The sequence below is a fragment of the Rhamphochromis longiceps genome, linkage group LG6, assembly GCF_057381845.1.
Source record: "Rhamphochromis longiceps isolate RC_006_pf linkage group LG6, R_longiceps_female_GT1.1, whole genome shotgun sequence".
Classification (NCBI taxonomy): domain Eukaryota; kingdom Metazoa; phylum Chordata; class Actinopteri; order Cichliformes; family Cichlidae; genus Rhamphochromis; species Rhamphochromis longiceps.
The window spans coordinates 27031112-27174880 of record NC_140562.1 but is presented as its reverse complement, the minus strand read 5'-3'; the positions used below and the strand labels follow the sequence as shown (position 1 = coordinate 27174880).

General features: G+C 39.7%; 7 protein-coding genes across 11 annotated transcripts in view; 6 read left to right on the top strand and 1 right to left on the bottom strand.

Annotated features, from left to right (window-relative positions):
• The window catches only part of wfs1a (Wolfram syndrome 1a (wolframin)), a 17004-nt gene extending 1223 nt beyond the window's left edge, over positions 1-15781 (top strand). The window contains exons 3-12 of the mRNA XM_085409998.1: positions 2175-2254; positions 3830-3974; positions 4050-4223; positions 4493-4573; positions 4657-4796; positions 4949-5086; positions 5182-5427; positions 6123-6401; positions 7626-7789; positions 7969-15781. Coding sequence (XP_085266124.1) covers positions 2175-2254; positions 3830-3974; positions 4050-4223; positions 4493-4573; positions 4657-4796; positions 4949-5086; positions 5182-5427; positions 6123-6401; positions 7626-7789; positions 7969-9154 — 2633 coding nt within the window. The 3' untranslated portion in view covers positions 9155-15781. The remainder of the gene's footprint in view (positions 1-2174; positions 2255-3829; positions 3975-4049; positions 4224-4492; positions 4574-4656; positions 4797-4948; positions 5087-5181; positions 5428-6122; positions 6402-7625; positions 7790-7968) is intronic.
• On the bottom strand, positions 15692-22960 carry ppp2r2ca (protein phosphatase 2, regulatory subunit B, gamma a). Of its 2 annotated transcripts, none has more exons than XM_085410000.1 (10): positions 22053-22960; positions 21213-21583; positions 20720-20817; positions 20413-20596; positions 19562-19674; positions 19128-19305; positions 17843-18007; positions 17582-17751; positions 17144-17235; positions 15692-16856 (listed from the first exon to the last, which is right to left on the bottom strand). In XM_085410000.1, the coding sequence occupies exons 2-10, from the start codon at positions 21274-21276 to the stop codon at positions 16559-16561; spliced, it is 1362 nt and encodes a 453-aa protein (XP_085266126.1). In that variant the 5' UTR covers positions 21277-21583; positions 22053-22960; the 3' UTR covers positions 15692-16558. The 2 variants fall into 2 exon arrangements, with proteins under 2 accessions (XP_085266126.1, XP_085266127.1); XM_085410001.1 differs by having other exon boundaries at positions 21213-21457.
• pde5aa (phosphodiesterase 5A, cGMP-specific, a) lies at positions 22959-32722 on the top strand. Its single transcript, XM_085409999.1, has 20 exons — positions 22959-23979; positions 24252-24918; positions 25625-25708; positions 25843-25923; positions 26038-26127; positions 26221-26373; positions 26523-26590; positions 26691-26839; positions 27346-27521; positions 27639-27689; positions 28172-28318; positions 29167-29295; positions 30311-30405; positions 30573-30660; positions 30843-30943; positions 31050-31127; positions 31227-31290; positions 31393-31467; positions 32138-32221; positions 32403-32722. Exons 1-20 carry the CDS (start codon positions 23702-23704, stop codon positions 32523-32525), a joined length of 2781 nt encoding a protein of 926 aa, XP_085266125.1. The 5' UTR covers positions 22959-23701; the 3' UTR covers positions 32526-32722.
• A 947-nt stretch (positions 32723-33669) lies between these two features.
• On the top strand, positions 33670-47085 carry hpf1 (histone PARylation factor 1). Its single transcript, XM_085409997.1, has 8 exons — positions 33670-33774; positions 34621-34804; positions 35587-35773; positions 35985-36083; positions 43812-43965; positions 44320-44407; positions 46241-46413; positions 46758-47085. Exons 1-8 carry the CDS (start codon positions 33736-33738, stop codon positions 46890-46892), a joined length of 1059 nt encoding a protein of 352 aa, XP_085266123.1. The 5' UTR covers positions 33670-33735; the 3' UTR covers positions 46893-47085.
• Positions 36092-43803, top strand: LOC146668140 (uncharacterized). Its single transcript, XM_085409996.1, has 2 exons — positions 36092-37658; positions 37696-43803. The coding sequence occupies exon 2, from the start codon at positions 39470-39472 to the stop codon at positions 41963-41965; it is 2496 nt and encodes an 831-aa protein (XP_085266122.1). The 5' UTR covers positions 36092-37658; positions 37696-39469; the 3' UTR covers positions 41966-43803.
• A 7599-nt stretch (positions 47086-54684) lies between the features above and the next one.
• On the top strand, positions 54685-143190 carry ank2a (ankyrin 2a, neuronal). Of its 4 annotated transcripts, XM_085409995.1 has the most exons (48): positions 54685-55045; positions 76191-76292; positions 81119-81217; positions 82421-82519; positions 82616-82714; positions 82849-83034; positions 85335-85433; positions 85634-85732; positions 85868-85966; positions 86089-86286; positions 86845-86943; positions 87080-87178; positions 87359-87457; positions 87670-87867; positions 87958-88056; positions 88294-88392; positions 88501-88698; positions 88950-89048; positions 89381-89479; positions 89639-89737; positions 89837-89935; positions 90057-90129; positions 90515-90641; positions 90805-90880; positions 90974-91077; positions 92232-92267; positions 92752-92976; positions 93144-93242; positions 93732-93886; positions 94108-94319; positions 94417-94615; positions 95021-95117; positions 95241-95469; positions 95753-95878; positions 95990-96112; positions 96214-96246; positions 96346-96367; positions 97932-107426; positions 108123-108200; positions 108418-108549; positions 108718-108858; positions 108957-109167; positions 109450-109525; positions 139557-139640; positions 139724-139888; positions 140041-140214; positions 140433-140524; positions 141805-143190. In XM_085409995.1, the coding sequence occupies exons 1-48, from the start codon at positions 54914-54916 to the stop codon at positions 142007-142009; spliced, it is 15288 nt and encodes a 5095-aa protein (XP_085266121.1). In that variant the 5' UTR covers positions 54685-54913; the 3' UTR covers positions 142010-143190. The 4 variants fall into 4 exon arrangements, with proteins under 4 accessions (XP_085266121.1, XP_085266120.1, XP_085266119.1 ...); XM_085409994.1 differs by lacking the exons at positions 54685-55045; positions 76191-76292; positions 81119-81217; ... (32 more) ...; positions 96214-96246; positions 96346-96367 and adding exons at positions 136809-138572; positions 139045-139134 and having other exon boundaries at positions 97939-107426; XM_085409993.1 differs by lacking the exons at positions 54685-55045; positions 76191-76292; positions 81119-81217; ... (33 more) ...; positions 96346-96367; positions 140433-140524 and adding exons at positions 136809-138572; positions 139045-139134 and having other exon boundaries at positions 97974-107426; positions 141805-141951.
• LOC146668138 (uncharacterized) lies at positions 109532-118319 on the top strand. The gene is made up of 2 exons (XM_085408341.1): positions 109532-117962; positions 118243-118319. Exons 1-2 carry the CDS (start codon positions 109532-109534, stop codon positions 118317-118319), a joined length of 8508 nt encoding a protein of 2835 aa, XP_085264467.1.
• Positions 143191-143769: the final 579 nt, after the last annotated feature.

The following is a 143769-nucleotide window of genomic DNA, read 5'->3' as shown; positions in this document are numbered from 1 at the left end:
CCTTCTGCATGCTTTGGAATGTCTTTTCATGTAACCCTGTCCCGAGGAAAACACAACTCTTGTCAAGAATCCAGAATGCAGATCCACTTTGGCTTCCTTTGTTTACTCATTTGAATACCGTGCTGTAAAACATTTTGGGATGCTTTTTTTCCCAGTGAATTAAACACAATAATCGAAATAATGCAAAAGGCTTTTACTTAAATATCTCAGCAACTTGTTATGGCTTGCATTTAAATCTGTAGGGCATTACACAGGGACATTATGACTTTGGTAGTCTAAAACTCCAATATGAGGTTCAAATCTATGAAACAATATTAGTTGCGTTGCCGTGGAATTTTGTGCACAAAGTCATGTCCCCTCATTGATAGAAATAATACACCTTTTTCATTGTACATCATGATATGTTTCATGTATCACAATAAATATTTTATCTGTCAAGTGCACTAATTTTATAACCTCACTTCCAAAAGTTGGGAAGGTGTAAATGCAGTTTTAAGAAGAATGCAATGATTTCCAAATCACATAAACTCCATATTTCGTGGAAAAATATACAAAGGCAATCTGTAAAATGCTGAAACTGAAGAAATTGTATTGTCATTGAAAAAATATGAATTTTGCAACAGAAAAGTTAAACAGAAGTTGCTCATTGTTTAATAAGTCAATTTTACAGCCTAAATTTGGTTGGTTAGCAGCATCACTGGTTTAAAAATGTCTGCCAAGAGTAACAATAGGAAGGGTTCAGCACTCTCTGAAAGTTTAAATATGCAAAAAAGTATTACTATTTAAAGTTTATTCTATAAAAAAACAAAGCACAAAAAGAATTTGATTGTGTCATTGTACACTCAAAAATTAACACTCGCGTTCATTAATTCTCTCTGGCACAGATTCAACAAGGTGCTGGAAACATTCTACAAAAATTTTGGTCCATTTTAAAATGACAGCATCATGAAGGTGATGCGGATTTGTTGGCAGCATAACAATAAAGTGAATTTCCTGCCCCATCACATCCCATAACTGCTCTGCTGGATGTAGACCTGGTGACTGTGGGGCCCATTTGGATACACTGAACTTATTGTCATGTTCAAGACACCACCCGTTTGAGTTTCCTGACATGGTGTTTTATCCTGCTGGAAGCAGCATTTTTTTTTTTTTTAACCCTACAAGAAGATGGCTAACATTGTTAGCAACAACACTCAGGTAGCCTGTGGTGTTTAAACTATGCTCAGTTGATACTAAGGAGTCTACAGTGTGTCAAGAAAATATCCTCCCTAAACCTTGGTACAATAAAAAATGCATTGTACTTTCATGTTGCATATATCAAAATCTGACCCCACTATCCAAATGTCATAGCAGAAGTCAAGACTCCTCAGACCAGGCAATGTTTTTCCAATTTTTGTGTTGTCTGGTTTTGGTAAGTATGTGGGAATTATAGCCTCAGTTTCCTGTTCTTAGCTGACAGAAGTGGCACCTATTGTGGTCTTCTGCTGTGGTAATCCATCTGCTTCGGGGTTTAATGTGTTCTCAGAGATACTCTCCCTTGCATACCTTGTTTGTGAAAGTAAATATTGAGTCTCCTAACTGTCTCCTGTCTCCTAACTGTCAGCTTAAAGCAGTATGGCCATCTTTCTCAGACCTCTGGTAACAACAAGGCATTTTTGCCAAAAGAACTGCTGCTCACTGGATATTTACTCTTTTTCAGACCATTCATAGGAAACCCTAGAGATGACTGTGTGGGAAAGTCCCAGTAGATCAGACTGTATAATCAGATTTTTATGTATAATAATAAAACTGTTCATAATGTACATTTTCCTTAAGTACTTTAGAAAACCGACACTCTTGTCTCATTGACATTTTGTGGTATTTCAATATATTCCATAGCTGTTGGAATTGAAAACAAGATCCTGGCTTCACCAGTTGGAGAGCTGCTATGTGTGATAAGCTGTGACATTTGAAATGCAGTAAGGGCTAAAGTTGAAGAGTGTCAAGCCCTTTTCTTAATGGACAGCGGGGGGACAGTTATGAAACTTTTACAGCTGACAAGTGCTGTGAGGTAAAAACTGGGCACGGTGTTGCTGGAAGCTTTGAGGTTTTGTCAAAAAGTTATTGGCAGTTAATTAAAATTGATATACATGATTTTTTTTTTTTATTAAGACATATTGTGTCCTCTCCTGCAGATGAAGAACCAGAGGAAGACGTGTCTGTGGAGCAGCTTGAGGAGAAGGCCATAGGCGGTGATGCCAGAGCTCAGGCCCGTGTAAGTGAAAGCACATGCACAGACATGCACAGACAGGCTCTTGGCATTGTTTTCAGTCCTGCAAGCTGACTCAGTCTGGTTTTCAGCATGTGCCTATTTTGGGCCACTTGGAAGATGATCCCACAATTTCAGTGTGACACACTAATATACTGTCATACTTACAAATCATTAAGAAGTGTAAAAGTTAAAGCATACTGTAGCATGTACTGCTGCTGTATAAATAACAATGCAAAATTCACACTCTGTTTACTCCATGTTGTCTGCCAGCGCAAACAAATTCAAGGGTGGTAGAAGTGACATTCCCAAGTGTCTTGTCAACATTTGGTTCAACATTCTCTTGCCAGATGTCATGTATTTGCACATACCCACTGTCTAAATAAGGAGAGGGTGTGCATATCTAAGAGAACACATGCAAACCTGAGACCATATCAGTACAGCAGCTGGATGCTGAGAAGCATTGGTAGGCTTTCCATTTGTGCATTATGGTATCCCAATAGGCAAGATACACATTATAATATTTACAGTACTGTCCAATACTCCAATTCAAAGCTTTATTTTATTTTAAAAACATTTTGTCACTCTAGCAATTAAAATAAGTTTTATGATGGTATTTTCTTTGTTTGTCTGATAGACACAGGAATACACAACTGCAGAACCATTAAAAACGAAGACACATCTGATTCCACACAAATAGGGACATTTAATAATAACTGAGTGAGAGGGAAGTTTATGAAATGACAGTTAATATTAGAAAGCAGTCACTTGATATGCCACAGGGGCCACTGCTGCCCCTGTTAGTTAGACATGACGAATGCCCCGACGGCTACAGAAACAGAAAATAATACATTCTGAAGTCATGTGTTCTTGGTGCATTATATGAACTTTACTATGAACTGTTTTGAATGGAGCTCACAAACAAGTGTAAATCCAATAATCCTTGAGGATTGTTCAAAATAACAAGAGAGCTACTGGAAATACAAGTTCCTGTTTAATTACATTTTTGTGCCACTGCAGATTAATTTTGATGACAGTGAATGTCGTAGCTGGAGGTGTTGCTTTTTTTTCATCTGTCTCTCCCATTTTTTTCATAATATTAATATTTTAGGAATACCCTCAGGGAAGTTCTTAAGCTTTAGCACAAACGTTCACTTGATCTCAAAAATGAAATTATTATTATTTGGTTACTAAAATTCAGAGGTCAGTGTGACCTCACGTAACACATTTTTGGCCATAACATGCATACACCAATTATGACCAAAACACTTCACATACATTTTTAATGGGATAAAATTAATATGCGATTCTGTTTCTGTCCAAAATACAAAAGAAGCTCAGCTATGATTTCACTATGGCATAATGTTTTATGATAACACTTTTTGGGGCATTGTTCACTGCTGTATCTTGGGAGCTAGGAAAAAGATTGTAGTAGACATACAGTTTTGGACATACACGATTTTTTGTAGTTTTGCCTTTAACACCACAGTATAACAAGCTTGCTTAAATACATATCCATGCATGCAGTACATTAAGTAAGCTGAAATAATCTGGCCCTTTTACCTCTCCTCTGTCTTTCAGCTTGGTCAGCACTACTTGGGTCTTGCTAAAGAGAAGGATAGTGAAACAAATAATCTGCTGGCTGTTAACTGGCTTGTTAAAGCAGCGAAACAGGGAAGAAGGGGTGCAGCAAAAGCCCTGCAGCGCTGCTGGATCCAGAAAAAAGGTTCATTTAACACAAGTATCACATGTGTTAAAGTCTTTATGTTTCTGTTCTATAACTTAAGCTCACTTCCACTAGGAATCACTCCAGAGAATGAGGCTGATGTCCGCAGGTTGTCGACAGAGAGTAAGTTTGAGCTGGCAGTACGCAAAGCAGCCATGCTGATGTACTGGAAGCTAAACCCAGACAGGAAGAAGAAGGTGACTGTATCTGAGATGCTGGAAAATGTCAACCAGGTGAATGCAGTTCCAGGTAGGAGAGACAAACTCAGCCACAGATATTTTGATAAATTCATCATTAAAAAGTATTAACTATTTTTGAATGGTGAAAATAATGCTGCATGATGTACTAGTGGCTATACCTAGAAGGATTTAGTATGCTGTTATGCAATAGCTGTCACTACTGCTGGAAATATGAGATGCCCCTGTGTGATTTTAATATTTGCAGCTGTTACAATGAATAGTTTCATGTTACCAGCTTTCATCCAGCTCAATGGTGGTGTGGTCATTTCTCACCAACAGGTGGCACTGCAAGCAGCAAGGTTCCTGTCCCAACTTCGAATCAAGCCCAGAAAGTGTTGGGGAGCATGGTCAGCAAAGAATGTAGGTATCCAGAGAGGGTGGAGGAGCGGACCAGAAACTATATTGCATCTCCACCTGTAATTATATCTCTCTTTATCTCTTAGCCAGTCAGATGGTGGACCTGGATGAGTTTGTTGAGATGACTAAGAACTATGCACAGGGTATTGCCCCGGCTACTCCCAAGAATGGCAGCCAAGTCTCAGCCACAACTGAAAGCCCTGCACTTCATGACAGTCGTACAGGGGTAAAAAAAAAAAAAAAAAAAAAAAGAAAAGAAAAGAAAAGAAAAAAAAGGTTTACACTTTACATAAGCAGAAATAAACTGTTACTTGAACATAGTTTATTTGATACAGCATGGCTGTGAATGTGTTTGTGTTTGCAACTGTGTTTTTAAAGCACAAGGCTGAGTCAGTCTCATCAGGATGCAAGAAGTCAAACAAGAGTGCCTGGAGTTTTGGCCGAAGTGGGATGATGCTGCACACTAGTGAGACCGGAGCCTTTAGAAGGGCCATGGACATGAAGTCACAATTAATAGTACCTGTTACCTCATTATTATTTCACATTTTAATAGTCTTTTAAATGTGTTGATATTCTCTGTTCATCTTCATATCCGTCTCTCTTCTCCTCAGATGCTGCAGTACCCACTGCATGCAGTTGTTGAGATAAAGGAGCATCTTGTTGATTGGGCATCACGGGCCGGTGTCCAGTGGCTGAGCACAATCATTCCAACGCAACACGTCAATGCTCTCATTTTCTTCTTCATCATCAGCAACTTGACGGTGGATCTGTTTGCTTTTGTTATCCCTCTGCTTGTCTTCTACTTCTCCTTCATCGCCATGATCATTTGCACGCTGCGTATTTTCCAGAGGACAAAGGTGAGCATTTCCTTTCAGTTTCATTTAGTAATTTTCACACAGTTAGCAGGACTGTCAGAACCCTGAAAGTTTACATGAAAGTTTATGAAACAAAGTAATTTCTACTGTAAATGTGCATTTATTTTTGCATTTCTCCTTAATCAATGAAATTATGTAGTGCTCAACCAATTTATTACACCACAACCAATGTAAGGTTTATGCTAAATCTGCCCTACATTAACAGTACTGGTAATTATCAAATTACCAGTAAAAAAAAATACCACAATCAGTATTTTTAATGCAAAAATATAATTATTGTTTCAAATTTACTGTGTTGCTAAAAGTTGCTTTTTATGCTAAATGCTTTTTATTCTGCAAACTTAGTATTTCTGACCCCAAAGTTACAAAAAAGGGACACAATCTCAGATTTAAAATTTGCAGCACATTAAAAAAATTCAACCAACCTCAATCCACTTTGAATGCCTATAAATCAGAAAATATTTATAGCATGAATGTAAACTTTGCGGACGACATTTTTGTACAAAAAAGTCAGCTAATGCTAAATGGGATAGGTGAGAATATGTTTTCTGTTGTTGTTGTTTTTTTTTTTTTTCTTTAATTTGTTTGATATTGAATTTCAGTCTAAATACCCTGCATTTAAATTTCTTTGGAGTGCTTTGCTTCCTTTCACTTGTAAACTTTCCCCCTTTTTCTAGACCTGGGAGAACTTTAGTGCCCTGACATCTCTGCTGACACGGTTTGAACCTGGCCTTGATGTGGAGCAAGCAGAGACAAACTTTGGCTGGAACAACCTTGAACCGTACCTCTATTTTATCTTCTCCGTCTTCTTTGTAATTTTCTCCTTCCCTGTAGCAGACAAGAATTGGATCCCCTGCTCTGAGTTCTCGACTGTGGCCATCTTCTTTACTGCTGTCAGCTACCACAGCCTCAGCCCAAATGCCACAGCATATGCACGCCGGGCAATGGTTATAGAGGTCAATTGACTGAGTGATTGAATGATCAGAATTACTGTCTTGCCTGTTGCTAAGTATAATTTACACTAATAATATTGCTGCTTAATTAATCATTTCATTCTTAATGAAATGATTTGGAATTTCTAGGAAACCACTTGTTTGCCTTCTGTCATAAAAACGTGTAGCAGCAACATGACATTGATAACAGAGAAAAAATATTTTTGTAAATACTGGGAAATCTCAGATTTGGGAGTTGAAGTTTTATTTTGCCTTGTAAAACCAGAGTTTGACATAATTTTCTAGTAATGCCTTTTTTAGGCATAAGTTGCATAATTAGCCTGATAGTGACCACATGCTTTCATTCACTCATTGTTGTGTACGCTGTGTGGCAGGCAGAGGTAGGACCCAAAAGCAGGACTCAGACACAAAGGGATCAACTGAAAGACGCAGCTGAGACTATTTAACCACAAGGGTACTAACAACCAAAAACTCAGAAATTAGCAACTAGGAACTATAAACTGGTAACAAACAACTAGGAGATTAAAACTAGGAATTAACAAGTAAAACATGGCACACATGGCAAACAGGGACAACACGACAATGTGCAGTGGAAGAGAGAGGACTTAAATACACACATGATAACGAGAGGATGGGACACAATGAGAACTAATACAGACAAACAGGACAAGAGAAGCAAAACTTAACAAACTGTACACACTACGAGAGACTGTCAAAATAAAACAGGAAGTACAATAACCACACAGACAAAGACTAAGAAACAAGTGTTTGACACTGGGACCAGGGGAGAAACAGACATGGGAACAAAACTGACTGAGGAGACAGAAAAGAAATACTAAACACGGAGATAAGAGTAAAACAAACATGAAGACAAGTCTGATAAAACAGTCTATGGAACATAGGAGAGGCATGGAAACAGAACCTGAAGACTAGATGGCAAAACTAAGGCCAGAAACTACAAGTATTACACAAAACAGAAAAACAACTAAAAGAACCAGAACTACGGATATAAACTAAACCATAGAATGGGTTAAAGGGTTTTTATGTGTACTTAACCTCAGTTTTATGAATGGAAAACATGCAATGCTGTTGTGCAAGGTTTTAACAAATGTCGACAAAAATCTCTTTCCTATTTATAATCTTAATGTTTTTATGACAGTGAAATAAAACAGCCTTCTCCAAGTTAATCAAAACCTCTGTTGTGTCCTTGCATTTGGTTTAATCCAGATGGCATCATCTCTCTGTTGCCTGACGCAGTTCTTGCCACAGAACATGACGGCGCTTCATTTACTGGGACGCACCTTCGCCACTCTGCCACTGGGGGAGTCTGTGGTGCTGAAGCTCAGTCTCCCCTGCTTGCTTTATGTTTACCTGTTCTATCTGTTCTTCAGGTAAGAAAGATTTGGACAAACTGAAATATTGATTACTTATATTAGTAAAATTCTCAAACTGGTCTTACTCCTGTCTGCCGTGTTGTTTTATTCTATGTTAAAATGACAGATTTACTCTTCAGACACTTAAAGTAATCTCAGAACTTTTTACCCCCTCCTTTTTGTTTCTCCTTCCTTAGCATGGCGAGGTTGCGTGGTTTCCGGGGAACTTACTGCTTCCTGGTTCCGTATCTTGTGTGCTTCATGTGGTGCGAGTTCTCAGTGGTCCTCCTCCAGAATTCCACTGTTGTGGGTCTAATCCGCACTTGTGTGGCTTACTTTCTCTTCCTGTTTGCCTTGCCTGTTCTGGCATTTGGTCTCGCCACCATGCTCTTCATCCAAGTGTTTAAGTGGTTCCTCGAGCTAGAACTGACAAAGATGATTGTGACTCTGGTAATATGTGCGATCCCTGTCACCTTGCGGCTGTGGACGCGGTTCAGCACGTCCATTCTGGATGTCTTTCGCTCACTGACTCATCGGGGTCCAGTCAAATTCATTTTACTCTGCATCTCCATGGTCCTTCTATTCTTCTCTGTCTATGTGTACCATGCAGAAGGTGAGAAGGTGTACAACTCCACCCTTACTTGGAGTCAGTATGGCCAGGTTTGTGGGCCTCCTGCTTGGGAAACCAAAGGCATAGCCCAGACACAAATCTTCTGTAGCCACCTGAATGGACACAGAGTCACCTGGACTGGGTGCTTCAAGCAAGTCCGTGTGGCTGAAACAGAGAATGGGGCACAGTCTGTGATCAACATGTTGCCGGTGTTTGTGGGAGATTGGCTGCGCTGCTTGTACGGTGAGACCTATCCCAAATGTGAGCCAAAGAATGCCGCAGTTGCAAATCTGACAGCTGCAGATTTGATAGCCAGTTCTGCATCAGGGCCTGTTTCACTGCCAATCCTCCTTCTATCGCAAGATGAGGAAGAACTGTGTCAGCTCAAGGCTCTGGCTAAACATACCTGCCATGTCAAGCGTTTCGACAGCTACCGCTTTGAAGTGACAGTGGGAATGATCCAGGATGAACGTGGAGAGAGAGAGGACCCAGCCAGAGATATAGTCCTAATGGCGAGTCATGAGTTCAGACAGGTGCTTCTAAATCTGAGCCCTGGTAATAAGGTGGAGTTTAGCACCAAACTGGAGGGACGTCTAGGAGCCAGAGCTCCAGCCTTTGAGTTGAAAGCTATCCACTGTCTTGACTGTCCTTCTTCAGTGCTCACTAGAGGCAGGCAGGTGAAAATAGAGAGAAACTGGAGACGTACCACAATGAAAGCCCTGAAGTTTGCATTTGATTTTTTCTTTTCCCCATTTTTGTCAGCAAAAATTTAAAACTAGTAATTAAAAGTAGAAATAAAATAACCTATTTGAGTCTCTCCAGAACATCATCTTGTTTCTTATGATGTTAGTCTAGAAGCACTGATGCAATTAAAATAGTATTTTTTTAATTGGATGGATCTATAAAGTTTGTGTTCCTGTGCATTAGTTTATGCAGATCCTACTTTTACTTCATCTACAGCAGTTCAAGAATCGTCAGACACCAACTTTGGCAAGACTCATGATCTGTTTTATTTTCAAATCCATTTTATGTCTAGCTAGAGTTAAACTTATACACACACAACCTAATATATAATAATATGTTATAATATAGTTATAAAGAACTGGAAGATTGCTGTAATTTGATGGTATCCAGCTGTATGCAAGAAGGTTAATGCTGGGTGCTGTTCTCCTTTGAATACCTAGAAAACTGCACATTTGTTGAAAACAAAATAGCGACTGAGTAGATTTTATATCTGCCTTTGTATTTAAAAATTTATCTAGAAAAATAGTGTATGGTTAAGATATTTGCATTTGTATTCTGTTTATATTTGTGCATTTTCAAATGCATATTTAAATATTTTTATGGAAATATATGACACAAATTTAGTGATAATATATATGCATTTCTGGCTTCCTCTGTTAGGCAATATTTTATGATGTTGTCTTTAAACTTCCTGGTCTTAACTTTAATTTTAGCATCAGATTTTCCTGTCTCTCAAGCTATGATGCACATGCAGTCATTTTGAAAAGCCAGCATAAAACTTTCATCAAGGGGGGGTTGCAGTAAACTTGCAGATTTTTGTATTACACATATCAAAATGCATCAAATGTGGTGCTGTGGATTATACACAGATATCTACACTTTGGTCTGATCTGTTTCTCATCAAGACATCGTTCCAGAAGTCTTGTGGTTTGCCCAGATGCAGATCTGCAAACTTAAACTGTGCTGACATCTTGTTTTTAGAGGAAGAGCCTTTCTCCTGGAACCCCTTCTACCCAAGTTGTACTTTTTATAAATTTACTATCATGAACTTTAACATATTCAGGCCTATAGAGGCTAAGATATAGTGCTTGTTGTTCTTGTAGGTGATCTGAGAGTTACACAGTGTGACTTTGGAGTGAATTTGCTGGGGCATCCCCTCATTGGAAGATTGTGGCATTTTGTTAACACACATGAGAATGCTCCAGCCCAGAAAACTGCCAAAACCTCTGCTTTTATAGAAGTGCTCACTTGCTGATGATCAATAACCAGACGCAAATAAGGTTGAACTTTGTGCAGTTCTGTGAAAACTTTCGTTATCACATTAACACACACTAGACCTCCTTTTATGGTATTTCTCAAATGTATGCAAATGACAAATTTAAGACACACCATGTTCATTCCATAACAATTAAGAATTACCAGGAATGTTTAAAATGTGTTGTTTCACTGAGTTGAACACAATATTGGTTCAAGTTAAGAGACCATTTTGTTTACAGAATCCGAACCTTTAAAGAAAAACAGTTTTTATCTCAAAATTTGCCAGTTTGGAATTTGACTGAAGAAAGAGGTACTAAAGAAAATATTGTACACATAATTAAAATAAGCCCTGTGAAAGATTGGCGATGTGCCCAGAGTGTATCGCCACCTCTCAACCCTAAGCTCCATAAGCTCCAGCAGCCCTGAATTGGATACGTGGAAGAAGATGGATGGACGGATAGTTAAAATAACAGTAATGAATGATTAATTTATTTTTGAAATGGGGGTTTTCCTAGCTATCTGGTTTACACAGTACAGTAATGCAGTGGTGGTGTATGAAAAGCTTTACACATAAACACTATCAATCTGTAACCTCAATGCTCGTGTGGATTACAATTGCTGACGTTGAGCCTCGACACTGTAAATGTGAGTGCCTTTTTTTTTTCCACTGGTGGAGTTAAATGGGGTGTCTATTAAAATGCTTGAATTGGGGGGGGGGGAAATCTCTTGTGAAAGGTTTTATTCAGATTAATATATTTTTTTATATATATTTCTTTTTTGGTGATGAGACAAAAAGCAGAATCTATTAAATGAGGACAGACATTAAAATGAAATCCAACACATTTTTGTTAGATTTTATGTTATTTTATTAATGCACATTCCTTTCATTCACCTCATATGAGTTATGTTTTCGTACTGTTAGATTTTTAAAGCATGATAGATATACACGCTAGTAGCATTGAGTAATGGCGACATGCTGCTGCTGCTGTGCTCCCGAACACAAATCGTCTCACTGGTTGTATGTGTTGGTGGTTATGATGCGATTACAACTGACTTGTTCTAAACTACATTTCGCCACTGCAGGGATGAACCTCGGAGCTTACATAATGCTTCACAAGGCCCTTCACTATGTAAAACCGTTTTCTTGTGGGTTGTCGTCATCATGGATTTTGCTGTGTCGTACATGTTAAATCAATAAGTGAAAAACTGTACCTGCACATGATAACACTGGCTGGTAGTGAAGACAAAAAATATATATGCCCATAAGAAAACCATCTTAGCTACAGGCAGATAACACAGATGTGTGTGAACAGCAACTTGGAAAACCAAACGGGCATGAGGGAGAGAGGAGGAAGCACGTGTGACAGCAGTTATTTCTTTACACTGTTGATTCTTCAGATTTTGAAAATGTGCAAAGGGACTTGATATTCTCTACCTTTGCACTGGTTATGTTACCCCACCCACTACAGTACACATTTAAACCACTTACAATAATCCCATCAGGGCCAAGGTCACTTGAAAATAAAGTACTTCACTGTAAACAAACAAGTCTCACGCGATCCAACACGGACATCACCTTACTGTACTGCTGTACATCCCAGGCTTTCAGAGTCGCACCGCAGAGTAGCATGTGGCGCTGTGAGGTATACGGTGTAATGACATTAAGATCTTGTGATAGTATGAATTCACATGACATTACTGCTGTGATGAGCTATTGCACTGATGATAACCTCTAACCTCCAAGCACACTGGACACAAAGTCAACTTTGATTTAAATTTGGGAGTCTCAACGATAAACGATGTGCTTAGAATTCAAGTTTGTCCAAACTGCAAGATTCCCCCATCAATACACACACTGCCTCCTTCAACTGCTATGTTTTCTCATATAAGCATGTGGATTTGTTTCTTTCCTCTTTTTCTTTTTTTTTCTTTTTTACATGAGATTACCATGATACAGCAATCAAAACACAATAAGGGCTTAATATACACAACCAAACAGTTAGTGTTTTTTGTGCACAATTTTACCCCGTCCTCTCTACAGCCAGCGACAACTACCTATATACTGCTACGAGAAAATATCTGATAAAGTGTGATTCCACAAACCTTATTATAAATGAGATCTCACACCGATTTAGAGTGTCCTTGACAAAATGCTTTTTTTTCTTAGCTCTCTGGAACTGAAAATTGGTACCGCCTTTAAAAAAAAACACAGACTATTTACAGCAAACAGTAAAAAGAGTGTGTACATTTTTTTGTTACCTGTAGAAGAAGAGCTCATGTATTAAAGCAGGAATGGTGCTGCACTGTGTTTTGTTAGTGTTATTATTGCAACGTGAACAGGGAAAAGATTACGGGACAGTTATTCGTGCGTTCCCCCAGAGCACTGCTCTGAAGGAGAGACTGAATTGCTGTTGTCACACGACAAAGAAGAAAAAACTTTTAGGAGACTGTTGTGAACTATACAATAACACCATTCCTGATATGACACAAATTTAGTGATAATATATATGCATTTCTGGCTTCCTCTGTTAGGCAATATTTTATGATGTTGTCTTTAAACTTCCTGGTCTTAACTTTAATTTTAGCATCAGATTTTCCTGTCTCTCAAGCTATGATGCACATGCAGTCATTTTGAAAAGCCAGCATAAAACTTTCATCAAGGGGGGGTTGCAGTAAACTTGCAGATTTTTGTATTACACATATCAAAATGCATCAAATGTGGTGCTGTGGATTATACACAGATATCTACACTTTGGTCTGATCTGTTTCTCATCAAGACATCGTTCCAGAAGTCTTGTGGTTTGCCCAGATGCAGATCTGCAAACTTAAACTGTGCTGACATCTTGTTTTTAGAGGAAGAGCCTTTCTCCTGGAACCCCTTCTACCCAAGTTGTACTTTTTATAAATTTACTATCATGAACTTTAACATATTCAGGCCTATAGAGGCTAAGATATAGTGCTTGTTGTTCTTGTAGGTGATCTGAGAGTTACACAGTGTGACTTTGGAGTGAATTTGCTGGGGCATCCCCTCATTGGAAGATTGTGGCATTTTGTTAACACACATGAGAATGCTCCAGCCCAGAAAACTGCCAAAACCTCTGCTTTTATAGAAGTGCTCACTTGCTGATGATCAATAACCAGACGCAAATAAGGTTGAACTTTGTGCAGTTCTGTGAAAACTTTCGTTATCACATTAACACACACTAGACCTCCTTTTATGGTATTTCTCAAATGTATGCAAATGACAAATTTAAGACACACCATGTTCATTCCATAACAATTAAGAATTACCAGGAATGTTTAAAATGTGTTGTTTCACTGAGTTGAACACAATATTGGTTCAAGTTAAGAGACCATTTTGTTTACAGAATCCGAACCTTTAAAGAAAAACAGTTTTTATCTCAAAATTTGCCAGTTTGGAATTTGACTGAAGAAAGAGGTACTAAAGAAAATATTGTACACATAATTAAAATAAGCCCTGTGAAAGATTGGCGATGTGCCCAGAGTGTATCGCCACCTCTCAACCCTAAGCTCCATAAGCTCCAGCAGCCCTGAATTGGATACGTGGAAGAAGATGGATGGACGGATAGTTAAAATAACAGTAATGAATGATTAATTTATTTTTGAAATGGGGGTTTTCCTAGCTATCTGGTTTACACAGTACAGTAATGCAGTGGTGGTGTATGAAAAGCTTTACACATAAACACTATCAATCTGTAACCTCAATGCTCGTGTGGTTTACAATTGCTGACGTTGAGCCTCGACACTGTAAATGTGAGTGCCTTTTTTTTTTCCACTGGTGGAGTTAAATGGGGTGTCTATTAAAATGCTTGAATTGGGGGGGGGAAATCTCTTGTGAAAGGTTTTATTCAGATTAATATATTTTTTTATATATATATTTCTTTTTTGGTGATGAGACAAAAAGCAGAATCTATTAAATGAGGACAGACATTAAAATGAAATCCAACACATTTTTGTTAGATTTTATGTTATTTTATTAATGCACATTCCTTTCATTCACCTCATATGAGTTATGTTTTCGTACTGTTAGATTTTTAAAGCATGATAGATATACACGCTAGTAGCATTGAGTAATGGCGACATGCTGCTGCTGCTGTGCTCCCGAACACAAATCGTCTCACTGGTTGTATGTGTTGGTGGTTATGATGCGATTACAACTGACTTGTTCTAAACTACATTTCGCCACTGCAGGGATGAACCTCGGAGCTTACATAATGCTTCACAAGGCCCTTCACTATGTAAAACCGTTTTCTTGTGGGTTGTCGTCATCATGGATTTTGCTGTGTCGTACATGTTAAATCAATAAGTGAAAAACTGTACCTGCACATGATAACACTGGCTGGTAGTGAAGACAAAAAATATATATGCCCATAAGAAAACCATCTTAGCTACAGGCAGATAACACAGATGTGTGTGAACAGCAACTTGGAAAACCAAACGGGCATGAGGGAGAGAGGAGGAAGCAGGTGTGACAGCAGTTATTTCTTTACACTGTTGATTCTTCAGATTTTGAAAATGTGCAAAGGGACTTGATATTCTCTACCTTTGCACTGGTTATGTTACCCCACCCACTACAGTACACATTTAAACCACTTACAATAATCCCATCAGGGCCAAGGTCACTTGAAAATAAAGTACTTCACTGTAAACAAACAAGTCTCACGCGATCCAACACGGACATCACCTTACTGTACTGCTGTACATCCCAGGCTTTCAGAGTCGCACCGCAGAGTAGCATGTGGCGCTGTGAGGTATACGGTGTAATGACATTAAGATCTTGTGATAGTATGAATTCACATGACATTACTGCTGTGATGAGCTATTGCACTGATGATAACCTCTAACCTCCAAGCACACTGGACACAAAGTCAACTTTGATTTAAATTTGGGAGTCTCAACGATAAACGATGTGCTTAGAATTCAAGTTTGTCCAAACTGCAAGATTCCCCCATCAATACACACACTGCCTCCTTCAACTGCTATGTTTTCTCATATAAGCATGTGGATTTGTTTCTTTCCTCTTTTTCTTTTTTTTTCTTTTTTACATGAGATTACCATGATACAGCAATCAAAACACAATAAGGGCTTAATATACACAACCAAACAGTTAGTGTTTTTTGTGCACAATTTTACCCCGTCCTCTCTACAGCCAGCGACAACTACCTATATACTGCTACGAGAAAATATCTGATAAAGTGTGATTCCACAAACCTTATTATAAATGAGATCTCACACCGATTTAGAGTGTCCTTGACAAAATGCTTTTTTTTCTTAGCTCTCTGGAACTGAAAATTGGTACCGCCTTTAAAAAAAAACACAGACTATTTACAGCAAACAGTAAAAAGAGTGTGTACATTTTTTTGTTACCTGTAGAAGAAGAGCTCATGTATTAAAGCAGGAATGGTGCTGCACTGTGTTTTGTTAGTGTTATTATTGCAACGTGAACAGGGAAAAGATTACGGGACAGTTATTCGTGCGTTCCCCCAGAGCACTGCTCTGAAGGAGAGACTGAATTGCTGTTGTCACACAACAAAGAAGAAAAAACTTTTAGGAGACTGTTGTGAACTATACAATAACACCATTCCTGATACCTCACCCTAGTGAAAACAATTAGATTTGGATTAAATGCCTGGTAAAGTTTTCCAGCCATTCTATCGGTATATTCTGTAGCATTTAGAAATTACCTCTCAAATGCTAGCTAGCACATATCTTCCATTTTTATGTGAAAGGTAACCAGAACATTAATGGGAAGTGCAACACGGTGTGAGGAACAGCACTGAGTCACTGCAGATCGAGAGGTGTCCCTGCACCTCATTGACTGCCCCAACAGTGGGGCAGTTAGACAAACATCTTCAAAAAGTGGAAGTAGAGTGCAGCCAAAAATAAATCAATCAATCAAATGTCCCGATGGGTACTAGATCAGTTCAGTTCGGTGATTAGATTAAACACCTTTAAATAAAATGAACTGAATAAAGAGTCTTGTTATTTTATGATTATTCCAATTATGTACAGACTCTGCATCAAAGCATGTCATCAAACATGCCACTCTCCATGCCCTCGATAGAACATCCAAATATATTCCAGTCACTCTTTGCATTTCTGTGACACTTTGATAAAAAGTACTGTGTCTGCTTCTGTTCATATTTCCATTCTTGTCACTGTGCCTGCGTTTCTGGGTTGACACGATCCTGGAAGATGTACAGATTGTTGGTGGCTGCTATGGCAATTATATTTTCAGATGGGTGCCAAGCCATGTGCAGGATTTTCTTGGTGAAGTCCAAGCTATCGACGCCCACATCGCCCCTGCGACGTTTACCGCCAGTGTACACACGGCGGGTTCGCAGTACAGCCCGGGGCTTGCTGCTCTCTCGCCAGGCCTCCAGGGTTACGCCTCGGCCTGTCTCCCTGTCGAACATCCGGAAGAAGCTGTTGTACGCCCCTGTCATAATCACGCTGGATCATGGAGGAAAGGAGAGGCGAAAGGAAGTAAAGAGCGGGAAGAGACAAGCGGTGTTCATGGTAGAATGAGGGGGAGGAAAAGAGGAAAAAGCAAACTGAATACATGAGGATTGATTTGATGTCTGTAAAGCTTGTCTCTGGGATTGATTTAAACGTCGGATAAAGCAGGAGGCCGGGCATTTAGGAAATCACTGTAAGCAGTAACACACTGACACAGCAGTCTGTTTTTGCTTCCAAATCTACTTAAGCTGTACTTTGTCTGTCCCCCCACCGCCTCTTACCTGTCTGAGCTGTTCCAAACACACTCAAACTTGTCAAAGATGCAGTCGTTTTCGTAGAGGGAACACAGCTTACTCCTCAGGTATTCATGGACCTGGGGATGATGCAAACAGTCAGCTTAAGTTTTGGGGAAGGTAGCATTATCCTGCTCAGGACGCTCACATTTTGGCATTTTAATCTTCTTTCTTGTACTTTGCTCTCATGTATAATACACCGGCAGTAAAAATGAGAAAAGGCTTCCAGATTTTCTTTGGGATCAAGTTGATGCTGCTGAATTATGCTGATCAACTGAATGAATTGTGTATGAATGTAAAAATATATGTATTTTGAATTTGAAAAGCATAACAAACACCCAAAATTTTCAAATTTGATTCAGACAGATTTTATGTCAGACAAATAATGAATACAATTTCCAAATAGGTGCAGGTAAAATCCTCTACCTGAAAGGTCTCCACTGGGCCTTTATCCATATTGATATCCCACACCTTAGCGGTGAGGTAGTCTCTGGTCAGCAGGTAACGTCCGCTATGGCTGAACTTAACATCCGACACAGAGGAAATAATCTCTGAGAAGAAGGAGCGGTTCCCTGGATCCTCAGGCTCCTCAAAAACTAATCAGACAGAAATATAATTGCATTGCTTTCGTGAGAGCAGGATTCCTCATGCACAGCTTGCAGTAAACTCTTTAAAATGTTTCCTCACGTTTGGTATGTTTGTCGCAGAGAGCCGAGGCTCTCATGTCACAGAGGCGCAGCGTTCCCTTGCTGCTGCTGTACACGAACAAGTGGCAGTGGTGAGGGTGGAACTCTGCCGCTGTTATCACCTCCGTCAGATCCTCCATGTTTGCTGGTTTGATGTCTACAATATCTGAGAAGCAGAGCCATCAAGGAACAAACAGCGCAGACATTAAGCACCACATAAATCTGGCGAGCTGGGTTTCTACCACAGCCACACCGAATTCCATGACTATGTTTACATTTTGTCAATTGAGGCAGCAGACATGCAAACAAATCACTTATATTCATTCATGCAGTCTTTTTATTTTCAGATGATCTACACGTTCACAACCTAAATTCATAAAGACATCCCGGAAAAAAAAAAACTGCACCCCATCCTATCCCCAATATGCATGCACAGGCTGTTCCTCTCTGTTCTATTTGTGGTAGTCCTGTGTGGCTCAGAAGAAAGTGTACTGCCGTGTGAATTATTTAAACTCGTCTTCCATAGATGCCTCTATGATTTTCTAGGTCAGCTTCCATTTGAATGGGGAAATCACAACATGCAGCCAGTCCCACATGCTACCACCTGCACTGACTACTCAGCATTATAATGGAAACACAAATCCAATCAGAGTCACGTTGTTTACATTAAGTATAAATCAGAAGATGAATTTGGATGATTGGTTATGATTACTGTACATAACCTGGAATTGGCTCCGTGATATTTTAGGCATAAATTTAGATAACAGTGGATGAAATACAAACACAGATTAGAAGCATATGGGATGCGTTCCCAACACTGCTCAATTTCTTTTTCTTTAGTAAGGAAACTACATACATAATGATCAATACTGATAACTAAAATCATGCACACTAACATAGTAGCATGAATTGTTTTACAGTGTACCTTAACACAATTAAAATGAGATTTTATCCTTTATGGACACTTCACCATAAAATCAAACACAAAAAAAGCTTACTGACGTATATTAAACTTTTTCTTTTTTTTTCCCTTTTGGTGTAGACAGGAATCTTTACCTGTTTAGGTATATTGTTCTCATTGCTGTTTTACAATTACCATAAGGATACAGTTATACTTTAACAATGAACAGTGATCTAATTCATACCGCTGAATTCTCTGTAAAATTGAAGGAGTTTCCACCACACAGAAGTCTGAGAGGAGCTATAGAATTATTTAAAGCAAATGGTCATGGTTGGTTAAACTGAAAATAGTGTGTTATAATACAAAAAAAAGACAGTAAGGATACTGAAACTGCGGTCTGTGATGCCCAGGTGCCACATGTTGATGCGGAGGTCGTCAGCAGACAGGTAGGTTTCCCCATCGCTGTTGACTGAGATGGAGTTGACATGGTAGGTATGTCCATTAGCGAATACTCTTCTGGGACGGACCTCCACCATTAGATCTGTAGGTTTCAGCACTGGCACCTTAAATGGTGAGAGATAAAAGATTTAAGGCGGAAGGGAGGAGGTGATAAGAACAGGAGGAGTAAATCATAGGGCAAAAAGAAAGACAACAATGAGAAAGGACATAATTGGAGGACAGTAGAGCCATGGATCATTTAAGGACAGGAGCAAAAAGACAGACACTTGATTTGATGATTAAATGTTAGCCTGATAAATACTTGTATCAGGCATACCCAACAAAATGAAAGTGTGCAGTTGTATGTGTGTGTCCGAGTACCTGTAGAGAGGTGATGGTAGAGATGTCCTTGAGCCGTCCCTCCTCATCTTTCAGGTTGTATCCTTCTGGTCTCTTGTCTCTCTCGCTTACCTTCCACAGTTTAATAGTCTTATCTGTGACAGGCATCGGGATTTGCGTGCCAGAAAATGATGATTACATTCGTCTGTGAAGGTTCTCAGTCATCCAGGTCATCGTAGTCAAAGGAGCTTGCAAAGAAAAGCGTCTGGACTTCTTTGAGTTGCTAGAACTTAAAGAAGTCCAGACGCTTTTCTTTGCAAGCTCCTTTGACGATGATTACATTCATTGAAAATTGCAAAGCACAACAAAAATCACATTTGCAGCTAATTTAAAACATAATACTTAATTCATGCACCAAATTTAGATTTTTTTTTCTGTGCCATTATTGCACCCGTAAGTGAGACTCCAAAGACTATCTTGATGTTATTTAATTCTATGTAGGTAATAAAAGATGACACAAGGCTGCCATAATTTTGGAAATTGGAGGTAGTTTGAAACCAAAGTGTGTAAGCGATACCTGTGCCATATCAAGCAAAAACAACTGCTATTTATAACAAATCTCTCTCTCTCACTATCTCTCAATATATAGATAGATAGATAGATAGATAGATAGATAGATAGATAGATAGATAGATAGATAGATAGATAGATAGATAGATAGATAGATAGATAGATAGATAGATAGATAGATAGATAGATAGATAGATAGATAGATAGATAGATAGATAGATAGATAAAACCTATATGCATGTATACTTCCTGTACTTCATTTTACGACAACCAACAATCAATATGATGTTCTGATAGAGACTGAGAAGTCACTGATTTCTCACCATTGGTGGAGAGGAGGAAATGTGCTGCGTTCTGCTGTGGCAGCCATCTGATCTTGTTAATTTTTTCTTCTATCTCCACACTCTTCAGGTAGTCAAAGTCAGGCTCGTGGCTCTGAAACGTGCTGTAGACATTGTACTCCCCAGAGTCCCCTGTCTCGCCCACCTCCTCTGATTCACCTTTCGGCTGCCCAGGGCAGACAGTGAGGAAAACACGGCTTTCAGCATGCATTTACAGTATGTGTACGAAGCTATTTTTTTTAAAAAAAGCATGTGTACAGAAAGTGGTGGTTTTGCATTGTAAACTAACTTCAGTCTCTCTCTGAAAGATGACCACCCGGCCACCTTTGTCCCCCGTGGCCAGAAGGTCCCCTGTCTGGTTAAACTCCACTGTAGAGATGACATCAGCTGTAAGGAAGATAGGAACATTGGAGGCAATTAAACAAAAGTATAGAAAGAAGAAAAGAAAACCGCAGCAATGATAGAGTAGCGAGAACGTTAGGCAGACATGGCAAAAAAAGCACAGATGATTAAGTGACCATAACAATGTAGAAAAGGCTGGCAATGAAAGAAAAATTAATAAAATCACATATTATTTCAGTTACTCTAAACCATAAATCAACCATTTATGTCTATGATGCCTAAGGAAAATTTAAATTATGAAAGTGTCTGTTGCTGAGTCAGGCAGTGTCATCATACATTCCTTCTACTGTGCAATGCAGGAAGCTGAAATTAATCTGTTCAATTATACCAGTATGTTATCTGACACCACAGAGATGGCAGCGAGACATCGTCCGCTCTACCTTCAGTGACGTAGTCTCGCAGGAAGGTGTGGTTGATTTTGGGGCTCTCAGCGTCCTCGCCCATCTGAAGCTGAGGGAGGGTGACCCGCCAGTGCGCCCGTCCTGAGGGGAAGGGTCCAATCCGTAATGTCTCTCCCCACCCAGTCTCCGCCCATGCTGGTAGGGCCTAACGGAGCGGCCTGGAAAAAGGCATCCTGGGAAACCAGCCGGCAGGAAGAAGAAAAGGCACGTCGAAGAGATTGAGACTGGAATGCAAGGGGCGGGGGAAGGAGGAACAGGGTTTTAGGAAAGAGGAATGGGAGTGAGAGGAAATTAAGATGCAGGAGGACAGAAGAGAGAACGGTGGATGGAGAGGCTGGTGATGAAGACAGCTTTGGAAAGGAAAGACGAAGGCTGTCATTAGGTAGGCTGACAATATGTGCGCACAGCATGGCAAATGATGTGACCTTAGTTAGACATTCAATGCATTCATTAGCAAAGACACGTGTGTAGACGAACAAGGCCTAGTGGGTGCTGAATCAAATCACAGTGCTGTAGAATGAAGGAAAAGCAACAAACAACTAGAGCAGAGAAAAGCAAAAGATGAATCCTTGTGTTTAAGCTCAGAAATAAGTACATAATGAACATAGCATGAGAATGAAAATATCAGCTGCTACATTCAGCCCTACCACTGGTAATAATGTTCCCAGGGTGTGGTAGTCCTCTTTGACTACTTGCCAGATTCCTGCTCTCACATGCACGCACACTTCTCAAAAAGATAGTCCTTGACAGTGATCAGAGGAGAATGCGATGTCTTGCCTGTGCTGCAATAAGGAGGGAGACAGGCCTCAGCACACCTACCAGTCCGCCTGCTGCTGTCGCTGCTGCTGCTATTCCTGCTGCTGTTGTGTTAATGGACCTCTGCTGCAGTGTACTCAAACAGGCCTGCGTGTCTTTCCAAGTGGGAGGAGAAGGGACAGAGAAGAGAGAGCAGGGGTAGTAGTGAGAGGAGGAGAGGCAAAGGAGGAGAAAAAAGAGAAAGAGAGAGGGATAACGAGGAGGATGGAGGTCCGTTGCCTGCTGATGCTGTGGATCTGTGCAGCATCCAATGTGTCATGGCAGCCTCCTACTGGAGCAGCCAATCACAGTATAGCTGTCACTGGAGGATCCACCCACTGCAGGTGATGAGAAGTACCCAAGACCAGCAGAGGGAGCCCTTAAATACTGAGTGGCACATACCAGCATGCAGTTTTCTGTCCAAAGTAAAAATAATATTGAGGACTGCAGAGCAATTTAAACAGATGAAAGAAAAATTCTTTAAAAGAAACTTTTAAAACCTCACACACCAATTGATGGTATGTCGCTACAATTTCAGTTATTTGTCTCCAGAAAATAAAACATGATAAGAAAAGGATAAACAAGATATCAGTCAAAGAATGTTTGAAAAGCCCTTTCTTATTACAGCACTGTGTGATATTCCCTAAAAACTAAATAAACATTGTTCTGGTCACCTTGCTTTTATGATCTTCGGCTTTTCTTTTCTTTTCTTTTTTTTGCAAGGAGTACAATTTATGTTATGTTGTACTTATGTTGCACGTATAAATGTATTTAACAGAATCTGGCTAAATGAAATGTACTTGACTGGTATACAGTTGGCATTCAGTTTACACCAAGCCTATTTTGCTCCATCATTAATTATTTAAATAAAAGAAACTTTTGATTTTATATATTTCAGTTACATTTTACTCAAATTTATTTCTTGTTTAAGAGGGCAAAGTACTATTTTGTAACATATTATTACAGTGTGAAATAATCTTCTAATGTCCAGTTAATGCTATATATCTGTAATGATATCTGACTGTGTTCATGTTGTTCTTGGTTGTTTATTTTAATTCTAAAGGTCTAAATTGCAAAGCTCAAATATTTGCTGATCATGTGATCACCTATCATGCTTTTTTTATATAAGCGTAAAGGTTAATTTATAGTTTATCCACATCACGTAAGTGAATAACACATAATATGTTGTGTACTTATGATGATTAAACCATATTTTGTCCTTTTTACTTGGTTTTATTGCTCGTTCTGTACTTCAAGCCAAATAATTAGGATTAACCTATTATTTGCTATTTAAATGAGGACATGTTGGTGCTTTTTTGTTATTGTACAAATAAATATCACAATAGGTTGGTTTTCCTAGTTCTAAGATATTTACTTTTTTTGGACACTTGGACACAGGTGTTAAATTTAAATGACGAGTTCATAACATGTACGAGCCGGGGGTTAGAGCAAATCCATTTAATCAGGTTCCTTTAGTGGATATCGGCTAAATAAAGGTCAAGGGATTACCTTGACGCAATCGTTTTCACGGGCTCTTTATGCTCTGCTCTCTGGCAAGTCGTTAGTCTGTCTTACTTTCTGCCTCCTCGCGTTCGAGGTGTTTCTCTTAGATAGCTCACTGGGCGTAAAAACTGAGTTTACCCGATCTTTTCTCGATTTACCTGAGCGAGGGGATGCCCTGCCTTCACTCTGAAGCGCTAGAGTCCATGGAGCCTGGCAGTGTGAGTCCTGGGGCATCTCCGGACGCTGGCGCGGAGTCGATGCGCAGGGGAATCGTGAGCGACTCGCCGATGGTGCAAGGCACGGGCTGGTTCTTCTCCCCACTGTGGAGTCCAAGGTCCAGGTTGCATAGCAGGAAGTTTGGAGATGGTACGACAAGCTACCAAGAGGACGCATGGTTGGATGACCACTCCGACTTCACAAGGGCTTACTTTTTACGCAGAACCTCAGCGTAAGAGTTTACATTTTATACCTCTACAGTTTTAGCTGAAACTCAAATTACTCAGATCCCTCAAAATTATAATGTGCGATTAAAACGTTTTTAACAAACTTTTGTTGAATAAAACGCTTGTAAAGGTGAACACTTTATTAGTAATGAAAATATAAGCTGCATTAGATAAAATTATGTTTCCACATATACGTTTAATACTTTTTATACAAATTTTAAGTACTTTATTTTAGTTTTGCTTTTAAATAAATCGTGTAATTTGTGTATGATTTCAGGGTCAGTTGTCCACAGACAGAAATGTCCCCACTTCTGTCAAGGTTTCAAAGGAGGAGCTCTGACCATTCCGAGGCGCTCATGAAGGCACCTTATCGGAGAAATTCTTCCCCATTGAGAAGCTCAGACCTGAACGTTTTAACTTTGACAGACAGACGCCTCGCTTCAAATCTCAGTGTCCCTGAATGGATGGACCACTTTGGTCCAGATGTTAAAGAAAGCCATTCACCATGCTGTCTCTGCTTACCTCGTTGTTCCCGTTTTCAGTTTTCTCCCTGTCAACCACGAGCTCCCGTTTGCCCCTGCTCATCTAGCTTACCCCACCCTCCACAGTTTTTTCCACCCACATCATGTGGCCATGGTGACGGCTGCCCTTGGATGATGGGGCTCCTAGGAGAAGGCCTAAGCTGTATGGGTTCTTTAGCAGAGCTCTGCCAGGGGACTGTGATCCATGTTGGGGAGCTACTGGGAGCAGAGGGTGGTTCGCTCTCTCTTGTACGGAAACACTGTGGTGGAAGGAGTAGCTTGGAAGACGTGATAGCCCTAACATCACTGGGGCACTTGAATGAGGGAAACCCATACAGCCAAGCTCATCTAGAACTGGTAAAAGGGATCATGGGATGCGTAATGGCTACAGCTTCACCAATAAATCTAAGAGATGCATCTGAGGTAAATGTTGATGTCATGATTGTACATGTAAGCTTAACTCCCATGTTCCAGGGCACAGACGAGGGATTAAAAATCAGAAATGAGGACTGCATGTTTAATGAGTCACCCATTTCCTGAAAGTCTGTTTTGAGATGATGACATGGCTATTTGAAGAAGCCTGATAGGGAATCCCTGATGACGCAGTTTCTTTTAATCCTTTTCGTGACTGCTTCCAGTGATAAACCTTGGATTACTGTCCTTTCCTCGCACATGCCCACACATACACCCCCACAAAAGTAGATTCATGCCAAAGCTGTCTAAAAGGCTTACAGGTGGTGGTCACAGCAGCTCTTCTTGCCCTCACAAGTAAGGTGATTTGGAATGTGTGCCTGGAAGAGTTGAACACCAGGTAAACCCAGTCAGCGTGGGTGTGCATGGGTTGTCCCTAATAACTAGGTAGATGCCAAGCATCCTGAGAAGTGTGGGTATTTTTGGTCAGATGTGGCTAAAGCTGATGAACAGCGCTGACCCAATAGCTTAACAACAAAGGGTTATGAAGAGATTAAAGTTAGTTTAGGTATTAAAGTCTGTTGCTACTCAGTTGCCACAAATATCTAACATACATAAGACTGTTGGATAGGATATGTTTAAAACATGTTGCTGTTAAGTAATTAATATTAAGTGATCCTCTTACATGCACTTATGTTTTCCTTATTTGTCCCAACAGGACCCCAGATTCAACTTAGCCAATGATCAAACATCAAAGATCAGGACGGTTCTGAGTGTTCCTATCAGCAACCATAGGGGAGAGGTATGTGTGCCGTTGCAAATACCTTTAACTAATGTAAATGTCCTGTGGATTTTTCAGTGGCATATTGTTCATTGTCATAACAGAATTTTAAATATAGATTGGATGTAAATAAAACGTTTTCTTTTTTTGAACAGGTTTTAGGTGTCCTGCTAATGATCAACAAAAGAAATAGTTGCGATGGATCACGTTCTGTTTTCACAAACGTTGATGAAAAGGTGAGGGATTGGACTTTAGTATGGAGATTTTTTTCTATTATAAACATTATTTATAATGTCAGATATTTGCCTTGTCTTAATGCTTACCACCCATAAATACGATTTTGTTTTAAGGTGTTGTCAAATCACATGGATGTGTTGGGGACTGTCCTGGATAATGTCCAGCTGTATGAAGGTGCGAGACAAGAGGCTAAACGCAGTAAGGTAAAGCCAGAGAACAGTTTAAAATCGTTTTATGCCTTGTAACATGTATATCTAAGTAATATCTTCATGCATATGTGTGTGTGTGTGGTCCAGGCTTTGATAGAGATGGCACAAGTACTATCAAAGGAGCACCATTCCCTTGAAGTTATGCTGAGTAAGATGGCTGCCACCATCATGCCCTTTACACACGCTCAATACTGCACCATCTTTATCCCCAGTGAGCAAACTTCAGACACTGAAGAAAAGGTACATTATCTTGACATCCTGCTCAATTTCCTTGTTTTCCATTACTTTGTCTGTTTAGAATATAGTACAATATTTTTAGCCATACACAATGTTTTCATTTTTTTTTGTTTTGTTTTGTTTTGTTTTTCATTTTTGTCTTTTGATTACAGACTTTATTCTCAAGAGTTATACATTTGGAATGTGAGGAGCTCGGATCAACCTGCCAGATCTACAGAAGGTATTGTCCGGAGACTTTGCAAGTCCTTGAGTGTGATTTACTTTTAAAACAAATATGGGATATTTGGGGGGTTTTGTAATTTGAAAGTATAATTTTTCAGGGAGCATGACCTCAGGAATATAGATCCGTCATATGCCTTTCGAACCCTGACTTCTATGGAAACACTTAATATGTCGAAGAGTTCTGATGAACTGAAAAGGAGTCTCATCTGCTGCCCAGTTAGAAATGAGAGATCTGAAAATGTTATCGGTAAGTTCTTTTCTTGAATGGCAGTAAACATTGTAAACAGGATAGAATTTGAAAATAAATCTTTCACACCTCTGTTACCAGACAAGCACAAATGAAGCACAGCATACAAAGCTCTCTTATTAAAATAGAAAATAAAATAGTATCAAATAATATAAAATAATAGGTTTCACAGATGATTTGCAGTGACCTTTCACAGCTAGAAATCCTTACTTACTGTTTAGACCTTTTCAGTCTTTATACTACTTACTGTGATCTGCTCTGAGAAGACCAGATCTGGACATTTTATAAAATTGTTTCAGTTTTTAATCCAGTTATCTTTTCTAGCCACTTGAATATTTAGATGCTGAGATTATTATTGTGATTTTTTTTCCCAGTGATTCCAAAAACAAGTTGCCCATCTCAGCTTTACCACAGAAAGCAACTAGACTATGTGTTAAAAACAAAAACATAATTTGAAGAACTTTGTGCTCAAGCTACACAACCATCTGTCTTTTAATGTCATTTAGCTGTGTGCCAGCTGATGAACAAACAAAGCAGAGCCTCAGATGAAATGGAAGTCTTTAACCGATATGACGAGCGCCTTCTGGAAGACCTGGCAGTGTATTGTGGCCTGGCTCTACAGTATGCTCAGGCAGTCCAGATCACTGAGGAGCGGAGGGCCAGTATAGAGGTCACACAGGAGGTGAGAACACTATTTCACCCAATTAGTAAGTTAGAGAAGAGTCAGAAAAATAATTCATACATTAACAAATCTTAAAGTTTTGTTTCTGAGTTTTCTTTGTTTATTGTAATTGTGCAGGTCCTTGCCTACCACATCACTGCAGCAGAGCAGGAAATCCAGGCATTGCAGGTGAGGCTTTCTTTGGAAGAAATCAGCCTTTCTCTTTTTATCCAGTTTATCCCTGTTACAGCGTGGCATCGTGCATGTAAATAGTGATTTAAAGTAAATAGCGCACACATTTGTTCCCTTTTCTTTCATATACCTTGTTCTTTCTGTTAAATGCCTTCCTTCTCCACTCTTCCTATTTTTTTAATCACTATGGCAGTAGTCAAGCAATCAACCCTTGCTTTGTTCCAAGAGGCCAGATTTACAGGCTTTAATGCTATTGTAGAACTAATGCCCTAACAACTTAAAGCTCTTGATCAGCTGCTATCACTGAATGTGAGTGTTAAGGTAACCTCCTCACCCATGTTAAAGCTAGATGGGTTTTCTGTGTTTACACACCTAGGTAAACTGAGGAAAAGAGCTCAAGTTCTATTTTGTTTGTGTGTGTTTGTGCTTGAACGTCCTGAAGAGTACATTTCAATTTCTTTTATTGGTTGTGTTTTTAGGAGGCCACCATTCCTTCTGCTGAATTGCTGAATATTCTAGACTTCCATTTCTCTGGTTTCGGCGTGCCAGAAGACGCGACAACACAATCCACGATTCGCATGTTCCTGGATCTCAATTTGGTGCAGGATTTTAACATAGACTACAAGGTAGCTCAGCTTCTATTAATATTAGTAGCATCATTTTCTTTATCATATAAATGAGGAAACAGTTAATTTTTGTTTGTTTGTTTGTTTGTTTGTTTGTTTGTTTGTTTGTTTGTTTGTTTGTTTGTTTGTTTGTTTGTTTGTTTGTTTGTTTGTTTGTTTGTTTGTTTGTTTGTTTTAGAACAAAATGACATTAATAGGCTTGTTTCATAAGTATTTATGAATTCAAAAATCCTTTTTCATACACATCATGCTTCTTTTACATCTTTTTTCCAATCAGGATACAGGATAGTGCTTGTATCAGTGTTAGTGTGAAGCCAGTTTGGCGTTTGTGCCTTTTGAACAAGCACAAAATTCAAAGTTTAATAACTAAGCATTTCACAATGTTCCATTTTAAAAGTTGGGGTAAAGAGATTTTGGTAAGAAGAAAAGCTTCTCTGTCAAAATCTGCAAGCTGCATCTGCAAGTTATCTGTGAATTTCTTGGTAAAATCCTGTTGTGTAGCTACTGATGTTAAGGACTGTGAAACCCTGGGGTTCTGTGGTGGTTCAAGCTTGTTTCACTGGCATTGGTCTTTTTTTCATTTCATTAACTCCATCTTATCTAAGGCACCAAAACAGGAATCACGTTAGTGGGAAAAGGACCTTTGAGAGAGGAGAATATGAGTTCATAATGGATATTTTAGTGTTATCTTATTAGCTCTTACATTTGACAATATGTAGTTCAATATGTCTCTTTGAGTTACAGGAATTTCACTACTGACAAACTAGAAAAGCACAATAGAATCACCTAATACCTTAAATATTCTCAATTTCTATTATTTATCAATTTTACATATCTCATCCTTCCAGAGTCTTTGCCAGTGGGTTTTGACTGTGAAACGTGGCTACAGGAACAACGTGCCCTACCACAACTGGCACCATGCAGTGAGCACTGCTCAAAGCATGTTTGCAATGCTCATGGCAACAGACCAACTCCAGGTTAGTTTGTGGTAAAAGCAGAGTGGGTCTGTAGTTGCTATTATTATAATTTTATTTACAATCAATTCTATGTGTCCATGTGACAGTCACACTGTGACATTTGCATAATGCCGCCGGAGTTTCATCTGTCCTGTAGCTCAGAAGTTTTGGGAGGAGTCAGTTGAGGACTGCCAGGGTTGTCCTTCCATACTCAGCGCTCTTAACTGTTTGGAAGAGGATTAATTTTAGATCTTGCCAAAACCTCTTAACTGCTGTCTGTAACAATCAGACACATGCCTACGCCTCAACTCAAGTGACTTCTGCCATTCACTCACCAGTGTTCTAAGCTTTTTGGAGATCCAGGTGTATGGCCACCCTGGGGGTCTCTGTACCAGGACCAAGCTGTATCTGTTATGCATATTTGTATCTGTTATAGTCTGGAGCTTAATTATGTGGGATATTCAATGAAGACACTGACTGGTATTAGTAACACTAAAATGGAAGTATCATTTGTCGTACTTCATTTCTTTAACATCAAACATTGAATAGTAGAATTACAGTTACACTTTTTTTTCAGTATTTGTTCAGATAGAAAATGACATTACTATCTAACATTTTACTGTCTTATCACTTAATTCTTTTAGATTAGAGATTATTTAAATACAATTAAAATACAAAAAAAAAAAATTAAAAATGATTTAGAGATTTTGCATCATCAACTATCCATAAATTCCTGCTTCCTGTTTTTTACCCTTACATATACTCGTGTGTAGGGATCCATAGACTTCAGCTCCAATTGGGGTTGGTCCTTTATCATCTTATCTGTTAGAAACTTTTATTATCGACTTTTGACAGCACATGAGCCACCTATTGATACAAACTTTCTTTTATTTTGTGTAGCACATGTGCAATATATACATGTGCAGATGATTATTTTCTCACTTATTATTTTTTTCCTATAAAGCGTTCAATTATAAAATGCAGAAAAATAATTTTCTTCATTATTACAACCTGTTTCTTTCTGTTCATATGTTAGACCATTTTTTCTCGTCTGGAGATCTTAGCGTTGATGATAGCCACTCTGAATCATGATGTTGATCACAGAGGAGTTAATAATTGCTTCATAGAAAGGTAAATGTTACTTCTTCATCTCTCACATTTACTCCATTACTTATTTTTACTCTAAATTATCTAGACCATAATTATTTGTATTTATTTTGATTTGTACTATCTATAACACTTATTAGTCACTGCCTACTTATATTCAGTCCTGATTCTTTCTTTCTTTTTTCTCTCAGGACTCATCAGCCTTTAGCTCAGTTATATGGACACTCCTCTCTTGAGAACCACCACTACAACCTGTGTGTCTTCATCCTAAACAACACTGTAAGATGCAAGAAATAAGTTATGTTTGCATGCACACAACAGGACGTTCAAATGAAGCTCATATACTATATCTATTATTCTGCAATCATTCCACTTGTGAAATAATTAGATTATTTTGATCTCTGTGTGTGAACTTGTAGTCTTCAATTTAATTTACTTTCTTTCTCTCTCTCATCTTCCAGGGCAGTCAGATTCTTAGCGGTCTGTCTGCTGAAGAGCACAAAGCTCTATTACACTTAATCAAAAGGGCAATCCTTGCCACAGACCTGACTGTCTACATGGAGTACGTCTGAAACATTAAAAATGTCATAGAAGACGTAGATTACACATTAAGTCAGTCTTATTTTAACCCATGTTTCTTCTGGCTGTTTTTAATTTTTTTTTTTCAGAAGAAGAAAGGAGTTCTTTTCTCTTGCTAACAAAAGCGGAGTGAGCTGGAAAAGTGAGAAACAAAGAGACTTGCTCAGGTGAGAATCACATAAATTAGAATCAGAGGCATATTATATTGTTGTGCTCGGTAAACCAAGAGAATGCGCTGTGTTGTAAGCTATTACTTTACCCCACAGGTCAATGCTGATGACAGCCAGTGACCTCTCTGCTATCACAAAGCCTTGGCCTGAACAAAAAAGAGTAGGTCTCACAAAGTAGCTCTGAATGAAAAATAAAACACTTCATGCTTCATCTCTCAATCCTTTTTCACTGCAACCTTAACCTCACTCTTCCGCCTAACAGATTGCCAGTTTGGTTGCCATGGAGTTCTTTGCACAGGGGGACAAAGAGAGGGAAGAGTTCAAAATCAAACCCATTGTAAGTGGAGCTTGCAGGATTTGTAGTGTGCCAAGGATTCTGAAAATGTTGAGTGGAACTCACATCCGGATAAAAAAGTGTGCGCACATAAAAAGGAATTTAAATCAATATTATTTTTTCATGATTGGAATCAAACAAGAATCCAATCATTTGTGAATATCTTGTTTCAGTCTGATGATAAATGTTTTTAAGTTTAAAAGGCATGCTGTTGTCCTATTTCTTGTTGCGCTACAATTGCATCTACCCCGTCGTATAACAGTATCACGGTGCCAAAGACTGTTCTTTGAAAAAATACATAACCACAAACACTGGTATGTCTCAGAATATCTTCACATTTTTGTCACTGTGGTTTAAAAAAATTTCTTATTTTGTTTACACAGATTCAAAAAAGGGTTTTCATAAAATGTTACTGTTACTCTGTCTACACTATAACAAAAATAACAATATCTTTGAATACGTAAAGCTTTATAAAGCCTGTTGTGTATTTCTGATGCATTTTTCCCCATTCAGAGTGAAGTAAATTTAATGTAGCTTGCAGTGTTTGGGGTTGAATCAATCTTCATATATAAATGTTCATATTCAAGTACTGCATACTTTTACAATTCTATCTGATCTTCTGTAAGTGCTTTAAGTGCTTTTTAACAGCCACTTTATGCTTACTTTTCACTAGGACATAATGAACAGAGAAAACAGCACTCGACTGCCGTATATGCAAGTTGAATACATTGATGAGGTCTGCTATCCACTCTACAAGGTGTGTTATTACTATTGGTATTGTGTAAGCAATGTGTAGATAACTGTATATTCTACTTGCATGCATGTGTCCTTATATATTTCATCACAGAATTCACCTTGTTGTCATCTTGTTCCCTTAAGATCAGTTGTAATTTCCACTGTTCTATCAACAATCCCATCTCTGTCTTTGCCTTCCTCAGACTGTATCGAGACTGTTTGACTCCTGCTCTCCTTTGCTAAATGGGTGTAAGAAGAACAGAGAAAACTGGCTGCAACTTGCTGATGAACAAGAAAAAGAAAACAATGAAAACTTCACTGCATGAAGACTTTAAGGGAGAGACACAGACAGACCAATGAACAGCGGACTGGAGAGAAGATGAAGACACGTGGCTTCAGAGGCTAAAAGGAGGCTTGCCCATCTTCATTCTTCTAAGTGAAGACTGACCTATTGCTCACACATCAGAACTTTGATGAGCAAACTGGTTAATATGTTATGCAGTGGCCCTCACGGTTATGATTATTCCTGCACTTGTATGGCAAACAACTTATTGTGCCACATATATAATAGCAAATTAAATGCATTTACTGTATGTAAAGATGTACTAAATAGCTTCTCAAAGTACTTTACATTAAAAGCTACATTCACATTTATGTTCTCTCTGTATGGAGTGTTAGGTTAGGGGATGGACTGCTCTGCCTTCACATTGAGCCTACATTAATCTGTTTATTTAGCAGTGAAGCTTTGAAAGTCTGAAAAATGACTTTGATTATTTGCACACCATATCTGTATTTGTATTTTTATCTGTGCTACACTGAGTTTCGTAAGACCTGTATCCAGATTTTCAAATGCATAAGTATTTTAAATGTACTGCTTCCTTTCCACATACCATCAAATTAGTACAGTGATCTATAACATAATCAATTTTGTGAACTTGTATTCAACTATTTATTTTATTAGATTACTGACATCTACATATTTTTTTTTTTTATCTGATTTGACTTTCTTTCCATAATGGCTCTTTGGAGCACTTTGACCCTGTGCTAATTCTATTAATTGTTCCCCTTTATTGGCTCTGACTTACAAGGTTATCTTGAAATTTAGCAGAACTGATAACAACTAATGTTATTTCCACCATCTGAAACTGAGCAATAAAGATATTGTTCACCACACATATACAGCATGCATTTTAAATAATTATCCAGCCTAAAATGTTCAAAGTATTGTCACATACCTTCTATATGATTTGCATAACCTTGTTAATAGTAAGTAGTTATTTAGCTGAACTGTAGAGGCAAAAGGGGCAGATGAGTGTATAGTAAGCCAATTTATTATTATTATTAGTAGTAGTAGTAGTAATAGTAGTAGTAGTAGTAGTAGCGTTGTTTTATTGTTACCTGGATTATTTAGGGGAATGGACGTTTGCATTCCAGGCCTGTGGGTGGCACTGGTGCTCTTAAACAGGGCGCTGTTGCTGCCGACGGCTCGACGCTGACTGGCAGAAGAAGACTTCAACGGAGAAAAAGAGGGATAAAATGACAGGGCGCGCAAAAAGAAAACACAAAGCCGTTCAGGTAAATACGCTTTGTTTTGACCTGCTGTGTTTGGTGCAGGAATATGCGTTTAAAACAGCAGCCTTACCAAACGAGACGCCGTGCTCTGTGTGCAGCAGAGCAGCTGCCGTTAAAGTCGGTGTGAAGAAGTGTTTAGCAGCCTGACCGAGCAGCAGTGGACAACATGGCAGCAGCTCTGCAGGCTGGTCCCACAAAGCAGCTTGTTCAGCGATGCTAACAGCACATACCTGAATGGGGTCTTGGGCTTTGATTAAATGGAAAGCACTGCACCATAACTGGACCTTTATGCTAGCTAGGAAATATCCGTGCGTCGTTCCCATTCACTGATTGTGTAGTGTGGCATCAGCAAGCGCACTGTGGGTGTCTTCATTGATTGGTGCCTTTATCCATTAAACACCAATAAATGGCCCCATAAAATCGTTTTGCTAAGGTTGCGAGCAACTATTGGAAAAGATTTCGATCCCTACTCGTATTGTACACGCCACTGCAGGGTACAGAGTCCAAGGCAGTGGACACAGCTGTACTTATTGTACACTAGTGCTGATGCGAGGTCGATGCATTATTTCTCACGCAGTAAATATTGACCTACTTCTGTGGAGACCATGATGCTCAATGATTATTATAGAAGTGTTTTGAATAACCTTTATCGATTTTTTTTTTTTTTTTTTTGGATGGATGGATGGCTTCTTTTTATAATAATATAGTGGTTGGTTCAATGTATCCACGATATGTTTTACTGTCAACCTGCTGAATCAAAATGAGATATTTGGAGCTTGATATAATACATAAATAGGCAACTTACTATGCAGTATTGCTCAGGAGTTCCCCTGCTTTTCATGTCTTTAGGAAAAAGGCACAAATAATGGAGAGGTGAAGAAAGCTCGAAGTGAAGAATCCAATGATGTGCTGCCATCGGGAGTGAAATCGGAGCAACGTGATGAGCTGATGCAGTTATACAGTTTTCAAATGCCAGAAGATCTGTACCACTTCTGGGAATTCTGCAGCGAGCTTTGCACTGACAACCCCTGTGGTATGATGATGTGGTACTAGACTTCATAGGGTGGAACCGCTGAATTTAATACTGCTTAGTATTTCAGTCTAATAGAACATTAAAGACGAGGTAATTCAAAGCAAAAAAAAATTCCACGTGACAGTCGGTGGTTAAGGACTTCAAAATGAACAGATCTCCTATTATACTTAAACATGAAATTCAGAACCTGTTTTTTAGCTATTAGATGCTCAATCGTTGTAATGAACTTAGGAGCTGTAATACAGGTGTGAAACAGATGACACAGTAGAAGACAGAAGCATCACGTCTGTAATACTGTAGTACTGTACGGTGCTTTAAAGGCCAGTGTAACAGCTAGCTAAAAGCAGATGTTCTTGAAGGTGCTGCGGTGAGTGGTAGTGTACACACTGCAGTAGAGTACAGCAGCTGACAGTCAATGATCATTTCATCTATAAAATGTCAAATATACTGAACACCTGAACAATTTTATCTTTGATTTTTTTTTTTTTTTTTTTTTGTTATTTTTGAATCCAGCCCTAAAACAGTGGATGATTTGTTTCCACTGAGTGTTGTTTTGTTCTCAGATTTAAGTTTATTTCATTTATCAAGGTTTTTTTGAGCAGTGCAGATGATTCATTTTATCATTAAGTGAAAAATCTCCATCTCAGATACTTATGTGGTGTATAAGATATGTGCTACAAAACAGTGTGTCTATTTAGTAAAATATTTCATCAATAATTTGCACTTAAGTAATGCTTCTGTGTCAGCTCGTTTCTGTATCAATATATTGTCACTCTCTGTAGGTGCTCTGAAAGACTCGCTGGGATTGCAGCTAGTTGGACCATTTGATATTTTGGCAGGAGCTCACAAAAACTCCAAGAATTCCCAGCCGAACTTCCACCTTCACTGGCGATATTTTTATGACCCACCAGAGTTTCAGACCATACTCGCAGGGTGTGAGAACAGCCAGCATCACATTGGTTACTACAGGTATAGAACATAAGATCTGAAGTGTGTGACTATCGGCTTTTATTAGAATCTTGTAGCTTCCACCAAAGGCTGCTTCCAACATTTGCTCTACCGAGAAGATAGAGAGCATCGTGTGTAATAATATGAAAATAGTGATAACAATATGTACATGAGCACAAGTGGTTCTGATTTTGTTGTTGCTTTGTTTTACTGAATTTCATTGTTCCGCCAGAGATACTCCAGACTCCCTCCCTTCGTTTGTTGGGGAAAATGAAGCCAAGAAGGGCTGTACTATAACACAGATGGGGGACAACGTGTTTGCTGCAGTCCAGTGAGTGTTAACCACCACAAACTCACCTTATATCACTTTATATAATCCAACTTCCAGCTTAAGAAACAAATTCTTGGCACAAGAACAAAAAAAAGTCCTTGTGCATTAGTGACCACTGATGGTGGTGGTTTTATTTCCCACATCACATTTCACAATAAACTGTTTTGTTTTTTTAAATGTAGTGTTTAGGTATGTACTGTTTAACAGGTTCTAAAAGTGATCTGAAGGGGGACAAATGCTGAAAAAGCAACAAGGTCACAGCCTCCAAAGCAGGAGAAATGAAAACTGTTTTTTTTTATGTTCAGGAAAATCAGGAAGAGCTTAGTATCAGCTGTACTGGAAGGTAGATCTGGGCAATATGGATTAAAAAAAAAAAAACAATCACAATTTTTTTTTTTCTTTACTGAACAATTTCAGTTTCTGGTGAACTGATGGCAGGGATACAGATTTAACGCTAAGCAAGAAGACTCTTTGTAGGAAAACCTGTTGCGTGGACTTTCCACTATTCCATCATGCTTGTTTGAATGGTATTATTTAGGGCTGCACGATTTTGCATAAAATGAGAATCACGATTATTTTGGCTTAGAATTGAGATCACGATTATCTCACGATTTTCTTTTCCAGTATAAATATTTATTGCACTTATTAACTGCACATCAACTTCGCAACAGTTGAGACTGAACATAAAAACAATAAATAAACATAAAAACAACAAATGTCTCACATTTTGTTGTTGCTGCAAAATGTTGTACTGCTTGAAATTCCGTCTCCACCGTTGCTCGACACTGCGTGTATAGAGCAGTGTTGCCAACTTAAGCTGGGCAGACACTGCGATTTTTTTCAGTCGCGCGATTCAGCTCCTGCTCAAACTGTACGGTTGACTCGCAGGGGTTAGAAGTTCATAGGTCACGATGCAGGTCTCACACTATACGGCCCGATGCTCTGATGCGACCCGAGTGCTCACACTGTGCGTCCATAAAATGAAGGTTATAAGAGAAATTCTGTTGCTCGCTCTCCCTCTCTGTCTTTCACTCACACAGACACGCACACCACCACCATCAACTTTGCTAAATTGCTAATGAAAAACATTGACCAGGCAGCTGTGATTGAGCAGCAGTGTAGATCCAACTATTTTCACGGTTGTTGTGGTCGTGATAATTTTGTGAGGCCACATCGAAAAGGCTCGGATGAGCTTGCCATAGTTCTACAAGTTGTGCCTCCATCGCTTGTGTCCAGATCACACGCTGCACTGCCGTGCTGCGCCGTCTTTTTCGCTGACATTTGTGTTTGCGCGTGCGCAGTGTGAGAAACTGCGGCGACACCCTCACGACGGTCGCGAGGATTTCAAACAGGTTTGAAATCCTCTCGACCAAGCGATTGATGATCGGGAGCTGGTCGTGAGGTGTCAATCGCTTCTCGTTACCCCACGTATACTACACGATGCACGACGCACGATGAAGGCCAAAATCGGGCCGATCGCCAAAACGGTCGCACGACTCAAAAATCTGCTCAAAATGGGCCAAAAATCGCACAGTGTAAGCCCAGCATTAGCGACATTGTCGCTATATTTAGCGAGTTTTCAGACCCCCTTGGCGACTTTTTTTCTAAAAAGCGACTAGCGACAAATCTGGCGACTTTTTCTGGTGTTATTGGAGACCTATTTATGACGACTTTTTGAAGTGAAAGCGCGTATCGCTTTTACTCTCAACAAGCAGCGGGTGCTGCCGTGGGCATCTCACCCGTTCCAAAGCGCTCACGGGCGGAGAATAGTCCCCCCCAGCTTCTATCAGGGCAGAAGATGTTCACACCTGTGCGTCCGAACTGCAAATGAATAGCGCATGAGCGAAGCCGCTGCTCTCGCACTGACTGTATCGCAGTCAGTTCTTCTTTTACTGTTGTGCTTTTTTGTGGATCACGAGGTTTAAAACTACTTATACACACACACACACACACACAGTAACTCCACCAGAGTGCCTATTTCGGGTCACTTTTGCCGGTACAAGCCCGGATAAAGGAACAGGGTTGGAATTGTGACATTAAAAAAAAAACAATAATTGCTAAAATAAATTTAATTTGTAGTTATAAATAAATTCTAAATGCATTTAGAACGTTCTTTACTCACTTTATGTCTCTTCCATGATGTTATTTCTCTCTCCAACAACGTAGGTTACAGTTATATTAGCATGACCAATTATGCAAATTAGGCGATGACGTCATTTAACGACTTCTAGCGACTTTTAGGACAGCCAATAGCGACTTTCCTTACTGAGGAGTTGGCAACACTGGTATAGAGCAGGTAGTGCAACAATAGAAAAATAGTTGCAGGACGGCACTGTGTAGCGTTTGTCTAGGGTGTTGATCATTTTCCTAAATCCCTCGTTTTGCACAGTGTTGATGGAGCCATATCTTTGGTCAGGTGATAAGTGATAGCCTCCGTAATTTCTTTGTGCCTGCGGGAGTTCGACGTGAAGCGCTGTATAAGGTTCCCGTTATTGATGTTTGGGTGGTTGACCGGGACGGATTTTCTCCTGTCACTTTCTCATGTGCTCTCCGTTGTTTTTTCCCTGCTAATTTTAGCAGCCAGCTTCTGTATCACGTGGTATAAGGCTCCGCCCTTGTCATTTGTTGAGCAGGAAGAGTGAGCACTTGTTTTCATGCAGATTACGTCCCGGATCAAAATGCGGTACAATCGTCGTCTTTATTTACTGCTCACAAGGACATCTTAGTTGCCTGACATGTTTTTCACAAGTCCTTGCAAGTAATGTTTACATTATTTTTTTCGTCTTCTGAGGGAATGGGCAACATGTTGACTATGATTGACTGCTGTGGCGTTATGCCAACCCTACAATACTGTCTGATAGGCTATCCGGTTGTTCAGTCTGACGTCAGTGAGTGATTAAGATGGCGCCGGTGAGGTCGGCTGCCGTCACGACTGCTCCGACCACTTTTTCTTTGTCTTTGTTTTTTAAGTTAGTTTTCAGCGTTTCTAAATCGGCAAAATCATCACCATTGGGTACATTAGGTATGACAGTGACACTCTTGTTTCTATTGGTATACAATGTACTCACAATTCGAAGTTTTTAACTCCGGATCCGAGCTGGCCGAGTGAGATCTCGAGGGAGAACAAAGGGAAGCGGCGGCGGCCTAGAGGGAAGCGAGCCGGCGTCAGGAACAGGCTGAGAGCTCGTGCACACCGCACACCTCTGCCTAGCATCCTGCTCGCCAACGTCCAGTCACTGGAGAACAAGCTTGACGACCTCAGGGCCAGGATAAAGTTCCAGAGAGACATTCGGGACTGCAATCTCCTCTGCTTCACCGAGACATGGCTGAACCCAGCGGTGCCGGACCACGCCATCCAGCCGGCCGAGTTCTTCTCGGTTCACCGCATGGACAGGACACGGGACTCGGGGAAGTCAAGGGGAGGCGGCGTGTGTTTAATGGTGAACAACAACTGGTGCAACAGTGCGAACGTTGTTCCTCTCACACGCTCCTGCACACCAAATCTGGAACTACTGTCCATCATGTGTCGTCCTTTTTATCTACCTCGGGAATTTACATCGGTCATTGTAAGTGCCGTTTATATTCCACCACAAGCGGACACGGTCACCGCCTTATGCGAGCTGCATGAGGCACTCACACAGCACCAGACACAACACCGGGACGCTGCGCTTATTGTGACGGGGGACTTTAATAGCGCCAACCTCAAACGCGCAGCGCCGAACTTTTATCAACACATCACCTGCCCCACCAGGGGTGAAAGGACACTGGACCACTGCTACACTACGGTCAAGGACGGCTACAAGGCACAATCCCGCCCCCCGTTTGGCAAATCTGATCACGCCGCCATCTTCCTCATGCCAAAATACAAACAAAGGCTGAAACAGGAAGTTCCGGTTCAGAGGAAGGTCGCGCGCTGGACGGATCAATCGGTGGCCGCGTTACAGGACGCACTCGATGACGCAGACTGGGGCATGTTCAGAAACAGCTCCGACGATGACGTCAACGTGTTTACGGAAGCGGTTGTGGGATTCATCGGGAAACTAGCGGATGATACCGTGGAGACAAAGACTATCACAACGTTTCCCAACCAGAAGCCGTGGGTGGATAAAACCATCCGCGACGCTCTGAGATCCCGCACCGCTGCCTACAACACGGGACTCATGACGGGGGACATGGACCCGTACAAAGCCACGTCATATAACGTGCGGAGGGCGGTGAAAGAGGCGAAGCAGCGCTACGGGAGGAAACTAGAGTCACAACTCCAACAGAGTGACTCTAGGAGCCTGTGGCGGGGACTAAGGACAATAACGGACTATAAAGCACCAACAACCGGTATGACGAACGCGGCCGTGACTTTGGCAGACGAGCTGAACACTTTCTATGCTCGCTTCGAGGCTGCAGCTAAGGTCTCCAACAATGCTAGTGTTAGCGGCGCTAACGGCTGCAGACAGGAAGATACTGCCAGCACCGGAAACGTGCTCGTCATCTCCGAGCATGAAGTAAGGAGAGCCTTCAAGAGAGTGAACACCAGGAAAGCAGCAGGGCCAGACGGCATCCCAGGTCGTATCCTAAGAGACTGCGCATACCAGCTAGCTCCTGTGTTCACTGAGATATTCAACATCTCTTTATCTCAGTCGGTGATCCCCACATGCTTCAAAGAGTCCATCATTGTTCCTGTCCCGAAGAAACCCCACCCTGCTTCTCTCAATGACTATCGCCCTGTAGCCCTCACCTCAGTAGTGATGAAGTGCTTTGAACGCCTGGTCAGAGACTTCATCATTTCTTCACTACCAGACACACTGGACCCACTACAGTTCGCTTACCGTCCAAATCGTTCCACAGACGATGCCATCTCTCATCTCCTCCACACATCACTCACTCACTTGGACACTAGAAGGGGGAATTATGTTAAAATGCTCTTCATAGACTACAGCTCTGCATTTAATACCATAATTCCCTCCACACTCACCACCAAGCTGGAGCATCTGGGACTCAGCTCATCTATGGGTCAGTGGATCTCCAACTTCCTAACTGGCAGACCACAGGCAGTAAGGATGGGCGGACATGTCTCAGCCTCCACCACTCTCAGCACTGGAGCCCCCCAGGGGTGTGTTCTGAGCCCCCTGCTGTACTCTTTGTACACATATGACTGTGTGGCCACTACCAGCTCCACCACCATCATCAAGTTTGCTGACGACACCGTCGTGGTGGGCCTGATCTCTGATAACAACGAGACGGCCTACGTGAAGGAGATTAGGAATCTGGAGAACTGGTGCCAGAGGAACAACCTCCTTCTAAACGTCAGTAAGACAAAGGAGCTGATAGTGGACTTCAGCACTAAGCAGGAGAGGAACTACCAGACCCCCGTCATCAACGAGTGCCCAGTGGAGAGAGTGGACAGCTTCAAATACCTCGGAGTTCACATCACGCAGGACCTGTCATGGTCCTGTCACATCAACACCGTGGTGAAAAAGGCCCGACAGTGTCTCTACCACCTCAGACGCTTGAGAGACTTCCAACTGCCCTCCAAGGTGCTCAGGAACTTTTACTCGTGCACCATAGAGAGCATCCTGGCGGGAAACATCTTAACCTGGTTCGGGAACAGCACCATGCAGGACAGACGAGCTCTACAGAGGGTTGTGCGGTCAGCTGAGCGCACCATCCGCTCCGAGCTCCCTGACCTGCACTCAATCTACAGCAGGCGGTGCCGGACCAAGGCCAGGAAGATCGTGAAGGACCTCAGCCATCCCAACAACAGACTGTTCTCTCTGTTGAGGTCAGGAAAGCGATTCCGCTCCCTGAAGACCAACACAGAGAGACTGAGGAGGAGCTTCTTCCCGCAGGCGATACGGTCTCTCAATCACACCACCACACAGTACTGACCCACACATATGGTTCTTACACACACACTGGACTTTCTGGACATTGTTTTTGCACAACACTGGTCACTATATTCTTCATTTCCAGTTAATACTTATACAGCTGCTGTTATTGTGTATATATTTATTTATATTTAGATTTCTTCATACATTCTTATATAGTTCTATATTGTGTATTGTGTATTTTGTTGTACAGTTATTTTATTTTCAACTTTAATTTATATATTTTATCTTATTCTTCCCAGTTAAATTTACCCTTCATTCTAATTTGTGTTGTACAGTTATTTCATTTTTAACCTTAATTTATATTTTATTCCTTCCTAGTTAAATTTACCCTTTTTAATTTTTCATATTTATTTCCTATCTTATTCATAGCCTTTCCTTTTTTTGTTTTCTTTAGGTCACGAGCAGTTGTCCAAGCATTTCACTACATATCGTACTGTGTATGACTGTGTACGTGACAAATAAAATTTGAATTTGATTTGACTATGATTGACTGCTGTGGCGTTATGCCAACCCTACAATACTGTCTGATAGGCTATCCGGTTGTTCAGTCTGACGTCACTAGCCGTGTCTGGGTCTAAACTCCGCTGCAGGTCCATATATCAAACGATCACTATGGCATTACTGAGAGTTGAAAAACTGTCTAAAGTCTTTCATCTTTAATAAAATGATCAGCGTTCTGCTCTACCAGGTGTAACTATTGAGTTTAACATCCAGGCATCCATGAAAACGGAATTTATGACATTTAAAGGAGTTAGAAGTTAGCAGGGAGTTAGCTCGCTAGCTTCTATCTAAATACAATATAGCATGTCCTGACTGCGGGGTTTTGGAAACAAATTAAAACGTACAGCTCTGTTATCACTTCCAGCATAAATGAAGACAGAAAACTAAACAGCAGTAACGTTTGTAGGGTTACTGAAGTTGGGCTAGCTGGTATATAATGATGTGCTGTGTGACCGCTAGCGACACAGCTACGTTAGCATAATATAAACAAGCTATTATTTATTTATTATTATTAAACAAGCTACTTGTATTGTCTGTCTGATCAAATTGTAAAGCCTACATTTATTATCATGGTCTTAAAAAAAAATTTTCTCGAAATAATATTGTAATCGTTTTATCATCCAGCACTATCAGAAAGTTGAAAGAATCATCAGTGCGTTGCATCCTGTTGTGTTTGGGTTTTGTAGCTGTAGATCAGTCAGGGTACCTTTGCTGAACTCTTACATTACTAAAAGTGTATTTATGTGGATGTTGTTATTTTGATGCATATCACCCACCTAAACCTTCAGACCACAAATAAACTTTCATGGGAACAATAGTAGAATAATGCACCACATTTAACTGCAAAAACTGTTCAGGAATGTTTTGAGGAATATGAAAAAAGCTTTAAGGTTTTAAGTTGACTTGCTGAGTTTCTGTGTCTGCCTGATTGAGCATCTGAATGTGTTGGGAAAAAACTCGAGTGCATGGAGACTTAAAGGAAGTCGTGCTAATCTGTTGATGCTTGATACCACAAAACGCCTTCTGAGGTCTTGTGTTGAGTCCACCCCTCAACAGCTCTGACCCACTGAGGTGTGGTCTCAGCACAAGGGGAAATTGTAGAGTATTAAAGTGGTGGCTTTAATGTTGTGGTTTATTTGTTTGTTGGCCACTTAAAATTCCATCAATAACTTGATGCTTACAGAAATAAACAGTCAAATTGGGTGATCCTTAACTTTTCATAATATGCCCTCTTGTCCTTCCTCCTTTTATTTCATGTGTGAGAGTGGAGGTACATTACTGCATGAAATTTTCTGTCATCACTTCTTTTTGTCTTGTAATTTGCTGTTCTTACTTCCATCAGCCTGTATCTGCTGAGGAAGAGGAAAGAGAGGGGCAGTAAGAAAACTGGGGATGAGGCATTGGAAACCTTGGAGGCAAAGCTGAGAGACAAAGCACAGACTCTGGGCTTTTCTCTGGAGCAGAAGACCAAAGACATGAAGCAGAGAGACAAGAAGGTAAAATGGACACGCCAACAAAAAAAATTACCAAGACCTCTCTTGTAATACCCATTAAATCAGGGATGTCAAACTCATTTTGCATTTAGGGTCGCATATAGCCGACTTTGATCTTAAGTGGACCGGATGAGTGAAACTGCACTTTCTTCTTTAAAGACATTGATGTACACATTTAATCCCCGAGACATCTTAATAAAAGATCAAGTCCAATTTCATTTACAGAAAAAGTTCTGGTAGCTCTGACTGTTCCACATTTACAAGACAGTAATGCTGCTTGAAAAGCATTAAATGTATAGATATGAAAAAAAAAAGTGTTCTTAAAGTTGATGCTTGAAAACTTTTTACACACTATAGGTCGTAACAAAGACATTCCACGGCGCGGGCATTGTTGTACCTGTAGACAAGAATGATGTTGGATACAGGGAACTTCCAGAAACAGATGGTGAGTTTACAAATTTAAAGTTGTTTTAACACCAGTTTTTTCCATTTGTCTTTTGTTTATTCATTGGTGAGGTAAACAAATTTTGATAAAGGAATTTAGCTTCTGTGAAATAAGCTGGTTATATAGATTGCAGAGATGTCTTGATGCATTCTCAATCATCCAGGTAAGTAAATCTCCAAAAGTTGATTCTGTTCATGTGGATGTAGCGTTTTCAGTGGGAGAAACGTTTCGTCACTCATCCAAGTGACTTCTTCAGTCTCAACTGACTGCAAGTTTCCCCAATCTTATACTGTAACTAGAACATTTGCATAATCACTGAAACCAGCCCACTGAAGGAAAAATGGACTGGGAGGTCAGTTCCTTCATCTTGATTATGCAAATTCTCATGACCATTGATCAACAACCACTGATCAAAGATCACTGATCAATGGCCATGAGTACCATTCACACAGAGTTGGGGAATGGCTGCAATCACAGCATTGTAAGATGGCGAAAGATGTACCCTTAAGCACCCTCCTCTATTCAGAGATGGTCTTTCCCTTTTCATGTAAATGGCCTCATTGACTCTGCGCTCAAACCAGCGTTCTTCCCTTTCCAGGATGTGTACATCCTCATCATTGAAAGAGTGTCCACCCTGTAGGTGGGAATACTGCAGTCCTGGTCTAATGAGGCTGTGTTGTGCCATCCGCTTTGCCAAAGGTTGTTTGGTTTCCCTGATGTATAAATCCTGGCAATCCTCCTGGCACTTAACAGCGTACACTATGTTACTCTGTTTGTGTCGAGCGACCAGATCCTTGGGGTGGACCAATTTTTGGCGCAGCATGTTTTGGGGTTTAAAAGCCACAGAGACACGATGTTTAGAAAAAATGTGTCTCAACTCCTGACACATGGGATCACTACAGGTTTTTGCTTAGTCAGCGGTTGTCCTTCTCTCCTGGATCGGCTGGAACTTTCTTTAGGCGCCTTTCCAGCTTTGACAAAAGTCCAGCTGGGATAACCCCATTTACTCAGGGCCTTCTTGATGTGATGTTCTTCTGCTTCCCTGTCCGCTGTGTCTGTGGGGATGGTGTTGGCGTCCTGATGACAACCAGTTTATGCTCCAGTGGATGATGAGCGTCAAACCTTAAATACTGATCTGTATGCGTAGGTTTCAGCTTTTAGATGTTCCCCATTACTGATGGAAATCTCACAGTCTAAGAAGGCTAACCTGCCACTTTTCATATCCTCCCTGGTAAATTTGATGTGTCGGTCCACCAAGTTAATGTGATTCGTGAGTTGTGGTACGTCCTGAGATTTGATTTTCGTCCAGGTGTCATCCACATACCTGAACCAATGACTTGGTGGTGTTCCAGGGTAGGATAACAAAGCCCTCTTTTCCACTTCTTCCGTGTACAAATTGGCCACGATGGGTGAAATTGGGGAGCCCATGGCACACCCATGTTTCTGCCTGTAGAACTGACCCTTGTATGTGAAATAGGTGGAATGAAGATACAGTTCCAACAGCAAACACACTTGGTTAGTGCTGAGAGTGGTCCTGTTGCTGAGGTTGGGGTCATCCTGTAATCTCTTACGAACTACCTCCAACGCTTCCGTGACTGGGATGCAAGTGAAGAGACAATGCTATTGACCGGAACTCATACGATTATAAGATTGGGGAAACCTGCAGTCAGCTGAGACTGAAGAAGTCACTTGGATGAGTGACAAAACGTTTCTCCCACTGAAAACGCTACCTCCAGATGAACAGAATCAACTTTTGGAGATTGCAGAGATTTTTTTTTTTATTTTTTTTTGTCTCCGCTCCTTAACAAATTTGTTTTTTCCCTTGTGTCCCAGCTGGTCTCAAGAAAATTTGTAAAGCCATTGTTGAAGCACGGACTGATGAAGAACGCGTCAAAGCTTTTGGACCGATCCAGGAAATGATAACATTTGTTCAGTTTGCTAATGACGAGTGCGATTATGGCATGGGTTATGAACTGGGAATAGACCTCTTCTGTTATGGATCTCATGTGAGTATACTAAGTCACTGCTTCTTCAGCAATCATCTTTCTTGGATTTGATGTGATTTCTGAGATGACTTATGAAATAAAAAGAACTTTTCTTTTCGACTTATTTCTTATTTAAAATGGGATAGTTTTAATTCTTTGACATATTTAAAACAAAACACAACAGTGGCTATACTAGAACTATTAGTGGTTTAATGTTGCACATACATTTAAGTTAAATAGAATAAACATAAGTTGGGAACTAATGCTTTGGTCCATACAAAGAACTGAATTTTCAAAACTTTTTAAGGACTGGGTTTTTGGGGATATAAATCATTTCTCTTTGATTTTCTCTCTCTCTCTTACAGTACTTCCACAAGGTTATCAAGCAACTTTTGCCCATGGCTTACAACTTACTGAAAAGGAACTTGTTTGGGGAAATTTTGGAGACCCATCTGTCAAGTCGTATCCATGACAACATAGACCAACTCTCTCCACATTAAAACAAAAAAAATTATTCAGAAGTACATTTCTGTTCTGGCTCTTTATAAACTTTCCCACCATGTGTTCTTGTCTTCTGTTGTTTGTCATTGCTGATATTTTTGGTGGATTTGTGCTGCTGTCACTAACTGGAAACAGTTTAGTGATGTCTTGTTTGTAAAAGGTAGCTGTTCAATAAAGCTTTTTTTAAATATATATTTCTACTTTTTTTTTTCTTTTTCTTTTTTTTAACCTGTTTGATTTTTGTGTCCAGCCTAATCTGAGCCAAAGTCCACCTCACTTTACAGTTGAATTGTGCAGTCATCATAATTTTTGCCTTGAGTTTAGATCATCAAGGTGGACTGGTGTTGATCAGACTGCAGGCAATCTGATGGAACAATGCGTTTAAGGTGGTGTAATACCATAGAGTGGAAATAGAGGGCAGTGTTGTGTATGGGAGTTCATAAATGAGCAGCACGGTAAGATTCTGGGAACGACTTCCCATCATTCATATATTGAGTCATCATTTTCCATACTGTACATAGGATGTATTTGGTAACTGACATTTCTGTTGATGAATGTTTTGGCATATAGAAAGGGATTGATCCTTTCCTGTCTTTTCATTAGTCTTTCAGGATATGAGGAGAAAAACTGTAACAATAAGAAAGTTTCCAGTTTTAGCATACTGGAAACGCCAGAAAACCCCCTAAAACCAGGCCTGAGCCACCTCATTCATTTCCCATTTCTGATTAGATGCAGTTCATAAAATGGCTGGTATTTGGATATATTTTATTTAAGCCTCTATTATATCAAGAGCCTTTCTACAAACAAACGTTTTACAGCAGAGTAATATGCAACAAGAAGCCCATGTGGTTGCATTGGAATGGTTGCATCCACAGTAACGCAGCCTTTATTAAAAATTTGGATGACTGCACAGACTGCTCTGTTGCTGTTTTGTTTCAAGACATTTCAAAACATTTATTTCACTTGTCAATAATTGGGCAAGCTTACACTGAGTATGTTACATCTTCAAAATCTAAAGTGCATTACAAAGGTTATGGTGCCTGTGTCATTGTCGTCTTCCTGCTTTGATGTTTTTTCTTGTCGTGAAGCTTCATTGGTACACTAGACTTATAAAAACTCTTTTTAGAATGAGCATTCATTAATTTGGATTTAAGGACCTACAGTCAGACTGTAAACAGACATATTTACAGTTTGTAAATATTTTGACACCAGCATGATTTTGTAATTTGCCCCCTGTCCATCAGAGCCATTTTTAGAGGCATACATATAATGCACAGGGTGTGTTTCCTTATTTGTTAATTCCTGAAAAACTAAGCAGATGGAAGATCTGGAGCTGATTCCAACTTTTGGACTTGTATTGAGCAGTTGTTCAATTTTGAAGTCCAAAGAGGCATCGCTACAGTTTATTCAAGGAAGAAAAATGGATATTCTTCAATAGATCATTCAGTCACCTGAACTTGACGTAACAGAGGAAACTTTTCAGTTATTAACTACAAAACTGAACACAGAGAGACACACAAAAAAGCAGCAGCTGAACTGCTGCAGTAAAGGACTAGCAGATCAAGGAAGGAAACAATATTTAGTAATGTCCATGGTCGATGTCGTTGGCTGCAAGTGATTTCCATCCTGACACTAAAAACAATCCTGATAGTTATAATAATTTTAGTTTGCTTTTCAGTCTATAAACAATGTGTGTTTCCAGGGGGAGCTTAGTTCAATATATTTTTTTTGTTTAACCCCCTCAAAAATCTGTACTTACGCCACATATTGACTGTTTGATTTAAAGTGCACAATGCTGGTTCACAGAGGCTGCAAACAAACAAACAAACTCATGGTCCATATAATGGTCCAAATGGGTTTAAATGTGAAAGGTCTGAAAGGAATGTGATGGGACTGACCTTGTGTTCCTTGTTGCCTGTATGTTTCCTCCTCCAGAAGCCTGACTGACTAGCTGGCTGGCTGCCTGGCCATTTGGTTTCGCTTTTGTTTTCACCTGCACACACTTATACGCTGTCTTTGCACTCACACACACACTGTATACACACTGATGTCCTGATAACTACCCATACAAATCTCTGGTTTCACTACTTTATTTCATTAAACCACTCCACTGCCTCCTAAGATTAGGTGTGGTCTCCCTGTTTTTGTTATTCTTTTAAAGCGGGTTGCATCGAATGGGAGCTTGTCTGCACAAAAATCGGGGTCCAGTAAGTTTTCAAATGCTTGTTTGTACTGCTTTGTTAGGCTGCACCTGGTATTCTTGGGGTCACATCTTGTGTATACTTATTTTGGTTAGTTATTTCTTTTGACTTGCCTTTAGAAAAGGATTGAACAGAATATTGCTGCTTATTGTCATTTTACATGTATAATGTAATTTTGGGTGCTTCACACCAACTGTGGTGCAATAAAATATTATTTATTTGATCGTATTTATTATTCTTATGGTATCTATTATGTTTCTATTGTTCAGCACTTTGGTCAGCCTTGTGTGTTTTTAAAGTGCTATATAAATAAACAATGATGATGATGATGAAAATATAAATAGTAGACAGGAATAAATAGCAAACAGGATAAATATATACAAAAATAGGCACACAGAGAACAAGTTGCAAAGTGCTTGGAACTAATGCAAAGTAAAGACTTGATCTGAATAGAGTCCATGTATGAGTGGCCTGAGTGTTGCGGGGGTTACTCAGAGCATGGCTCAGATTAGTGAGGTGGTTGGGCAGGGTTGGGCTGTGGGCAGCCAATGATTTAATTACCCCGGGCCTGTTTTAAGAATGTTCAACTTCAGGTTATTTCCTCAGCACCAGTTCTCTACCTCTGCCCCGTACACTGTCTGATCTATATCACAGTGGTGTCATTGGCATGCTTGATGATGATGTTTGGTTGGGTGGGTTGGTTTACACTCGTATCTGTAGAGAGTGTACAGTAAGGGGGCTGAGAACGCAGCCCTGTGGGGAGCCGTGGTGCTCAGTGACAGTGAGGGGGAGAGGTGGGGCCAAGTCGGACTGACTGATGCCAGTTGGTGAGAAAGTGGGGGATCTGAAAATAGTCCAGTTTGGTGGTGAGGATTTCTGGGATTATGGTTTTGAAGCTTTAGTCCACCTTCCTGTTCTCCAGATGGCTCAGGCTCATAGACAGCCTCCATGAAGTCTTTGAGGCTGTCTATACCAGTCTTCTGAGGATGGGTATGATAGTGGAGGCCTTCAGACAGTTGGGAACAGTGGCATGAGTCAGGGAGAGGTTGAATAGCCTGATGAGGATCCCTGACAGTTCGTTCAACCAACTTTAACCACAGCCCCTGGGATGCTGTCGGGGCCAGCAGGTCGCCTGGGGTTCACTGCTCTCAGCCTCCTCATGACCTCGTGTTCCTGGAGGGAGAAGGGTGTGTGCTGGGTGAGGTGGGTGGCAGGGGAAGTGGGGGAGGGGTGGTCTCAAACTGAGCAAAGAAGGTATGAGCTCCTCTGCTAGTTTGAGGCTGCTGTCCAGGATATAGCTCTGGCCTTTGTGGTTGGTGAGGTTGTTCAGTGGTAACATTGGCTACCGTTAGCTTGCGAGGCAGATAGATAGGCCAGCACCAAGTGGACATGGCACCTAAGTGTAGTGAGCAGTGACTGTGTAATTCTGCTGTTATAGCACCAGTCCTGAAGCACATAAGCACAGACCACATGAGCACAGAGCTCACCACCCCTTCCCTTTGTGTGTTAATATTGTGAATTGGTTGTCTGAGTACTGGGCTGTGACCTATAACTGGTTTGGGGAGGCCTCATAGTCTAGAGTACTTATTGAATGTGACTATACCTAGAGGTGTAGCGCTATTTAAGTAGCAGAAAGCATCAGTTGTGTGCTCCAGTACACGCACATGTTTGTGTTATTTGTTTCTAAGGCTGTTAACAGTGGCAAAAGTGATAAAATCTCAGGTTGAATTTATGAACATGAAGTCATCCGTGTGATTATCTTCTAACAGTTATGGTATGCTGCTTAAGACTTCCTCCTCCCTGGAAGTGTATTGTCTTTTGCCACAGAGGTGACAAAAGTACAGACATTCTGTGCTTAAGTACAAGTACTGATTGTTGTAAAAGTTGAAGTACGGATTCACCTTCTTAACTCAACTAACAATGAAAAAGTATAGACTGAAACATGAAACATGCGCAAAGTAAGAAAGTAAAAAGTATCTCTTTGGAAGATGTTTCTACTACTGTTATGTTAATTTAATAATGACAATAAATGAGAATGCTAACTTTACTTTGGTTGAAATTTTAGTTCTAAATAATATACTCAGCTTGAATCACTTAGGTAGAAAATTAAACAGACTGAAGGTAGATTGCAGTGAATTAATCTAAGCATCATCAGCTTAACTTCAAAATAATCTCTGCAATATGTAGTGTACCTCACTCTGACCATGAAACCACAGCCACTGTGCACCTTTTAATTTTTTTAAAAGTTTCTAATGACTTTTTAACTTTTACAGACTCGGGAGACTCTGCCATTTTACAGTGGCTTGCAAAAGTATTTGGTCCCCTTGAACTTTTCCACATTTTGTCACATTACAGCCACAAACATGAATCAGTTTTATTGGAATTCCACGTGAAAGACCAACACAAAGTGGTGTACACGTGAGAAGTGGAACAAAAATCATGCATGATTCCAAACATTTTTTACAAATAAACTGCAAAGTGGGGTGTGTGTGTAATTATTCAGCCCCCTGAGTCAATACTTTGTAGAACCACCTTTTGCTGCAATTACAGCTGCCAGTCTTTTAGGGTATGTCTCTACCAGCTTTGCACATCTACAGACTGAAATCTTTGCCAATTCTTCTTTGCAAAACAGCTCCAGCTCAGTCAGATTAGATGGACAGTGTTTGTGAACAGCAGTTTTCAGATCTTGCCACAGATTCTCGATTGGATTTAGATCTGGACTTTGACTGGGCCATTCTAACACATGGACATGTTTTGTTTTAAACCATTCCATTGTTGCTCTGGCTTTATGTTTAAGGTCGTTGTCCTGCTGGAAGGTGAACCTCCGCCCCAGTCTCAAGTCTTTTGCAGACTCCAAGAGGTTTTCTTCCAAGATTGCCCTGTATTTGGCTCCATCCATCTTCCCATCAACTCTGACCAGCTTCCCTGTCCCTGCTGAAGAGAAGCACCCCCAGAGCATGATGCTGCCACCACCATATTTGACAGTGGGGATGGTGTGTTCAGAGTGATGTGCAGTGTTAGTTTTCCACCGCACATAGCGTTTTGCATTTTGGTCTCATCTGACCAGAGCACCTTCTTCCACATGTTTGCTGTGTCCCCCACATGGCTTGTGGCAAACTGTAAATGGGACTTCTTATGGTTTTCTGTTAACAATGGCTTTCTTTTTTCCACTCTTCCACAAAGGCCAACTTTGTGCAGCGCACGACTAATAGTTTTCCTATGGACAGATTCCCCCACCTGAGCTGTAGATCTCTGCAGCTCGTCCAGAGTCACCATGGACCTCTTGGCTGCATTTCTGATCAGCGCTCTCCTTGTTCGGCCTGTGAGTTTAGGTGGACGGCCTTGTCGTGGTAGGTTTACAGTTGTGCCATACTCCTTCCATTTCTGAATGATCGCTTGAACAGTGCTCCGTGGGATGTTCAAGGCTTGGGAAATCTTTTTGTAGCCTAAGCCTGCTTTAAATTTCTCAATAACTTTATCCCTGACCTGTCTGGTGTGTTCTTTGGACTTCATGGTGTTGTTGCTCCCAATATTCGCTTAGACAACCTCTGAGGCCATCACAGAGCAGCTGTATTTGTACTGACATTAGATTACACACAGGTGCACTCTATTTAGTCATTAGCACTCATCAGGCAATGTCTATGGGCAACTGACTGCACTCAGACCAGAGGGGGCTGAATAATTACGCACACCCCACTTTGCAGTTATTTATTTGTAAATAACTAAGTTTCTGATAGTAATTTAACATTCGATAAACAGATAAATAATGTGATCAAGACCAGCTTCTTTCAACTCCGCGTACTTGCAAAGGTGAAGCCATTTCTCTGCTTCAGATACTTTGAGAAAGCATCCCATGCCTTTATTTCATCTCGCCTTGACTTCTGCAACAGCCTCTACTCTGGTGTTACTTCGTCATCTATTGGCCAACTACAGCTGGTTCAAAATGCTGTGGCAAGGCTTCTGACTGGCAAGCGGAAGTGAGAGCACATATCCCCTATATACTTGCCTCGCTACACTGGCTGCCAGTAAGTTTTCAAATTAATTTTAAAATCTTGACACTTTTAAAACATTGCATGGACTAGCTCCTATATATCTTTCTGATCTTTTAAATTGGTACACTCCAGCGAGATCTTTGAGGTCCGCGGACCAAATGCTTCTAGCTGTCCCTAGGTCTAGATTACAACACAGAGGAGATCGGGCTTTTGCTGTGACTACCCCGAAACTGTGGAATAAACATATCAGGACCTCTCCAACACTAGATACTTTTAAAACTTGTTTAAAGACCCATTTTTACTCTTTGGCTTTTTTTTAAAAAATTACTATTCTGTATGAGTCTGTCATTATTTTATTCTTATTATTTTCTTATCTTATTTATCTGATTATTGTATTGTACAGTACTTTGGCCAACAGTTGTTGTTTTTTAAAAGTGCTATATAAATAAAATTGATTTGATTTATTTTCTATTCCTCATTGATAATACTAGTATTTTATTAGTATTCTGAGCTGGGGGGGGGGGGGGTTGTGTTAGGCACAGACACAATAATTCTGCAGTATGACGGCCACCCTTGTTGTCCTTGTTGCCTGTATCATATCCCCCAGGTAATTAGTGGGTGGAGCTGACCTGACATCTGACCTGGGCAGCTGGAGCCCAGGGCATTTCTCACATCCATTCCCTTCACTCAGAAATTGCATGTGTGTTGGCAACCATTCATAGTTTATTTACTTTATTTAACTAAACCATTTGTTGCATTCTTTAGAGCTGATTTCTGACAAAGGGTTAAGTCACATCTAAAAGGTGTTCTTATCTAGTAATTGTTTCACGCATGTTTTAAAGAAAAAAAAATTACCTCTGTCTTTTTTGTAAACTCATAGATTTGGCCTAGGGCATATTATTCTATGCCCTACTGGTTCTGAAGACTGCATCTCAAACGATGACATTTTGCTAACATGATTTCTTACATCTCTTCCCGTACTTGGCCCTCCTCTGCCCAAGATGCTGTCTGTTTTTTAAAATGTCTCCAAGACATTGTTATTGATTTTTGCCCTGTCAGCCTATATTAAATTTGTCATCTAGTGAAGAAGGCCAGGCCATGGCGGGGGCGTAAGAACACGAAGAAGGAGATTAGATTAGTTAAACCCAACCCAAACTGTCTAATTTCACATGAGTGTGTAAATAATCTCACAGTTTTTATTCAACCGTGGGACAACATGCTCCATACTGGGAACTTTGATCTCTGAAGCAAACTGCTGCACAGGGCGTCGGTGTATTCAAGTGCCACTGGGAATTGTCTCATTGTAAATGTTTTGTTTTGAATTAGTGCTTTACTATGCAGTAAAGCACTATATGGTGACAATGTATGCTTTAAGTGATGCGATGTGTTAAAAAAAAATGTCTGCGCACAGTGCGCCCCTTTAAAAGGTGCTCTGAGGCTACTTCTGGTCGCATTCAGGGTGGTCATCACTGCCAAGGTCTACTGTCGAGGTTTCCGGTTGTCCACGAAGGCAACACTGGTCCTGCGGAGGTTCGGGGAAGCGCATCTGAAGCGCGTTCACGTTTCCATACACACAAACACGCGCGCAGGCCATAGCAGCACACCGGGAGCATCCCTGAGAGGAGGGAGCGCTCGTTTTGGTTTACCATCTGGAAGAATCGCTGTATTAGCTTCTGTCGAGCTTGATTAAAGACTTTCTCTGACGACGCATAATGATCCCGGGCTCTGCCGGGCGCCGTGGATGCTGAGGCGTGCACAGAAATCCACAGTGGGTCGGGTAAAGGACCCCCGTGTCTCCTCCAGCAGAAGCAGCAAGCCCGAGACGGAATGTCAAGTAGCCCCGAAGAAAGTCACTCCAGGGGCGGCGGCTCCAACCGTGACTTAAAGACGGCCTCTTCGAGCAGCACGTCCCTCGAGGATGGAAATCCACCACCGCTGCACCAAAACCGTATACGCCAGGTGGGTGTCTGTCCGCAGCCTGCTCTCTGCACTAGCTGGCCCAGTCAGCCGTGTAACGAGCAGTCCAAAGCGCTGATGCTGATGCTGCTGATGATGCTGTGCGCCTAGGCAGAGCGGTCATAGGCGTTGCCGTGCTTTATCACATCGGCGCTGCCGAGAAGACAGATTTTCCTATGATGCTGCATAAACTGTGTTTAAATTAGCTGTTAATAATAGAAAAGCTCCTCAACCATCTGTTTTGATAAGCGACGTAGAGGGACGTGCTTCAGCATTGTGTGATAACAGGCCAACTGTGCCAGTTGTTATGGCCGTCAAAATAAACACCACCAGGTCTGCTCTGGTCGAGGGGCTTCAGTGAAGAATGTTTACATGTTATCATTTACCACTGAAAGTTTACTGTCTGGATCGGCCATATCATGACACACTGCAAGTTGTTTATAGTTCTGAATATTTGCTTGATTAGTTTGAACTTCAGATGTGATTTTTTTTTTCCAAATATTTGTAGGTCCATAGACTTGTGTCTGAGACTCTCAAGCTCTTGAAATGACACGCATACACTGTATGTGATATCTGCAACAACCTCACATAGAGTGCTGTGCAAAAGTCTCCACTCATTTCTTTACATTTCACTAAAAAGATGGGAAATACAGTAAGCTCAGCAATTTATTGAAACATGCAAACAGACAGAGGTAGTGAGCTTGAATGTCAATTTTGGCATGGGCACCTTTACTCTTCCATAAAGCCTGAACTCTCTTAGGCAGCTTTCTGATCATTTCTAAGTAGTCTTCAGGAATAGTTTTCCAGGCTTCATGAAGGACATTCAAATCTTCGTTTTTAGACGTTGGCTGCTTTTTGCTCTGTTCTCTGTCAAGATCCGCACTATTTCAATAATTGAGGTCTGGGCCCTGGGGAGGCCAATCCAGGATTGATTCTCTTCCATTGTATGTTATTCTACCCAGGTGTACACACTGGCATACAGTAAAATACTGTATGTCAGTGTGTTTGGGATCCTTGTCATGCTGGAAAATGAAGTCATTTCCAATCAGATGCTGTGCAGATGGTATTGCATGGTGGATTTTATGTGTGTCAAACTGTTTGGTCATTGGTATTTTTTGTAGATTCAGGTAAAGAAATAGAACATGTTATAGTAAGGCACTTTGCTTATGTTTGAGTGCTTTATAGTTCAGTGTTTTTGTTAAATGGCTTAATACTAAAAAAAAAAAAAATTCCTTTTAAACATTTGTATGAAAATGGTCAGGTATAAGGACTGGACTGGATGGAAAAAGAAGCCAATATCCAAGAAAAACACTGAAAAACCTCCAGGAAGCCTGCAGAACTATTGCCCAGGACCACTTTAAAAATTACATGAAAGTATGGCTCCTTGAAAACAAAATATTAAGAAATGAGGGGATGGCTCAAGACTTACAGACTAACAGTACTGTTTATTTATCACTAAGTTCTAGATTTACTTTTATGAGTACACATGCTAGTAATATATAGAGTCCCTTTATCTATATCCAAAAGTCAATTTTCATAAATTTTCAGTATGAACAAGAAAATGGATGTAAAGCGTTACCATCTAGGCCTGATCATGCAATGTGTGTTTGGTTGCTCGGTGGAAGTGAGTCAGGAGATGGCAGAGGGTTGTTTCCTGTCTCAGTGCACTCTCTGAGGCTAATGTGATTTCAGTAATGGACTGTGGTGCTACATGTACACTTGCACACACAGACACACACTTAGACCCTTCTTTTGGGGTGGGGCCTTTGAGCTCAGATACTTGAATTACCCCGGAGGTTTTGTTTTTTTATAATTAAATGGCACTGAAATATCAAACGCCGCACTGCTCATCCGTGTGCTTGCTTGTTCGTGGTCAACTAATCACATCGTCTACAGGTTTACTATAGTTAGTTTAAAAAAAATGCAATTTGCATACTTATGTTGATGTGCTCCACAATGAAAGCAGAAAATAGATTTCTTAATTTTCAGATAACAAACTGGATTCACGTTTAGGCCTCTAAACAGGCTGTGACACTCAAAGCTTGTTTAGAGGCTAAACTGGTACAATAAGCCACACCTTACAGCTTGAGGCTGTATGACACTGACCTATTGATTTCCAATATATAGTGCTTAACAAATTTATTAGACCATCACCCACTTTACATTTTACACCACAGTTGCACTAAATCATTGGAACTGGTAATGACTAAAACTAATTTCACATACATGTAATCATTAATACACCAGTATGTGCAAGCCCTTTAACTCATATATTTTTAATGCTAAAATATGAATTTTTACAGTTTTAGGTGGTCTAATAAATTTGATTAGCACTGTGTACGTACAATCATTTGAAAAACAAGTTTTCACAGGTCTCTGAGGATCAAATCTACAAAAAAATAAATGAATCAAGGTGTTGCAATGGGCCAAAGTACAAACCTCCATCTGATGGAAATGATGTGGTGAGAGAGCGCTGTATAAAGAAGAGCTTGCAAGCCTCAGCAAAGCAAAGAAGAGTGGAGATCTTTCACAACAATATACTGCTAAAAGATTACTTTAACTTTTTGCTCCTTAAGGTGGTTCCACAAGTTAGTGAATCATAACAGGACTGCATGGAGTCCTGTTAAAACAGTTTTTCACATGACTGTATATTACTTTTTTATTTTTATTTTTTACAGAGAAAAATGTAGGAAAAGATGCCTGAGGCAATGATGAGTAACGAATTGTTCAGTAGAGTGCACTGGGTGCATAATGCACCACAGCTGAGCAAACAGTGGTGCAAAATCAAAATACTTTATATAGTCAGTATGCCCAAAACACAAAAAGATATTACAAATCTTTGAAAACTTGTGTTGGAAGTTGATTCAGGTTTCTGTGTATCGTTATGAATGACTCTGATATTCACTTTCTTCACCCCCTGCTTTGGTCCCATCTAACTCCTGAGTCTTGTTCTTGCTTTATGTTGGACTCTCTTCACCAGCAAGCTTCTGCTTTCTTTGTCTGCCATTTTGTTAGGGCACACTGGTTTTATCAAAGCCTTTTTATATCTGCTGTTGCTGGAAATGGCTTTAATGAGCACAGTGAAAATTAAGTATCCTAAATGCGCATGGGCCAGCAAGGAGAGGTACAGAGCGAGTTCTTATGTGAAGGCAAATCATGTGATACGTGTGATAATTTTACTCACCATGAGTATAAAAAATAGCACATTTTGGCCTCTTGGGATACATCACTTTAACTTGCAAGAAAGACTATGGCACATCAAAGGGATACTGTCCAATTAATAGGCTTTTGGCACAAAGAGTACACTTGTCTTGTCTTGTTGTCTTGCAAGTGTGAAAAAGCATCTAGCTGAGTGGATACTCTTGATTTTATCTGTTAAATACATCAGAAAATGTCTTTCTAATAACGATACCTTGGTTTATGGAGGACTTTAAGGTGTCAGAAGAAACAGGATTGACTGCAGGAACGATTCTTGTGTTTTTCTAAACTGAACTTTCAAAGATTTTAATCCTGCAACCAAACTTTGTTTCATCTCCAGTGTACTTTCCAAACCACAGATAGACAATATGCGCAAAACTTTAAAAAAAAGCAAGTTGACATGAATAAATGTAATATATTACAGCACTTTAATGTTTAATCTTATGAATAATCGAAATCTTATCGTTGAGCTGGAGTTCACTAAAACAATAAAACAGCTCTGACACAAAAGGAGAACATGACTAAGGGAGACTGGGATGTGAAGATCTTATTTTCAGGTCTAAAAATACTCCTGTCTCTCTCGTGATTGTCCTGGAGAGAAATCGCTTTTTCCCAGCCAAATGGCTTTGTGTCCATGTCTCTGCGCTCACTGCAATGGACCAATGTCACTGTTCATTTGCACGCTACTCTGAGCTGTTGTTAAATGATTGCTTTCTGCAGTGTACTCCCTCCTCTATCTGAAAGATATGTGGAGTGCGTCAAAATATGTAAACTACTTTCCTGGGCTCGAATAGTAGATTCTTAGGAACAGAGATTGATTCTACTAGATTTTATGTTCATTGCAGTCTAAGACAAGTCAAGGAGCTATTTGAACCTTTTTGCTTTGGTGGAAAAATGCTGCTCCCCATGTAGATACAGATATAAAACCCAGAAAAGCGTAATGCCTTCATTTTATATCCAAAGATGATGGGTTTAGGCAGCTTGACCTGTTTTTTATTCAGGACTTGATATGAAGGTCCTATTTCAAGTGTCAAGCCCTGTCGCTGCATGCTCCTTTCTTTTGACACCTTTTCTTGCGCTGCGTTCCCTCTCCACTTTCTTTTCTGGTTGCCAGTTGTCTTTTCTCCTCGAGAGCCTTGCTTTCTCGTTCTTTCCTCTTTAAAGGGGTTTGACTCTTTAGGTTGGTTTTCTCCTTGTCTTTTTGGCTGCCTTCCCTACCCATCTCTCATTTCCCAGCAAAATACCCCCCCCCCCCCCCCCCCCCCCCCACACACACACACACACACTGTTTTTGCCCTGCACTCCTCTCCACTAGTTCCTACACTCATGTCCTGATGTGCAAGGAGGTCAGATTACACTGCAGCCTTTGACATTTTCAGCTTTCTCTTTTCCGCCTCTCTGTCTGTTGCTTTTATGCCTTTCTGTTTTTGCCTGCCTGCCTGTCTATCTGTCTGTCTTTTTCCACTGGGAGTCTCATGATGGGACTCTGCAGGAAGGGAGTCCTAATGGAGCCAAGATCTTCATTACATTACTTCAGAACAGCTACATCAATGTACACCCACATATAACCACTGGAAACGTTTGGGGTCAAATACTCTATATTCATTCAAATTGCTAAACGCACATGTAGGTAAAGCATTAAACTGTATATTAGTATTTACCAGAGGCTTAACAGCACATTCCTGATTATAAATTCATGCAAAAACCTGTAAATGACTGCAGGTCAACAACTCCAGTACCCTATGGTTGTCAAATGCCATTAACAATTTATAATGTGGGCTTAATGCTTCCAGATTATTTCTGTATAGATATGATTCAGCAGGATACAGCTGTCAATTACACTTTCTCACTATTCATATACTATACCATCAGCAAAATGGCACATTACTGCATCATCTTTCGGATTAACCAGTTCGTCACTCAGTCTGTCAAATGTTAATTTTGAGATTTTGAGAATTAGTAAAGTGTTTTGTTTTTTTAACAAAAAATGTAAAGCTGCTTTTTTCTTGTAATTTGTTGATATAATACAAGGAAAATGATTTATGTTTTTGTAGTTTGGAGCTTTTGGACCAACACAACACAACAATAGAATAGAATACAGAATGCTTATTGTAATTTTCACTACTTATATTCTGAATAATTTATTTTTGCCAACTGGTTAATTGTTAATTGAAACATTTTACTAGTACCAATTATTTTTAAATACTGACACCTAGCTTTAGTCAATTATTGTCAAAGAGCAAGTAATTAGAAAAATGTTCTCCAAATACAGATGAGCCACATTGCTGGTGAGCTCTGATGCAATGTACAAGCAATACACATGAGTGTTGTGTTTCAGTACTAGGTAATGGTGATACTGTGTAGAGAAATCCATTGGTATTCCTGTCCAAGATCCAAAATCCAAAGAGCACATGAGCATGTCTATACTGGGGTACAAACAACACCCTGACTCAACCTCACAGCTAGCTTGGGTGCCCTATTTACGTCTGACACCATCTTTTCCTGGCATGTTTTTTCCTTATAGATGTTTCAAGGAGAGAGAGAGCATCACTTGATGTGTAATACCTCACCATCATTTTTACAAAATGTTGCAGACTGAAACAGATGAAATTATAAGGAGAAAACTTGAGAGAATATCAGCCCGAGTATAAGAAAAGCTAACAACACTATGTAAATATTGTATCCCTTGAAATGTGTCCTCTGCTTCATAGAGGACAGGTGTTTTTGGACCAAGGCAGTGAGAAGCATTTAGAAGTTAATTATTTATAATGACCTTATAAGGCTGATTCCCGTTAGAGAGAAATAGAAGGCGGGGGCAAGAGCAGGGTGTGGTTAGTGATCAATGGACTTCTCAGAAGCTCAGACATATCTATGTAAATGTGCACTCTCCCCAGCCGTCAGCTCCTTCCTAATGCTCCTTCTCTCCACTTCTCTTGCATCAAATTTAAGTTGGGTAAGCAAAGGTTTTCTCATAGGAAACGCATCAAAGCTTTTGACTGTGTTGCTGAGAATACTTTGCTGATCGAACTGAATGTCCACACGCACAATCATGTACGTGCACATACGCACAGCAGCATGTTGCTTTTTTTTCACAAACCGAGGAAGATGACACAACCTGTGACCCACCTTCTAACTCATGCAGCAGTTACATTAGAGTTAAGTCTGACATTTGTGCTTTTATTATGTGTCACTTAGGTCTAACATTTTCCTTTCTGAACTGGTATGGTTATAGATCTAAAAAGCGGCTGAAAAAAGTGGCGATACAATAAAGTGAATTCTTCCCCCATTTGTTTTGTTTTCTTTGTCGCCATCTCACAGTTTTGTTTTTTATGTCTGTCTTACTAATTGTCTGCATTGTTCTTTTTCTCTGTGTGATGGCATCACGGCATCACTCAGCATTCCTGCATGACTGTGCGCTGCAGCGGATTTTAGGTCACACGCTTCATTATTCATAACACATTCAGATTGGAGGTGAAATCAGTTTCTGCCTCAATACCCTTTGTCATCTGACACAGCACTCTGTCATCATTTTGTTATTCTAGCATATCAAGAAATCAGTGAACTTTAAAGAAAAGGTGCAGAAAATTTACAATACAGATAATTTTCCAATTCTATATTAGCTGTAGGGGTGAATGTGAGCATGAATGCATGTCTTTCTCTATGTGTAAGCCCTGCAATTGATAGGCAATCTGTAAAGGGTGTGCCCTTCCCCTTGACCTGTAACAGCTAGGATAGGCTTCAACCCCCCCCAACCCACCCCTGAGACCGTGAATTGGATAAGCAGTTAAGAAAATAAGTGGATGCTTGGATGTTTATTGTGTCCAATTTTGAGTCAGTTTTGACTCATATCAAGACATACAGAAAGAAAGATACAGAAAGATGTGTTATTGATGATTGCAGGCAGCCGCATTTAAATTATTGAAGGTCATTTTTCATCCTTCTTTTTCAGTGAGCTGCTGTCATTGATGACACACCACGTAATTTGAAGTGTGAACCTACTGAAACAAGGTGCCAGCTGCAGAAGCATTATACTGCATTAGAGATCATACAGCATAATATCCAGTGACACAGCAGATGTTAAATGTAAGTTCAAATGTAAGCCTATGTAATGTTACCTGAGAAATTTTAAATAGCAGGTAAAATAACAGCTAAACACTTTGATTTCAAAAATAACTAAACTAACCCAACCTTGTAATTTATCAGGAGCTGCACAATATTGTCACATAATAAAAAAGAAAAATATTTTCTCGTTGGAAGGTTTTTAGCCAGCCGTGCTTTTTTTATTCTATAACTGCATCAGGAATTTTCCTTCACTGTTTGTGCGTCCTTTCATATGGTGTGCAACTAGTCAGTACTCCATCAACTCCCGGTGAGGCCATTTGATTATATTTGGGTTGCACATCACCAGCTGCTAGTATCTCCTCATTGTTCTTGACTGTGATTCTGCCTTAAGTGGCAAAACATGTTTGTCATTTCCATGTTTAGCACCTTTAGCAAAAGGTGGAACCTTTAGTTCCACCTTTAGGAACAAATGTTTTGCATATTTTTCCAGAGTTTGTTGGTGGTTGTTCCAGTAGCTGACACATACTCTTACTGTCAGAGATGTCCGGGCTTGTTTTGTTGTGTGTACTAGGGAATCTAAAGTAACGCTTGTACTAGGAGTTACTATAGCAATGACATGTCATGCTGTGACACTTGTGGTTGTAACGCAGGAGTGGGTTGATGGTTTAATTCCTGGCTGCTTCAGGTTGCATGCCAAATATCCTTGAGCAGGATACTAACCCCGAGGTGCTCTCATTGGAGAATAAATGTGTGTGAATGTTAGATAGAAAGCACTTACGTCGTAAGTAGAGCTGGGCGATAGAACGATAACGATATGTACCGCGATATAACTTTTACTCGATAGAGAAATTAAGCTATCGCGATAGACCTCGCCGCTCTTGTCCTCTTAAAAAAAAAAGAAAAAAAAGAACAGCCAATCCAAACTAAGTAGCGCAGAGCCGAACCAATCACAGCCGCAGCGTCACGTCGCGTGACTTGTTACGTACAGCACAAGTGCCAAGCCGCACGTGTGTTTGTTTGGGAAGCAGCCAGCGGGTAATGGAGCCAGCGCGTAATGGAGGAAATGAGTGTGCCGACTAGAAAAATCAACCGAGCGTGACCGAAGAGAAAACAGATGATGGTTCCAACGCCGGAGAGATTGTCGAACGGAAGAGCCATAGAAGTTCCGTAGTGTGAAGGTATTTCGGCTATTTCAAGTCTGACAAAAAACAGAGTAGCATGCACTGTAAATTGTGCCGAAAGCAAGTCTGGAAATACAATAAACTGGTGCATGCGTCACACTGTGCGCCACGTTATTGTTTCGGTGAAATGAATTTCTACAATACTGTTAATTCTACTCTCTGCAGTGTTTAAATGCTTACATATACACACAGTTACTGTCCCTCCACACATACGACTCGGTTCTGCTTCTATGCCCCAGCTTTGTTTACTTTTTCCCACCGAGGCTTCTAGACTTCTGATTGGCCAACATTTCTGCACGGTTAGGAATCTAGCGCCACCTGCTGCTTTGGCATGTTCATAGCAGCGTTTTCCTTCATTTCTGCCTTTATGTGTGGACGGGATTATTTTTTAAAACGAAAACGGAAAATCTCCGTTTTCAAAAATACCCGTGTACGCGTGGACGTAGCCTCAGTCTCTGACTGGAAGCGCTAATTCGTCATTCAGCTTTTGTCAGACTAAAGTAACTGTTAAAACTGTTTGAAAAGCTCAGCTATACAACAAGGAGAGATTGAGAATTTCCTTTTAGTTCTCAGTTTATTTGATATTGATAAAAGTTAGTCAGTTTTGTCTGTTCTTCTGTAAAACAAACTAAGATTTATTTTTAGAATTAATATTTTGTTTCTAAGTGGAATTGACAATTTAGTCTGTTTCGTTTGTTCTATTTTGAAACTTAAACGCTTTAGCGGCTGCCTTTTGTGTAGTTTGCAATATTTGCCTTTATTTATCTGAAAAAGTCTCATGTTCCTTAAGTACATCTACCCTGTTGAACTTATTATGGGAAATAAATATTTAAATAAAAACAAGCTGCTGATTATTTCACATTTTACTTGTGAGCAACGGCACATTTAAATCTTACAAATATAGTTATTTGGCTTATATCGTGATAGATATCGTTATCGCCTGAAATGAAAAAAACATATCGTGATATGAAAAAATCTCATATCGCCCAGCTCTAGTCGTAAGTGTTTTCTATGGGTGAATGAGGCAAGTTGTAAAGCACTTGGAATGCTCAGACTGAGTAGAAAAGCGGTATATAAGAACCAGACCATTTATACTTTTATATCACGTAAAAAAATTACACAGGTTATCCCCAACATTATCCCAGCTGATATGATGTTGCATTGTTACTTTGTGCAATACGGTGCTGAAACCAGGTATCTTGTTAGGTGATGTCATTTGTTAGGTAAATGTGTGAACCACTAGGCTGTGGAGCCACACATAGCTAGGGACTCTATGGCTTGAACTTATACTTCAGTATTTAGTATACAAAACTACAGACTTTTGTTGTGATAACTGGTATATTGTACTACTTAACATTGATAACATCCTATAATAGGATGGGAGTCTCTTTCAAGTATTTATTTTCCATTTGCCTCAAGGCCTCTTTTTAATTAAAATGAAAAGCAAGATGACATCATGTGTTCCCAAGGGACTTGGGTAGAACTTCAAAGAGGGGAAAAGGGGAAAGCTATAAATTCAGGTACTGGCCATTTGCAAGGTACTGTAGCGGCTATCTTACCAACCCTCATCTATCACAGGGAGGCAGTGAATGTTGGTTGTAGCTGGAGGCATTGCATTGTACTGATGGCTTTTACATATAACACTTCATAAACCCTGGCATCAGTTACGGGAAGTGAATAATGAATTTATTGACGTGAGCAGTTGCTTACACTGCATTACTGGCCATCTAGCTTTTCTTAAAGTGTTCATAATTTATTTGGGAAAAGAAAGAAGTTGAAGGTTGTGGCATTGTGTAACAAAAAATAAAAGCTTAAGCAATCAGTTAATGTAGCACTGCTGTTTGCCTTTAGTGTTGCTGCCTGTCTGTGAGGGTGTGTGTATTGGGGGCTTTAGTGCGGTTGCACAACACTAACAAACAAATGGAGCAAGTCATGTTACGTGTAAATGAGCTGAGTGACTAATGAGATTTTTCCATTTTGTGCTTCATTTGCAACAGGGTGTGGTCCTTTTGACTTCCTCTTTCTTCATTTGACTTTCTCTTTATATAATAATGTATCAAGGTTATGTCATGTCTACAATGTGCCCTTCTATTCAATCTCATCTCATTTCAGCCCCTCCCACCAAGCATCCGAGTTTTATTTCTTAGTGTGTGTTTGGGTGTGGCATGATCTGGAGTCTTAACTGCCTGCTTTGTTTGCTTGCTATTAAATTTGACTCTGTATGATTTGGTTTTGGAAAAAACAGGGACGGTGATGGAGAGCAAGCATGTGTGCTGTGTATTTTATGGTGCTGACCTTTCTTAAGCACTAAAAGAGGCTTTCAAAAAGACATGGCATTTAGGAACTGTCTCTGAGGCAGTCCATTACTGCTTCAGCCATGTATTTTATTAATTCTGTTACACAAACATAAACAGGCTAACAATTTAGCTATTAGACATAAAAAATAGAAATATCAACCTTTTAAGTGGAAAGTCAGCATATCAAAGCAAAAAAAAAAAAAAAATCAACTTCTCTTCAATGCAAAATCATATTTTGATCATTTTTAAAAAAAACTGTATGTTTTACAGGATCCTCTCTCACAAGTAAAAATAAAGTGCTCTGCTATTGAAAGAAGTATTTAGAACTCAAGTGTAGTTGCTGTGCACCCACAGATGCAACAGATTTATGAAACAAAATAACTATTAGTGACTTTGCTCATGCCAAGGTTGCTTGTTTGTGACTGGCTCTGAACTCTATAGCTTTAGCCACTTTGCCTTTGTTAGTTTCTTTAAAATCCACGTTTCCATGTTTCGCTAGGTGAAGGTGGTTTAAATGTCTCTTTAGATTTTTTTGTTCTGAACATTTGTGGTGGTCCCCCTGTGATTTTGGCAAACATCGTGTCTTCACTCACAATAAGAAGCCTTAAAGCTAACCACATAGTATCATGTGGTTTGCATGCAACGATTTGCCTACATCACTGTGTGTGTGTTGTACATGCATGAAACAGACCGGCTTGTAATTTGAAATAAGTGAGGCTGACTGACTGGTCATCGGCCTCAGTCGATGCTGTAAATTGGCTATTTTTGGTCTTTGGACAGTTAAGAAGTGAAACTCTGCTATACATAATCTTTTAAAGCATGGTAAAGCCTTAACTTAAATTGAGTTTTTTCTCCAATCTTTCTTATGGAATGATGTCATCTGATAATGAAGGATATTTTACTAAATTAAATATATTGGAAAATACAATATAGTGGTTATTGACATCATGAGTCTTTATATTAGTCCCGGGCCTGAAAATGGTCAAGTTATTCAAAGCTAACAAAGGTTCAAAGTAGAGCTGGGCGATATAACGATATGTATCGCGATATAACTTTTACTCGATAGAGAAATTAAGCTATCGCGATAGACCTCGCCGCTCTCGTCCTCTTAAAAAAAAAAAAAAAAAAAAAAAGGTCAGCCAATCTAAATTAAGTAGCGCAGAGCCGAACCAATCACAGCCGCAGCGTCACCTCGCGTGACTTGTTAGGTACAGCACAAGTGCCAAGCCGCACGTGTGTTTGTTTGGGAAGCAGCCAGCGGAGGAAATGAGTGTGCCGACTAGAAAAATCAACCGAGCGTGACCGAAGAGAAAACAGATGATGGTTCCAATGCCGGAGAGATTGTCGAACGGAAGAGCCATAGAAGTTCCGTAGTGTGAAGGTATTTCGGCTATTTCAAGTCTGACAAAAAACAGAGTAGCATGCACTGTAAATTGTGCCGAAAGCAAGTCTGGAAATACAATAAACTGGTGCATGCGTCACACTGTGCGCCACGTTATTGTTTCGGTGAAATGAATTTCTACAAGACTGTTACTGTTAATTCTACTCTCTGCAGTGTTTAAATGCTTACATATACACACAGTTACTGTCCCTCCACACATACGACTCGGTTCTGCTTCTATGCCCCAGCTTTGTTTACTTTTTCCCACCGAGGCTTCTAGACTTCTGATTGGCCAACATTTCTGCACGGTTAGGAATCTAGCGCCACCTGCTGCTTTGGCATGTTCATAGCAGCGTTTTCCTTCATTTCTGCCTTTATGTGTGGACGGGATTATTTTTTAAAACGAAAACGGAAAATCTCCGTTTTCAAAAATACCCGTGTACGTGTGGACGTAGCCTCAGTCTCTGACTGGAAGCGCTAATTCGTCATTCAGCTTTTGTCAGACTAAAGTAACTGTTAAAACTGTTTGAAAAGCTCAGCTATACAACAAGGAGAGATTGAGAATTTCCTTTTAGTTCTCAGTTTATTTGATATTGACAAAAGTTAGTCAGTTTTGTCTGTTCTTCTGTAAAACAAACTAAGATTTATTTTTAAAATTAATATTTTGTTTCTAAGTGGAATTGACAATTTAGTCTGTTTCGTTTGTTCTGTTTTGAAACTTAAACGCTTTAGCGGCTGCCTTTTGTGTAGTTTGCAATATTTGCCTTTATTTATCTGAAAAAGTCTCATGTTCCTTAAGTACATCTACCCTGTTGAACTTATTATGGGAAATAAATATTTAAATAAAAACAAGCTGCTGATTATTTCACATTTTACTTGTGAGCAACAGCACATTTAAATCTTACAAATATAGTTATTTGGCTTATATCGTGATAGATATCGTTATCGCCTGAAATGAAAAAAACATATCGTGATATGAAAAAATCTCATATCGCCCAGCTCTAGTTCAAAGGGGTTGGCAAAAAAAAGAATCTGGTAGCCATCCCCGATCGCTGTTACAAATTTCAGGGAGGAGATAAAAATTGTGGTTATGAAATATTTAAACGCGTTAAGAAGTCTATATGAGTTTTTTCAAACAGAAAGATCATATCTCCATTAAATCTCAGATGCATTATATGCTGTTAGACACTCTTCTCTGGGAGAACTCTACTAGTCAGCACTGTAGCTCCATTAGCAGGTAGAATAATCGTTATCAACTTGAAGGCCACGTCTTCCATCAAGGATAATGGCCCATCTCACAATTTAAAGAAAGTGATCAAAAACATAATGGCTTATTCCTTTGCTCTTGCTCCTAATGTTTGCTTGTGTTTCATAACATGAGCCCCCCCACGATAAGGATAAGCAGAAGAGATTGGATGGATGGACAGATCGAAGTCCATGGAAGGCAACTATCTTTTTAAAGCCCTGTTGCCTTTTAAAACTGTCAAATTCATTATTAAATAAAAAATCAGCTTGAAAATTAAGCACAAAAATCGAAAAATAAACAGGAACAAATTGAAACATAGATGTAAAGTGTGAATTTGGTTGTTTATAACCCCCCTTTTCATATAAAAATGAGTGTGTGTTCATTTGACAAAGGAGTTGTACAATTCTGCGAACACACACACATTTACAGTTTGAAACATGCGTGTGTGCTCTCTGTCTATCAAAGAATGCTAATGGGCCAAATAAAAGCCTTTGGATCTATAAAAAGGAAAGCAGACCATTAACCCCTCCCCATGTACCAGGTCCACTGGACCAACAGAAACGAGAGCTCACGTCATCCTTCTTTCAGATCGCCCATCAGTGTAACCTGAATCTCAAATGGATAACCGCCACCACACACACACACACACTTCCTCATATACATGTGCATTTGCAGACAAGCAATGATAGCATTATAACTTATTACTGAGGACACTGTTTCTGGATCAGCTAACATGATGATCAATAATTATAGATTTTTGTCTGTTTAATGTGAAATTCAAGAACTCGGGTAATGCCAAGGTTTTTACTTGTAAAACAGAGTTGGCTTTAGTGTACTTAGGGAAGGGAAGGTGTACCCAATGAAGGTACACCTCCAAAAGACTGCACATCTTCGGCAATCCAAACAGAACTTGTTAGTAATTTTACAATAGCTCACTGTAACAAAATGCTACTAGTTGTAAATAACCCCCATCCAGTAAGTATTTCAGTATGTGATACATTTCAAGTAACGATGCATATATATTTAAAATTACAATAGCAAACCAAAAAGTAAAATTGTATTGTGCAGCAGTTCCATTCCATTTGAGACTCCACAATTTCTTATGTCCTGTTAGGATGTCCTGTGACTGGACAGTACCAACTATATTGCTATGTAAAAGTTAATGTAGTTAATGGCGAAATTATCTCTCGTGAAATAAAAAGATTTTGGTTGAATCCATTTCCTGAAAACTCAGACTTTATGTACTGTGCCCGCCTGTTACAAATAAACAAAGGTAATTGCAAATTTATGAAAAATACAATAAAAATAAACATTTTGCATCTGTTTCATTCCCTTGTTAAGGAAGACCAGCCCACCTTTTCTTTTAAGATACAATGATTGAGGAAAACCTCATCTGAGGCTTTGAGAGTATGTTTTTACTGAGCGTAAAATCAAACAATAAATTCATAATCAGGCACTGAGAATATAGTAACCAGCCACATTCTAAAGTATCTGTAACCATAAACTGTTTTAATTTTATGACCATAAATGGTTTGAATAGGTGACCTAGTGAATAGCATGTGCTTGTAATTTCAGTTAAAAACAAGTTTATGCTTGAAAAGAAACCAGAAAAAAATGTACATTACAATTTCAGTTTATTACAATTATTACAGCTGTGTTATTTTTATTCAAGTGAATAAATTAACAAGGAGCCTTAAATTTCTGTTCAAGGTTCCTTGTTCCAAAAACCTAGATCAGAGTAGTATTATTTTGTTTTGAATATTAGTATAATGGATTAATGATGCAAAAATGTCGAGTGTTCTTTTTACTTGTGTTTACTGCCAGTTGTTTTTTCTTCCAATATAAACACTGTTGTTAGGTCAGATTGGGTTCTAAGATCCATACGCTGTTTCCTTAAAAAAAAGATTCTCTTATTCCCTTCATCACCAGCAGAGAGCAGCAAAGGAAAAAGAAATGTGCAGTCTCTCTAAAGGCAGCATTGTCATGGAACTAAATGAAGCAGTCAGGTTCAGTGCACCAGTGTTAAAAAAAAAAAAGGAAAACAACATTATTGCAGTTGTGGAGTGATTCAGCAAATCTGTCCCATTCATGATTACTAGAAGAAATAAATGCTGCTGATGCTGCTGTAGCTGACTGAGTCAGTGAAACCGATCAGGCAGAATGTGTGAACAGAAATAGAGGTGTGAGATTGTGTCCCTGTCACTTGTGCTGAAATTTCAAACTCCTAACATTAGCGGCATTGACAGAGAGAGACCTTGACACCCGTCTGCTTGGAGTGGGCGCGCACACTCACATGCAGGAGCTGTCAACTTCAATTCTATCAGCCACCACTATGGAGGGTGCAATGCAGTTAAGATTCAGACTGACCCACTTTCTCCCGTTTAGGGGGAAGCCTGTAACTTGGTGGTTGGAAGCCACTGTTCTCTGCTCACTGGTCCCCCTCTGGACAGAGTGGTGTGTCCCATTTGCTCTGCTGGCTCACAGTAGGACAGCCTGTACCCAAGTTCACCCTTTTCATGGTCTTGTCTCATTTTTATTTGAACACTTTTTGCATCATTCTTTTCCATTTTTATTTGGAAAAGTCTGTAGTATGTAATAAAAGAAACTAAACGCATACATCATTTAAACTGCGACAAAATAAAAAGTCCTTACAGACTTTATAGATTTATGAACTTGTAAATTGGGGGTTAACCATACCATGACTAGAATATTTACCGTATTTCGACCATTGTAATCCGTCTCATGGTCCTTTCTGACCTATTAAATCTTCACTACACATTTACCTCATTCGCTAAGGATGGAGAGCATTTTCACAGCAGCAGAGGAAGTAGCTGTGTCTGCAGCAGTCAGCTTGCTGTTAGCACACAGCCTCCTTAAATCCCTTACACAATGAAAAATTTCCTGTGACTCTGGCTCACATGCACATTAACACTCATGCAAGGACACGCTCGTACACACTCAGAGCCTTTTGTAGCCACATCTGTTCACATGGAGGGTTTTCATGTACATCTGGGATGGGTAATTCCCTGTTTGTGTGTTGAAATATGTGATGAGGATGAGAGTGTGAGTGGTTCTTATGTTCATTTTTCATCAGCCCTTTTCAGTCATCATCCCTCTTGTTCGTGTTTGATAGGACCATACGAGGGGAGGGATTCATTTTTTGAGCACCTGTAGGTGTGTGTATGCCTGTGTTTTTGTGTGAGGACTGAAATCTAACTGCTGTACAAGGTGGAAGAAAAGAAAACTGAAGAAAGGAAAAAGAGGAATATGCAACAGTTTTTTAAAAATATTTTATTTTTCACTGAATTTGGGTTAACGCTTCTTTAAAGTCTTTTTTTCAGTCATTTCGGAGTAATTAGTCAATATTTCTCTGTTTTTTCTTTTAGTATTAGCATAATGCTGATGCAAAACAAGGCCTAATAACTTTTTATAATTTATATAGTATGGCATTTTTTTTGACAAATATAAAAAGTGAAGGTGTTTAGTTTGCTTTAGGCAGAATTTATAAACTTTAGCACCAAGGAAAACACACAGAAAAGTAGAAGGGTGAAGTCATGGCCCACGCTGCAGCCCATCTTAAGAAAGCTCGCGAGCTTGAGCAACACCCAGACTACAGGGCTTTGCAGAAAGCCAGGGAGAAGAGGAGACGGCAGCGGGAAAGAGCTGAACGAAAGCGTCAGGTAAAATCTGTCACACGTGGTGTGTATCATGACAATTTCATTACCACATTCTGTGGTGGCCTTATCGTACGCTTTGGTGTTACTGTAGGACAACATGAAAAGGGGCTGTGGGATTTGCACAGATGTGGAGGTGGTTGAAATCGCACTAGGTAACGGATAAAGTCAAAGAAATAGTACTGTACCACTGTCTACCATAAATAGTATAATCTTTTTAAAAGATTTTCACCGTTTTTGTTTTAACCTTCATGGTTAAAACAAGGTTAACCATGAGGTTAACCTAATCAAACACTTAAATCACCACCATGAACATTTATAAGAAAGTAACCAAGGCAAAGGGACTAAAGCTAAAGCCCCTAGCAATACTAGTGCACATATGTTCATAAGTGACCTCGTGTACACAAAGCAGCTGTTAATGAGACATTCGTGATAATAAGTAGAGTTTTGATTTTCATCCAGTGTAAGCATACTTGTGTTGTCCTTCATTACATGACTGACTCCAGGCGAATCTGTGCAAATCCTGTACGGATACAGAGATTACAGCTGGATCTCAATCAATCCAATCTCTGCCTGTGGAGTTTGGCAAACAGCTGAATCAGGCAGGCAGACGAGTAAAAACTCAAAGTGGAGACTGAAGAATACACACACACACACACAAAACGAGTTCTGTGTAGTGAAAAATTCTATGTAAGGTTGAAATTAGATTGCTTGTACTAACCGGATCTGACTTGGTCCATTTTTCAGTGGTTTCTGTCAGCCTCCCATATGTCCCGTTATGCATGAGCAACACATGTACAGCAGCACAGCCAAACAGTTGCATACACACTCACAGCCACACACTAACATGTCATTAGTGTTGTAAAGACTCACTTCTTGATGCATTCTCAATCATCCAGGTAAGTAAATCTCCAAAGGTTGATTCTGTTCATCTGGACGTTTCGTCACTCATCCAAGTGACTTCTTCAGTCTCAGCTGACTGCAGGTTTCCCCAAGCTTATAAACAGTACTGTTTATAAGGTTGGGGATAAACAGTACTGTCAACTTTTGGAGGTAAAGTCTCACTGTTCACTACCATGAAAAACCTTTGTAACAGCAAACCTAATCAAACACTTAAATCACCACCATGAACATTTATAAGAAAGTAACCAAGGCAAAGGGACTAAAGCTAAAGCCGTCCAGAGCTCAGAGCCAATCCAAGCCAGCAGCCTCGGTATGAGCAAAGGATCGGAGGAGTTATGTAGACAATTATAGAGATGAGTAAAAATGAAGGAAGGGCTGAAAGCCTGTTATGAACATGCTGAAAAAAGATGAAAGGTTTTTTGTTGTTGTTGTTATATAAATCTGTTGCTTTTGTTTGGTAAGGAAAAATATATCAGACATTTCAGTTAACTATTTATGCTTCAGCTAATTTTGCTTTGAAGAACAGTTATAGTTCTTAGAAAGAAGAGAATCAGAATCATCAAAAATATGTATTACCATGTCAGACTTGCAAAAAAACATGGAATTGGCCAAAGAAATCTCAATTAGTGCATTTCTTATTTAAATCTTTTTATTGCTGTGTTCCATTTTTAATTTTGTCTCAGAATCCTGACCCTTGGTGTTCCTGAAAGCACCGTAGGCCATGTGGTCTACATTCTGAGTGAAACCCAGCTGTTATGCACCCTACCATGAACACACACACACCCATCAGTGGGTTGTGTCTGTGGAACTGAAGGTCTAGAATGGTAAAAATAGCTAAGACAGGAGAAACAGTAAGGGTTAAATGTTTATGGCTGCAGTTGTTATCTTACTGCGAGAGAGGAGAGGCAGCGGAAGAGTAGGCAGGACTGGGCCTTGACCACAGTACATCGTACATTAAGTCAGAGCTAGAGGCTGATCCTCAGCTTGCACTGTGATAAAAGGGAACAACAAGGAAATGTAGTAGAATTAATTAGAAAAGGAAGCAAGATTTGGTAATTTATTAAATATGTTTGAACCAAAGATATGTACAAATTTATTGGACTGTAGGATTAAAGGATGCCAGTAATCAGGAGTGTACTGAGAGATGCAAAGTGAGAAACTGCAAGAATTTGACAAAGTGGCCAAAGAGAGTAAAGAAAGGCGACAATATTCAGGTAAAGCTGTGAATTCTTTTCCTGTCTGAATGGTAACCATGGGAAATGCAGCAACATGTAAGATATGTGGATCAGATAAAGCTTCAAAGACCGTTGGGATTGACTATGCCTCAAATCAACATACTGATTACTACAAGGCTGCTGACACTGGATCTAACGTTGATGATTTACTGGTAAGAGATGGAAAAAGCAGACTTGGGTTGTTATAATTTCTTTTTCTGCTAATGTCCTTTTTTGTCAGAAACAAACATGTTTGTTTGTCCCGTGTTCAGCAAATGAAAATAAAATAAACAATAAAAGCAAAGGTGAATCAAATAGACCAATACAGCAAGGCTGGGATGGTCCATTTGGTAAAGTAAATCCATTGGGCATCTTTCTTTGCCTTTAGACAACAATTCTGATGGCAAAAGAACCAAACGGGACAGGCAAAAAAAAAAAGAAGAAACAAACATGTTAATGTCTGATGGTTTGCTTGGGATTGTGCGACATTGCACGTGAAGGGTAATCCACATAGGGGGTGTGGTATGATTGTTGACATGTATTGCGAAGTTTGATGACCTTACAAGTTAACTTCCAGTGGTGATTGACTGACACTTTAACACTTTAACCTTGCTAAAAAGAGGTTAGAAACTCGTTGACACTCTCAAGATAATGAAGACACTACTAATGTTCACATACTGTGATATTCAGCAAATAAAGCGATACATCGGTATATTTTGATTATTCAAATATCAGATGTCATGCAATGAAAAATTCTATTTTGGGCCAAAATCATTACAGAGGTAATGACAGGCCATCGTCAGAAAGTCATCACTTCCTTTGACTTTGTTTTGTTTTTTTGTTTGCTGTTAAAATTGGTTGTTAAATTTCTGTTCATTAAGCTGCAGTGATTATGATTGTCTGCAGTAAACAAATGTTAGATGTTTTATTAATATAAGATTTTTCTTTTAATTCTGATACTGCCTTAAAAATATAACACTATTTGGTAAGATTTATATTTAATCCAACTCAGAAAAGAGTGCTATTCCTCTTACATTTTTTTTAAAGAGCAAGAGGAAAACACAATTTACATTTAAAACTTAAATTTGCTGTGTACATGCACATAAAGACAGTCTGTCATTAACTGTTGATCAGGCAGTAACGAACAATTCTAACAAAAAATGAACACATTTTGAATAAAATGAAAACAAGTCTTACACCAGGAGAACAAGAAATGCTGGAAGGCTTGAGATCAAACAGTAACAGATTGGGAACAAGTGCGGCAGTTTAACGCAGGTGATATTTATCAGTGCAGGACAGACAAAAATGGAGGAAAAAATAGTAAAGACACAAGTAAAACTAAAAAAAAGACACCAGGAATGGCTAAATAAAACAAATAAACTTAAGCCTGAACAAAAAAAAAAAAACACGACATCAAAATGCAAATTTAGTATGACAACATGATGTAGGGATCAAGGTTAGAATCTCCATGAAATGAATGTAAGTCAACATAATGTCCTCTGGCAATGTGGAAACGTGACTCTGTGTGTGCATGTGTGTGTGTGCACGCGTGCGCAGCTGCTTTGTGATGGTTACATTTAGAGTAGCCTAGTAGGCCACTGATACTGTACAAGCAGCTATTTAGCCATATAAAAACACATGATTGACCCTTTATTTTATGTTTTCACATTAAAAGAGCTTTAAGGAACAAACCCATTGTGTGTGTGTGTGTGTGTGTGTGTGTGTGTGTGTGTGTGTGTGTGTGTGTGTGTGTGTGTGTGTGTGTGTGTGTGTGTGTGTGTGTGTGTGTGTGTGTGTGTGTGTGTGAGAGAGAGAGAAAAATACTGTTTTGTCTTTTTGTCTGATAAATGGAATGTGGCCTTTAATGTTGTTACTATAATATTGCATATATGTGGCACTTTTATCAGAATGACACAGTAACAAAATAAATTAGAAACATTTGCTTATTTACCTGTTATTAATATTACCCTAATTTCTGTTTTATCTCTGTAGTCGGACAGTAACACCAGTTTCCTCCGGGCTGCCAGAGCTGGAAACATTGACAAAGTCCTTGAATTCCTGAAGAACGGGGTTGACATCAGCACATGTAACCAGGTAAGAAAACTTAAACAACATCGGATTTTGTTTGAATTCTTGTATGCAGTTACATTAATTTGAAGAGAGGCGATAAAAATAAAAACTGTGACAAATTTTCAGGTTTTATGGAGTTATATTTTTCAAAACTCCATCTTTGTGTTTTTAATTTTAAATAATACTTTTTAAGTTTTTAGTTTTTTTTTTTAATCTAAATATTTATTACAACTTTCCAGAACTGATATAGCAATTGTGTGAAATAATATCTAAAATCTGCTGTTTAGTGCTTCAATGCAAGCTACTGTCAAACCTGCTCAAGCTAACCTTTGCCCTGCCGTGTCATGATGGCTTCAAATTCAAATTCAAATTCAAATTTTATTTGTCACGTACACAGTCATACACAGTACGATATGTAGTGAAATGCTTGGACAACATCACACAGCGAGTACCTTAACCTGCCATATCCCTTTACATACTCACAGCTACCCTCATAGCTACAATTACTCCCCCCCCCACCCATTCTTCCCCCCAATCTCAGCAGCTTTTGAAAAGGTCTGTCTCCGTGACAGCTGTTCTCGTCCCCTCCCCATACTCGCCCTGTCCCACATTCCGCCGAAGGGGAGGGATTGGAGAGGTTAAAATATTTCCCCCTACTCCTCTCTCCTGTCTACGTCAATGTGATTTACAGAAGTCACAAGACAGCCTAAAGGAGTGAGGCTACGTGAGCGTATGTGTTGTGTGTGTGTGCGTGCATATCGTTATTTTTTACTGTGTCATTGCTTGACTGTTATAGCTGGTTTGCAGCTATAAAAAGCCAACCCGTAGCTCTGCTGTTTGTTATCATGGGCACCATGGGCTCTGTTTTGTGCCCCGAGAGGGAAGCCTGAATATAGAAAGCTGTGCACACACTAATCTTCACATACACATACACACAGACATGTACATAGGCACACACACCTCCTGTCCTGCAACAGGAGAGCCTTGCCCTAATAGGATTTCTCGGTGGTCAGATGATCAAATTTGAGACCTTGTCAAGTGACCAAAAAATGTAAGGGACATTTTTATACATATCCCAGTTATTCCCTCATTATTGTGTGTGTAGAGGCCAGTATAATGTGCAGTGAATGTAATTTTGGACCTAAGCACGTTAAATATCTCCCAGCACATATGAACATAAGCTATAGACTTTATTTTATTCCAGTGATGTGTAAGTAAACCAAATTAAAGTTATAACATGCACATAAATGCATTACTTTTTTTCTCTTAGTGTTTTCAATAGCCAAATGTAAAATAATATAAAATAATGTGTGCATCTTCCCACGTGTGTATTTGTCTCTAATTCTGATTGCACGTGCTTAAATACATAATCATACATTCACAGATTCACAGATCATTTCTACACTTTTTCCACCTACAGATATATGCTGTGTTACAGGCAGGGAAGTCTGTTGTGTCTTTACCTTTTTACTCACAAATTTTAAGAGGAAAGACATTGACAGTATGGTTAAGTTAAAGCACACATCACTGGTCTTAATTTGTGCTGAATGTGTATGACAGCTGATGAGTGATGTCTCTAGAATGATTTTGTTAAGTCAAAGCACAACAGGCAGTGACATGACCGTACTGGAAGTGATGGCATGAGCCCAGGATTAATGCTTTTGATTACTGCAGTAAGATTAAAAAAAAAAAAAAAAAAATCACAATAATTCTGTGCATAAATGCAAATTTTCTCCAAAGACTTGAACGAATCACGGAAAAGCATCATTATCACAAAGCCATTATCTGAAATAATGTCCGATAATGAGTCATTAGAGTTAGTAGTCTATTGACAAGAGCCGGATAATGTGACATTGCAGTTGAATGACCCAATTTCCTTTTGCTTGTTTTAATGCGTTTCCGATTACCGTTCACAATGCAATCAAATACAGGAACTGTAGCTTAGTATTTTATCATGTTTAATGTTATTCATGGTTTCTTTAAAAAGTCTATCCATTCACAAAACACCACAAGAAGCTGCAAATGTCACACACTAAGTCATGCACATATTTTGAGTATCGCCCTTGGTGCTATATTCATTAATAACTGAAGAGTAAAAACCTAGAAAGCACGAAGAGAGTGGCAAGGGCCAGAAACTGGCGCCAAGGGCAGAAGGCTGCGTATATTCCTAGCTTGCCAAAGCCACTGTCATACTATGATTCTCCATTGCACAGATTTTATGAATGAGATGTATAAATAAAGTTGTAATGTTTTTTACAGATGATGTTTGTTCTTCCAGTTTTTAAGCATGGTGTGTTTGAGTTTTAGGATTTCAAAAGAGAATGAGTCACTACAGCTTATTCTGCATTTTAATACAATATGCCTATGTGCTTGTATTTGCGTGTTAGGAGTGTGTATAAGAACTGTTTCGCTCTTCACAATTAAAGGCCAGATTTCCCTTCTAATCTACTTAAAATTTTAATCCTTGGTGAGTAATATTACTCTTTACTTTAATCCGCATGCATTTACATTATTTGCTCCAAAATCTATCCCACTGTGACATTTATGACATTTACATTATTTCCTCCAACATCTTTCCCCTGTGACATTTGAGACAATAAAACGGCACCAAGTAAGCATGGTTGTTTATACCATGTGTGCTTATAACAAAGGTCAGCGGTCAAAGCAGCTTGAATGACAATCTGCGCTGGATGAAGCTCAACATTTTGTCTCCTGCTAGGGGAAGCAACAAAGTGCCAGGGATCACGATGTCCATTAGCTAAATGAAGCTTTTAGGAACAACTGAGCTCAGAGGGAAAGGAGATTTAGATCGGTTTGTGTGACTGTGTGTGTGTTTTGTAGGGTTTTCTTGTCTCTCCTGAAATACATAATGGCTGAAATGTGGCTGAAAGTATGATTATTTTGTGCCGTGTCAGTGAGTCTATCATTTCAGAACTGAAGTATAACTGAGGCTGGACTTTCTGCTTCTCAAATGTCAGCAAAGAGCATCTGATATAGCCTAGACTATTTTTTTCTCTTTTCATTCGTTGCCAGTTCAGTGGAAAAAGTCACAGATGGACTAACTGCATACTGATTTAAAATATACTGAAGTGATGATGATATTAGAAGGTTTGGCCATGCGACCGGACAAACATGATATGCAGTGTGATCATTGTGGAAGTGATAATGACAATTTAAAAAAATCAGCAAAAACATATATTAAAATTTAAAGTCTTTACTTATCAAAAGTGAGTGCTTGCTATGATGAGTCAGTTGCAGACCTTGCAGACCTGCGTGATGATGATTTAAGTGTTTGATTAGACTTGATTAGACCATGAGGAGCTTTCACACTTTAAGCGACTGTGCTGTGAGAGCATGTGTGACTATTTTAGCGTGATGCAGTGTGACCAACTCATAATCTGACATACATGAAACTGATTGAGAATGTGTCATAGACTGTCGATCGGTGGATCTCTGCAGATTTGATTAAGACACATAACAGACACTGGTCTAGTGCCATTTGTGCCGCTTTACTCGTAGCTCATTAGAAACCGTTTGCACAAACTGAAGGCATTTATGCCTTCTTAGGTTTTATGGATGTACCATAGTGATACGAACTATGTGTCATTTTTCACTCTTTTTAAAGTCATGTTATAAATCACTCAGCCAGACAGTCACTGATATACTTTGGCCTTTGAGGAATGCCCCCCTTTTTATTTTAAAGGCTGACATTTTCAGTTGCTTCTAAATATGATTATCTATGTTTGGATGTGTGTTTGGGTTCCCTCTATGACTGTGCAGAAATATGACACCCTCTTTGGCTGTTTGGCATTTAGCAACTCGCGAGAAAGAAAGAGAGGGCGTGTTTCTATTTGTGTGTGAATGTATATGCATGATGTACATGTGCTATGGAGGGGAAAAGGCAATGATAGAGGGGTTAGCAACAGCTCCTCTTTTATATCACTGCCCAAAAAGCATCCAGAGCTTAGAGGCACATTTCCTCGCTGTCATTCATCTGAATTAGCCTGCAGGAAGAGGACAGAGCACATAAACCTAGAAAGCTGGTTCTAAACCAGTATAGAGGAAGCAGGAGGTGGAGGACTGGTTGGAGTTCCATCACCAAAGACAAAAGAAAACAGAGCAAAGGATTCATGAAGGCACAGAATACCCAAAGGAGCGGGCATTTTGAAAGATAAAAAAAGAGCAAAATTTCAAAGATCCAAAGCACAGGATGGAAGAAAAGGAGGACGAGGTGAATGGTTTTTGTTTTGTTTAGAGTTTGTTTCTGTGTGTAAATGTCAGCGTCAGAAGAGGTACTGTGAGTTTTCGAGTGGGGATAAATCAGTTGTGTTGTAAGGGCTTGTTGGAGTGCAACATTTGAGGTCTGCTCTCCTCTTGTGCTGCTATAGTTCCTGTTGATAAATCTGAGGTGAGGCCTTTGTTATGAGCGAATTGAACTGTGAAAAATCAGCCAGTTTTTTTAACCCAAATAGTTTTTCTTCTGTTTCCATTCTTAAATGTCAATCTCTCCAACTGTGAATGAAATGAATGCCATAAATCATGTACAGTATAATGCAATGTCAAGTTGGATTATACCTTCATAAGTGACTATAAACTTAATCAAGATTTTTTATTGTTGCCAATTTTACAAAAATTCACACTTGTACTATAGTTTTCCTTTTTTGCAGGAGTATACATGATTCCATTAGATTGTTATTGAGCCAATTTCCAGTAGATATCGCTTTATGTCCTGTAATGTTGGTATGCCTTATCTTTGATACAGGGGGGTTGTAATATGATTCCCTGAGCACCACGCAGTTTCATTTTTTCTTCACGTGTTTTCTTGAAATCTTCTCTTGTTTTCTGTTTAGAATGGTCTCAATGCGTTACACCTGGCGGCTAAGGAGGGGCACAAGGAATTGGTGGAGGAACTGCTACAGAGAGGAGCATCTGTTGACTCTTCCACCAAGGTACACACATGATTTAGCTTTATAGGGTCTTTAATTGATATATTTCAGTTAATATAATTGTTGCTTTAATCGCTCACTATATATCTAATGGGTTTTTCTTTGGCTTGCATTGGCAAAGATAACTTTTTAAAGATAAAGCTAAATTTTTAAAAGAGGGAAAAAAAGATAAGAAAATTATTTTAACCAAAGGAGAAAGAAGGAGATGATGGAAAGGAATTAAATAAGTTGTAAAATACCATAAAAATCATTCCTTCTTTAGTGAATTAAGGAGCCATTGGGGTGGATATGAGGGTGATTTAAGATGATTATGAGAGTTTGATTGTTTGTTTCTTCAGACATTCAGTTTTATTAATTAATAAAATATTAATAATTGTATCATATATAAACTTAGCACAATGAGTCAGGAAATTTTTGATTGGCTGATGACTTGTTTGTTGTAAGAATGTTTCTTGGCAGTAAATGTTGGAAGCCCTGTTTAATTTTTTTCCATTAAATGGTGCCACATTGGTAAGGAAATTGCATTTGTGGGTTGAGCAGCAGAGTTGAGTGTGTCGGTTGCGCCCATGAAAAACCTCTCTGCCAATCCCAAACAGCTTCTTCTACTAATGACTTGTGCTTTGTGCCTCTGTTGTTAAATTATTATTATTATTATTATATGGCCAATATGTTTTGTATACTCAACTCTGCTGCTCAACCCTTTCCAACAGTATAAGATTTATTGCCAAGAAGCATTGTTACAACAAAGAAATCCTTACTTTTTGTGCTAAGTTTAGATATTGTACCATTCAGTCGGAAGGAGTAAGAGAAGGCGAGAGTGAATGTGTAGTGCGCTTTTTGGCAAGCTGCTTGTTATGTGAGTCTGTGACTGCCTCATGACTCAGGCTCAACAGCTAGCAGCAGTGAACAGCTGACACAGAATCTATCACTCTGCTGTTTGTGTCCTTCGAGTGACTTGAATACGTTTCTTGGAATTAAACCCAACTTTTACATCCTAAACATTAAAGCAGAAATGAAATGTTTGCATAATGTGATTTTAGCCCTGTAACACCAAGTGTATGTATATTTTTTTATATGTGTCAAACATTTCAATAAACATTCATTTTCAAAAATCAGAATTTTCTGGAATTTTCAGGGTTAAGACTGAGGGAGGTAAGAGACGACAGATATTTGGTTGGTGATCTTAACCCTGTTTTCTCTTTGCAGAAAGGAAACACTGCCCTCCATATTGCCTCTTTGGCTGGACAAAAAGAAGTAGTCAAATTGTTGGTGTCAAGAGGAGCAGATGTCAATTCTCAGTCACAGGTGAGAATTAACAAGAACTTTTACAAAATGCATCAGCATGCAACACAAGCAACAAGTATATGATGTGGTTTTGTTTTTGTCTGTATATCTCTTCAGAATGGCTTCACGCCACTCTACATGGCGGCTCAGGAGAATCACTTGGAGGTCGTGCGATACCTCTTGGAAAATGAAGGAAATCAAAGCATTGCAACAGAGGTATGTTTATCTTTCATATTGTTATATATACAATTATTGAAGGTAAAAACAATATGTAATATCTTGCCTATTTTCTTTTCTTTTCTCTATGAAGCGTGTAACCATTTAACTTTTTTTCCCCTGTGCTCCTCCAGGATGGCTTTACTCCACTTGCTATTGCTCTTCAGCAGGGGCACAACTCAGTTGTCTCCTTGTTGTTGGAGCATGACACTAAGGGTAAGGTACGCCTTCCAGCCCTGCACATTGCTGCCCGCAAAGACGACACAAAGTCTGCTGCACTGCTGCTTCAGAATGACCACAACGCTGATGTCCAGTCTAAGGTGAGGGAGGGCAACAGGGACAAGTTACATTTTATTGTTTGTGGGTTCCTTAGGGAACAATAATAAAACGGACAGACCAGGCCTCTCTGAAAATGCTGTATTGTACAGGTCCTTATTTTTTATTTTCAAACTGTGCAAACTTATAAACATACTCAGTGTTTTAAATTAAAAAAAAATACTGAGTGTTTCCCCTAACAGCCCTTCACCCTATTCCCCTTTTCTCTCTCTATGCATCATAACCAGATGATGGTCAATAGAACCACAGAGGTATACAGACTTATCACCTCCTCCTTTGATTCTGAATTTTGTCACTTCTGACTAGGGATGGGTATCGTTTAGGTTTTATCCGATACCGGTGCCAAATCGGTACTTTTGAAACGGTGCCGGTGCTCAAACGGTGCTCAAACCGGTGCTTAAAGAATGGAGAACACAAAATTGGTCCAAAAACCTCTCATGTTCAGCTGGTTTTTTGTAAAAAGATAACAATGTTAGCCTTTTCTGCAGCTATGGGGCATATATGGTATCACTCTTGGCTGGAAGCAGTGCTTAAACAATGGAAAAAACACAAACTTTGTCCTAAACCTCTCATGTTTAACTGTTTTCCACTTTTTCTTTGGTCATTTTAGCCTTTTTGTCCAGGGTGAAGGGAGTATCTGCCATCAAACAAGAAGACAGCTGCATGTAGCTATGATGATGTTTGCTAGTTCACCTTACATGCATTAATGTAATAACGTGGTTAGCCTACTCAACGTAAATTACACGAACAACATTAAGCTACTCACGCAGAGAAGAACGGCTGCCGCTGCATCATCATCCTCATCATTTCTGCTACACTGGCAGGGCTAGGGGCCAGGACTCTCCTCTTCGGGGTTTTTGGGGGATATTGCTAACTCCGGGTCAGATAACAGGCAACCCACCCGCAGTAGATGTGCTCGATGTGAGGTCTCGCAGCAAGCTATCATACGGCACATTTCTGGGCTTTTAAAAAAAAACGCTATGCGTCGCCAGGTGTCTCATCGGATTTGAGGAGTTACCTCCTTTGACAGTATCACAGTATCACCTTAAAGCACTTGTTGCTGCTGAGTTTGCATATTTTGCTGTGAAGTACAGCCAGACTTTTGACCGCTTCGCCTTGGACATTTTTAATCTGTAGCTCTGCTCTAAAAGAACGCACGTACCTGGCCCCGCCTACTATCCTCGGAAACGTAAAATGATTGGCTAGAAGTGTATCACAGCTCAGGAAAAAAAAAAGCACCGAAATAAAGCACCGAAATGTGCGCTGCTTTTCGGTCTGGTTACTACCGTTTATGTCAGAACCGGTGCCATCATGGCACCGGACACCGGTACCCATCCCTACTTCTGACCATTTTTTTCAGCTCTTTTGTTTTGATCTTGTCCTTACTTATTGAGGACTTTTGTGACATAGGGATACCCTGCATGCCAGAGTTTGCTGTATTAGACACTGCATGGCTGACAGTAAAGCACAATGTGTTTTATTGATAATCCCCAGAGAATGTCAGTTAATTACTGATCATTTATTTTATAGATTTTTGTTGTTATTTTTAATTGATAGGTCATTGAAATGTATTATGTTTACGAATTTTATACTGAACTGATAACCTGAAAGTAAAATCAGCTTTTTCTTTTACTCCTATCTTTCTACGCGTAACTCAGCGCATGTGTGTCCTTGTGCATGTTGATTTACTTCTCTGAAACACTTTGATCTCTGATCTTTAAGTAAACTTTGTTTCTTAATTAAATTGCACCATGTCTATCAGAATGGGAAGGTAAGGAGTGAACCGACCTGCAATTGTGTACTATGAAAATTTATATATATAGCTAATATATAAATGTTCATTTGTCCACCCAAGTAGAAACACATACTTGCGAGCGTCCATAGTGTTGCTTGGTGCTTATGAGTTATGTTTTGTCCTTTATTTCAATATATTTATGTATCCAAAAAACCAAGTTGATTCACCCGTAGTTTTTTTTTAGTAAGCATGGCTGAACTTGAGCAGTTTTGCATGTATTATCTATTGAATGTGCTATTTTGGGATTTGCTCATTTTTATGCTCCTTCTTACACAATGTTTTTCTTTCAGCACGCTCTTTCATCATATTACTACTTCAGCAGAGTCTGCTTCAGTAGAGTCTATTCCTGTATCTAACAATGAAAAGTCTTTCTTACTTTCTTTTGTTCACTTTCATTTTACTTTTCTCCTTTTCGTGATGAGCTGTTCTGCACTCTCTAACCTCTTTTCCTTTCACTCTGTCCCTCTCTATTCTCTCCTTTCCTATCAGAGTGGTTTCACCCCTCTGCACATTGCGGCTCACTATGGTAACGTGAATGTCTCCACCCTGTTGCTGAACAGAGGAGCTGCTGTTGACTTCACAGCCAGGGTACAGCCAAATTCCTGCTGTGTAGCTGTTTTTGATTTTGATCATTATAGAAGGGCATGTTATTTACCATCGTAGTGTTCACTTCTAATAAGCCTTTATTAATACATTTACCTCTAGCCCATTAAACATTACATTTCTTTCTGTATGTTTTACATGCTGTAGTTTTTGATGTACCTTTGTTTCTGTATCTGCCTTGTCAGAATGGAATAACACCTCTACATGTTGCCTCTAAGAGGGGCAACACCAACATGGTGGCCCTGTTATTGGACCGAGGTTCTCAGATAGATGCTAAAACAAGAGTAAGACTCAGATTTTATTAAAACCATAGTGAACAATAAATAAGTGGAATCAACAACTTTCCACGTCCTCTTTCTCAAAATCTTTAAACTGGATTAATGTGTGCGTTTGCTTGTGCATATGTGATTGTTCCGAAGGATGGTTTGACGCCCCTGCACTGTGCAGCCAGGAGTGGACATGATCCTGCAGTTGAGCTTTTGCTGGAAAGAGGAGCCCCCATCCTAGCTAGAACCAAGGTTAGCATATTTGCACTAGTATATCATTTAGAATTTATACAATATGAGTACTATTGTTCCTTTTTATATGCCTTTGGTTTTTATCTCGGCTGCTATTCTTTAAATTTTTTGCCTCCATATAGAATGGACTGTCTCCACTGCACATGTCAGCCCAGGGAGACCACATAGAGTGTGTAAAACTATTGCTGCAACACAAGGCGCCTGTTGATGATGTCACACTCGACTACCTTACCGCGCTGCACGTCGCAGCTCACTGTGGCCACTACAGAGTAACTAAGCTCCTCCTGGACAAGAAGGCCAATCCCAATGCAAGAGCACTGGTAAGGGTTCAAAGAAACAATAAGAGAAGCACCAAAACTGGTATTAACAGAAATTATCATGATATTTACTGATGCACATATTAAGATAAAAAGAGTGACACTATGGATCGTGAATATCTTGCGATTTACTAGTATGCTTATTTATATATATATTTATATATTTCCATATTCTTTCATATAAAATGTTCCTGAGGAATTTCAAACTGCCAACTTGGATTGTGAAGTCAGCATTGATGGTCTGAGTTGGAAATCTGACTTGAGGGGCAGATACAGTTAAAAAATTCTGACTGGGAACACGTATATTCTGACTTTTCACCTTCAAATTAAATGCCTCTTTGGTTTGGAAATGGTCAGAATACAGTTAGTTTTAATGATATATAAGAGTCCCAACAGTAGTAAGCATAGGGTTAATCAGATTATCAGGGGTCAGTTGACCCAAAAAGTTTAATAACTCCTGAAATATAAAATAAGGTTATAAAATTTAAATACTCCAATGCTACCTTTTTACTATAGAGACATGCATATTCCTGCTAATTTTTCTCTTACTGTCTCTACCAGAATGGTTTTACTCCTCTCCACATTGCTTGTAAGAAAAACAGAGTGAAGGTGATGGAGCTGCTGGTCAAATACGGTGCCTCCATACAGGCAATTACTGAGGTGAGATTGTTTTGGTGTGTCAGGATTTCATGGATTAGCACAGTATACTTTGTTGCTAACATTGTTCTAAATTTGCATTTAATGCTTCTCCTTGTTGTTACTGCTACTGTTACTGTCTCTTTTTTCATTATTGCAGTCTGGTCTGACTCCCATGCACGTAGCTGCTTTCATGGGTCACCTCAACATCGTTTTACTTCTACTGCAGAATGGAGCTTCTCCTGATGTTCGTAACATTGTAAGTAGTAATTTCTTTTATCAGGTCAGCGATCAGCAGTCGGAAATACACATCACAAAGTAAACACACATTTCATTTGTTTCAGTGCAAACACGTGAAAAAATGTACCCCGTTCTGGTGTACTTTTTGTGTTTAGCACAGTGTCCTAAAGCTTAAAAATCTTCTGCCTTTGATTGTCAGCGCGGTGAGACAGCTCTCCATATGGCAGCACGAGCAGGACAGATGGAAGTGGTTCGCTGTTTGCTGAGAAATGGAGCGTTGGTGGATGCCATGGCCAGGGTGAGTCAGCTGTAAACATTAATCACTCTTTCCTTCTGTTTACAGTAAATTTTTATATTTCAAGCACTGGTTTGAATGCCTGATGTCACCTGTCCCAGCTCTGCCTACAACATCACCGTTCATTCTAATTTTACTGCTTTTAAATGACTGCATCATTTCCGTTTATCCTTTTCTTCTATAACATGTACTACCTCTTTTCCCCTCAACTACAGGAGGACCAGACTCCCCTGCACATTGCATCCCGTCTGGGAAAAACAGACATTGTCCAGCTACTATTACAGCACATGGCCTACCCGGATGCTGCCACCACAAATGGCTACACTCCTCTCCACATTTCAGCCAGAGAGGGGCAGGTGGAGACAGCTGCTGTGCTCCTGGAGGCTGGAGCTTCACACTCAATGGCCACCAAGGTGAACAGAGGATGAATGCACGTAGACAGATAAATAACATGTGATAAGTTAAATCAGTGGAATTTTAATTAATCCCTTTTACATCTACAGAAAGGATTCACTCCATTACATGTAGCAGCAAAATATGGAAGCCTCGACGTAGCAAAACTTCTCCTTCAGCGCAGAGCTCTTACTGATGATGCTGGCAAGGTGAGCTGAAGTTGTAGAAGCAGGTTCTGAAACAAAACCCAGCACTGAGGGTAATTGTCTTAATTTCAGAGAGAGACACATTACACTTAATCTTTGAGCATCTGATTGTTTTCTCTGAAACACAAATTATGGAATAAAACTGACTTGAAACAAAAAAAACACACACAAAAACACACACACAAAAATATCACAAAGGCTTGCAAAAAGTTTCATTAAATCAAATGCTTCTTTTCACAGAATGGCTTAACTCCACTACATGTGGCAGCTCATTATGACAACCAAGAGGTGGCGCTGCTGCTCCTGGATAAAGGTGCATCGCCTCATGCTACTGCAAAGGTTAGGCTGAGTTTTAAAGAAAAATAAAGGTCCATGAGAAGCTCACACTTGTTTGCATGTACTGTATTTCTATCACAGTGTATATCTTCTTTCGTTCCTCTGTTTTAGAATGGCTACACTCCTCTCCACATTGCAGCCAAAAAGAACCAGACAAACATTGCTTTAGCGCTACTGCAGTATGGAGCAGAGACCAATGCTTTAACGAAACAGGGAGTCAGCCCTCTGCATCTGGCAGCTCAGGAAGGACATGCAGAGATGGCCAGCCTCCTGCTGGGAAAAGGAGCCCATGTGAACACAGCGACAAAGGTCACACAGAAGCACAATCTTTATGACATTTTTATTTATTAAAATAATTTGAAGTGGAAACAAGAAACACATGCACTCTACATACAGCTGTATAAAACTCTTTAGTTCTTAAGCTGAGTGCTCTATAACAACAGTTTTGTCTAATTTGTTCCATGAAGCAATTTATTACTATGTTAATAAATTGCTTCATGGAATTAATAAAATAAAAAAGTGTGAAGGATGGTAATGTGACATTGCTTTGTGTTTTACAGAGTGGACTAACTCCTCTGCATCTTGCTGCCCAAGAGGACAAAGTCACTGTAACAGAAGTACTAGCCAAACATGATGCCAACTTGGACCAGCAAACCAAAGTACAGACATGCATGTGCATGACAAATTTAACAAGTATACGCAAAAGAAAATTGTTACTAGTAATGAAAACCTAACAGTATGCTAATCTACAAGAATTTTCCTGTGTGAATGACAGTATGTCTTGCTTACTTTCTGTTTATTCGCTTTATGTTTACATGTTAATATTTAAGTGTATCATATGGACGTGCATGTAAATACCTGCCATCCAGAGGCTTTTTAAAAACATAAAGTCTTCATATACATCATATATTCAGGAAGCATTAAGATTGAGTTTAGTGCTTGCTTACAGAAGATCAGTGTTCATCTCTCACCCTCTCCCTCCTCGCTACAGCTTGGATATACCCCTCTGATTGTCGCCTGTCATTATGGAAATGCCAAGATGGTTAACTTCCTGTTACAACAAGGAGCCAGCGTCAACTCCAAAACCAAGGTTATATTTAAATCTTAAATTTGAAGCATGCAAGCTCTATTTAACTTAAACTGCAGACACAGCATGAAGCAAAACTCAAATATAGCATCCCTTTCGTTTTAGTTTCTACTGTGACTTAACAAAATGTTGTTGTCTTCTTTTTAAACTTTTGCCCTGCAGAATGGTTACACGCCACTTCATCAAGCGGCACAACAAGGGAATACACACATAATTAATGTTTTATTACAACATGGGGCCAAGCCCAATACTACTACAGTGGTAAGACACAATAGAGTCCAAGCATTTACTTTTAACATGTGAAATATGTTGTGGAAAAAGTTCTGCTGGTACGCTATCGTATATCCTTCTCTCTGTTAGAATGGAAATACCGCTCTGTCGATTGCGAAACGTTTGGGTTACATTTCTGTGGTAGACACACTGAAAGTCGTCACTGAGGAGGTCATCACAACCACAACTGTAAGCTCATGATTGCTTTAGCCTCTGGAAATGGAGCCAGGAAATTTTTTTGTAACTTAAACTATAACCTTTCTCTGTTTTGGTTGTCTGTTTTCCATGACTCTGAATGGTGTTACATTAGACGGTTACAGAGAAACACAAACTGAATGTTCCAGAGACCATGACTGAGATTCTCGATGTGTCTGATGAAGAGGGTAAGTTACTTAAATGTAGAAAACAAGAATTTAGTGTGCTGCTCATCGATATCAAGCTAATTTTTTTATAGGAAAAAACTACTCCAGTCATGAGACACAATAAGTCATGACTGAGCTTCATTAAAAAATTATACCTCATTGTTCAAAAGTTGTAAAAAAGTGTATTGTAGGTGATGTAGTTTTGGATCTGAAAAAGTGCTCGAAGGGTTGAAGAAGAGCCATTATCTGAGATGTCTGTGGAACTCATCTTTTCGATCCCCATATTACTTGCATAGTCAATGCAACATATATTACATATATATATATATACATGAGAGAGAGAGTGTTATTAATTTTTTCATTGGTCATAACAAGGTTTGGCATTTTTGTTGTATCTGTTTTCCAGGCGAGGACACAATGACAGGTGATGGGGGAGAGTATCTAAGAGCAGAGGACCTCCGTGAGCTGGGAGATGACTCTCTGCCAGGACATTATCTAGATGGCTTCAATTACATGAGCCACAACTTGGACAGGTCAGAAACAGCACACACATATTTTATTTGACAAACATCTAAATTTGCTCACAGCAAACCTTCCAGATCTGCTGTTAGCCAAGTTCATCATCATAAGGAATACCTAAGTAATGCAGATATATACAGAAAAGGTCTGAGAAGATTCACCTTGGTTTTTCATCAGGCCCCAACACACTCCCATTCACCAAAGTTTCCATCAAAGAGAAGTTCTCATTGAAGATCTGCTTACAAGTCACCAGGTAAGCGTAGTATCCGTAGTCTAACCTTCAATAAAGTATCTTTAGACACTCGAGGTGAGTTTAACCAGCCTGCTGATGCTTGTTGTTCTTTAGGTGTCAACACTGTCTAGAGAGCATGAAAAGGACTCATTCCGTCTGAGCTGGGGTGCTGAACATCTTGATAATGTTGTGCTGTCCTCCAGTCTGCTACATTCTGGGTATAAACACACACAAACACACACAGAGAAAAACTCACACTCCTTTCTTTCAGAGAAAATCCAAATGTTGGGACTTAACCCAGTTGCAAACTTAACATACACATTCCCATTATGTCTGGAAATACTGAGGGGTTTTTTTAAACCCACAATTTGTAAAATCCACAAGATGCCATAAACTTTTTGTGGACTTGCATTAAATCAGCTTAGGGTGCACACTTTATCCAAATTTCTTTAGTAAATTATCCACAACCAAAAGCAGAATTGTCTTTATTGTCACTACACACAGTTTCATTTTGCATGGCGTCTCTTATAGAAATAAATACATTAAGCCCATCTTTGGAAATTCTACCAACCTGTTTATGGTAGCAGTGCCCTCTAAAGGCACATTGACTTCAAAGTAAAATCAATTTTTTTTTACACTTGTAGCATTTTAATTTCAGAGTGAGCTTGGACATTAGAATTCAGACTAAAGGCTCCATCTTTATACACAAAGGTGTACATCTTGGATAAACAGGCTATGTGGGCATTTCTAACTGGATCTTCTCATTTGCATTTTGCTTTGTGTACAGTATGTGCAGCAGCATGTCAAAGGATCAGCTGATATTGATTTTTTTTTTTTAATGATTTACTTATACTCAAAGCATTATTCTGCCATTGTTGTGTATTTTCTGGTTCTATTTTAGTTTACTTGCTGATAAAGTCACCAAAGTTTAAGACACAAAATGGCATCTCGGTGCTTTGCAAGCCTTTATTTCAGTAAATCTTTCTCCTGTTTGCAGCTGTCCTTCAGCTTATATACCTCCTGCAACAAATTACTGACTGTTCTGCTGCTTGTGCTGGCTAATGCACTACTTCAAGGGTTATCATTATATTCTGAAATAGATATTCCATCTTTTACATGCCCTTATTTTTTTCTGGTGTACTTTTGGTGTATTTTTCATACTTTCTCATGTGTCTTTTCTACTCCTTTTATTTTTCCTGCTGTGTAATTATCTGTCTGGTCAGGTTTTCTCACTTTTACTCATTCTTTTTTCTCTCTTTCTCTTTTATTTATTTTGTTGTTGCTTCGATGTGCATTCTCTTATCTTCTCTGTGTTTGTGACTCTGTGTGTGTGTGTGTGTGTGTGTGTGTTGTTTTTGTATTCTGCTTCTAGCCGTTCCTCACCATGCCTAGACCATGACAACAGCAGGTGAAGTCTTTATTTTGTCTATTTTCTTATCTCCTTTGTGCCTTTACTTCTTTTTCTTTGTCACTTTTGAATGATTTTCTCATTTCCATCCTGTTTCTCTGCTTTATTTCATAATGAATGCCCTTACATTACCTGAAATAACCTGAAATAACCAGATTTTTTTTTATCCTTAGTGCAGCTCTAGCTGGCTTTGCCCTGTTTTTAATGCAATTTAATTATATCAGTTCATAATACAACCTGTGTCCTGACCAGAATCTTGCAAGTTAAAAAATTAAAGCAGAATAAAACCGAAAAAGTGTTTCTCCAGGATAAAGTGATATTTATTGAGACCTATTTGTTATTAATGTCTCTTCTCAGGTTACAAAAATAGCCTTTTCTTTTACCTTTACTTGATTCAGTTGCCTTGTGAGCATGGAGATTTTGCATCTTTATTTGTTTGAATGTCTAGAAACCAATTCATCCATTTCTGGTGCCTTTTCTTTAGCTTCCTGGTCAGCTTTATGGTAGATGCCAGAGGTGGAGCTATGCGTGGTTGCCGTCACAATGGTTTGCGAATTATTGTCCCACCAAGAAAGTGCTCTGCCCCGACACGGGTGACTTGCAGGCTGGTGAAGAGGCATCGTCTGGCCTCTATGCCACCTATGGTAGAGGGTGAAGGGCTGGCTGGTCGCATTATAGAAGTGGGACCCACTGGAGCCCAGTTCTTGGGGTAAATTTGGTTGAGTGTGCGTGTGTTTGTGTGTGTCTGCGCGCATCTACTAACAGTTTGTGTACTTGCTGGTGGCTTTGTACTATCTGGTATAAGTGTGTTTCAGTAGTTGTGTGGTGTGTTCATACTTTCTTCTTCACTCCCCCTCTGTGCTGCGTATGGATCAGTAAGCTCCACCTACCTACAGCTCCACCCCCTCTGAATGAGGGTGAGAGCTTGGTCAGTCGCATCCTGCAGCTGGGTCCTCCAGGAACCAAGTTCCTCGGGTAGGACCATGTGAGGGTGATACCCAACCACCCTCAAATCCTGGTTACACGCCCACCCGTGTTTTTCCCTTGTCCTAAAATTTGAATTTTTTTTTTAGTTTTTCATGATATATATATATTAATTTTTATAATTTATTTTTGTGGTGCTTCTTTTCTTTCTTTGAAGAGAAGGACAGCTTTACCACCTGACCTGTTACCTTAACCTGTTGAGTTTTCTTCATGCTTCCCACAAGCACCTATCTCCCCAATCATGTTTCTAGTTGGATTCTGGTCCTGATGTGAAATAGATGTTTATTTATTTTTATGTTCATAGTTTGTGTTTTGAAATTAATTTTAACTGAGTTTTTATTGTTTTCTTTCTTCGTAAATTCATTCACATGTCAACCTAAACACTATGCTATCATTGATTTTTCTCTGGAGTTAGCGCTGAAAAGCATTAATTAGCATTAGTCCAATTTGTATTTGCTTTTACCTTGTCACACCTTTTAGGCCTGTGATTGTAGAGATCCCCCATTTTGCTGCTCTGCGGGGAACAGAGCGGGAGCTAGTGATCTTAAGGAGTGAAACAGGAGAGAGCTGGAAGGAACACCACTGTGACTTCACTGAAGAGGAACTGAACCAGATACTTAATGGCATGGATGAAAGTAAGGGATCTGAAGTGGCCTGTGATGTATAACTGTGATCGATAGGTTGATATCTCAAAGCATTTTATGTAAAACAATACATGAATGCCATAAAACAAGCAACACTAGAGCAGGAGAGAGTTGTCTTATAGATTTTAAAATGCTAGTATAATAATGTGAAGCACAGTACGTAAATAATAAAGGGAAAAAACAAAGCACTGACTTTATGCTTTCTTTCACAGAACTTGATTCCCCTGAGGAACTTGAAAAGAAAAGAATATGTCGCATCATCACCAGAGACTTCCCACAGTATTTTGCTGTTGTGTCAAGGATAAAGCAGGACAGTCATTTGATTGGTCCAGAGGGCGGGGTCCTCAGTAGTACTCTCGTGCCCCAGGTCCAGGCTGTATTCCCTGAAGGAGCCCTTACTAAGAAGATTAGAGTTGGGCTTCAGGTGTGTACATTCCTTGACTGGTATACCAACAGAATATCCAAATTATGGCTATGAAGAAAAAAAATATGAATACATATTACCACATATCTTGCCCCAGGCTCAGCCTATTGATGTTGACATGGTGAGAAAGATTCTTGGTAATAAAGCAACGTTCAGCCCAATTGTCACATTGGAGCCAAGGAGAAGAAAGTTCCACAAACCCATCACAATGACAATCCCAATTCCCAAGACCTCCAATAGTGACACCACATTCAGTGGGGAGACCCCGACTTTACGTTTGCTTTGTAGTATTACAGGTAAGTATCTATAAATAAAACCCTTTGTTTTAGAAAGAAAACATCTTGGATGGCTTTCAGGCACATCTCATTGGATGACATATTGAAATGCTCCCGTGAACATCCTAATTTATTGTTCATGTTGTATTTGTTGCTTGTGCAATTGCTGTTTTTTTTTCATAATTTTATTAAGATTTCTATGTTTAAAATCTTAATATAAAGCTCTTTAGTCAATCTTTGATATTTTTCTTTGTGTGCTATTAAAAGAAATGACCTGATTTAATGGACGTAATTTATCAGAACTTCGTGGTGGTGGATGTATCTTATCTTAAGTCCAATAAAAAGACAAATGCTGTGTGAAGATTAAAAAATATTGCGTGAACTGTTTTCAGAGGTTGAGTAACAAATCATCGGTTTACCTTTCAGGTGGTACCACTCCTGCACAATGGGAGGACATCACCGGCTCCACGCCTCTCACTTTTGTTAACCAATGTGTTTCCTTCACCACGAATGTGTCAGCAAGGTAAATCCTTTATTTGTTGGTAAATGACGATGCACAGTTGCAGTCTTACGATTGAAGGTTATAAACGTTTATGCTTAAATTTTTACCTGTTGATACTTACCTAAAAGTGTCGTTCATTTGTAGATTCTGGCTGATAGACTGCAGACAGATCCAGGAGTCTGTTGGTTTTGGCACTCAGGTCTACAGAGAAATCATCTGTGTCCCATACATGGCTAAGTTTGTCATTTTTGCTAAGACACTTGACCCCATTGAGGCTCGCCTACGGTGTTTTTGCATGACAGATGACAAGATGGACAAAACCTTGGAACAGCAAGAAAACTTCACTGAAGTCGCCCGCAGCCGAGATGTTGAGGTGCAGTGTAATACTGGGGAATAAATAAGGCAAATCAAATCAAATTGTGTGCACAGGTTTATCTAACGAGGGTTAAACAGTAATTGAGAAAAGTAGGTCGATGTCAATTAATGATGGTTAAGTGGGTATTTAAAGATTTTAAATCAGACGCAGGTTATTACTGACTGATTCTTATTAATATTGGTTCTTTTTCATTTCTGGAAAGAAATTGAATAATATTGTCCAAGAATTTTTGTTTCTTTTGAGCCATGGAAACATTTAGATTTGTCATATCCTGATACAGGTACTAGAGGGGAAACCTATATTTGCTGACTGCTTTGGAAACCTGGTGCCTCTTACCAAGAGTGGGCAGCACCATGTGTTCAGTTTCTATGCCTTCAAAGAGAACAGACTGGCCCTCTTTATTAAAGTATGACTTTAAATCTATTAAAATATATAAAATGTTTACTTTTTTACTCAGAAATTCACAAATCTAAATATATGCAAGTCAGAGACATATTTTTTCCCCAAATATGAGCAGATTCGAGACACAGCACAGGAGCCATGTGGTCGATTGTCTTTTACCAAGGAACCGCGCACGTACCGTAGTCTTAATCTCAATGCAATCTGCAACCTAAACATCACCCTTCCATCATACTCAAAGGTCAGCTTTTAAATATTTTATCATGTATGCTAGGTGATTTTAACTTTAACTTTGAAACTGCCGCATTGCTGATTTCTCCTCATTTTTATTCTTTTATTTAGGAGTCTGATTCAGACCAAGATGGAGATGATGAGGTAAATAAAGTTTGTTTGATTTCAGTCTATAGCAAAAAACCTAGATGGTATAATTAGGTTGCAGCTTACTGTGATTTGACTTCTTTTTTTTTTTTTCAGAGTGAGAAGAGTGACAAGAAATGTAAGTTGTTATTTTAGTATTTGTGCTCTATTAGAAGTTAGTTTTCTTATATATATTGTCACAATAGACCAAGTATCTAAAATGCATGATAGAAATTCATGTATTGAGACATTGTAAAAACTATTTTCAATAGTAATGGGCCTGTATATTATATGATAGTTATGCATTTATGCATCACAAGATTAACTTGAGATTGCTGGTCATAAATATTTTGAAGTATTAAGTTAAAAGATTTGCCTGTTATATATACTAACTACTAATTACTACTACTAACATTGTATGCAGTTACATGTTTGTAACTGGAGGAAATGCTATGGCTGCTATACTTTATGTTCTCACTCCAAACTCCACTGACTTTCCTATCATTTCAATTTTCCACTATATTTGTTTTTATTAATTTCATACAAAGGTCAAAATAGTATTTTTTATATATATCTTCTCAAAATTGTTTGATTCTCTAGATATTTGTACTTGACATTAATCTTAACTTACAGATAATTATGTTTTATGATAATAACATTTATTATGTAACAAGTATTTTTTTGACATAATATTTTCTCATGTTAAACCTCAGCAGTTGTACGAGTTGCGTGTAAAAATTGTTATTCACAGAAAAACAAACAATATCATGTTGTTTGTGCTTGATTACTAGCCAATTTATTATTACATAATTCATGTTCTATGATTTTCTTTAGCCACTGCTTTCTCCTTTGTTGTTTTATTTCTTTAAATTATTATTATTTTTTTGTACTAAGTTACTTTCATTCACTCATTCACACAAATTTTAAATTTGGTTTACACTGTTTTACCTCACTATTTTTATTTTCTATATATGCTATCATGTCACAAAACTATAGGATTCTAGCAGTAACAACTTGTAAGCTATAATATTTAATAATAGTGAACACATCAAATAGAGTGTAAATGCTAAATATAACAGTATTTTATACTAACTAACAGTTCTATATATTGTGTTGCTTACAGTTAGTAGGTATTGAAAAGAGACTAAAACAGTCAAGTAACAGTGATTCTCTTACTTTGCTTACCTCATATTTTCACTCACTCAAATACCTTATAATTTTTTTAATTCAAAGTTTATTATTTAAAAAAATGTTTATTTGTTGGCAAACATGACTATAATAGCAACAATCTTGAGAAGTTTTGTTTGTCTGTTTTCAGTCCTTCTTGTACCTTTGTTCCATATGTAGGTTTATCTGTTTCATCTTGTTTTTGGTATATCTTGCAATTCATTTTTAATGCATAGTCAAACAATTTAGATTATTATGGTACTTATTTACATTCTATTCATTTTGTTACACCTCTTGGCTTTGCTTATGCTGTTGCTGCTCTACCGTTCTTCAAGTGTCTGGGAACTACTTTGTCTTCTTTGGTCTTCTTTTTGAGACTTCCTTATTCTCTGCCTTGTCATCTTCTAACTCTGTGAACTGAAGATGGATTTTTGATGGCATTATCTTGATGACAATTTTCTGATGTCTCTCTCCCCCACTTCATTTGTCCCTTATGTTCTGTACCCTTTTTGGTTCTGAAATATTTTTCACTGAAGACGATGAATCTGAATCAACGGAGACATTCTCCTTAAGAACTAATCAACCTCTTGACCCTGCAACCCTTGCGAGCCCAGATCTCCTGTCAGACACACAAGATGTCAGAATGTCTGCTACCTTTACTCCAGATATCTATGAAGAAAGAGCTGAAACTAATAAATCGGAAGAAAGAGAATCTGTGGCCACTGTAGAACAGTTCAAAGACAGAGTAGAAAAGGCTGGTGAAATTAACGATCGGACGAATGTTAGTAAACTGAGAGGACAACAAATTGATGATATCAAAGATAAATTTTCACTCTATGGGGCCAATACCCTTGAAGAGCCAGTCATAAAGAACATTGAGAAACAAAGTTTAAGTAGATCTTACACAGATGTTAGAGACATCACATTGTTCTCCCCCCCTACCACACCGACAGAAAAATGCCTTGGCCAGAAATCTGCTAGGACATGTGGTTCTCAAGAAGATCTTGTCCAAGATGGATTTGAACAGGTCATTGAGAAGCATGCAAACAAAAAACACCCCCCAGATATCAAGAAACCTATTCGGAAAAAACTTAGAGACAGATCGCGTTCTGGATGTAGCAGTTCTGAGGGAGAGTTGGAAAGGATGAGCTCTGAGGAGTCTTTAGATGGTGATACTATTCTTAAAGAGAGTAGCCTTTTATCCACCCAAGTTGTCGAGCCACCAGCTTCTCCTTTGGTGGTTGAGACACCTATAGGATCAATAAAGGACAGGGTAAAAGCTTTACAGAACAAAGTTGAAGAGGAAGAAGTGCAAAAAGATACTAAAGTCTTTACATACGATGGAAAATCTTCTATTACCGCAAAGAAAATGGAGGAAGCTATGCCAGAACTTCCCAGAGTTCCTAAGTCACCTAGATCTCAGACAGAAAGATTAGAGGAAACTATGTCAGTGAAGGACCTTATGAAAGCTTTCCAAACTGGGGAGGACCCGTCAAAAAGTAAATCTGGGCTTTTTGAACACCAATCCTTGCAGTCTTCTTGTATTTCCACATGGATTTCTGAATCACCAGGTTCGGAAACAGTGCATGATATAGAACAAAGACCTACACAGGAGCCAAAATCACAAATCCAAACTCAAAGGCCCACGATTTTCCATCAACAGAGTAGTGTCAAGAAAGGTGATCAAACAGACATCAAGGATGAACCAGCAAACCTAATCAGCTGTAAAGAATCCCAGTTCACTTCAGACAGTGTTTATATTGAAAAGATGGTTACATTTAGTGATACTGTTCAACGAGATGATGAAAGTGTTAGCCCATTGCGAGAAGTATCAAACTTGTCAGAGAAGGAGGGAATCTCTGTGAAACATCTGATAAAAACATTCCAGACTGGGCAAGAAGATCAAAAAAGTAAAGTGGGACCTCATTCAACACTGATATTAGATTCTAATGATTCTGAAGAGAGAGAGACAACTGAACAAAGTCCTACACAGGAGCCAGAATCACAAAGCCAATCTCAGAGACCCACGGTTTTCCATTCAAAGAGTGACGCTGATGTACACGGCATCATAAAGACAGACACAGATGATCAATCACAAAGTTTAATCAAAACGGAACCACAGTTAATTTCAGACATTTCCCTGTTGAGAAAGACAGTTACGTTTGCTGACACAGTTCAGTATGATGCTGTTAGCCCACAGCAAGATGTGCAAGAGTTTTCAGAAAAGCAAAATGTGTCTGTTAAGGAGCTGATGAAAACATTCCAGTCTGTAAAAGACCCCTCAAAAACTAAAGTGGAACTTTTTGAACACAAACCTGTGGCTTCCTCTATTTCAACATTAATATCCCATTCAGGAGATTCTGCAGAGATACAGAGTACTGAACAAAGTCCTACAAAACAGATAAATACTCAAATCCAAAGTCAGAACCTCACAAATGTACATCAACAGAGTGATGCCAAGCAATATGACCAGGCAGAATTGGTTGATCAACCAGTAACCTTAATCAAAAAGGAATCACAGATAATTTCAGATATTCCTTATGGAAAGTCACTAATATTTGTAGATACACTTCAGGGTGATCAATTGTGTCTTAATAAGGGGCCAAAGATGTTACATAAAGATGCCATGTCTGTGAAGGAGCTGAGGAAAACATTTGAGTCTCAGAAAGACCCTTTGAAGAGTAAAGTTGGAGCACTAGAGTCAGAGTCAGGCATTAAGTGGAGTGAACACAGTCCCAGAAATGAGCCAAAATTGCAAACCCAAATGCAGAATATCACAACTTTCCAACCGCAGAGAGATATGAAGGATTTAGAGGCCCAAACTGGCCCTCTACAGAATCCTGAGAGTTCACAACAAATGTTAGATATTTCTTATTTTGGAGAAACAGTAAAAAATCCTTATGGAATTCAGTTAGATGACGGAAGGGTTAGCTCTTGGAGTGATGATTCAGAGTTATCAAGAAGGATAATGCAACTCGAAGAACCGGCTATTAGAAAGAGTATATCTGATGATTCACAGATTAGCCCTGATCGCAGACCTTCTGAGGACTTTAGTGCAGACATAAAAGCTGAGCTGGAGGAATGTCCAAAGTACCAGCAGTTCAAGCAAACAGCTTCAGATGTCAGACATCAACTTGAGACACCTGAAGAGGAGAGCTTTGCTCAGGATTCTGATACTTATTTTGAGGAAGACATAAGTCCCAAGTATCTTGAGAGTCACAAACATAAAGGCATTGATAAATCCTCAGAGACTAGTGTTATTACAACATATCACTCCAGCACTGGTGAGAGAGACAGTTCTGAAGGACTCATGTCAGGACTGAGCAATGAAATCCATTCGTACTCTACTAAAGAAGATGGAATGTACATTATACCATCAGAGGAAGATCAAATCCAAGTAGAGATAAAAACATCTAGTCAGGCTGATGTAATTAGAGAGAAAGAACTCATGCCAACTTCAGTAACTGAGACTTCACTCCAGGAGGTTTGCATTGACAAAAAGGTACATCAGCAATCATATGAGCAATCTGCAAAACCAAAAGAGATGGCAGGGATGCTATCCCTGCTGAACAGTGACCTGGATCAGTACCTCAAGGACAAGCCAGTGAAAAGTGAGCATGCAGAGGAGGTTGTTGTTCAGGAAAACTTTGAACAAGTTATTCACACCAAAATACATCATTCTTCTAGTGCTGATATGAAGGATGATATTAATGATGAAGAGACACAGATTGATGTGGCTAAAGTAAAAGAACTAACACCATGTTCTATATCAGAGACTCCATTTCAAGAAACTTGCATTCAGAAAAGCTTAAGCCTACAACAGTCTTCAACGGAAAAGCAATCTACATCTGAGAAAAATATGTCTGGCATGTTGTCACTTCTCAATAATGACTTAAATCAACATCTTCAGGAAAGGCCAATGGCAGTACAATCTGAACCAGAAGAAGATCTAGTCCATGAAAGTTATGAAGAAACTGTATTGTCAAGTAATGATTTACAGGACAAACTAGGTGGTGAGGAAAATGAAGTCCTGCAGACTAATGTAATTACAGAGAAAGGACTCACACCAACTCCTGTGAGCGAGACTCCATTTCAAGAAAATTGCACTGAGAGAAACTTAAAACAACAAGAATCTGCAAGTGAAAAGAATATGTCAGGCCTGATATCACTTCTTAGCAGTGACCTAGTTCAACATCTCAAAGAAAAGCCAGTGACAATACAATCCCAACCACAAGAAGAGCTAGTCCATGAGAGGTTCCAACAAGTCATATTGACACGTGATGATTCGGAGGGCAAAATAAAGGGAGAGCCAAATGAAGAGCTTCAGACAGATGTAATTGGAGACAGAGAAATACCAAGTTCAGTGTTGGAAACTCCATTCCAAGAAGTTTGCATAGAGACAAAGGCACACCACCAGCCATCTACATCTGAGAAAAATATGTCTGGCATGTTGTCACTTCTTAGCAGTGACTTATATCAACATCTTGAGGAAAAGTCTGTGGTAGTGCAATATGAACCAGAAGAGGATGTAGTCCATGAGAGATGTGAACAAACTATAGTGAAAGGCAATGATTTACAGGTCAAAATAGGGGAAGAAACAAATGAAGAGCTGCTGACTGATTTAATTAGAAAGGAAAAATTCACAGCAACTTTGGTAAGTGACACTCCATTCCAGGAGGTTTGCACAGAGAGAAAGGCACACCACCAGCAATCTACGTCTGAGAAAAATATGTCTGGCATGTTGTCACTTCTGAGTCATGACTTAGATCAACACCTGAAGGAAAAGCCAATGGCAATGCAGTCTGAACCAGGAGGAGATCTAGTCTGTGAGAGATGGGAACAAATTATAATAAAAAGTAATGATTTACAGGTCAAAATAGGGGAGGAGCCAACTGAAGACCCACAGACTGATGAAATTAGAAAGAAAGAGCTCATGCCAACTTCAGTAACTGAGACTCCATTCCAGGAGGTTTGCATTGACAAAAGGGCACATCAACAATCATATGAGCAATCCGTAAAACCAAAAGAGATGGCAGGCATGCTATCCCTGCTGAACAGTGACCTGGATCAGTACCTCAAGGACAAGCCAGTGAAAAGTGAGCATGCAGAGGAGGTTGTTGTTCAGGAAAACTTTGAACAAGTTATTCACACCAAAATACATCAGTCTTCTAGTGCTGATATGGAGGATGAGATGAATGCACAGACAGATGAACAGACACCGATTAATGTGGCTGAAGTAAAAGAACTAACACCATGTTCTATATCAGAGACTCCATTTCAAGAAACTTGCATTCAGAGAAACTTAAACCAACAACAGTTTACAACTGAGAAGAATATGTCAGGTATGGTATCACTTCTTAGCAGTGACCTAGTTCAACATCTCAACGAAAAGTCAGTGACAATACAATCCCAGCCACAGGAAGAGCTAGTCCATGAGAGGTTCCAACAAGTCATATTGACAAGTGATATTTCAATAGACATGATAAGGGGAGAACCAAGTGAAGACCTTCAGACAGATGTAAGTGGAGGCAGAGAACTAACACCAAGTTCAATGGTGGAAACTTCAATCCAAGAAATTTACATAGAGAGAAAGTCACAGCACCAGCCATCTGCATCTGAGAAAAATATGTCTGGCATGCTATCACTTCTGAGTCATGACTTAGATCAACATCTTGAGGAAAAGTCTGTGGCAATGCAATCTGAACCAGAAGAACATCTAGTCCACGAGAGATGTGAACAAATTATATTGTCCAGTAATGATTTACAGGACAAAATAGACGGTGAGGCAAATAAAAACCTGCACACTGATGTAATTAGAGAGAAAGAAATCATGCCAACTTTGGCAAGTGAGACTCCATTCCAGGAAGTTTGCCTTGAAAAAAAGGTACAATATCAACAATCATACGATCCATCTACAGAAACAAAGGAGATGTCAGGCATGCTATCCCTGCTGAACAGTGACTTGGATCAGTACCTCAAGGACAAGCCAGTGAAAAGTGAGCCTACAGAGGAGGTTGTTGTTCAGGAGAATTTTCAGCAAGTTATTCAAACCAAAATACATCAGTCTTCGAGTGCTGATATGGAGGATGAGATAGGTGCACAGATGCATGACCAGACACAGATTGATGTGGCTGAAGTAAAAGAACTAACACCATGTTCTATATCAGAGACTCCATTTCAAGAAACATGCATTGAGAGAAATTTAGAACAACCAAAGTCTACTACTGAGAAGAATATGTCAGGTATGGTATCACTTCTTAGCAGTGACCTAGTTCAGCATCTCAACGAAAAGTCAGTGACAATACAATCCCAGCCACAGGAAGAGCTAGTCCATGAGAGGTTTCAACAAGTCATATTGACACGTGATAATTTGGGGGGCAAAATAGAGGGAGAATCAAAGGAAGAGCTTCAGACAGATGTAATTGGAAACAGAGAATCAGCTTTGGAAACGTCATTCCAAGACGTTTGCATAGAGACAAATGTGCATCACCAGCAATCTACATCTGAAAAAAATATGTCTGGCATGTTGTCACTTCTTAGTCATGACTTAGATCAACATCTTGAGGAAAAGTCTGTGGTAGTGCAATCTGAACCAGAAGAGGATGTAGTCCATGAGAGATGTGAACAAACTACTGTGAAAAATAATGATTTACAGGTCAAAATAGCAGAAGAGGCAAACAAAGAGCTTCAGACAAATGTAATTGGAGACAGAGAATCAGTGTTGGAAACTCCATTCCAAGAAGTTTGCATAGAGACAAAGGCACACCACCAGCAATCTACATCTGAAAAAAATATGTCTGGCATGTTGTCACTTCTTAGCAGTGACTTAGATCAACATCTTGAGGAAAAGTCTGTGGTAGTGCAATCTGAACCAGAAGAGGTTGTAGTCCATGAGAGATGTGAACAAACTACTGTGAAAAATAATGATTTACAGGTCAAAATAGCAGAAGAGGCAAATGAAGAGCTTCAGACAAATGTAATTGGAGACAGAGAATCAGTGTTGGAAACTCCATTCCAAGAAGTTTGCATAGAGACAAAGGCACACCACCAGCAATCTACATCTGAAAAAAATATGTCTGGCATGTTGTCACTTCTTAGCAGTGACTTAGATCAACATCTTGAGGAAAAGTCTGTGGTAGTGCAATCTGAACCAGAAGAGGATGTAGTCCATGAGAGATGTGAACAAACTACCATAAAAAGTAATGATTTACAGGTCAAAATATCAGAAGAAGAAATCGAAGAGCTGCAGACTGATGTAATGGTAGGCAGAGAAATACTAAGTTCAGTGGTAGAAACTCCATTCCAAGAAATTTGCATAGAGAGAAAGGCGCACCACCAGCCATCTACAACTGGGAAAAATATGTCTGGCATGCTATCAGTTCTTAGTCATGACTTAGATCAGCATCTTCAGGAAAAGTCAGCAGTAGTGCAATCTGAACCAGAAGAGGAACTAGTCCATGAGAGCTACAAGCAAGTTATAGCAATAAAGGATTTCAAACAAGAAACTCATGCCTTATCTCCTGAACATAAAATGATGTCACCAGGAGATACAATTTTTGACAGCCTGGATATCACTAAAAAACAACCTTTAGAAAGTGGTTGGCACACATGTTCTAAAGAAGATGAAGGCCTGAAGAGTTTTTCATCTGAGGAAATTAAAACTGAATGGATGGTGGATGCACATGACTATAAAAGTGACCATGAAGATGTTAGTGTTGCTGTCTCTGATTCTGTTCTTTTTCAAGTACCAAGTAGTTTTAACACACTACAGCGACCGGCTGATTTAGAAAATCTAAACACTGTTGTATTTGATGACCCAGCTAATGAGTCATGTCATCGAGATTCACTAGAAGCTAGCCCTCTTGTGGAGGATAAATCGTCACAGAAATCCCCTGATTCAATTGAACCAAGCCCTACCAAAGAATCTCCTTGTCCAGACTCTCTTGAAGGAAGTCCTACTCAGTCAAACAATGCAGATGTTAAGATCCCAGCAAAGACTGCTGTATATGAAGATTATGCTTCCCAGCTCAGAGCATGTTTTGCTTATGAGAAAAATATTTACTCAGATGAATGTGAGCATGTTGAGCATGATAACAATCTTGAGACAACTGAAATACACAGTGAAAATAAAGAAGACAAATATTCTGAATCCACAAAGAGAGTAGCTCATGGTGAGAGTCTTCACATGTTTGTAAGGCAAGGCTGTTTTGACACAGAAGAAAGGGCGGTTGATGGCACCGATAAACAGTTAACACCAGAAGAGGAGATGTTTAAAATGGCTGCAAAGATCAAAACATTTGAGGAGATGGAACAGGAGTCTAAACTGCGGATAGAAAAATCTTTTGATGCTATTGTACTATCAGAAACAAATGGTCATGAAAATGGTGAGGTTGATCTTAAATCTGGCCCGGTTTCACAGTCTGTCCCACAAGATGCAATAGAGAAAATAACAGAGAAATGTGTGACAGAAAGCATTCACAGACAAAAGGAGGCACTGAATATTACTTTTAATAAGAAGGAAGAAACTCAGTCAGATCCTAAAAGTACTCACTCAGTTGACAGTTCACTGTGTTTAACTGCAACTCCAGATGAACCTGAACAAGAATGTGAGTACTCTGTGCCACACAAAGATAAAGACACTATTGGAGGTGCAGTCACTGACATTCCTTTTTCTGGCTCAGATGAACATCATTTAAATGATGACAAAGAAGTTGGATCACCATTTACAATCGGTTCAGCTTCAGTCAGCCAACCTCAGACTACGGTGTGTACTAAAGAAGGAGAATTTGTTGTAGAGTGTGAGGGTCTTTGCATTTCAGAGGACAGAAAAACACCAGATAAAACACCAGGTGATGAAAAAACCCCTGATCCATTTCAGTTTCAAGAGGGAAAGCTATTTGAAATGACCAGAGGTGGAGCTATTGACATGACAAGAAGCCTCGATGAAGAAAGGGAAGCATATGCATTTTTTCATATTGGGAAACATCCAGTTGATGAAGTTGTCCCAGAAGAGACTGAACACTCTCAATCAAAGTCTTTAACTTTACAGATGAATGATTATGTCTCAGATGTAACCCATCAAGAAACCCCAAATTCATATTTGACTCAGGGTACCAGTGACAAAGCATCTAGTCCCAATTCTGAAACTGTCATCGTAGCTACAAGTGGAAAATCACAACTTGAGAAGCCACTTACTAAAGTTCAATGTGCCAGCTCTAGCTCTGCTTTAGACATTAAAAGCCTTGAAAGTCTCGGTCTAAGCTATCTAGACTCTACCATAGCCGATCTTCAATCAGACATATCCACAGTCGCTCATTCATTCTACTCAGACCAGAGCCATGATTTCTCAGATGATGATGATGATGATGATGACGTTGAGGAGGAAGAAGACCAGTGCTCAGTCATAGAGATGGCCTTTTCATCTGGTCAGCCTAGCATGCCAGCATATAATCAGGACTCACCCACACCTTTGACAAAACCAGCCACGGCAGTTAAGGGAGATGGTCATTATAAAAAAGCCAAGAAAGACACACAGATATCTCAAGTTCATGGAGAAGAAAAAAGTTCCACCTTGGCCCGTAGGACTAGATCTGAGGCTAGTGACATAAATAAATCCTCTGTAAAAGACAGCAGGAGTTATTCTGATGGTAGTCAGCCCACTAATACAACTGACCTTTCCCCTTCCAAACTTACTGTAATGACACAAGAAAAAGCTTTACCTCATATGATCTCGACATGCTCTTCTCCAAGGAAAGACAGCCAACTGTCCATGACTATAGAAACATCTGTTAGGCCTTCTTTGGATACCGATGATATAAGTAGCGCTAGTCACAAGAGCCCAGATTCTGTTATCTTCACATATGACATTCCTGCTTCGCATAGTTCAGGTTCTGATGGCAGTAGAGTAGAGCCAACAGAGCATTTGTCTTGTGAGACAGTGGATGTATTTGAATCCAGGCCTGCCTGGAATGAAACAGTGGAAACTCAGATGCAGAGAGTCATCGATGACCAAACTTCAGAATGTACGGCAGGTATGGCCAGACTCAAAGTGGGTTTTTACATTCTTATCTCTTCCTCTCAGCTGCAAGAGCCTTTTCCCTCCTCCTAAGAACAATATCAACATTACTCATTTTGCATTGCTTTCATATGTTGTGACTTGTCTGGTCCCACCTTGCACAGCTTAGTGTATTTTGTATGTGAGTATGTGTGCCCCTATGTGTATATTTTTGTGTTGTGCATGTAAGTTACTTTCCCATCTGTGTTTGTGAATATGCAGTCTCAAGATTGAATGGCCATGTTGGCTAAAGAAATAGTCTAAGTAGTTTCAATGAAGACTTATTGATTATAGATGAATGAATGATTATTATATGAGAGTATTGTCTGTACTAATAATCCAGCTTTACTATTATCAAAATAAGGAAAAGCAGATCTATAACATTACTTACACTAATGACTGAAAAGCATGATGTGCTGACCGTGACTAGTCATTTGTAAGAAAACATTAATTCGTATCAAATTTCAGCCTTTATGTTATCATCTATGTCATTATTACAGATCTACATTTATTTTACAGCCTATAGCATAGAATCCTCGTGAAATATTATTTTACACGTACACATTCACATAACATATACTTGCAATATGTAAAATAAAATTTTACTCGGTATATTTTCACTTCAGGAGTTGTTAACATTTAATGTTTGGCTATGTTGGCTTTTTTTTTTTAGTCGATTGGCAGGAAGATGCTGACAGGAAAGAGGAGACATTAGCTATCATTTCAGATCTTCTTGGCTTCAGCTGGACTGGTAAGCTGTCAAATTATGCAATTAATTTTAAGTTTTATATTTTAAATTTTAAATACGCAATGTACTTTAGGAAGAGGCTGTATTTTAGGTAGAGGCTGTATTTACTGCATTTTTCAAATGTTATTTTAACTTTAACTCAACTATTCATCATCAGGAACAGATGATATTATACATAATTCAACCCTTTTGTTATTTGATTTGTTCTCCACCTCTCAAGAACTTGCAAGAGAACTGGAATTCAGTGAAGATGATATTCAGCTAGTGAGAACAGAGAATCCTAATTCCCTGCAAGAGCAGAGCCATGCTTTACTGCAGCGCTGGGTTGAACGTGAGGGAAAACACGCCACAGGTCCATAACATTTTGTCCTGCCAGATATGCCTTTATGAAATTATTTGTGCATTTGGTAGACCCATATTCAAATCGCTGATTGAATACAAATGTTTTATTTTCAGTTTTTACGTAATAGAAATGAATGTCTTCTAGTCATCTATTAATAAATTATTGATTCTTCCACAGAGGACTGTCTGATTAAGAGGCTGACTAAGATCAACCGCATGGACATTGTTCATCTTATTGAAACCCAGATGAACAAGTCAGTTCAAGAGCAAACATCTAGAACTTATGCAGAGATAGAGAAGACACTGGATCACAGTGAAGGTAGTTGTACTTCTTAGCACACTGAACACCCTACCTTACACCAAGCTCCCTGTGTGTTTACGTTCATTCATATATATACATATATATGTTGTTTTTAGTGTCAGTAGCCTTATCTTCAGTCCAAGAGGATGCAGATAGCCCCAGAGTCGTGAGAAAAGTGGAGTCAGACCGCAGACCACCCCCAGCTGTTTCAGAAGAGGACCTCTCAGTCGCTTCCCTACTGGATATTCCTTCGTGGGCAGAGCCTGTTGGACAGATCCATTCGGAGAGCATGCATGGTGACCTATTGGAGGAGCTTGAAATCCCGCAGTAAGTTATTCATTTGAAAATATTCCTGACTCTGCAAAATGCACTGGCAGTGCAACACAATGTCAGATCAAACTACTCCTTTTCTCAAGCCTAATGTTTCCCACCAAGTTGTCCTCAGGAAACAGAACAGTGTCCTATCCTGCTTCAGGCTGTTCTTTGTGTCATATAGTGGGTGCAGTTCTTTGGGTGTGTTTCCCTTTTAGCTTGTCAGATTAGGACTCTGAGATGCACATTTATCATCAAAGTCAGATTTTGTGACCTATCTTTCTTTTTGTTCTGCAGTGAGTTGAATCCTAACTTGTGGACCTCTGAGAATGTAATTACACGTGAATCAAGTCAAGACAACTTAGATGAGCAAGTAAGTATGCAGCCTACTTCAAAAGAAGCTGCATTTGGGAGCCAAGCAACTCAGGTTTATGACCCCAAAGTGAAAGACCAGGAAGCTCATTTCATCAGCTCTTTCCAAGGTGGAGCTCAAGTCAAAGATGGTCAAAGCCTAGAGCACTGTGGTTATGAAGACAAGCAAGGTCAATCCTGTGAAATTCACTCATCTCACTCATCTTTTTCTGTCAGAGACTTTACTCTGAGGCTGTCAGAGTCAGACAAAATTGAAACTGATATCAGTAAGCTTTGTAATGAATTACATTGTGCACCCTTGTTTTGCAGTAGAGATCCAGCCAGTTCTAGTGAGATCACAGCCCAGTTCAAGAGAGTACTCTATAGTCATGACAAGACCACACAGGTTTCAGGTGTGGACATGGACACCAAACCCTTCAAGTTAAGCAAAGAAGAAATAACAAAGTGCAATGTATATAGTGAAGTCATTCTGGAAAACTTGCCCTTCATTGATGACAATGCTGATATGCAGGCAACTGAACTCAATATTGCAACAGCTAAGTCCAGCAACGTGAATCCATTTAAAAATGGCATACAGACAATGATGCCATGCAGTCAGACAACCTGTCGCCCTCATTGTATGGCTTGTGACTCAACTGAGATGATCTGTAATTGTTATTCTACTACTCCAAACAGTAACAATGTTGTAGCAGCAGCAAACAGGTCCTGCATTACTGAGCCAGAGAATTTGTCTTTCCACTATTTCCAGCCTGTCACTTATCTCACACTACAAACACCTGAGTGTGGTATCACATTACCTTCCACTTTTATAGACTGCAGCCGATTGACCCCTGATTCTTTAGCATCTGAAGAGCAGTGTGGCTCCCTTTCTCCCGCTAATGAAAGTGGTCACTTCCTTCCAGATGCATGGATGTTAAATGAATCTGTACCTAGATTGTCATCCCCCGAATCTGTCATGTCAGTTAGTGATTATAGAGCAATGTCACCTGACTCTCCTCAGGGTGGGGAAAGAGTATTACCTCCAGACTTTTCAAGTATATTTGATGAGACCTATGCACTCTCTGTTATGTCTGAGAGATGTAGTTCTCCAGAAGTTACAAACAACTTCACTGAAAATGAATATAACACCTGTGAGTCATGTAGTTACGACCACAAACTGCTTTTTGGGTCAAAGGCTTTTGTTCCTGTAATTTCACACTCTAGACCAGTATCGAATGACTATCTAATCTCTAAATATAGTCCAAGACATGAGGGTGAACATTTAAAGAAAGAATCCAGAACATTCTCACCTGTGATAGTAGAAAATGAATATGATCTTTCAGTTCACAAAGGAATATCTTCACCTGACTTGTGTGCAGCTATTCATGACTATTTATCTACAGATAGGGATTGCCGACCATCTTCCCCACAATCGCAAACTTCTCAGTGCAGTTTTTCATTTCTTGAACTATTGCTGTCACAGCCAATTCGCACACAGCTAATGAATCAACACTGTCATTATTATTTACAGTATTCAGGAGAAAATCCATCCTCACCATCCCTGATGCCAACTTCTTACCAAAAATTCAGTGTAAAGGAAGCAGGTCAAAGTAGCCCTTTGATGGAGGACTATGTAGATTGTGATTGCCCTCCGTCTATCCCCCAGCAATCTGCCACATCAGTTTATCTTCCACCACATTTTTCTGCTTCACAGCACCAACATAATGCATGTGATGTCAAGCAATATACTATAAAGAATTGCTCATCTCATCTTAATCAATGGCGAGATGATAAAACCACAGATGCATCAGATTCATTGATATGTCACATGAAAGGACGAGAAATACCAATTATGGATTCATCTACTCTTACATGTGTAGAAGTCAAAATCATTGACACTGAAGACTTGGGCTGTTCAGCTAAAGAAGAAGAGTCATTTCAATTTAAGCCACTAGTTTCTGGAGTCCAAAAATTAAGAGAGGAAAGGAGTCAATCTTACCTTGATTACTGGTTTTCAAAGCTGGAAGCAGAATCTTTAGAAAATAATTCATTACCAGGGAAGTCAGTTGAAGATTTAACAACAAAGCCAAAATTGGCTCCAGAATACAATGAAATGAAAGAGACTATAAATTTGACTTCGGTGAAAGAATTATCACCTACCAAAGACCAACACCAAAAACTTGAAACTTGTGACAACTTGCAAAAAATATCTTTAGCCCAACCACTTGTGTTTGACTTAGTGGAGAGACCAAAATACATTTTGGACTTTCCAACGATAACTCAATTCTCTAACACAAAAAAACCCTTAAATGAAACTGTAAACAAAGACTGTCAGTATGCATTATTCACAACTGAGAAGGAAGCACTAAGGCCATGTTTGAAAATTTCACATACATCGCTAGGAAAACAGAGGGATTATGTATTTCCTGAAGATACAAAAAGTTTGGGGACCGTATGCACTCTAACTGAAAAGGAGTTAACCCTTATCAGTGACTTGAGAACAGTACCTACACAAGTTTTTGAGGATAACAAAAAAAATTCAAAAGATTTCTATTCTTCAGATATTGAACTTACACGCTCAGCTTTTAATGTAAAATCATGCCTAAGATTGCGGCCAAAATCTCCTGAATCATTGGAGTCTGATGATGAATTTAGTCCTCTCTCTCCTGACTCACCTGTTACTCAGTTCAGATGTCCCCATAATGAGTACAATGAAGAATTGCTAAGGCCTGCTTCAAGACCTTTGACCTATGCACAGGTTGTGCGAGGCTTTACACATGACAACGAATGTGACACTTTATTTGACTTCCAAATTAGTGACTTGAGAACTATGCCTTCTGCGTCTTCGCCATCAGAAGCATCTGATACAGAACATACCCTTTATCTTCTAGACGAGTGGGTGGTGGAATTAAGGCCACAGTCTCCTGAATCACTAGAGTCTGAAGGTGAATTTAGGCCGCTCTCTCCAGACTCACCTGTTCCTCAGTTCAGATGTCCCCATAATGAATGTAATGCGGAATTGTTAGGGCAAAGGTCGGTTACACCAGAATCAGCATTTTCAGACTGGGAAGATTCTGATTTGCGTCTGGAAATTATGTTTGATGAGATCAGACCAGTGTCCTCTCAGTCACATTCATCTGATTTTAGTCTGGATCTGTTGTCAGATAATAGAGCATTGTCTCCAGAGTTTGTGTCTCCTGGTTTGGACTTTTCACTCTTGAACAGTTGGCTGGCAGACTTTAGATCATCCTCCCCAGAATCTTTGGTGTCAGTTCATCAATGTCCTCATTCTTCTTCCATGATGTTAAGTCCAACAATCAGTCAACATTGTAACTACTACTTGCAATATTCTGAAAATAGGCCCACGTCACCTCTTTCAACAATGTCCGATAATGATGATTTAGAATCTTGTCTTGCACAAATGTTTGAAGACAACAAACCAGATTCACCAGATTCCTACTCTTCAAATGTTGAAGTTAAACACTCAGCTCTTACTGTAAAATCATCGCCTTTGCTGCCTGCTTCAAGAACTTTGACCTATGCACAGGTTGTGCAAGGCTTTACACATGACAACGAATGTGACACTTTATTTGACTTCCAAAGTAGTGACTTGAGAACTATGCCTTCTGCATCTTCGCCATCAGAAGCATCTGATACAGAACATACCCTTTATCTTCTAGACGAGTGGGTGGTGGAATTAAGGCCACAGTCTCCTGAATCGCTGGAGTCTGAAGGTGAATTTAGGCCACTCTCTCCGGACTCACCTGTTCCTCAGTTCAGATGTCCCCATAATGAATGTAATGCGGAATTGTTAGGGCAAAGGTCGGTTACACCAGAATCAGCATTTTCGGACTGGGAAGATTCTCATTTGTGTCTGGAAATTATGTTTGATGAGATCAGACCAGTGTCCTCTCAGTCACATTCATCTGATTTTAGTCTGGATCTGTTGTCAGATAATAGAGCATTGTCTCCAGAGTTTGTGTCTCCTGGTTTGGACTTTTCACTCTTGAACAGTTGGCTGGCAGACTTTAGAGCATCCTCCCCAGAATCTGTGGTGTCAGTTCATCAATGTCCTCATTCTTCTTCCATGATGTTAAGTCCAACAATCAGTCAACATTGTAACTACTACTTGCAATATTCTGAAAATAGGCCCACGTCACCTCTTTCAACAATGTCCGATAATGATGATTTAGAATCTTGTCTTGCACAAATGTTTGAAGACAACAAACCAGATTCACCAGATTCCTACTCTTCAAATGTTGAAGTTAAACACTCAGCTCTTACTGTAAAATCATCGCCTTTGCTGCCTGCTTCAAGAACTTTGACCTATGCACAGGTTGTGCGAGGCTTTACACATGACAACGAATGTGACACTTTATTTGACTTCCAAAGTAGTGACTTGAGAACTATGCCTTCTGCATCTTCGCCATCAGAAGCATCTGATACAGAACATACCCTTTATCTTCTAGACGAGTGGGTGGTGGAATTAAGGCCACAGTCTCCTGAATCGCTGGAGTCTGAAGGTGAATTTAGGCCACTCTCTCCGGACTCACCTGTTCCTCAGTTCAGATGTCCCCATAATGAATGTAATGCGGAATTGTTAGGGCAAAGGTCGGTTACACCAGAATCAGCATTTTCGGACTGGGAAGATTCTCATTTGTGTCTGGAAATTATGTTTGATGAGATCAGACCAGTGTCCTCTCAGTCACATTCATCTGATTTTAGTCTGGATCTGTTGTCAGATAATAGAGCATTGTCTCCAGAGTTTGTGTCTCCTGGTTTGGACTTTTCACTCTTGAACAGTTGGCTGGCAGACTTTAGAGCATCCTCCCCAGAATCTGTGGTGTCAGTTCATCAATGTCCTCATTCTTCTTCCCTGATGTTAAGTCCAACAATCAGTCAACATTGTAACTACTACTTGCAATATTCTGAAAATAGGCCCACGTCACCTCTTTCAACAATGTCCGATAATGATGATTTAGAATCTTGTCTTGCACAAATGTTTGAAGACAACAAACCAGATTCACCAGATTCCTACTCTTCAAATGTTGAAGTTAAACACTCAGCTCTTACTGTAAAATCATCGCCTTTGCTGCCTGCTTCAAGAACTTTGACCTATGCACAGGTTGTGCGAGGCTTTACACATGACAACGAATGTGACACTTTATTTGACTTCCAAAGTAGTGACTTGAGAACTATGCCTTCTGCATCTTCGCTATCAGAAGCATCTGATACAGAATATACCCTTTATCTTCTAGACGAGTGGGTGGCGGAATTAAGGCCACAGTCTCCTGAATCGCTGGAGTCTGAAGGTGAATTTAGGCCGCTCTCTCCGGACTCACCTGTTCCTCAGTTCAGATGTCCCCATAATGAATGTAATGCGGAATTGTTAGGGCAAAGGTCGGTTACACCAGAATCAGCATTTTCAGACTGGGAAGATTCTGATTTGTGTCTGGAAATTATGTTTGATGAGATCAGACCAGTGTCCTCTCAGTCACATTCATCTGATTTTAGTCTGGATCTGTTGTCAGATAATAGAGCGTTGTCTCCAGAGTTTCTGTCTCCTGGTTTGGACTTTTCATTCTTGAACAGTTGGCTGGCAGACTTTAGAGCATCCTCCCCAGAATCTGTGGTGTCAGTTCATCAATGTCCTCATTCTTCTTCCATGATGTTAAGTCCAACAATCAGTCAACATTGTAACTACTACTTGCAATATTCTGAAAATAGGCCCACGTCACCTCTTTCAACAATTTCCAATAATGATGATTTAGAATCTTGTCTTGCACAAATGTTTGAAGACAACAGACCAGATTCACCAGATTCCTACTCTTCAAATGTTGAAGTTAAACACTCAGCTCTTACTGTAAAATCATCGCCTTTGCTGCCTGCTTCAAGAACTTTGACCTATGCACAGGTTGTGCGACATGACAACGAATGTGACACTTTATTTGACTTCCAAAGTAGTGACTTGAGAACTATGCCTTCTGCATCTTCGCTATCAGAAGCATCTGATACAGAATATACCCTTTATCTTCTAGACGAGTGGGTGGCGGAATTAAGGCCACAGTCTCCTGAATCGCTGGAGTCTGAAGGTGAATTTAGGCCGCTCTCTCCGGACTCACCTGTTCCTCAGTTCAGATGTCCCCATAATGAATGTAATGCGGAATTGTTAGGGCAAAGGTCGGTTACACCAGAATCAGCATTTTCAGACTGGGAAGATTCTGATTTGCGTCTGGAAATTATGTTTGATGAGATCAGACCAGTGTCCTCTCAGTCACATTCATCTGATTTTAGTCTGGATCTGTTGTCAGATAATAGAGCATTGTCTCCAGAGTTTGTGTCTCCTGGTTTGGACTTTTCACTCTTGAACAGTTGGCTGGCAGACTTTAGAGCATCCTCCCCAGAATCTGTGGTGTCAGTTCATCAATGTCCTCATTCTTCTTCCATGATGTTAAGTCCAACAATCAGTCAACATTGTAACTACTACTTGCAATATTCTGAAAATAGGCCCACGTCACCTCTTTCAACAATGTCCGATAATGATGATTTAGAATCTTGTCTTGCACAAATGTTTGAAGACAACAGACCAGATTCACCAGATTCCTACTCTTCAAATGTTGAAGTTAAACACTCAGCTCTTACTGTAAAATCATCGCCTTTGCTGCCTGCTTCAAGAACTTTGACCTATGCACAGGTTGTGCGAGGCTTTACACATGACAACGAATGTGACACTTTATTTGACTTCCAAAGTAGTGACTTGAGAACTATGCCTTCTGCATCTTCGCTATCAGAAGCATCTGATACAGAATATACCCTTTATCTTCTAGACGAGTGGGTGGCGGAATTAAGGCCACAGTCTCCTGAATCGCTGGAGTCTGAAGGTGAATTTAGGCCACTCTCTCCGGACTCACCTGTTCCTCAGTTCAGATGTCCCCATAATGAATGTAATGCGGAATTGTTAGGGCAAAGGTCGGTTACACCAGAATCAGCATTTTCGGACTGGGAAGATTCTCATTTGTGTCTGGAAATTATGTTTGATGAGATCAGACCAGTGTCCTCTCAGTCACATTCATCTGATTTTAGTCTGGATCTGTTGTCAGATAATAGAGCGTTGTCTCCAGAGTTTGTGTCTCCTGGTTTGGACTTTTCACTCTTGAACAGTTGGCTGGCAGACTTTAGAGCATCCTCCCCAGAATCTGTGGTGTCAGTTCATCAATGTCCTCATTCTTCTTCCATGATGTTAAGTCCAACAATCAGTCAACATTGTAACTACTACTTGCAATATTCTGAAAATAGGCCCACGTCACCTCTTTCAACAATTTCCAATAATGATGATTTAGAATCTTGTCTTGCACAAATGTTTGAAGACAACAGACCAGATTCACCAGATTCCTACTCTTCAAATGTTGAAGTTAAACACTCAGCTCTTACTGTAAAATCATCGCCTTTGCTGCCTGCTTCAAGAACTTTGACCTATGCACAGGTTGTGCGAGGCTTTACACATGACAACGAATGTGACACTTTATTTGACTTCCAAAGTAGTGACTTGAGAACTATGCCTTCTGCATCTTCGCCATCAGAAGCATCTGATACAGAACATACCCTTTATCTTCTAGACGAGTGGGTGGTGGAATTAAGGCCACAGTCTCCTGAATCGCTGGAGTCTGAAGGTGAATTTAGGCCACTCTCTCCGGACTCACCTGTTCCTCAGTTCAGATGTCCCCATAATGAATGTAATGCGGAATTGTTAGGGCAAAGGTCGGTTACACCAGAATCAGCATTTTCGGACTGGGAAGATTCTCATTTGTGTCTGGAAATTATGTTTGATGAGATCAGACCAGTGTCCTCTCAGTCACATTCATCTGATTTTAGTCTGGATCTGTTGTCAGATAATAGAGCGTTGTCTCCAGAGTTTGTGTCTCCTGGTTTGGACTTTTCACTCTTGAACAGTTGGCTGGCAGACTTTAGAGCATCCTCCCCAGAATCTGTGGTGTCAGTTCATCAATGTCCTCATTCTTCTTCCATGATGTTAAGTCCAACAATCAGTCAACATTGTAACTACTACTTGCAATATTCTGAAAAAAGGCCCACGTCACCTCTTTCAACAATGTCCGATAATGATGATTTAGAATCTTGTCTTGCACAAATGTTTGAAGACAACAGACCAGATTCACCAGATTCCTATTCTTTAAATGTTGAAGTTAAACACTCAGCTCTTACTGTAAAATCATCGCCTTTGCTGCCTGCTTCAAGAAATTTGACCTATGCACAGGTTGTGCGAGGCTTTACACATGACAACGAATGTGACACTTTATTTGACTTCCAAAGTAGTGACTTGAGAACTATGCCTTCTGCATCTTCGCCATCAGAAGCATCTGATACAGAACATACCCTTTATCTTCTAGATGAGTGGGTGGCGGAATTAAGGCCACAGTCTCCTGAATCGCTGGAGTCTGAAGGTGAATTTAGGCCACTCTCTCCGGACTCACCTGTTCCTCAGTTCAGATGTCCCCATAATGAATGTAATGCGGAATTGTTAGGGCAACGGTCGGTTACACCAGAATCAGCATTTTCAGACTGGGAAGATTCTCATTTGTGTCTGGAAATTATGTTTGATGAGATCAGACCAGTGTCCTCTCAGTCACATTCATCTGATTTTAGTCTGGATCTGTTGTCAGATAATAGAGCATTGTCTCCAGAGTTTGTGTCTCCTGGTTTGGACTTTTCACTCTTGAACAGTTGGCTGGCAGACTTTAGAGCATCCTCCCCAGAATCTGTGGTGTCAGTTCATCAATGTCCTCATTCTTCTTCCCTGATGTTAAGTCCAACAATCAGTCAACATTGTAACTACTACTTGCAATATTCTGAAAATAGGCCCACGTCACCTCTTTCAACAATGTCCGATAATGATGATTTAGAATCTTGTCTTGCACAAATGTTTGAAGACAACAAACCAGATTCACCAGATTCCTACTCTTCAAATGTTGAAGTTAAACACTCAGCTCTTACTGTAAAATCATCGCCTTTGCTGCCTGCTTCAAGAACTTTGACCTATGCACAGGTTGTGCGAGGCTTTACACATGACAACGAATGTGACACTTTATTTGACTTCCAAAGTAGTGACTTGAGAACTATGCCTTCTGCATCTTCGCTATCAGAAGCATCTGATACAGAATATACCCTTTATCTTCTAGACGAGTGGGTGGCGGAATTAAGGCCACAGTCTCCTGAATCGCTGGAGTCTGAAGGTGAATTTAGGCCGCTCTCTCCGGACTCACCTGTTCCTCAGTTCAGATGTCCCCATAATGAATGTAATGCGGAATTGTTAGGGCAAAGGTCGGTTACACCAGAATCAGCATTTTCAGACTGGGAAGATTCTGATTTGTGTCTGGAAATTATGTTTGATGAGATCAGACCAGTGTCCTCTCAGTCACATTCATCTGATTTTAGTCTGGATCTGTTGTCAGATAATAGAGCGTTGTCTCCAGAGTTTCTGTCTCCTGGTTTGGACTTTTCATTCTTGAACAGTTGGCTGGCAGACTTTAGAGCATCCTCCCCAGAATCTGTGGTGTCAGTTCATCAATGTCCTCATTCTTCTTCCATGATGTTAAGTCCAACAATCAGTCAACATTGTAACTACTACTTGCAATATTCTGAAAATAGGCCCACGTCACCTCTTTCAACAATTTCCAATAATGATGATTTAGAATCTTGTCTTGCACAAATGTTTGAAGACAACAGACCAGATTCACCAGATTCCTACTCTTCAAATGTTGAAGTTAAACACTCAGCTCTTACTGTAAAATCATCGCCTTTGCTGCCTGCTTCAAGAACTTTGACCTATGCACAGGTTGTGCGACATGACAACGAATGTGACACTTTATTTGACTTCCAAAGTAGTGACTTGAGAACTATGCCTTCTGCATCTTCGCTATCAGAAGCATCTGATACAGAATATACCCTTTATCTTCTAGACGAGTGGGTGGCGGAATTAAGGCCACAGTCTCCTGAATCGCTGGAGTCTGAAGGTGAATTTAGGCCACTCTCTCCGGACTCACCTGTTCCTCAGTTCAGATGTCCCCATAATGAATGTAATGCGGAATTGTTAGGGCAAAGGTCGGTTACACCAGAATCAGCATTTTCGGACTGGGAAGATTCTCATTTGTGTCTGGAAATTATGTTTGATGAGATCAGACCAGTGTCCTCTCAGTCACATTCATCTGATTTTAGTCTGGATCTGTTGTCAGATAATAGAGCGTTGTCTCCAGAGTTTGTGTCTCCTGGTTTGGACTTTTCACTCTTGAACAGTTGGCTGGCAGACTTTAGAGCATCCTCCCCAGAATCTGTGGTGTCAGTTCATCAATGTCCTCATTCTTCTTCCATGATGTTAAGTCCAACAATCAGTCAACATTGTAACTACTACTTGCAATATTCTGAAAATAGGCCCACGTCACCTCTTTCAACAATTTCCAATAATGATGATTTAGAATCTTGTCTTGCACAAATGTTTGAAGACAACAGACCAGATTCACCAGATTCCTACTCTTCAAATGTTGAAGTTAAACACTCAGCTCTTACTGTAAAATCATCGCCTTTGCTGCCTGCTTCAAGAACTTTGACCTATGCACAGGTTGTGCGACATGACAACGAATGTGACACTTTATTTGACTTCCAAAGTAGTGACTTGAGAACTATGCCTTCTGCATCTTCGCTATCAGAAGCATCTGATACAGAATATACCCTTTATCTTCTAGACGAGTGGGTGGCGGAATTAAGGCCACAGTCTCCTGAATCGCTGGAGTCTGAAGGTGAATTTAGGCCGCTCTCTCCGGACTCACCTGTTCCTCAGTTCAGATGTCCCCATAATGAATGTAATGCGGAATTGTTAGGGCAAAGGTCGGTTACACCAGAATCAGCATTTTCAGACTGGGAAGATTCTCATTTGCGTCTGGAAATTATGTTTGATGAGATCAGACCAGTGTCCTCTCAGTCACATTCATCTGATTTTAGTCTGGATCTGTTGTCAGATAATAGAGCGTTGTCTCCAGAGTTTGTGTCTCCTGGTTTGGACTTTTCACTCTTGAACAGTTGGCTGGCAGACTTTAGAGCATCCTCCCCAGAATCTGTGGTGTCAGTTCATCAATGTCCTCATTCTTCTTCCCTGATGTTAAGTCCAACAATCAGTCAACATTGTAACTACTACTTGCAATATTCTGAAAAAAGGCCCACGTCACCTCTTTCAACAATGTCCGATAATGATGATTTAGAATCTTGTCTTGCACAAATGTTTGAAGACAACAAACCAGATTCACCAGATTCCTACTCTTCAAATGTTGAAGTTAAACACTCAGCTCTTACTGTAAAATCATCGCCTTTGCTGCCTGCTTCAAGAACTTTGACCTATGCACAGGTTGTGCGAGGCTTTACACATGACAACGAATGTGACACTTTATTTGACTTCCAAAGTAGTGACTTGAGAACTATGCCTTCTGCATCTTCGCCATCAGAAGCATCTGATACAGAACATACCCTTTATCTTCTAGACGAGTGGGTGGTGGAATTAAGGCCACAGTCTCCTGAATCGCTGGAGTCTGAAGGTGAATTTAGGCCACTCTCTCCGGACTCACCTGTTCCTCAGTTCAGATGTCCCCATAATGAATGTAATGCGGAATTGTTAGGGCAAAGGTCGGTTACACCAGAATCAGCATTTTCGGACTGGGAAGATTCTCATTTGTGTCTGGAAATTATGTTTGATGAGATCAGACCAGTGTCCTCTCAGTCACATTCATCTGATTTTAGTCTGGATCTGTTGTCAGATAATAGAGCGTTGTCTCCAGAGTTTGTGTCTCCTGGTTTGGACTTTTCACTCTTGAACAGTTGGCTGGCAGACTTTAGAGCATCCTCCCCAGAATCTGTGGTGTCAGTTCATCAATGTCCTCATTCTTCTTCCATGATGTTAAGTCCAACAATCAGTCAACATTGTAACTACTACTTGCAATATTCTGAAAAAAGGCCCACGTCACCTCTTTCAACAATGTCCGATAATGATGATTTAGAATCTTGTCTTGCACAAATGTTTGAAGACAACAGACCAGATTCACCAGATTCCTATTCTTTAAATGTTGAAGTTAAACACTCAGCTCTTACTGTAAAATCATCGCCTTTGCTGCCTGCTTCAAGAACTTTGACCTATGCACAGGTTGTGCGAGGCTTTACACATGACAACGAATGTGACACTTTATTTGACTTCCAAAGTAGTGACTTGAGAACTATGCCTTCTGCATCTTCGCCATCAGAAGCATCTGATACAGAACATACCCTTTATCTTCTAGATGAGTGGGTGGCGGAATTAAGGCCACAGTCTCCTGAATCGCTGGAGTCTGAAGGTGAATTTAGGCCACTCTCTCCGGACTCACCTGTTCCTCAGTTCAGATGTCCCCATAATGAATGTAATGCGGAATTGTTAGGGCAACGGTCGGTTACACCAGAATCAGCATTTTCAGACTGGGAAGATTCTCATTTGTGTCTGGAAATTATGTTTGATGAGATCAGACCAGTGTCCTCTCAGTCACATTCATCTGATTTTAGTCTGGATCTGTTGTCAGATAATAGAGCATTGTCTCCAGAGTTTGTGTCTCCTGGTTTGGACTTTTCACTCTTGAACAGTTGGCTGGCAGACTTTAGAGCATCCTCCCCAGAATCTGTGGTGTCAGTTCATCAATGTCCTCATTCTTCTTCCCTGATGTTAAGTCCAACAATCAGTCAACATTGTAACTACTACTTGCAATATTCTGAAAATAGGCCCACGTCACCTCTTTCAACAATGTCCGATAATGATGATTTAGAATCTTGTCTTGCACAAATGTTTGAAGACAACAAACCAGATTCACCAGATTCCTACTCTTCAAATGTTGAAGTTAAACACTCAGCTCTTACTGTAAAATCATCGCCTTTGTTGCCTGCTTCAAGAACTTTGACCTATGCACAGGTTGTGCGAGGCTTTACACATGACAACGAATGTGACACTTTATTTGACTTCCAAAGTAGTGACTTGAGAACTATGCCTTCTGCATCTTCGCTATCAGAAGCATCTGATACAGAATATACCCTTTATCTTCTAGACGAGTGGGTGGCGGAATTAAGGCCACAGTCTCCTGAATCGCTGGAGTCTGAAGGTGAATTTAGGCCACTCTCTCCGGACTCACCTGTTCCTCAGTTCAGATGTCCCCATAATGAATGTAATGCGGAATTGTTAGGGCAAAGGTCGGTTACACCAGAATCAGCATTTTCGGACTGGGAAGATTCTCATTTGTGTCTGGAAATTATGTTTGATGAGATCAGACCAGTGTCCTCTCAGTCACATTCATCTGATTTTAGTCTGGATCTGTTGTCAGATAATAGAGCGTTGTCTCCAGAGTTTGTGTCTCCTGGTTTGGACTTTTCACTCTTGAACAGTTGGCTGGCAGACTTTAGAGCATCCTCCCCAGAATCTGTGGTGTCAGTTCATCAATGTCCTCATTCTTCTTCCCTGATGTTAAGTCCAACAATCAGTCAACATTGTAACTACTACTTGCAATATTCTGAAAAAAGGCCCACGTCACCTCTTTCAACAATTTCCAATAATGATGATTTAGAATCTTGTCTTGCACAAATGTTTGAAGACAACAGACCAGATTCACCAGATTCCTACTCTTCAAATGTTGAAGTTAAACACTCAGCTCTTACTGTAAAATCATCGCCTTTGCTGCCTGCTTCAAGAACTTTGACCTATGCACAGGTTGTGCGACATGACAACGAATGTGACACTTTATTTGACTTCCAAAGTAGTGACTTGAGAACTATGCCTTCTGCATCTTCGCTATCAGAAGCATCTGATACAGAATATACCCTTTATCTTCTAGACGAGTGGGTGGCGGAATTAAGGCCACAGTCTCCTGAATCGCTGGAGTCTGAAGGTGAATTTAGGCCGCTCTCTCCGGACTCACCTGTTCCTCAGTTCAGATGTCCCCATAATGAATGTAATGCGGAATTGTTAGGGCAAAGGTCGGTTACACCAGAATCAGCATTTTCAGACTGGGAAGATTCTGATTTGCGTCTGGAAATTATGTTTGATGAGATCAGACCAGTGTCCTCTCAGTCACATTCATCTGATTTTAGTCTGGATCTGTTGTCAGATAATAGAGCATTGTCTCCAGAGTTTGTGTCTCCTGGTTTGGACTTTTCACTCTTGAACAGTTGGCTGGCAGACTTTAGAGCATCCTCCCCAGAATCTGTGGTGTCAGTTCATCAATGTCCTCATTCTTCTTCCATGATGTTAAGTCCAACAATCAGTCAACATTGTAACTACTACTTGCAATATTCTGAAAATAGGCCCACGTCACCTCTTTCAACAATGTCCGATAATGATGATTTAGAATCTTGTCTTGCACAAATGTTTGAAGACAACAGACCAGATTCACCAGATTCCTATTCTTTAAATGTTGAAGTTAAACACTCAGCTCTTACTGTAAAATCATCGCCTTTGCTGCCTGCTTCAAGAACTTTGACCTATGCACAGGTTGTGCGAGGCTTTACACATGACAACGAATGTGACACTTTATTTGACTTCCAAAGTAGTGACTTGAGAACTATGCCTTCTGCATCTTCGCTATCAGAAGCATCTGATACAGAATATACCCTTTATCTTCTAGACGAGTGGGTGGCGGAATTAAGGCCACAGTCTCCTGAATCGCTGGAGTCTGAAGGTGAATTTAGGCCACTCTCTCCGGACTCACCTGTTCCTCAGTTCAGATGTCCCCATAATGAATGTAATGCGGAATTGTTAGGGCAAAGGTCGGTTACACCAGAATCAGCATTTTCGGACTGGGAAGATTCTCATTTGTGTCTGGAAATTATGTTTGATGAGATCAGACCAGTGTCCTCTCAGTCACATTCATCTGATTTTAGTCTGGATCTGTTGTCAGATAATAGAGCGTTGTCTCCAGAGTTTGTGTCTCCTGGTTTGGACTTTTCACTCTTGAACAGTTGGCTGGCAGACTTTAGAGCATCCTCCCCAGAATCTGTGGTGTCAGTTCATCAATGTCCTCATTCTTCTTCCCTGATGTTAAGTCCAACAATCAGTCAACATTGTAACTACTACTTGCAATATTCTGAAAAAAGGCCCACGTCACCTCTTTCAACAATGTCCAATAATGATGATTTAGAATCTTGTCTTGCACAAATGTTTGAAGACAACAGACCAGATTCACCAGATTCCTACTCTTCAAATGTTGAAGTTAAACACTCAGCTCTTACTGTAAAATCATCGCCTTTGCTGCCTGCTTCAAGAACTTTGACCTATGCACAGGTTGTGCGACATGACAACGAATGTGACACTTTATTTGACTTCCAAAGTAGTGACTTGAGAACTATGCCTTCTGCATCTTCGCTATCAGAAGCATCTGATACAGAATATACCCTTTATCTTCTAGACGAGTGGGTGGCGGAATTAAGGCCACAGTCTCCTGAATCGCTGGAGTCTGAAGGTGAATTTAGGCCGCTCTCTCCGGACTCACCTGTTCCTCAGTTCAGATGTCCCCATAATGAATGTAATGCGGAATTGTTAGGGCAACGGTCGGTTACACCAGAATCAGCATTTTCAGACTGGGAAGATTCTCATTTGTGTCTGGAAATTATGTTTGATGAGATCAGACCAGTGTCCTCTCAGTCACATTCATCTGATTTTAGTCTGGATCTGTTGTCAGATAATAGAGCATTGTCTCCAGAGTTTGTGTCTCCTGGTTTGGACTTTTCACTCTTGAACAGTTGGCTGGCAGACTTTAGAGCATCCTCCCCAGAATCTGTGGTGTCAGTTCATCAATGTCCTCATTCTTCTTCCATGATGTTAAGTCCAACAATCAGTCAACATTGTAACTACTACTTGCAATATTCTGAAAATAGGCCCACGTCACCTCTTTCAACAATGTCCGATAATGATGATTTAGAATCTTGTCTTGCACAAATGTTTGAAGACAACAAACCAGATTCACCAGATTCCTACTCTTCAAATGTTGAAGTTAAACACTCAGCTCTTACTGTAAAATCATCGCCTTTGCTGCCTGCTTCAAGAACTTTGACCTATGCACAGGTTGTGCGAGGCTTTACACATGACAACGAATGTGACACTTTATTTGACTTCCAAAGTAGTGACTTGAGAACTATGCCTTCTGCATCTTCGCTATCAGAAGCATCTGATACAGAATATACCCTTTATCTTCTAGACGAGTGGGTGGCGGAATTAAGGCCACAGTCTCCTGAATCGCTGGAGTCTGAAGGTGAATTTAGGCCGCTCTCTCCGGACTCACCTGTTCCTCAGTTCAGATGTCCCCATAATGAATGTAATGCGGAATTGTTAGGGCAAAGGTCGGTTACACCAGAATCAGCATTTTCAGACTGGGAAGATTCTGATTTGTGTCTGGAAATTATGTTTGATGAGATCAGACCAGTGTCCTCTCAGTCACATTCATCTGATTTTAGTCTGGATCTGTTGTCAGATAATAGAGCGTTGTCTCCAGAGTTTGTGTCTCCTGGTTTGGACTTTTCATTCTTGAACAGTTGGCTGGCAGACTTTAGAGCATCCTCCCCAGAATCTGTGGTGTCAGTTCATCAATGTCCTCATTCTTCTTCCATGATGTTAAGTCCAACAATCAGTCAACATTGTAACTACTACTTGCAATATTCTGAAAATAGGCCCACGTCACCTCTTTCAACAATTTCCAATAATGATGATTTAGAATCTTGTCTTGCACAAATGTTTGAAGACAACAGACCAGATTCACCAGATTCCTACTCTTCAAATGTTGAAGTTAAACACTCAGCTCTTACTGTAAAATCATCGCCTTTGCTGCCTGCTTCAAGAACTTTGACCTATGCACAGGTTGTGCGACATGACAACGAATGTGACACTTTATTTGACTTCCAAAGTAGTGACTTGAGAACTATGCCTTCTGCATCTTCGCTATCAGAAGCATCTGATACAGAATATACCCTTTATCTTCTAGACGAGTGGGTGGCGGAATTAAGGCCACAGTCTCCTGAATCGCTGGAGTCTGAAGGTGAATTTAGGCCGCTCTCTCCGGACTCACCTGTTCCTCAGTTCAGATGTCCCCATAATGAATGTAATGCGGAATTGTTAGGGCAAAGGTCGGTTACACCAGAATCAGCATTTTCAGACTGGGAAGATTCTGATTTGCGTCTGGAAATTATGTTTGATGAGATCAGACCAGTGTCCTCTCAGTCACATTCATCTGATTTTAGTCTGGATCTGTTGTCAGATAATAGAGCATTGTCTCCAGAGTTTGTGTCTCCTGGTTTGGACTTTTCACTCTTGAACAGTTGGCTGGCAGACTTTAGAGCATCCTCCCCAGAATCTGTGGTGTCAGTTCATCAATGTCCTCATTCTTCTTCCATGATGTTAAGTCCAACAATCAGTCAACATTGTAACTACTACTTGCAATATTCTGAAAATAGGCCCACGTCACCTCTTTCAACAATGTCCGATAATGATGATTTAGAATCTTGTCTTGCACAAATGTTTGAAGACAACAAACCAGATTCACCAGATTCCTACTCTTCAAATGTTGAAGTTAAACACTCAGCTCTTACTGTAAAATCATCGCCTTTGCTGCCTGCTTCAAGAACTTTGACCTATGCACAGGTTGTGCGAGGCTTTACACATGACAACGAATGTGACACTTTATTTGACTTCCAAAGTAGTGACTTGAGAACTATGCCTTCTGCATCTTCGCTATCAGAAGCATCTGATACAGAATATACCCTTTATCTTCTAGACGAGTGGGTGGCGGAATTAAGGCCACAGTCTCCTGAATCGCTGGAGTCTGAAGGTGAATTTAGGCCACTCTCTCCGGACTCACCTGTTCCTCAGTTCAGATGTCCCCATAATGAATGTAATGCGGAATTGTTAGGGCAAAGGTCGGTTACACCAGAATCAGCATTTTCGGACTGGGAAGATTCTCATTTGTGTCTGGAAATTATGTTTGATGAGATCAGACCAGTGTCCTCTCAGTCACATTCATCTGATTTTAGTCTGGATCTGTTGTCAGATAATAGAGCGTTGTCTCCAGAGTTTGTGTCTCCTGGTTTGGACTTTTCACTCTTGAACAGTTGGCTGGCAGACTTTAGAGCATCCTCCCCAGAATCTGTGGTGTCAGTTCATCAATGTCCTCATTCTTCTTCCATGATGTTAAGTCCAACAATCAGTCAACATTGTAACTACTACTTGCAATATTCTGAAAAAAGGCCCACGTCACCTCTTTCAACAATTTCCAATAATGATGATTTAGAATCTTGTCTTGCACAAATGTTTGAAGACAACAGACCAGATTCACCAGATTCCTACTCTTCAAATGTTGAAGTTAAACACTCAGCTCTTACTGTAAAATCATCGCCTTTGCTGCCTGCTTCAAGAACTTTGACCTATGCACAGGTTGTGCGACATGACAACGAATGTGACACTTTATTTGACTTCCAAAGTAGTGACTTGAGAACTATGCCTTCTGCATCTTCGCTATCAGAAGCATCTGATACAGAATATACCCTTTATCTTCTAGACGAGTGGGTGGCGGAATTAAGGCCACAGTCTCCTGAATCGCTGGAGTCTGAAGGTGAATTTAGGCCGCTCTCTCCGGACTCACCTGTTCCTCAGTTCAGATGTCCCCATAATGAATGTAATGCGGAATTGTTAGGGCAAAGGTCGGTTACACCAGAATCAGCATTTTCAGACTGGGAAGATTCTGATTTGCGTCTGGAAATTATGTTTGATGAGATCAGACCAGTGTCCTCTCAGTCACATTCATCTGATTTTAGTCTGGATCTGTTGTCAGATAATAGAGCATTGTCTCCAGAGTTTGTGTCTCCTGGTTTGGACTTTTCACTCTTGAACAGTTGGCTGGCAGACTTTAGAGCATCCTCCCCAGAATCTGTGGTGTCAGTTCATCAATGTCCTCATTCTTCTTCCATGATGTTAAGTCCAACAATCAGTCAACATTGTAACTACTACTTGCAATATTCTGAAAATAGGCCCACGTCACCTCTTTCAACAATGTCCGATAATGATGATTTAGAATCTTGTCTTGCACAAATGTTTGAAGACAACAAACCAGATTCACCAGATTCCTACTCTTCAAATGTTGAAGTTAAACACTCAGCTCTTACTGTAAAATCATCGCCTTTGCTGCCTGCTTCAAGAACTTTGACCTATGCACAGGTTGTGCGAGGCTTTACACATGACAACGAATGTGACACTTTATTTGACTTCCAAAGTAGTGACTTGAGAACTATGCCTTCTGCATCTTCGCCATCAGAAGCATCTGATACAGAACATACCCTTTATCTTCTAGACGAGTGGGTGGCGGAATTAAGGCCACAGTCTCCTGAATCGCTGGAGTCTGAAGGTGAATTTAGGCCGCTCTCTCCGGACTCACCTGTTCCTCAGTTCAGATGTCCCCATAATGAATGTAATGCGGAATTGTTAGGGCAACGGTCGGTTACACCAGAATCAGCATTTTCAGACTGGGAAGATTCTGATTTGCGTCTGGAAATTAGGTTTGATGAGATCAGACCAGTGTCCTCTCAGTCACATTCATCTGATTTTAGTCTGGATCTGTTGTCAGATAATAGAGCATTGTCTCCAGAGTTTGTGTCTCCTGGTTTGGACTTTTCACTCTTGAACAGTTGGCTGGCAGACTTTAGAGCATCCTCCCCAGAATCTGTGGTGTCAGTTCATCAATGTCCTCATTCTTCTTCCCTGATGTTAAGTCCAACAATCAGTCAACATTGTAACTACTACTTGCAATATTCTGAAAATAGGCCCACGTCACCTCTTTCAACAATGTCCGATAATGATGATTTAGAATCTTGTCTTGCACAAATGTTTGAAGACAACAAACCAGATTCACCAGATTCCTACTCTTCAAATGCTGAAGTTAAACACTCAGCTCTTACTGTAAAATCATCGCCTTTGCTGCCTGCTTCAAGAACTTTGACCTATGCACAGGTTGTGCGAGGCTTTACACATGACAACGAATGTGACACTTTATTTGACTTCCAAAGTAGTGACTTGAGAACTATGCCTTCTGCATCTTCGCCATCAGAAGCATCTGATACAGAACATACCCTTTATCTTCTAGACGAGTGGGTGGTGGAATTAAGGCCTCAGTCACATTCATCTGATTTTGGTCCCGATTCTTTATCAAATAATAGTCCTTCGTCCCCAGAAAATGAACGCGACACAACTTCGTCCCGAAAATCAAGTCATGCTTTCAGAGAAAAATCAACTTCAGCCAAGGCTTTTTCATCAGATTTTGAACCTCTATCTTCTCAAAACCTATTAGTTAATAAAAACCATACCCAGGTACACACTTCATCTTTGCATTCCTTGCCATCACAGTCATATGAAATGAGATATGTTAGTGATTCTAGCATACAAAACAAAGTTTGTTTTCCCAAACTAATGTCACATCTTTCTGATCCAATGTATAAAGGAAAATGTCCTTGTTGTGATATTAGATTTTCTGAAACCATCCACCTATTTAGTCAAGTCAGTTGAACATCACAAAAAATATCCTGACGCAATAGTAACTAAAATGGTTCAGTTTTTTTTCTCTAGTATTTCACCAGTCACCAGTCATCTTTTTTTGCATAACAACTATTGTGTTATTAGATCTTCAAGCATCTCTATTGCAATGCTGAAGACACCCGTAATCTTGACTTATGACGTTAATTTATGATAAACTGTGTGATTCCCCTACACATATATTCTATTTATCCTTTATTCCTTTATTCCTTAGTCCTTATGCTCTTTTCCTCAATGCAAGTAAGGCCAACTAGTTACTGCTAGGGCTTCTAGGTACTACTAGGATCATGGGATTAACTCAAAATGAGCTTAATGTTCCCTTATGTGTTTTCAACTGTTGCCTTTTTTAGTGAATGTGGTTGTATTTTGAGCCCTAATTTTGAGGGGGGTTTGTTTTTTTGTTTGACCAAGCCTTTCATGTTCCCTAATGTGTAATGTTTAATGATTATCCACGCCAGTTAGGGCTGGTCAATATGGCCTAAAATCCATATCATGGTATAATTTGAAGCATGTGCGGTAACGATATATATCGCGATATATTCTTTTCTTCTGTATAACATACTTTACACACTATAAGGCAGGGGTCGACAACCCTGGGCACGCGTGCCAAGGGTTAACTGATGGCACGACCGTATCTGGACTGGCCATCTGGCATACCGGGTGATTTTTCGTTTTTATGGGCTGATTATGTATTTATTTATTTATTTTTGTAACGGTATAAACAATGAAAGGTGGTGGATTGGCCAGATACTGGTCGATGTGTAAAAATAACTCAGTTGTTTGTGGAAGCTCCGCCATAGCCACCACCAGAGGCCAGCGGGTGGATGAGGGAAAGGGGGGGCAGGAGGAGAGACCCGAGGCAGCCGCTGGTCCGAGTGTCAGGTGAACTGAACTTCAGGTAAGACGTTATGACCTGCAGTCTATCTGGGTCATAGAAAGACCAAGTTTAGGTGTAGTTTATTTTCGTTGTGCTGACTTTTTACAGTCAGTTACAATAACCCGTACTGCGTACTAGCTGGCGGAGTTTCTATACAGCTGGGCAGGTGCTATGATGTTACTGATAGCGAACTTTATTTTATTCATAAGGTTAGTTAGTAGAGTTGCCAACCGTCCTGTAAAAAACGGAATAATCCCATATTCAGAGAAAATATTACGCGTTTCGTATTGAGCTGAAAAGGAACACAGTTTGTCCCGTACTTCAGCTAAAATGGAAAAAGACACAAAGCAAATCAAATCAAATCAAATCACTTTTATTGTCACATCACATGTGCAGGTACATTGGTACAGCACATGTGAGTGAAATTCTTGTGTGCGAGCTTCACAAGCAAAGCTGGAGTTTTTCTGCGTCTTTACGCTGCACAGCTGTTTCTTCTTCTCTCACTCTCTCCCCCTCCCTCTCCTGTTGCTACTTCAGTCATGAAACTGATCAATGATCAGCTGATCGGCTATGCTTGTTTATCGCCCACTTTGCACCAGAAACAGGAAACCAGCGGAAACAGGAAAACAGCAACATCATCTAGCAAAGTTTTGCCAGGGGGCCAGGTAGGGCATTAACAGGGAAAGGGGGGCACAAAGAAATATGTTTCTTTCTTATTCTCATTTAAAAATATCTAGCTTTTATTAAATAATTATCTGAATCTTATAACCAAAGTTTTTATCTGACGTAAAATGTATAGAAATCATACATATACCAACAAGACAGTGTACATCACTGTCACCAAGGCGTTTGTTTTCATTCAAAGGCTTTATATCTTTAATACCTGGTGGGCCGGTCTCTAGTCAAAATGCCCGGGCCGATCTTTTGTCACAGTCCAGCCCTGGGCACGACACGCAGTGAGTTAATCTGAGAAGTTGCATTAAAAAATAAATGGCTGGGCCAGCGGTGCACATCACAAATTAGCTCACATAGACACACTAGTTGTGCCGCTTCTTAATGACGGTATCTTAGCTAACAACCACAACGACCAGATTCAACTTGTAATTGGCTAAAAATAACTTAGCTTACCAGTGAGAGGGACGTTGCTAGCTGACAGTTTTTTCAAGCGATGTTGAAATTTCCACATTCCGACACTTCAGATGCTTCAGGAGCTGTCCACTCAGCGCAGCATCAGCACCACAGAAATACACGGATACATCCGTAGACTCGAAACTGATCAAACCAGAAGGCTTTAATGAGCAGCTGGATTTGTCTCGCATTAACTGGCTGAGTTAATGCCAGTTAATGCGACATTGAAATGCAGCTGATTGAACTGAAAACCTCAACTTTGTGGGGGTGAAAGTTTGCAGAACTACGAACGAAGCTGGAATCCATAGCTGTGCGTGTTCATGGAGCTTGCATTTTCACCTGCTGGACATCACTACCTGACAAGTTTAACTGTCTTCAGAACATTGCAGAGGCATTATTGACAGTATTTGGCTCTACATATCTGTGTAAGCAGATTTTCTCTCACACGAAGAGTGTCCTCAGGTAGCGGTCTGCATGCTGGACACTTGTAGACCTGTGTCTCTGAGTGGGAGACCAGAGATCACATTAACATGTGTATCCCTGTATTAACAAACATGTCATATTGGCTCAGTTTATTTTTCTTATCATTGTTGTGAGGAGACCATAAAGAGCATTTGCATTTTCTGTTGTACAGTTCATTTGCTGTTATGGAGTTCTTGTTATGGATAAAAAGTGTATTTTTTTGTTTCAAAACAGCTGATAACTATTCGCTGATAGCTGCAAACATCTGCGAACAAATATAATTCTATAAAGTTGTTCTATATAGTGTGTAACTGTCAATATAGAGTTATTAAATTTATTGCTAATGCAATCATATGGCACATTGACTTCTGAGGAAATTTTAGATGGTACTCATCATCAGAAAGGTTGTCTACCCCCCGCTATAAGGCATAAAATACTTTCATTTTCTCAGAAATCGACAGTGTGCCTTATGTCTGAATTCTGGTTGTGCTTACTCACCTCGAACCGATTTTATGTGGTAGAAATCTGTCAAAAAAATGTTTTAGTATGATTTTGGTAAGCTATGAAGGCGCACAGCTTGATGGATTGCCGGAGCGTTACGGCTGCCGTAGTCAGGAGCTTCGCGGAGTAATCCGGGTCCAAAACTCCGTCTGCTTCAGGTCCCAAAGTCAAACGAAAAACTGTCTAAATTCTTTCATCCTTAATAAAATAATCAGCGTTGCTGCTTTACCAGGTGTAACAATTAAGTTTAACATCCAGGCATCCATGAAAACAGAATTTATTAAATTTAATGGAGTTAGAAGTTAGCAGGAAGTTAGCTCGCTAGTTTCCACTTAAACATGATATAGCATGTTCTGACTGAGAGATTTCTGAAAAATTAAAATGTACAGGTCTGCTATGACTTCCAACATAAATGAAAACAGACAGAAAACTAAACAGCAGTGATTTTTGTAGGGTTACTGAAGTTGGACTAGCTGGTATATAATGATGTGCTACGTGATCGCTAGCAAAACAGCTATGTTAGCATAACATTAGCACAGTGAAGCTGAAGGATGAACACTAACCTTTTTCCACTCGATAAAAGTTAACATGAGGATTTCTGGTGGTTAGGGACAAATGCAATTGCATGGCAGGATGCTATAAACGGACAAAACTTCAGTCAGGAGAACAACTGAGGTAATCCACAATACGAGGTTAGTCATTAATATACTGCAACAACATGGGAATAGAACAGCTGCGAGAGAATTCATCATTATTGAATCAATGGTACGGAAGTGGAGGAAGCGCAGTTTTTAGCTTTCCCCATATTCAAAAAGTGCTTCGTCTCTTTGCTATTACTGTCACCCAGCATAATTTGCAGATGATGTTGTTTGCAGCTGCTGCAATGCTTTCGACCAAAACAGGCACAGCTTGATGACGCCGTCAACATGCGCTATCACGGTAGAGCGGTATAAGTCAAAATCTCTACCGTTGGCCAAATTTATATTGTTTCTATCGTATACCGTTTCTACCGCCCACCCCTAATGCTTGTCAAGTTTTATTAAGCTCAAGTCTGCTGATTTTGTCACAGGCTTAAGGCTGTAATGCTGGAAATCCAGGCCACATTTTGGAGTAAGGTCTAGTCAAGGTCTAGTCTTGTATAGTGTAACCTGCATGTAACATCCTATGTGCATGCATAAGTGGACCATAGGTGTTTTGCTGGGTGTCTACCAAATATCAGGTAGTTTCAATGTTGTGTATGTCTGCTCATACTCAGAATGCAGTGTGACCAGTTGTTTATCTGTTTTATTCTGTCCAAACAAGCTTTTGCATTAGTTAGTAGAGTTACACCAGCAGAAATGCCTATCTGATGCTGTAGGGGCACATTCAAATGGAGGCGTGACAACATAAATTATAAATTAAAGGGTCACCATCTGGTCAAAACAGTTTTGTTCAGGAGTGCTGAGGTATTTGACTCTGATTTTAAGACATTATAATATTTGGTGCAACAAATAATTTAGAAAGGAAATGAAATGCTATATCTGTCACTATGTTCCCTGGATAAATAAAAAGTTAGCAAATGAATTGTCATCACATGGTGCAGATGGGCCACCAGAGGGAGTTGACAGGTGTTGTGCTTTGTCACAGATCATCTGTCTTCCACCAACTCAATTCTGTCTTTCAGAGAATAGACATTATAGGCATAACATTGTATATTCACAGCTCAGATAATAAAATTACCTATCTATCTAATCTGGAGAGACACTGTAATTATTTATGTTTTGCTATTTTTCTTTTATGTGATATGACCATATTATCGATTGTATACACTAGTTTTTATTGTATACAATGTGTATTGTACACTCTATACTTTAGAGTTTAATATTCAATCCTACGGGTCCCCATAAATGTACTGTACAAAAAAAGGTGTACACAGTCAGTTGTTGATGATTTGTTGCCTGCAATCACTAAAATTATTTAAAATTCAGATTAGAGTGAAACTCCCCAACAATCAGACAAAGCCCTATGCTCAAGCAGTAGTAAATGGACTGGTTCTTATATAGCACTTTTCTACTCTGATAAGGCACTCGGAGCGCTACAACTTGCCTTATTCACCCACTCATACAAGCACTTTTTTTTTCTTTTTCTATGCAATTGCTTTCTGTCTAAAATTCACACTCCAGTGGATGCATCGAAGAGCAACTTGGGGTTACTATCTTGCCCAAGTATATCTGGCATGCAGGCTAGTTCAGACAGAGGATCTGTTGCTGTTGGTTTTGGCAAGTAAGAAGAAAAAATAGAAGAGCATTCAAATAGATTACAAAATTCTGATTTCACTCTACATTAGTTACAGTCACAGATACATATCTTGAAACAAAGACTACACAAAATGAAACATCTGAAAACGAACCTATAACTCTTTACTAAGATATAAATAATCGTTTTTCAGTTTGTTTTTTAATAAAGCCTAAATGCCAAAAAGTCTATATTAGATCACAATAAACCACAGCTAGTTTTCATCATTTGAGTCACAAGCCATCTGTAGAAAACAGTGGTTTTCATCATGGTACCTGGCTGGAGGAGGCTTTCCAATGAACAACCTCAAGGAAAAAAGAATCCCTGAAGTGAATACAACTTGTGTATGAACAAAAATGGACACAACAATATCACATGTCCAAGACTGATCTTCCCAAGTACATGAAAAGCCCATGAAAAGAAAATCCACGATCAAGTTCAAGAGAAAAATTTCCATGGCATTGGTAAGGCAGCAAAGGCTGTTGCATATCAGTGAATGCAGTGTTGATTTTTATAAGTAGTAGCTTCCCCCAATAACAAGCAATGGCTCTCTGACCATGGCATGTTTGCATTAGAACAGGTAGAATGCCCTTTCTCTGAAGCAAAACTAATAGAGATTACCAATAGAAATGTATTTTTTATTTACTGTAGTTGCAGCAAATTTTTTGCAATATTTAGCTGTTCAGTTAAAAAACACAGAATTCTAAATTTGCCACAGCTGATATTTTTCTTCCTCTTTGAAAGTACATCCTCCGCCAAAGAATTTTTACATTTAAAACCCACACATTTTGCTTTCCCAAATGTATTGGCAGGGGCGCAACACCTTGGGTTGGTTGCGTTGATTCAAATTTTCACCTGATGTGTTTTTGTAACCTTTCCTTATAATGCTGTGTCATTTGGGCAGGTTTTTTGAAACAGTGTTATTATTATTGCAGTAATGCAGCTCAGCAAAATGCACTAGCAAATTTTATAAACTGCTGGATGGCTGACTTTATATGACATGGAAGTGACTTTATACTATACTTATGCATGTTCATCTTCACAGTAAATCAAATCTTTTGTTATTCATTTTTGCAAGTCTATCATAGTTGTAATATAATGTCTTGTCAATTATGTACTGCTATGAAGAATATTTCAAAAATATCGATGGGCATCTTAATAGGTCATGCCATGCTTTTTAAACCTCATGCTGCTTGTTAAATACATGTATTAACATATTTCTTAATATGTTAATTCTGTTTTATATGCATGTGCACTACAAGTGAACTTAATTATTTAAAATATTGCTCACTGTTCTTGTATTTAAAACACCAACTTGTCCTTGAAAAATCTTGGAAAATGCATGCGTCATTGGAGTCTTCCTTAAATCAACAACAAAACCACCCATGATATTTATTTTTAATTCCCACTTCATTGTACCATTTCTTTCAGGTGTCACCTGCATCTTCCAAGACAAATATTTCACAAGATTCACAACAAAAAAATCTTGAATTAGGACAGAGGCAGGTCTTTCCAGCAGAATCCCCATCCTTACCATGTGATTCAAATACAGTTTTCACTAAAAAACTAGAATTACCAATTCCAGCTAACTTTGACTTGAGTAAAGCACAATTTGACACCACAGTGAACAATCAAATTAGTGCACCACAGGAAAAAGACAAAATGTCATCTCCCACAAGTGAAGATTATGGCTTAGTTAAACCAAGCTTCATGACTCTAGAATCAGTCTCTCAAACAGCTCAAGATAGCCCAGATGCTGCAACTGTCATGTCCTCAGAATCCACACCAACACCACCAGGGTCTGGGTCCCCTCAGCTTGACCAGCTTCTGTCAGATCTGGAGGAGATGAAACTTAAGTTTAGACCAGAGGCACTTAAACCACATTCATCTGAATCCACCAACGAGATCCCTGCAGTTGACCAAATGTATGAGTTCCAAGATATTTTCCTTCAGGATCACAGCCCTGCAGAATATAGTGATATGCTAAAAGTCAATCTATCATCTGCTGCACAGTTTGCAGTAGATAACCCAGATATTCCCATTACAGAGCATCCACATTTCCAGACATCCATTCAGCTTGAACATGAAATGGTCTCAGTCATTCCCGATGTAACAAAACTTGTCATAAGCGTACCATCAAGCTCTGGTCTTCATAAAGACAGTTCTGAGTCCTCTAATGAATCCCTTTCGAGCCCAGAATCTTCCCAAAGACTTTGTGAAGAAATGGAACAACCAAGCTTTCATGTGGATGCATTTCAGTTAAGCACACATGGTCTAAATAATACTCAGAAATTTCCTTCAGTTGCTACAAAGAGCAAGTCTGACATACCTGAGAAAGATATTTGTTGGGAAGATGCTACAACTGACATTCTTCAGAGTCAAGAAGCACATGAATTAGCTATGCCATCTAATGACTTTAAAGGTGTGACAGAATCACAGACTAACCCAGATAGACTTCAGTTATGGGCAGCAAACTCTGTTGACAGTATACATAATGAAGATTTGTCTTCACAGTCTCTTTCTGATTTGACTCCTGAGACAGTGATATCTGCAAGAAATTTCAGCTTTGAAGAACTGGTGCCCAATTCCTCATCAAGGAACTTAAAAATATCTTCAGATGAGGACAGGACCAGTGAACACCATTCAGAAGGATCTCTGACTTCAGTAGACGATGAATGTTTTGACTCTGAGTCTTCTTCAGTCAAACCCAAAACTTATTCTTCTTCAGCCTCTGATGAAGAGTACAACTTGCCACCTGGCTATGCAGAGGCCTCCTCTATTTCATCTACCTATACTCAGATACCTTCAGGATACAGTCCTATAGTGCATAGTGGTGCAGACAGTCCAACCAATGAATATTCTGACCCAGAGCCTTACTTTGACTGCAAACAGGGTTCATCCGATTTCTCAGAGCCTGATCCTGATGAATCTGAGACAAGAGCTAGGTCAAGTGGAGGTCAAGCCCAGGATCACTCTAGAGTGCAGGAAAAGTTGAATCAAAAAGTACTGTTGTCTTCTGGAAGTGAAGATTACGAAGACGCTTCTTTTGTCCATGAGCCTATTTATTGTGTAGATGTAAAGAGAGAAGAAATGCAAGAAACATCAGATGAAGAATTCACCTTGTGTGAGACTTCACAACCACCACCTGTCTGTGAAACTGCAGCATATCATGATACTGATAAATCTCTGACAAGGGTAAGATGAGAGTTGGTAAAAAAAACTGCAAGTGTTTTCCCCAGAGCTGAGCTTGGCCAAATGACTATATTTGCTTCAGAGAGGAATGACTGCTGGTAACCCTGTAGACACGTGAATGGGAGCTAAAACTCCTTCTAACCCTTAATTTGTTTTGATTTCACATTTGACTAATCCTAACTTAGCATGTCACTTTGCTGCCTGTAACTAGTAGGATCACTCACAGTGATAACATGAGTTACTTTTTTTTTCATCAGTAGGCACATTTATTGTCATCTAGGTAAGAGCATGGTGTATTTTCTTTTTTTGTTTAATTATAGACTGCCATGTTGTACTTTCAGTGTAATGTACAAAACGACATGCAATCATCTGAAAGTGCAACATATCACTCTGCTTCTTGCTTGCTTTCCTGCAAACCTAGCATTCATGCTGTCATTCATTATTAAATGTCAATGGATTTGTGTTGCTTGGTCAGGAGATCAACGCTGAGCTTGGATCAATGTCAGAAAGTTCAGATGATGAATTTTTGACTGCCAGAATAGTACAAAGAAGAGTTGTCATTCAGGTATCTGATTTAGCATGACTGATGACGTTTTAAACCAGTGTGGCAACTAAATGAAAGCTAAAAACTTTCACTGTCAAGTTACAAATGTTTATTTTCTAACAACCTTAAGTCTTAACAGAAAGGATTAAAATGGGTTCAAATTAGATAACACACCCCTTGATTAACATGTATGAGCCTAACCTGAGAGTTTTGTGCTGCTGTGAGCACTTTTTTTCTTGGTTTATTTAACAAAATACATCTGAAAATGCAAGTTTGTTTCCTGTGTCCCGAAGTCTCTGTTTTCTCACTGAATTACTGCTTAAAAGTTGTGTGCATTATTATACTCGAACATACAGTTGCACTAATTTGTCAGTTAAAGAAGTGAATATTTCACTGACCCAAATGAGCCTGTATGATTATTAGTTGTCTTGTTTTCCTCATAGGCTGATGAAATGCCAGACCTCCCTGCCCAGTCGGTGTCAGAAGAAAGGTACAAGGATGAAAATGGACACATAGTTGTCAAAAAGGTGGAGAAAAAATGCACTATATGCATTATATGCAAGTATAAGTTAATCCTATATATAGTCGTTAAATGCATTATCTTGCTCAGGTTACCCGTAAAATTATACGTAAGTGTGTTTCCGCGGATGGTGCGGAGCATGAAGAGACAACCTTAGAAGGAGCTCCTCAGGGGTTTGTCCCTGCAGCGGAGGGAGATGGCTACTCTAAGGTTGTGAAGCGGACAGTCGTGAAAAGTGAGGGAGACCACACAGAGGTATGTTCGTTGCAGATGTCCTTCTTCATAGTGTTTTGTTCTGTTTTGTTTTGGGGTTGTTTTTTGTTTTGTTTTTTACCAAAAAATGGAAGGTGTAACATCTATACTGACATTAATATATAAAGTACAGCTAAATAAACTTTTTGACCTAGGTGACTTTTACCGAACGTGAGCATTCGTCATCATCAAGGCAGGAGACGGCTGATGGCCGCAAGATCAGTCACACGGAAAGGACAACCGTGTTGGAGGGTGAAAGGACAGTGACACACCATGGTGATCAGTCTTTGACCTCTGATCTGCCTACAGCCCAGGACGACTTCAAGAAGGTTTTTAAACACTTTGTCACCGTTATTCCCCAACCACATAACCACATATTAACATAATACTTATACATCAACATTCTTCATGTCTTAGCACCTTAGGTTTAAAAATAATAATAAACAAACAGCACATTGTGAAGATGTTTCGAGTTTCAAATGTATGTTTTTTATTATTTAATCACTTTGAATTAAGAGACTGTGTTCTCTGCTTTTCATGCCACCAGGCATTCGGTTATTTGAGTGGTTTTAGCGGAACAGAGCTCCCTCTGGTGGTAGAAAGAGAGACTATCAAAGAGGATGGAACAGTGGTCAGGAGGTGTGCCTACTGGAGTGCACGTGTGTGTGTGAAGCTTACTATTATTGACTAATGTTTGCGCATGTTCATTTGTGCTGGCAAACAAATTTTTTGTATTCTTAACCAATTCAAAGTCAAACGTGTAAATAAACCAGTGAGATGTGAGTTTATAATTTTTTAACTCTTGTGAACAACTGCAAGAAAATGTTGTCCCGTGCACTACATTAAAATTATTATTCATGCACTATTTAGTTGTTTTTAGTAAATCATAGTTTTAGTGATTACTTTGTGTTGCTGCTTTTGAGTAGTATAGAAGTTGAATAGCCTTAAATATTCCAAGTAATTAACAAGCAAAAGACACAAAAATGAAAAGGAAAAAGATACATTTTGACACAAATGAGTTTTGAGTAGAATTCCGTAGGTTTCCTAATGGTGGTATTTTACAAACAAGTTTAATTCAGGAAAAACTGGCTCAAAAGAAATTCCTTGGTTTGAGGAACCTGAATTCAGGTTCCACGCAGGGGACGACATGTTTTCAGCCTTAACAGTATGAGTTTTGCAACACAATCTTAAGCTTTCTCCACTAAGAAAATAGCTATGAAGTTGCTCACAAAAAATTGATTCCTTTCATCTAGTCATAGTGATTTCAGGTCCAGATGAACAGAATCAAGTTGTGGGGATTTCCTTACCTGGACGATCGAGCATGCATCAAGACCATGAAGTTGCTGTGCATGTGTGCAGCGAGTATTAATAGAGATGAGAAAGAGAGATCAATTTCTCCCATAACTGCTTCTCAGGCTCACTGTCCACAACTGAATTTAAAGTCCTTCTCTTTACATACAAAATCTTGAGTAATCAGGCTTCATCATACCGTCATCAGACAGTTTTATATTATCCCAACAGAGCACTTCTGCTTTCAGACGGCAGGTTTATTTGTGGTTTCTAGAGTTTCTAAAAAAGCTTTCACATTTCGTCCCCCATGTGGGTGATATAGAGTCACTTGATTATTGGGGTTTTCTCCAGAATACTATAGGGTCTTTACTTTACAGTATCAAGTGTCCTGAGGTGATCGTTGTTGGGATTTGGCACTTTATAAGTAAACCTGAATTTAATTCAACTGTGTAAATCCAAAAATGTAATGTTGGATTTACACGGTCTAATCTGTGTGGGGGTTTTTTTTCTCCTATAACATATCTGTAACTATAGCTCTTCCTTTACTTTATTTTCCACAGGTGAATTTTTTCAAAGATATTTATCTTTCTTTATCTATTTCCCCTCCCTGCCTCTTGCTACCTGTCCAGGGCCCATCTGCGTAAAGGTTGCACTCTCACACGAACAGTGGTTGAGGGAGCTGGGCAGCGCAAACAGGTCATTCAAGAGAAAGTGGACCACCCCAGAAAAGGATCAAAAACCCGTGATCTCCAACAGCATCTCCACCAGCTCTTTCACCGCTACTACGAAGAAGAAAAGAACAATGATGAGGAGGAAGGAAGAGTAAATGATTGAGTAACACTCTGCCCAACTCCCTCGTTGTGCCCATGCTAAAATCCCTGCTAGTCCTATGCATTAGTCACATGCAATCCTAGTGTGCACAAACACACCTCAAAGCTACCACAGTCTTCCCCTTTAGGACCTGGAAGATGATCTTTAGTTCTTGATTTGGAGTTTTTTCCCTGTGTGGTTTCAAAGTACTTCTGAGTTTCTTTATTTTATTTTTTTATCTTTTTGCCTTTTGTGACCAAAGAAAGCCTTTTGTTGATCTCCTGATTGTTTTACTTTCTGATTCAAGTTGTCTGATAGGTTTGTCTTATCCTGTGGTAGAGCAACAGAACACTCAAAGAAAACAGAGCGACACTATCCCCATCAAATAACTCACAAACCTCCGAAGTACATTTTACTTAAAAACACTGGTACTGCTCTTGGAGTAGGTGCTTGGACTGAAAGACGATATTTCACATTGCACTGCCTCTCACAACTTTCACAGATAATCCTTTATGAAAAAAAACAACTTCTCACTCACTGTACTAGCCTCTGCTTTTTTGATTCAGATGGTCAAGATATCACAAACAGAAAATCAGACTGTACTGACACTGAATTTAACTGCTGCTGTTGTGTTTCGTGTTGACTATGTGTACTCTGTCTTTGGGAATTATATATTCTATTTAATCTCAACATTACTGACATCTGTAGCCTAGGAATGAATAATCACTCATGTGAACTTAACAGGCATGACTAATCAACATCTGTCAGTTTGATCCTAGCTTTGACTGCTTTGTCGTTGTGTGGATTGCCCTTCTGCTTTTCTTTACCTTGTGTGTGTGTGTGTGTGTGTGTGTGTGTGTGTGTGTGTGTGTGTGTGTGTGTGTGTGTGTGTGTGTGTGTCTTTCATTCTTTATTATTATGTTTCAACTAATCATTGTTGACCTCCACTTTTAAAGTATGGATGTGATGAGTGCAGGTGTAACTGTACGTGCTTTAGGTTTGATTTTGTCTGTGCATTTGATGAGTTAAATACCACACTGAACGCTGGTCAAAAGTTTCTGTAGGTGATTTTAACTTGTTTGCTGATGTTTGTTTGTTTTTTCATTTTCGTGTAGAGAAGTTATTTAATTTAATAATTCAGCCCCTCAGGATTTGGCACTGGGAAATGAAATAATCCCAGTTTTCTAATATTACATTTGCGGTAAGATGATGATACACTCAGTGTTTTATTTATGTAAAGATTTGTTAGTTTATCTTTTGAATCCGATTGTTGAAGTAGATAAAGGCGGTTTTGTGTTATGTGTGTGAGTGAATGATTCGGCGTATGTAGTTAAAGGATGTGTAGCAGTTTCTGTCAGCAAAGAAAAGAAATGTTTATTTTACACAATTAGCATTTGCACTCCTGAATTTCAGAAGAGGAAACCTCCATGCTTTCTGTGCACTGCAATACAAGGTACAGAATATATCAGCCACAGGGATATACTCATTGTGGAGGGATTGCTGTAACAAAGCAGGTTGAGAGCTTAAATATATGATTATCCACAGCTCGGAGCATCGCTACTGTTTGTATTTACAACATGCAATGTATTTACTCTCACTCTCACTGTTTATTTTGTGATTTAGAGAAAAAAATGCAAATTAGTGGAGATTCACTGTGACAGATATGCTTTTAATTTGAAGACTCAGCATCCCTTCTCTGTGATGATGACCCGTTATATACATATACAATGCATATATAAATAAATATCTATAAAGGCATGTATTACTGTATCAAAAGTCAAGAA

What these genes read in the sequence shown, in the direction of transcription:
- ppp2r2ca (XM_085410000.1), bottom strand. Translation starts at nt 21,276, where the DNA reads ATGGGCGAGGACGCTGAGAGCCCCAAAATCAACCACACCTTCCTGCGA. An exon ending in TTTCCTCCTCTCCACCAATG is followed by an intron (nt 19,675 to 20,412) that starts GTGAGAAATCAG and finishes TGCCTGTCACAG; the next exon opens with ATAAGACTATTAAACTGTGG. An exon ending in CTACCATCACCTCTCTACAG is followed by an intron (nt 19,306 to 19,561) that starts GTACTCGGACAC and finishes TCACCATTTAAG; the next exon opens with GTGCCAGTGCTGAAACCTAC.
- pde5aa (XM_085409999.1), top strand. Translation starts at nt 23,702, where the DNA reads ATGCCCTGCCTTCACTCTGAAGCGCTAGAGTCCATGGAGCCTGGCAGT. An exon ending in TCACAAACGTTGATGAAAAG is followed by an intron (nt 25,924 to 26,037) that starts GTGAGGGATTGG and finishes TTTTGTTTTAAG; the next exon opens with GTGTTGTCAAATCACATGGA. An exon ending in AAGAGGCTAAACGCAGTAAG is followed by an intron (nt 26,128 to 26,220) that starts GTAAAGCCAGAG and finishes TGTGTGGTCCAG; the next exon opens with GCTTTGATAGAGATGGCACA.
- hpf1 (XM_085409997.1), top strand. Translation starts at nt 33,736, where the DNA reads ATGACAGGGCGCGCAAAAAGAAAACACAAAGCCGTTCAG. An exon ending in CATCACATTGGTTACTACAG is followed by an intron (nt 35,774 to 35,984) that starts GTATAGAACATA and finishes TTGTTCCGCCAG; the next exon opens with AGATACTCCAGACTCCCTCC. An exon ending in TCTTCTGTTATGGATCTCAT is followed by an intron (nt 46,414 to 46,757) that starts GTGAGTATACTA and finishes TCTCTCTTACAG; the next exon opens with TACTTCCACAAGGTTATCAA.
- LOC146668140 (XM_085409996.1), top strand. Translation starts at nt 39,470, where the DNA reads ATGGACAGGACACGGGACTCGGGGAAGTCAAGGGGAGGCGGCGTGTGT.
- ank2a (XM_085409995.1), top strand. Translation starts at nt 54,914, where the DNA reads ATGTCAAGTAGCCCCGAAGAAAGTCACTCCAGGGGCGGCGGCTCCAAC. An exon ending in GACACATAGTTGTCAAAAAG is followed by an intron (nt 139,641 to 139,723) that starts GTGGAGAAAAAA and finishes TATCTTGCTCAG; the next exon opens with GTTACCCGTAAAATTATACG. An exon ending in GATGGAACAGTGGTCAGGAG is followed by an intron (nt 140,525 to 141,804) that starts GTGTGCCTACTG and finishes CTACCTGTCCAG; the next exon opens with GGCCCATCTGCGTAAAGGTT.
- LOC146668138 (XM_085408341.1), top strand. Translation starts at nt 109,532, where the DNA reads ATGCAGCCTACTTCAAAAGAAGCTGCATTTGGGAGCCAAGCAACTCAG. An exon ending in TGAATCGCTGGAGTCTGAAG is followed by an intron (nt 117,963 to 118,242) that starts GTGAATTTAGGC and finishes ACTCTTGAACAG; the next exon opens with TTGGCTGGCAGACTTTAGAG.